The sequence below is a fragment of the Papaver somniferum genome, chromosome 7 (assembly GCF_003573695.1).
Source record: "Papaver somniferum cultivar HN1 chromosome 7, ASM357369v1, whole genome shotgun sequence".
Classification (NCBI taxonomy): domain Eukaryota; kingdom Viridiplantae; phylum Streptophyta; class Magnoliopsida; order Ranunculales; family Papaveraceae; genus Papaver; species Papaver somniferum.
Window position 1 is genome coordinate 235428770 of NC_039364.1, and position 144179 is coordinate 235572948.

Sequence of the window (144179 nt, forward strand, 5' to 3'; positions counted from 1 at the left end):
CATAAAACCTTCATCAGGATTCAACCAATAGCATTCTTTAATAACTGTGTATTTCGAAGTCCGGTCATGGTAAACGTTGGGACAATGCATATCACGAGTTATGTGTTCAACTTCAAGAGTCAGATCTTGTGATCTTCAGGCTGGATCATGTGCATACCGACATCCAAGAAACCTTGAATACCACTATCTTGCAAATGGAAGGTAGCTTTAGGTGAAGTGCGAAATACTATTGATTATGTTAACTTCTAGTTTTTGATGAAGTTATGTTTGGTTTTTGCAGAATCCGAAGAGCGCCATAAGAGCCAAGTCCTTCGCCTTTCCCATGAAAGAGATGAGTTTTGCACAGAGGTTTCTCGCCTCAAAAATGAGTTCAGTGATTTGAACGCTGATATGGACGAGATGATTGAAACTTCTGCGAAGGTAGCGAAATTAGCTCACAAGAACACTCAGAAACATCTGGTCTCTCTTTTCGGCATTTTCTGCGACGAGCATGGCCTTCCTCATCCTTCTTTTCCTCTGGAGGTGTTTTATGATGAAGAGCAACCAAAGGATGATAGGATCATCTCTGGTGAAGAAGATAAGTTCACTGAAGATGGCGAGGAGCGGAAGATCGATGAAGCGAAGGTCGAGGAGGAAGAGTCCAAGGGTGCCTCTGCTAGTACTGGTGCTGGTCTTGGTGGAGCGGGTGATGTTATCCCTGAGACAAGAGATACTGACGGCGTCCCTCTTCAACAACAGTCTTAGTTTTTTTTCTTTCATATTTTAGTTTTATGCTTAACTATTTTGGATGCTTAACTATTTTGGAAACAATTTATCTTTCTGGGCGCTCCCAAGCTTGGGGGCCGGGGCAAATGATAGACACATTTTTGTGTCTAATTTGATCTCAATACTATATATTGTTGGCACTCGATTTTGTACTAATTTTGTTATTTTATGTATTTGTAGGTATTTTTTTGGAAAATTTGGCTCGAAAAGTTGATTTTGTCACCCGGAGGACAAGTGTTATTCGGACTCTCGCTTTTGGATAAGGGGTAACATAATTACTAAGGGGCACCCCCCAGGTCACCCCCAAGGCAGCTGCTATTCACACCCCAGTTCTGGTTAGGGGAAGGACATCTTCTTCCCAAATTCAAAAACCAAAAATTGGCGGGAAAAAAAATATATCAACTGGCAGATGTTTGTTGGAATTTTTGAACGTGTTCTAGGGCGATTCAATGGCTGATTTTTGGTAGGAAGTTGTGTTATGTCCTATCAAACACGTTTAGGGCTTTTGGTTCGATCAAATTTGGCCATAATTAGCAGGACAATTCACGGAAGCAAAACAGGGAAACACGGGTTGGACACGGGATTGGAGAAGATTTGAGCGTGTTCTGATCATGCATGAGGGCTCTAGCAACATTGTGGGTCTTGTGTAAACACTTCTAGAGTGACCAGGATGGAAATCTATGCGTACCAGAGCAAGAATGGAAAGAAAATATTCCCAAGAATATTTTTCTTTACTGCCGAGTTAAAGAGAATTATATGGAGTGAATGAGCGAGATTCGATGGGTCTGTTGGCTATAAATATGTTTCTATGGTTGCCTAGAAGGGTTGTCGAGAGTTTGGGGGCTTGAGGAGAGCTTAGGAGCAAGAAATCAAGATGAACATCAAGCTTCCTGCTGCTGTTTGCTGCTGCTGATGAAGAACACCAAGAACACGAAGAACGGACTCGCAAGCGCAGTCGTTTATGAACAGTGTATAAGACGCACAGCCGTGGGTCGCAGTACAGTTTAAGAAGAAGCACTTGTCATTTATCGTTCATTCTGTGACGCATTTTGTGCGTCGCATATTACAGTTTACACCTTTTTCTCTTCTTCTCATCATTTGTAAACCATTTTTGAGCCATAATAAATTATTTTGAGATCATTTATACTATGATGAGCTAATTCCCTCGTAACCAAGGAAATGGAGGAAGCTATTCACGCAACATAAATGGGTAACTATTTCATTTAATTATATAATTCACCTAATCGCTGCTTTTGCAGAGTTTTAAATTGTTTGAATGACTGTCTTAATTGTTTGTTATTCAGTTTGATAGGTTATGCTTGGTTTAATCTCTTGATAATCTATGCTTAAGGTTTGCAAATAATGTTTGAGAATCTGTATGATTGATAGTGAATTAAAGATAAAAGAGGACTTAAGAATTGAATAGAGTTTTGAAATATTTATCATTCAATTTTGCATAATAGTGGAATCTAGTGTCTTGGTTACCTCTCGCCCAAACTGTTAATATTTTTGTATATATATTCTTAAATCTAAAAATCCATCACCCTCACAAGTTCGAGTTTGAACGATACCCCTTACCACTACAACTACAACCCCCATTAAATTATTAATCATTTTGGCGCCGCCGACGCGGATTTGTGCTTAGGTAGAATTTTTAGGTTTTTATTATTTTTTATTATTTTATTTGTTCCTTTTTACGTTTCTTTTTGTGTCTTTGATTTACAGGTTCGAAGTGGAATACTAAGGACTTGGGAACAAAAAGCTTAAAGCTAAAAGCTAAAAGCTAAGGGAGAAGGAAAAAAAAGACATAATTTTCTATTTTAGGATTTAATATTTATTATTATTATTTTTTTTTCTGTATATAGCTTTTATTTATTTTTTTAGAATTTGTAAATAGGCTTTTTTTTCATCATTTTTGTAATTTTTTTTGGACTTTTTATTCGGACTCTATTCTGGATTTTTGGACATTTTTTTAACCCTACGGAAGGGTCTTATTATTAATAAAAAATAAAATTATATATAAACTGTGTGCAGGGAAGGACGACGATTACTATATCGTCTCGTCCCCTCGGGTTCGTACATGACATAGGAGTCGTGGCCCGAGTCGACTTCAACGGTTCATCCCCCGTCTGGTACGGGAGGTAAGTCCATCGAAACACTCGTGAATCTCCTGTAAGCGAGTTACTGCATTCCTTAAGGTGATTCATTGATTGAGGACGAATTTGGACTGTTTTTAAATTCCTAGTAAAGGGCAAGGCCTGGCCAATACAAGATAAGGGTTCGGATTTCATCACCGCTCCCTTCTTGCCCGCCTTAGGAAAACGAAACCTAACGCGAACCCAAGCTTAAAATTTGGAATAGAACGAGACCGATAGGGTAACGAGCTTAATAGGAAACTCGTTCGAAAAGTATTGGTTGCTCTTTAAGCACACTCCAAAGTTCATGATGGTTTCTGTGAGTTGAATGCGTGACTGCGCCTCCTTGTGATAGCGGTGAGGCCTTGGGTATCAAAGCTCCACTGAGCTTCCCTCGCCTCAGTTCAACTTATTTTGACTCGGATTGATTCCAGAGGGGTTTGCTCAAATTGCAACGAATTCCCTTTCGAAAGATAGAAGCTGGTCTAGAAACAATCTAATTGGAGCCATCATGCTTTTTGTTTGCTAGAAATCTTTAGGTTTTCTTTGGTGGAGTCGAGTCGGCCTTGTTTGTGTTGTGTAGAATTCCCTTGCAATTAAGAATGTCGAACTGGTATGATAGAAGCCAATACAATGAGTATCGACCTGAATTTGAATATGGACATCATCCTTTTTATGACCATGTTGGGAATAGTGGTTGGGAACGCCATCCTTTGGAAGGATATGGGTCATACCATGGTGAGCCCAATTACTATCCACACATGCATAAGTCTTACGAGCAAGAAGATTATAGTACTAGTTTTTCGTCTCTAGAGGATACAATCAAACTATTGAAAACTAGTCCCTATTATGATCCTTCTGAACATGTTCTTCCTCTAGAAGAGTCTCTCAAACAATTAACTGAGAATACAAATAGGTTTGTGTTAGAAATGAATAAACAAAATGCACCCATGAGTGAACCTTCTATACACGATACCATAAGGAAGTCATGTGAGTCGATTCAAAATCTTTTATTCGAGGCCCAGAACAGAACTGCTCAAGATAGTCTTAATTTCCAATATAGTGTTTCCAATTCTACCCTTGATATCAATAGTGAATATTTGCCCAATCTAGAGGACGAGGTTAGAATAAAAGACACTACTTTAGATGAGGTTCATGATGATTATGATGAAGATAATATTGATGAAGAATCATACATTTGTAGGCATAGTGATCCGGAACTAGTTACTCCATTTGAGCTTCATAATGATAATATTATTTCTGGTTCAGATCCCAATAATTTTAATGATTATTCACCTATTCAAAAGGATGTGGATCTGACTAGAGATACCACCGTTTTAGACGATGTAGTTCATGATCCTTTAGCCTACAGAGTATTGGACAATCCATTATTTGATGAACTTATTAATGGATCGGAGGAAGTAACTTTGATTAACACCTTAGTTAATGAGCCTTTATATGAAACTTTCTCTGATAATCCTTTATATGATTGTGATGATGGTTTATAGGAAAGAGTTTACCCTGAGAATACTGTTTTAGAATCTAGCGATTTAGAAACACTAGTCTTAGAAGATAATAAACTCGTAGAAATGAGTGAGGATGAACCCAACTTAGAAGAATCTATTGACCATTTCCAGGAATCTGATGACCTAAAAATTAGGGAAATTGTGACTAGTCTTCCTAGAGACACAGAAAACTCTAAGTTTGGGGGTGATTATCATTCTCCGTGTGCTTTAACTCTTAGAAAGTACCCTCCTGTAGGACTTGACATTTGTGCCTCAACCATCTTACAAGATTATCTTCGTACACGTTTTCCCGAAGCTAATGATGTCAAGAAAGAAGCTCAGTTGTTAGAAACCCATCCTCTGGTTGATGTGGTTAACCCAGGCTATGATACCAAGATTGACTTTGTTTTCCCACCAAAAACTTTTCAACCAATTGTGGGAACTTTTGATTTTAAGATGTGTCGGTTATTAAGTTTTGAGACTAAACCTAATCACTTTAGGATATTAGGGTCGACACATTTTCTTAAGGAAGACCACCTCTTTCATTGTGGTCAGCTGTGTGAGTCAAATCTGATTGACTTAGAGGATCCCCAGTTATTCAGGTTGTTGTTATGTGCTTATAAGTTCTTAGTTGAGTTTTTCCAGACTCTAATACCTGAACCGGATCTTAGCTTTGAGGAAATCCAACCGATGAAAACCTGTTATCTAGACCCAGTTATAGAACCTGAACCTGAGCCACAACTAGATGTAGTTGTCTTAAACAAGGGTATGTTCGGCATCTTTTTGGTCCGTTGCAGTTTCCTATTCTTGTGGGTAATACTTTTTGATCCAGATGACCCACAGTTATTCCGACTACTTCTATATGATTCTATGAGGTGACTAATTCCTTCCGATGTCTGGCTGAAGACTTTAAACTTAGCACTTCTTGGGAGGTAACCCAATCTCATGCAACATGGTAATATCTTTCCTTAACTCTTTTTCTTCAAGTGGTAACAGTTTCTCCTTGTTCATGCTTTTAATTTTATCTTTAGAACATTGAGGACAATGTTAGATTTAAGTTTGGGGGTGGGGAAGAAACTTTTTGTTAGTTTTAAGTTGCAATAAATAAACTCCAGAGCCTAAAAATTTACGCCTAGGATAGCACTAACCAATCTAAGTGGATGGAAACATTTTTGTTTTAGGAGTTGAGGAACCAATCTGACTAGATGGAAACATCTATAGAGTCTATTCATAAAAGCACAGAGCTCAGGTGTTAGAATTAACCTGATAGTTTCGCCATATCTCGTCGAGTCCTTTTCACTTTCTATTTTTATTTTTCTTTTATTTCAAGTGATTTGGTGGGGCACACGATTCAAGTTGTTACCTTTGCTAGGGTGAAATGGATTGACTGAGTTACCTTTTCAAAAAAAAAAAAAAAGACCAGACCAGTAGACCAATCGGAATAAATACTAACACTTGGATAGCAATATGTGTGTGTTCTCCCTGTTTCCGTCGCCTAAGCAAGCATGGAATGCAGGACCCGTGGGAACTATCGTGTAATCTGCTGACAAGAAGCATGCGCTTGGATCAAAAAGATCTATTCATGCCGTTAAGTTAAAAAAAAAATGGTTATTGTTATGTGTAGTCAACTGCTGGTTCCCTTGTATTTGCCAGTTTGTTGATCTAGATTTAAGTTATTGACCACTGGTTCCCTTGTATATGCCAGTTGTGTTGATATTAGTCAGACCGATATCTCAGTCCATTAGGATAGGTTCATCTTGGCAGAGGCCTTCAGACAGATATGGGAAACACCGTTCACTTTTCAACCATCTACATTTTTCTTTTTCCATCTTCTTAATCTTTTCATGTGATTAGTCTGACTCCGAGTATGATGTCCATTGTGAAACTATCTTAGTAGAGCTCTGTCACTTATATGAATTTTAGTATGCTTGAGTGAAAACTCGTGTACATCAATTGGAATTTTGCATCAGGGTTCTTCCTCTTAGAGTCAATATTTGTATGCCAACCAAGGAGGTTCTTTAGTGCTTTCCAAGGTTCTGCGTAGATAGCTAGGGTCTGGAGTATTGGTTTTTGTGGGTACACCTCTGATAAACCCACCCGAGATTAACTCGGTCACTTTTCAAGAATAAATTTTGCTCGAGGACTAGCAAATAATAAGTTTGGGGGTATTTGATAGACACATTTTTGTGTCTAATTTGATCTCAATACTATATATTGTTGGCACTCGATTTTGTACTAATTTTGTTATTTTATGTATTTGTAGGTATTTTTTTGGAAATAAATATTTTTGGAAAATTCGGCTCGAAAAGTTGATTTTGTCACCCGGAGGACAAGTGTTATTCAGACTCTCGCTTTTGGATAAGGGGTAACCTAATTAATAAGGGGCACCCCCCAGGTCACCCCCAAGGCAGCTTCTATTCACACCCCAGTTCTGGTTAGGGGAAGGACATCTTCTTCCCAAATTCAAAAACCAAAAATTGGCGGGAAAAAAAATATATCAACTGGCAGATGTTTGTTGGAATTTTTGAACGTGTTCTAGGGCGATTCAATGACTGATTTTTGGTAGGAAGTTGTGTTATGTCCTCAAACACGTTTTGGGCTTTTGGTTCGATCAAATTTGGCCATAATTAGCTGGAAAATTCACGGAAGCAAAACAGGGAAACACGGGTTGGACACGGGATTGGAGAAGATTTGAGCGTGTTCTGAACATGCATGAGGGCTCTAGCAACGTTGTGGGTCGTGTGTAAACACTTTTAGAGTGACCAGGATGGAAATCTATGCATACCAGAGCAAGAATGGAAAGAAAATATTCCCAAGAATATTTTTCTTTACTGCCGAGTTAAACAGAATTATATGGAGTGAATGAGCGAGATTCGATGGGTCTGTTGGCTATAAATATGTTTCTATGGTTGCCTAGAAGGGTTGTCGAGAGTTTGGGGGCTTGAGGAGAGCTTAGGAGCAAGAAATCAAGATGAACAGCAAGCTTCCTGCTGTTGTTTGCTGCTGCTGATGAAGAACACCAAGAACACGAAGAACGGACTCGCAAGCGCAGTCGTTTATGAACAGTGTATAAGACGCAAGCCGTGGGTCGCAGTACAGTTTAAGCAGCAGCACTTGTCATTTATCGTTCATTCTGTGACGCATTTTGTGCGTCGCATATTACAGTTTACACCTTTTTCTCTTCTTCTCATCATTTGTAAACCATTTTTGAGCCATAATAAATTATTTTGAGATCATTTATACTATGATGAGCTAATTCCCTCGTAACCAAGGCAATGGAGGAAGCTATTCACGCAACATAAATGGGTAACTATTTCATTTAATTATATAATTCACCTAATCGCTGCTTTTGCAGAGTTTTAAATTGTTTGAATGATTGTCTTAATTGTTTGTTATTCAGTTTGATAGGTTATGCTTGGTTTAATCTCTTGATAATCTATGCTTAAGGTTTGCAAATAATGTTTGAGAATCTGTTTGATAGATAGTGAATTAAAGATAAAAGAGGACTTAAGAATTGAATAGAGTTTTGAAATATTTATCATTCAATTTTGCATAATAGTGGAATCTAGTGTCTTGGTTACCTCTCGCCCAAACTGTTAATATTTTTGTATATATATTCTTAAATCTAAAAATCCATCACCTTCACAAGTTCGAGTTTGAACGATACCCCTTACCACTACAACTACAACCCCCATTAAATTATTAATCAGCAAAACATCCATATTTCTTTGGGTAATAATTTGATTGAATTTTATGTCAACATTATAATTTTATTTTTTGTCAAGTATATACTTACCAAGGAAATACTCAAAATAATAATTAAATTTAAAGTACATACTTGCCTCTTATTCTTTTGTGTATTTCCGAGGTAGGGCGTAAAGTTGATCGATATCTCCCCAGCTGCGCCTCTATAAGCTTTGAACCTTGCTAGATCCTTTCTTCCCTTGGGGTTCACGAGGCATCTCGCCGCGTCTTATTTTGAATTTCGTCTGCGCTTCTCACGTTGTCTCCATCTTCTCACGTTTTCTTATTTCGCTTGCTCTTGCATTCGCCTTTCTCGACGGGGTGTTTTGGTGAAACGCTAAGTCTTGCGAGGATAATGCTAAAGAAGAACATGAAATGTAAAAGTATCTACTTGCCTCTTGTTCTTTTTGAGCATTAGCCGATCAAGACGAGGTCGTACAGGTCAAACTATCATTTTCCCTTGGTAGATTTGCCTTTATTATTTCATTGTGGCTTCAGAATATTTGAATCTCACTAGATCTTTTATTTTCCTTCTTTTCTTTTTGAAATCCATGAAGCGTCTCGCCGTATTTAGTTCTCATTCTCTTTCTGATTGTTATGTGTTACTTTATACAAGGTCTTAGTACGCCTCCTAATTAAGGTTTTATTGTGCCTCATCCTTTTTTAAGGATTTTAATTCGACGAAGTCTCAAGCGCTTATTAATCTTTCAAATAATAATCTATCTACCTCGTCTTAACATCTATTTTGTTTTATCTCGCGACAATGCGACAGGTCTAACCATTCCCATGAATGTTAGTCCCATGACATTACCGTCTTTTTTGGTCATACAGCTCCCTAATCTGGACGGCGCCATCCCTTTATATTCCCCCTGATTTCCCCTTCAAGGAGGTTAACCCTAACATGCATGTTGGTCTATTCCCATCCAGTTATTACGATATTCAGTTGTTTTCGTGACTTCTTATCACCTTCGCCGATATGGCTTGGGGTTAAGAAATCACACGCTAAGTGAGGTTTCTTTGGGATCGAGTGCATCGTAGCCAAGACTTGCCATACGGACATGACCGGTAACGCTCCAGACGTCCCAGGCACCCGCAGCTTAACCGAATACGTCGGCGCCTTGGTCATATTTCTGCACTCCTTACCGAAGGCCATCATAAAAAGGACCCTCGGCGGATATGTCTTATCATTTCCCCTAGCTTTCTCTCTGAGAGTTGTTCACGACATGTGTGTTGTAGTTTTAAAAGTGCGGTAAATAAGAATTCGTTGTTCGGACTTGTTAATATTTAAAAATAAAAATATATACACAATATTTGTCACAATGGGCGAGAGGTACTGGGACTAAAGATTCGGTCATTTTTCATTTTCAAGTGGTTCAGAATTTAATTCTAGGCGATTATAGTTCAAAACAAAACAAATATTAACTCTAGTTTATTTCCAAGATAGATTTTATAAAATATTACTTGTATTTCTTAATCATGGCATATCAAAAATCCCTAGGACTAAGCATACTCCATCAAATGAAATCACAAGTAATTAATTTAAAATCTTAATTCAATTAAAATTAGTGCAAAAAGTAAATAAAAGAATTAATGAAATTACCCCAAGTATGAAGTTTGGCCTCCTCCGTCGTCCCAGTGTTGGGTTTTAGCTCATCATAATAAAAATGCTCTCAAAATAATTATTTATTGCTCAAAAAGTGGTTTACAAATGATGAAAAGGTGTAAAACAATTGAACAGAAAAATCGCAACAGAAATAACTGTTGCAAAGGCGCTGTTCAGCTGTTACAAGAAGAACGATAAATGATAACTGCTGTTGTACGACTAACTACGACCCACGCGTGTGTGTCTTAGACACTGTTGATAAACGACTGCTGCTGCGAGTCCGTTCTTCGTGTTCTTCATCTTCATCAATGGCGGCAGCAGCAGCAGAGAGAAATCATGGTTCTCGATTCTGCAGCGTTCCTTCTCTCCTCCCAACTATCGACAGCCTCTTCCCAATGACCGATACTTGTATTTATAGTGTTTTGGAGCAAGAAATCCTAACATCAACGCGTATAATTTCCCATTAATCCTCTAATTGCTCGCTGCCCAGAAATAGAAATAATTACCAAATCGAGATTATCCACACGTTAAATCACTCCCTGTACGCTCCTAATCAGCTTCTCCACGCCTCAGAAGCTTTCCCGCGCCTCCACATCACTCCATGCATAGCAGAAACACGATTGAGCTCGTGTTCAGTTCACGTTGCTCTGTTTTGAGCTCGTGAATTAAAACGAGTTTTCCAGCCAATGTCGATCAAATTCGATGCCCAAAATGTCTTCCCTATGTCATATCACATCTTTATGCCAATTTTCAGCGATTGAATCGCATTCCAACTTCTTCATTTTTTCGATCAAACATCATGCAGAACTGTTCTTCGTTTCCCGCCAATTTTCAGTTTTCAAACGAAGAAGAAAGGGTGTCCCCCTATCCTGAACTGGGGTGCGAATAGCAACTGCCTTGGGGTGACCTGTGGGTACCCCTTAGTAATTAGGTTACCCCTTATCCAAAAGCGAGATTCCGAATAACACGTGTCCTCCGGGTGCCAAAATCAACTTTTCGAGCCGAATTTTCCAAAAATATTTATTTCCAAAAAATACCTACAAATACATAAAATAACAAAATTAGTACAAAATCGAGTGTCAACAATATATAGTATTGAGATCAAATTAGACACAAAAATGTGTCTATCAATGTGTTAGGTCTTTCCTCTTGCACTTTCATGCGAACTAGGGTGCATGCCGTGGATTCTCAGCCTTCCTAGGCGAAGGTTTTAAGTTTCCCTAGAAACTGCTTATTTCGTGAATCTTATTTGCCTCCTAATGCGAGGTCTTATCTTGCTTTGGTTGTCTTGTAAGTTGGAAAATTCATATTCAAAATATGATTCATCAAAATTTATCATAATTTCATTGTTATCCTTTTGAAAATTTGATACATTATCAATTGATGGATTAAAATAAGTACATTCATCTTGTTTCTGCGACCCTTCCTCGATTATCAGTTTCCTTCTTCCATGTCCATGTGCTCAGACTGATATCTTTTCAACTCCTTCATCTTTACTTCATTCCTAATCTTGAACAGCGTCGCGAATAATGGTTGCCTAGTTGACAGCGCATAGATGAACGAGCGCACATCTTCCTCTGAAATCCTTCCTTTTATTTCTCTAAAAATCGCATCCCATCTCGCCACTACACTTCGCAAACTATCATTTTCCCTTTGTTTTAACGAGAACAGTGCCGCTATTTCTGGCTTGCATGGTTCGTTTTTTGCGCATTTGTTCATCATTTCTGGCTGCAATCCGGTTGCCTTTTTTATCACTGGGATAATGTTCCTTTTCCCACCGGACATCATCGATTGTTGCATCAGATACTCTCTTTCTCTGAATTCCCTCCTGATATTCTCTATGGCTCTTTTTAGGTCTTCCCGTTCATTTTGTTCCCCTCGCCCCTTGATTTATATCCGGTATTCGCGACGTCCTTCAGCTGCTAATGCACCTTACGGAGCATATTTTCCTCTTTGTGCATTGCTCTCCGCTTGTTTTCTTTTTAGATGATTGTTCTTAATTACAAGCTTCTCATTTTGCCTTTCCAACCTTATGCGCTCCCTCACCAAGTCTTCATTCTTTCGTCTTTCTTGATAGAGTTCCTTATTCAATCGTTCCGTCTCTTCTTCTTCACAAGACTTTCCTCCCTTATCTAGAGAATCATGTAATTCAACGCTTCCCTTGGCCTCTTATATAGATAATTTTTTTGCGCTTAGAGGTGTTTGTCTTTGCTCCTCCTCGCGGGGTTCGTTTTTCCTTGATGGCAGGGGTTTCTTTCTCATTTCTTGTTACCTCACTTCCTTCAGCCGTTTTTCCCTTCTTCACCTTTCCGCTTTCCTTTATTTCATCTTGGCTTCCCTTTTCTGGAGTCATCTCGCGGTTCTTCTCACCATCCATCGTCATTTTTTCCGCCTCTTCTATGTCTTTATGTGTTGCAACTGGCTCTTTGCTTATCCCAATCGTGAATACCATCAGCTTCTCTCCTCTTCTTTCTTCGCACACCTTCTTTTTTTGTTTTATTTTCTTCCTTAATTTCTCCTCATAGTTATGGACATCCTTTTTAATACAATCTTGTGCGTCCTTGAAATCTCCCCTTATCTCGCCAATTGAACTTGGCATAGGAAACAGTATGCCTTGATGATATGTAGATGCAATCCCTTTTATCCCGTGTATCCATGGTCTTCCTATAAAAGCATTGTAAGGTGAGTCTATGTCAATCATGCAGACTGTGACTTTCTTTTCCAGCTCGCCAGCGAAAATCTTTACAACTAGTTCTCCCTTTGTCTTAGATGCAACCCCGTTAAACCCATATTTGTTGTACGTTGATGGCACGAGATACGAGTCCTTGTATCCCATGGTTATAAATGTATGATAAAAGAGTATGTCGACCGAGCTCCCCGTGTCCACCAGGATTCCGTCGATTGCCCAGATTTATCCTTTCTTGGCTTGATCTTCCTCCCACTTTGAATATTTCCCAAAATTCAGGGTTATAACCAAAGGGTTTGTATGCGAATTTCCTCCTTCGGGTGTATCCTTCGCTGAGAACGTTATTTCTCTTTTATGCCATTCCTCTAACGTTTCCTTCGTGTTGACACTGAATATTTCGTTTCCTTCAAAGTCCCTCTTATGTACTCTCTTGAGTATGTCTTCATGGAAATTTTGGATGCTCTTCGCTGCATGTATTATCGTATTACAATTGGGCCTTTGTGCTCCCAGATCTATTTCAATTCGGTATATCTGCTGATTGTCACGAGGTGGTGGTGGTGGAACATAACTTTCTAGGAAATGTGCGAGTTTTCCCTGCTCTATCAGACGAAGTATAATTCGTCGAATGTTCCGACAGTCATTTGTATGATTCCCATGAAAGCGATGATATCTGCAAAACTCGTGACTCCTAGTCCCCGGAGGTGGCTCTCTTCCCAAATTGGGTGGTGGTGGGATCTCCTCTATTAATACTATTGCCTCTCATACCTTTTCCACAGTTGTGTTAAGTCTAGGGAGTTTTATGTATTCAAAAGCTGGTGCATTTGGTCTCCGCTCTCCAAATATGGGCCCTTGAATGTTTCTTTGTTGATATCTCGTGTTGTAGCTTCGTGGCTCATAGTTCTTTCGTCTTGACTCTTCATATCTTCGTTGATCGATCCATTCTTGATCTCCACTTGATACAGCTACTAGTTTCGCTGGGACTGGAGTTGATGGCTCTCCTTTTTCATATTTCGGATCATTCTCCACGACATGCACTGCCCTTGGTAATAGCCTTGAATTCCCTTCTTTCGCTGAAATCGGTGCTACTTCGCTGACTTGCCACTGCTTTTCTTCCAACGCTATGTACTCCTCTTGGTACTCTCTTAATTCGTTCATCTTCAAAGAGTTTCGAATAATGAATATTTGAGTGTACAGCAGGTCAGTTGGGATTAACGCGTTCATGAAAGCTAAGATGAAATTTTTCTCGTCAACTCTCCCTCCAAGCTCGCTGAATACCGTCCTCCACCTCGTTACCACTCCTCGCAGGCTTTCCGTAGGTCTCCTTCTTAAATTGAATAGAGTCTCAATCCCAGGCATCAACATGTTGTTAGTTATATAAGTGGTCAGTAATATTCTCTGTAAGTCTTTGAACGACGAAATTGATCTTTCTGGTAGCCCGTCAAACCAAGTCAATGCTTCCTCGGCCAAGCTCGCGGGGAAATATCGAAAAAGTACCGCATCATTTCGTCCCCATTGCATCAACGAAAGAGTGTATTGTTTCAAATGCTGCACAACACTTTCGAATCCGCTGAATATGCTCGGGAGTATCGGCAGCACACATTTCTTTGGGATGTCCGCGTACATTATCTCATAGGTAAATGGAGATTTATCGGCATCTTCTATTTCCTCCGCCAGCTGCACTCCGCCGCCTCTTCGTGAATTTTTTATCAGCGCCCTCATATTTCGCAGCTCATCCAAGACTTCCTGGTTCAGGTTCCCTCCGTTTTCTTCCCGACGGCCACCTCTCATCACGTCGAGCCTTCTTTCACTATGTCTCCTTTCTTCCTCATTCCTACGGTTGAATTCGCGTTTTCTTTCATCTTCTTTCCTCCTCTCATTTTCCTCATGTCCCCGCTCTTCTTCATACCTTCGCCTTTGATCTTCCCAACTTGATATTTCTGATGCCCTTCTCAGTTCTCGTTCTTCACTGCTTTCTCTTCGACGCCTCCTTCTTCGTTCTCCTCCGTCGTCCTCGTGGGTGTATCTCCTTCGACGTAACTCTTCTTCTCCTGATGATATCATGTCCACCTCTGAATCTGTGGCGTCAGCTGCAACTTCCTCGTTCAGTTGACGATTTTGCAGCACCAACCTGGTGTTTTGCCTCGTCAATCGGGAATGCTGCTTCTCTAGATCCCTGTCTCGTTCCCTTTCAAGGAGGAGCGTTTCCCTCATCTGATCCAATGTCATGTCTTCTTCACCGATATTCTCCTCCATTTCCTCACGAGTCATCTCTTCTCCTGCGATGGTGTCCGTGTCGGAAGTGTGTACATAACCCTCTCTATCTTCGTTGGCCTCCTCAGTTCGCTGCTGGTTCACGCCTTGTCTTTTTCCTGCAGCCGATGTTCCTCCTCTTTCCATTCTTCCTCCTCTTTTGGCCTCCAATCGCTTGCTTCTCCTCGTCGCTATCATGTGTGCCGCTCAATCTGGTGTTCTAGTCATCAACTTATCCTAGTTTCAATATCGATTATCCTTTAAAACCTAATCTTAAAAGGGATGTCTCGCTAAGATCTCTCACTCCTACAACTTTAGATTCTCTCCACTCCTTAGATGAGGATGAATCCTCAATCTAAGTTCCCTGTTTCTGGACGCCAAAATATAACTACTGGAAATCCAGTAGTACACCCAAAAGGAAAGTAACCAAGATCTAGGACATGTTAAGTAATATAAACTCGAAAATATTTATTGATGAATTAACCAGAGAAACAAAATACAAGTTCTTGAATACTTGGAAACCCTAGTCTCACTCTCTAAGCTAAGCTCTCCCCTCTTTCCAAAATCCGATACTTCATGCCTTGCCCAAGGACCTCTATTTATAGGCCAATCAACCATAATGGTATACAGCTCATTTTACTTCGCCAGGTTCTCTCGGGAGCGCTTTATACTCCCCCAGGCCATTTTTCATAAAGTTTTTCCCCTTCTTTCGCTATCTTCACATGGGTTTGTCGGGACACCTGTCTCTTTTCTTTCTCCCCAATATATTTACTTCGCAATTTATCTTTTCAGCCAAGTTACTGTACTTCGCCCTTTCGGTTTCATCGTTGATATCTTGTTGGGCACTCTATCTCGGTCTTTCGTAACTTAGATTATTCGTGTAAGTATCCTCGCTTCTGTACTCATCCCCTTTGTACTTCGCGGGATCTTTAGGTGAGATTTTCTAGCCATACTCCTTCCCTTTATGTCCGACACGTGGCGAGCCTATTTCGTGTACCCACATAATGGTCTTTAAGTTTTAGCCCTAAAAAGACCATAAGTGTTCATAAATTGTGATCTTTAGTATGTGATCTATAAAAAAAATGTTGTATACTGCTCTTAGCTTTTATAGAACATAGAATGGAGAATTCGTAAAGACGAAAAACATATGAAAAACTATAATTACCTGCAAGCCATTAACAACACCATTTCTGCTATCCCCCATGAGCTGCAGTTGTCCTCAAACTATTCTCGTAACTATTGGTGGAACCCGACTTCAGCACCCTTTGTCGTTCAGCAGCACTCCTATACATGGATTTGTTTCTTCTAACATTTTGTCAAATTTTATTTTTTTGAATATGAAGTTATCTCAAAGAAACACATGTTGAGTCCCCCTGTATTCTATATAAGCTTACGATTTACCAAAATTTAATGGGATTTTATTGTTTTGAAGGAGCCATGATTGTTGTTGTATCTACCTTGTCCACCTTTCATTCCCACCACTTTCTAATTCGAGAAAATTGTGTGAACAAAGAATATGACAGAAAACTCCAAAATTTAACTTTGTAAGCTTGTGTAAGACATAGAAATTTGCTTACCACAAATTCCATACTTGTTTCCAGAAAATTACTATGTTGCCTACTACATTTCATAATTTTTAACCATTTTGAGACTTTTAGAGAGAAAAACTTAATGACATATTGACATCTAAAAAACAAAAATAAATATCAGTAATCAAAAATCATTCCAGGAGCTTAAAACCCCATAAAATTAAAAACCCTAATGAGTTGTAGCTGGTGCAGTAACATAATATATGAATCTCACATGCAAAATCAAAAGTAATGAAATAAAGAGAGAAAGGATTAGTAAATACCAATCCAAAACAGAACAAGTGATTCTCTCTGGCATATCTACAGATCCATGTACTACCACCTGCAATATCGGCAACAAACAGAGAAAGAAATCAATGACGGTCACAGCATAATCAATAGGAATCAGAATATCAAAATTAGGGTTTAACACTATTCAACAGTAATGGTGTAAAACCATACCTTGAATCAATTATTAAGATGGTGAACTTTGAGAGGAATCAAGATTTGATCTAGGATTTAGATTTAGAGAGATTCACCAAGAATAAGCTTAGGGTTTACCAAAATTTAATGGGATTTTACTATTTGACAAGAGGATATCAAATATTATCGTACAGTAGAAACTCTATAAATTAATGTTGTCGGGACCATCAAAACTTATTAATTAAACGAGATATTAATTAACCGATAAATTAATAAATTTTTAATTTATATATTAATTAATATTTTATTAACTTATAGATAAATTTCATATCACAAGTTTAGACAGAATTGATGCTTTCGTCATTGTAAACATCGATCAACAGATAACAAAAATTTAGACAATTTGGATCAACATACAGACAATGAAATCACTCAAGACTTGCAAAATTTGATCGAGAAATTGGCCTATCACAATTCAATGAATCTCGAAGATGTCCTAAATTATCCGAAAGAAAATGAAGTTACACAGTTGTTGACTGATGACGAAATAATCGAGAGCGTTATGGGAACTTATAAAGATGTGGAAGAAGATAATGAAAGTTCTATAATAGAACCCCCTTCACGAAATGAGGCTATTAAAGTGGCAATCACATTGAATAATTTGTTGTTCAGTTATGAGAACAACACCAAATTTTATTTACAATCATAAGAAAAATTAGAGATGAAATTCAATGCGATATTGATTTTAGCAAAAATAAGAAGATAATTAAATCATTTTTCAAAAAGTCTTCGTAAATCACTAATATATTGAATATGTATATGCATTATTAATTTATATTTCATACGGGGTTAACATAGGTAATCAAAAATGTATTATCTTATAATTTTAACGAATTATTAATTTGGCACGCTGTCCCCCCGACTCGGAACCATCCAAAAATATTATTTAAGAGAGTTTATTAAATAATGGAGTATTAAATAAAAGAGTTTCTACTGTATATAGTAAAATAGATTTGGTGGTGTTGTCGGACGAAATATTGGTGGTGTGAAACAACTAAAGATTCTTATTGGTCGAAATACTCTCTGGTGGGGCCAGAAGCTCTAGGAAAAGAGCTTTGTTCAGCTTTGAACCACAACAGAGAAAATTCACATGAAATCATACCATATTATTTAATTTAATTAGCTTGCTAGAATTACACATATCAGCCGGTTAATTAAGCTTCCATAGTTGGTTTATGTTATACTCTTCTGATTTTGGAAAAGAGGGAGTATGAAGTACGTAATTGTCTATGTTTATTACATAATCTTTTAAGATATCCTTTTTTTTCGGTAGATTATGATGTAGATTGAGTTTATAATTTTCTTATATCGGCTAGTTATCAAAAAGACAACGGAGTTTACTAATTAAATCACATTTAATTCATAAACTATTTTCTGACAACTGACTTGGTTTGGAGTTTCCTAAGATTGGAACCTTGTGGTTGTCTTTAGGACATTCTTGATATTATAGTGTTTAACAGCAAGATTCTCTGTTGTGATTCAATGGAGATTATAAAACGTAATAAAAAAAATCAAGAATGTCTTTCTCTTGAAAATGAGTTACTTTGGTTGGTATGTTCATCATTAACTGTATTGAAGTACGTAGTTATTGATGGCAGAGCATGATGGTAATAGAGAAGGATTACTGTGGAAGACTAAGTATTATGAGAACTGTCCAGGTTGCAGAATCGACACTCGTAAAGAAACAGATTTAGGAATACCTTACAAGGACTTGCTTTTTATTTGGATTGTGGCATTAACCACTTGTGAGTGATCATGTTGATGTCAAGTTTTCTCTCAAGATGTTTCATCCCTAACCAGGAAACATTTTCTAATACCTGAGTTCCTTTTGCAGTTCTTCCAATATCATCTCTGTTCCCCTACATATATTTCCTGGTATGCAATGGTAAGTCCATAGAATTTTCATCATCATGCATGTTAGTAAGTTTTATTCCAATTTTTTTGTGTAGATAAGAGATTTCAATATCGCAAAAAGGCAGGAAGATATTGGATACTACGCAGGATTTGTAGGTCGGTATGATCCATCTTTACAATTAGCCACTAAGAATTTAACTTGTTGTCTCGTTGAGTTTTTTATCTTTTTAAACCATTCCATTTTTTCCACACCTTACATTTTGTTTTTTCTTTTATTAGGATGTGTTTACTTGTTTGGAAGAGCTTTAACTTCAGTATTGTGGGGAATCTTAGCTGACAGATACGGTCGAAAACCTATCATAATCCTGTGCTCCACTTCCGTGTTAGTATTTCTTATAGTTATTCACTTACCAATTTCAACTTGAAATTTTCTAACACAGTTTTGTAACGGTTGGGACATATTCCCTAATAATACTGTTATGGGATAGATTTCCAATCACATTAGTGAAACTGGGACATATTTCCGGTTCTCCCTTATATATGATCTAAATCTAATCTAATCTGTCAATAAATAATTATCATATCAGGATTATATTCAACGCTCTATTCGGTCTCAGTACAAACTTTTTGATGGCAGTTTCTATGAGATTTCTTCTGGGGTGTTTCAGTGGTATATATGGACCAGTTCAAGTATGTAGTTTTTGTTTCTTGTTTTTGATGGCTGTTTCAGTGGTATATTCTATATATGGACCAGTTCAAGTGTTTTTGGTTTTTCTGCATTATACTTCTTTGAGTATGTCTGTTGAACATTTTTCAGGCTTATGCTGTCGAAGTTTGTCAAAAAGAATATCAAACTTTTGCACTTTCAGTTGTACGTTTTTTTTTAAACATTTTTCATGAGAACAAGATATTCAGTCTTATTTCATAGATAGTGATGGATACATTTTGTATGTTTTTCTCATACTAGTGTTGGGTGCAATAATCAAAAACAAAGAAAAATCAAATAAGCAAAAGTTATTGATACTTAGCTTCTTTATAATGGAAGTGATTGCTTTGACGAAACGAACAAGCTCCCCGTATCTCCGCAACAGCAACAAGGCAAAACTTTGGAAAATAGAGTGAGTCACGTGTTCAACACGCTGTCCTTAAGACATTAGCGCCCGGCTACACTCAAGAGTGATGCTATAGCCCTCACAGGACGGATATCTCCAGGATAAAACACCCTAATACACCTACTACTAGCATATGTAGTAGATGCTCAACTTGAGCTTGGCAACTCCGAAAAAACCATTAAGGAAAATCGCGAATGCTTAAAAATCGCTATAAAATATTTTCCTTTAGGGGTCCCTCTAAAATATAGAGCAACCCCTTTCCCATAGATTTTACAAAAGTAGTGAAATTCTTTATATAATTGACAAATACAACTTAAGAAGAAAAACTCCCCGATGTGGGACTAAAAGGTTTATATAGTTTCTTAAAACTACTAAAAATTGGAAACTCCACGATGTGTGACTAAAAAGTTTCATTCACAAAATAAAACAATAAATTATAATTTTTTATTAAAACTTTAAAAAATTATTTTTTTTATTAATCGTTTTCCAACAATCCCCCACATGAATGAAAACTCAATAAAACATGAAAACACAGATAGATCTTGGTAAATAAACATCCCAACCTCACGATCCAAACAGATTGATCGTGCAAGTGTTGAAATCATACTAGTCATTTCTACGTCCTCTCCCTCACACAAAAGTGTGTTGACCCCAGGGTCATACTATGGATTGCATAAATCATAATAGTATTGAGAGCTTTCATCTTTAGTTCTCACATGGTGAGACTATAGGTATCTTTCACCAAAGTGAAAAAGCATGAACTAGTGAACCGTTAGTGACCTTTAGGTCCTAAGTTCCAGTAATACCAAAACCATCAAAATGAAAATCACATAAAAAACGCAGGAAATACCATTTTAGGCAGAGGTGTCCATGAGGTCTTGAACCTTTGCTTAGTGAGATATTACCAGAATTACTTGCTAGAGACAGTGAACTATGTCTTGAACTGCTAGCATTTGATGTAATTCGTGATAACAACCACGGGTGATATCTCCAAGATTGCTGCCAAGCTCGTGCCGTTTTGTCCGTTTTGGCCCTGGACGTATCCTGTTTCTCAGAATGCTCTAGAGAATCAGCTCATATTCTCACAGGAAGCGACCCACTTCCTCATTCAGATAGGTGAGTTTCCATAAAGAGTGTTACTGCTACACCCCACTTCAATCTTAAATTGAAACTATAGAACTCATTAAGACTTATTAAAAAGTCATCCTCCACATGCAGTCACACTATCACGTCTACACCATAGGGAAGGGACAGAGAATGAAAATCTCTGATAGTGTTTACCTTTACCCACCACAAATTAGTTGTCTCATTCGAAACCTTGATCATGGGATCTCCAGTCAGCAAGGTTGAGTATCCTTCATGGCAAGTTTAATATATGAGCTTAAGCCCCAACCCCCTCGATGCATTTTTAACTATCTCTTTGTACAAACCTTTCGTCAAAGATTGCGCGATATTCTCCTTGGACTTTATCCAATCAATGGAAATAACGCCGATTGAGATTAGTTATTTCTTAGCTTTAACTATTATAGCTTGGCTAACACAATGTATAGATATAGCTGGCACAGGCCTATGCCAAAGAGGAATGTCTTCTAAAAATCATCTTAGGCACTCGGCCCCCTCTCATGCTTTATCTAACGCAATACTCTCAGATTCCATAATGAATTGAGCGATATGTTTGTTTGGAAATCTTCCAACAACAAACCCACATGTTAGAGTGAAACCATATCCACTCGTAGACTTAGACTCCTCTGAGTCAACTATCCAGTTTGCATCATAAAGTCCCAAGGACAACAAGATACCTTTCATAAATCAAAAGAGTATTTTAGGTACCATAATACTCTACTCAGTGCATCTGAATTCTCTTGCTCTGGACTACAATTATATCCACTTAACTTACTCACAATATAGGCAATGTCTGGACTCTTACAGTTCATTAAATTCATCAGACATCCTATAACTTTTGAGTATTCAAGTTAAGATACTCCACTACCCTTATTTTTCTTGAGACTACAAGAATAATCGTACGAAGTACAAGCAGGTTTACAATCAGACTGATTGTATCTCTTAAGCACAACTCAACATAATGAGAACGACTAAGACTTATAAATGTTTGATTATCTTCTAATCCTCATCCCTAAGATTACATCAAAAGGGCCCAAGTCTTTCAAGTCAATGTTCTCATTCAGTGCATGTTTTTAGTGGAATTGATCACATCTATGTTTGTATCAAGCATATCATCAACATACAAGCATACAATTACACAGACATCCTTAACAAGTTACTTGTAGACATACTTGTCAGATTCATTAATTTAAATCCACTATCCATTATCACATGATTAAATTTTCCATGTCACTGTTTACGTGCTTATTTGAAAACCATACAAAGATTTTTCAAATTACAAACTTTGTATTCACAACCTTTCACTACAAAGTCTTCAGGTTGATCTATGTAAATTTCTTTACCTAATTCACGGTTTTAGAAAAAGCTGTCTTAACATCCATCTGATGTATCTCTACGTTCTTTATGGCAGCAATAACAATTAGTATCTCAACGGAAGTAATTTCCGTCACAATTGAATTAGAATCAAGGAAATCTACACCTTCTTTTAGTTTATAGCCTTTAGCTACCAACTTAGCTTAATATTTTTCCACAGTTTCATCTACCTATCGTTTCCTCTTAAAGACTCATTTACATCCCATGGTCTTACAACCTGGAGGTAAACTAGCAAGCTCCCAAGTCTGGTTCCAACGGACTGAGTCCATTTCACTAAATGAAGCTTCTTACCAGAATGGGGTTTCAGTAGATATTAAGGCTTCTTTACAAGTCTGTGGCTCAGACTAAGCTAGGCATGTTATGAAGTCGGTTTCATAAGAAGTCTCAAGTCTAATTATTTTACTTCTCTTAGGCTCAACATCAACTTCATCTTCCTTTAAAATAAGTTCTGACTATTTGAAGATAAATCTAGGGGATCAACAACACATCTCTAATGAGGTACAGGTTTAGAATAAACATGTTCAAAGAACTCAGCATCCCTAGATTCCGTAATAATATTCACACCAATGTCAGAAAAAATCAGAACACACAACCAAAAATCTATTTGTAGAAGTATACTCAATATACCCTATACGAAAACACAATCAACATTTTTGGTTTCAATCTAGTTCTTTTAGGAAGAGGAATTACAATCTTAGTCAAACGCCCCCACACTTTGACACATTCATAAGAAGGTCATCTACCGTTCCATAAACCATATGGAGTTTCATCTGATTCTTAAAAGGGTACTTTATTCAGGATATACTAGTTAAGAGGACTGCCTCCCCCCACAAGGCCGCAGGTAATCCTGAACTAATCAACATGGAAATTATCATCTCCTTAAGGATACGGTTGTTATGTTCAAGGCTTCTAATTGGTTTCCAACTTCAAGTTTATACATCTTAAGGCTTCTAAGGCGTCATCCTTATCCTAAGCAAGTATACAAGATAGTACCTCGTACAATCATCTACGGAAGTTATAACCATCTTTTACCACAGTGGTTTTGGGTTGAACTCATGTCAACTAGGCCTAACTGAATTAATTCTAAAGGCTTAGAATTACTCTGAACATTTGTGCTAAAAGATTTTATAGCATATTTTGATTCTTCACAGATTTCACTTTTGTGTTCAAAATCCAAACTAAATTTGGGTACGAAGCCTATGCTAGCCAGTTAAGCATTGACTTATAAGTTTACGGTTCCAAGTCTACCACGTAAAACAATCAATCACACAAAGATATCACAAGAATCAACTACGTTCACATCATCAGTTTTTCCGTTAAGCTTATATAGACCCAAAGTCCTATAACTCTTGCTTAAAAAATCACTGCCTAGTTACAACAAGTTTTCCATATTCAATTAAGATCTTAAATATTTTTCCATCTACAACAGAACAAGATACAAGATTTTCGCATATGCTCGGAACATGAAAACTTCATTCAATGTGAGAATATTACAGATATGAGCTTCTGCTCGACCTTTTCCTTTTATGCAACCTCTATTGCATATGAGTTACTCAATAAGAGTTTCTCGACATCCCCTATCCTATGATAGGAGGTGAACAGGTCTCTGTTTCAACAAACATTCTTGGTGGCTCCAAAGTCCACCTACTGGTCTCTCACATTGGTTATTAAAATAACTTCCGACATCATGCCACCAAACTCGTTCTAGTTTGTTTCAACTAAATTAGCATTAACTTTCTACTTATTAAGGTTTTTATGTTGTCTACAATTTACTGCCGCGTGGCCAGGAATTTTACAAACATAACACTCACCCTTAACTAAAGTAATTCCGGATTCAGGTTTACGAAATATACCTTTATCATGAAGACCATGCTTAGAGTTGCGTTCGATGTTCTCACCTTTGCCATCTTTGGAAGATTTGTTTCCAACCACATGCGACTATTAGCCATGTCCCTCGGAGATGACACCTTTATTCACAAATCACAATTCCAAATCAGAAAGTAAAATATGAGTTTTGAAGATAACATCTATATATACAAACTTCGTTTGAATCAGCGTTTCAAAAAACTCATGGTTACCCCACAAAAATTAATTTAGTTAACAACAATTTTCTGCTCGTCAGAATTTTTCAGAAACGTTTTTCTGTTTTGTAAAATATCAAAAAAATACTTTTACAACCCGCAAAATTCTGAAATTTTGCGCGGGTAAGTATCAGGATGTCTAATACGTTGTGTCAAAAGGGTTAATAGAAATTCCTTCTAGATTAAAAGATAAAATTGAAACTCTACAGATGACCAGAAATTCGTTTTTGTTTTTTCACTCCACAATTAACATCCATGATTCACAAACCAATCAATCGTTTTCGATTATTACAAGCGCTAATGTCTTAAGATTGTTGGGTGCAATAATCAAAAACAAAGAAAAATCAAATAAGCAAAAGTTATTGATACTTAGCTTCTTTATAATGGAAGTGATTGCTTTGACGAAACGAACAAGCTCCCCGTATCTCCGCAACAGCAACAAGGCAAAACTTTGGAAAATAGAGTGAGTCACGTGTTCAACACGCTGTCCTTAAGACATTAGCGCCCGGCTACACTCAAGAGTGATGCTATAGCCCTCACAGGACGGATATCTCCAGGATAAAACACCCTAATACACCTACTACTAGCATATGTAGTAGATGCTCAACTTGAGCTTGGCAACTCCGAAAAAACCGTTAAGGAAAATCGCGAATGCTTAAAAATCGCTATAAAATATTTTCCTTTAGGGGTCCCTCTAAAATATAGAGCAACCCCTTTCCCATAGATTTTACAAAAGTAGTGAAATTCTTTATATAATTGACAAATACAACTTAAGAAGAAAAACTCCCCGATGTGGGACTAAAAGGTTTATATAGTTTCTTAAAACTACTAAAAATTGGAAACTCCACGATGTGTGACTAAAAAGTTTCATTCACAAAATAAAACAATAAATTATAATTTTTTATTAAAACTTTAAAAAATTATTTTTTTTATTAATCGTTTTCCAACAACTAGTTGAACATGGGCAATAGGGATGATAGTTGGGCCCGCTCTTGGAGGTTCCCTTGCACAGGTATAGAGTAGAAGAAATAGTTTATCGCATATGAATATTTGATACGAATTGATATTATTTGTTGGGGTAGATCTAAATATATCAATGCTGTTCTAGCCTGCAGAGAAATATCCATACATATTTACAAGGGATTCTCTTTTTGCGAGGTAAGAAATATTAATTACATGTATACGTTCCATTTTAGTTCCTTCGTGAATGAATTCAATAATTTATGTGACTTTTCAATATAATGCAGATTTCCCTACTTCCTACCTAGCCTTTGTATATCAGTATGTGCAATAGCTGCAACTATAGCTTGTTGTTGGCTTCCGGTACGTTTAATTTCTTCATCCAAATATAGTTCGTATTCATGTGTAGAGATGCGTATAAAGAAGTAGTTTTCTAATACCAACTGTAAAGATTACTGTTCTGTGAGTTCGGGAAAGGCAGAAAGGATTACATTATTTTTATGCACCTAGTGCTTGCTGAAGAAAAGTCCTTTGTGTCATTGTTTTCCTGAAGTTGAACTAGACACAGTAAATGGAGGATCTCCAAACATATTGATTTCTGATGTGTAATTTGATAATGTGATAGGAAACATTGCACAAACATATCGGGATAGCATCGTGTGAAACTGGTATGAATGGAAGGATACAAGAGAATAAGGAGATAGGACTGATAGATTCCAAGGAAAGCCTTCTTACAAATTGGCCGTTAATCTCAAGTATTGTCGTATTATGTGTTTTTTCACTTCAAAGTATGGCCTACACTGAGGTAATTGAACCATTAGCTGACTTTCATATGCTATTGCTTTTTAAGTTTTGAACTTATGCCTTCTCAACAATATGATTTTCGATCATTTTTGACAGATTTTCTCATTATGGGCTGTAAGTCCTAAAATATTTGGTGGATTGAGCTATACCACGAAGGATGTTGGCCAAATTCTTTCAATCTCAGGTATATTGATTTATCTATTCTATGGTCGTGTTTTTGTTTGAAGGCTTTATCTGTTGTGTTGCTGTCAAGTTACCCTCATATAGCTACACTATCTGGGATCAGCCTTTATTTGTTAGTAAATACCGCATCACTTTTGAAGAACATTTTCTCTGTAAGTTTTTTTTTTATCATTATTTTCTCTGTAAGTTGTACAAGCTAAAAAATGAAGGTTTTCTTTCCTCTTGTTTCAACAAATCGGTATATATCAACCTTTGACAATTTTATTACTCAACAGATGTCTATTTTTACTGGGTTTATCATCCTGCAAAACAACACAGTTGTAACTCTCTCTCTCTCTCTCTCTCTCTCTCTCTCTCATTTTTACTATTCTATAACGGCTTCGGAAGTTACATAATCCTAGTTTTATGACTTCGAGAATTAACGCAGTCCCAGCACCAAAGAGGGGCAGCAAACGGAATTTCATTAACCGCAATGTCTCTTTTTCAAGCATTTGGTCCAGCTGGTGGTGGTGTTCTGTAAGTATAAAACGTGTTTGCATTACGTTGTTATCTGTTAGTATTAGGAGAGTTATATATGGGCTGGAGACTGTTGGTTTGAGACCCAGGGACCCATCTTCACAGTCTACAGATTGAGACCCATCTTCACAGTCTACTGCCTAAACTGTTATGGACAGTCCAATGTCTAAACTGTTATGGACGGTCCATTGTAAGGTCGAACTCTAAACTAGGGTTGTATGTCTTGTATAAGAGGCAGGTTGAATGAATGAAATAGATACGAACTATTTTGATATATGTGTTTAGAAAATCAAACATGGCATCAAGAGCCAGAGTTGATTAACACGAATAAGAAAACCCTAGAACAGTAAACATGGCGGATGATACAGAATCATCTAAAAGAGGAAAAGAGGTAGAAAACAATATGCAAAAGAAGAAACCATAATATCATCTGGGATCAAGTGATGGACCAGGGATTGTCATCACACCGATTGTGTTAAAGGGAGCAAACTATGATGAATGGGCTAGAGCAGTGAGAAGATCATTGATAGCCAAAAGAAAATTTGGTTTTGTTGATGGAACCGCCAAAGAACCAAAAGAACCTGAGGAGTTAGAGGAGTGGATTGCAGTGCATTCAATGCTGGTTTCTTGGATCAGCAATACATTGGAGACAACTATTAGATCAACGTTGGGGGATTATGATGATGCGAGCATGTTATGGACGCACTTGAAGAGGAGATTTTGTGTTGTAAGTGGAACTCGGATATGCCAGTTGAAAGCTGCCTTAAGCGAACGCAAACAGAAGAAAACTGAGGAGGTTGCAGTGTACTATGGGAGATTGAAAAACATATGGGATGAGATGGTGACGTACATGAAGATACCGAAGTGTAGCTGTGGCCAGTGCACGTGTAACATTGCAACACAGGTTAGTACGTTGAGAGAAGAAGATTTCTTACACTATTTTTTAATTGGTTTGGATACCATGTATAGCTCCTTGCGTGAACAATTACTGGCAAGAGAACCACTGCCATTTATAGATGTGGCTTATCAAGCTGTGGTTAATTCGGAACGTCTAAAATTGGGGGACGGAGTTGTGGCATCTCAGACAAAGGACAATGTTATGGCGTTCAAGGTTCAGTCAGATCAGCGTCCATACAATAATATGTATGATCCTAACAAATTTTGCAAGCATTGTAGCCGAGAAGGGCACTCACAGGAAGGGTATTTTCAGCTGATTGGATACCCGGAATGGTGGGGTGACAGACAAAGAGGTGGAAGAGGATATGGTCGAGGAGGCCGAACTGGTGGTCGAGCTGGTGGTCGAGGACGTGCTGGTGCCGGGTTTGTGAACAACAGAGGAGGTAGAGGACAAGACAATATACGTGCGCATAATTTGAGCATCTCGGCAGCAACAACATCTCATCCTGTCACTGGGTCTTCAGGAGATGCATCAGGACTGACAGGCGTGACTACAAGTCAAGTTCAGCAGGTTCTTAAATATTTAAATTCAAGAAAAATCAGTTCTCAGCTCCAAGGTAAGACAAATCAAACATCCTGGATTATAGACACAGGAGCTACAAATCATGTCACGTGTAAAAGAGATGATATGATAAATGTGAAAGATATTAGAGCATGTTCGGTGGGACTGCCGGACGGAAAATATGCTCACTCTGAGAAAATAGGAACAGTTATTCTTCCTGGTGGTTTGAGATTGGAAAATGTGCTTTATATGCCACGGATAACTTGTAACTTGATTTCTATTACACAACTCATTGATGAGGTAGTATGTAATGTTCAATGTACTAAAAATTTATGTCTTATACAGGACCGGTTGACGAGGAAGGTGATTGGAGTGGGTGAGAGACGAGGTGGACTATATATGTTCTGTGGTGTGCCTCCAGTTAAAGTGCTTACGGTGAGTGAGGATACGTATGAGCTGTGGCATCAGCGATTGGGACATCCATCAGAGAAAGTGCTACAACGGTTACCGGGTCTGGGTAGATTATTGAAGAAAAATAATGATGCGTGTGATATTTGTCCACGTGCAAAACATCGTAGAAGTAGTTTTGCTAGTAGTTTGAGCAAATCCAGTTGTAGTTTTTATTTGGTTCATATAGATTTGTGGGGTCCTTATAAGACGTGCTCGTCTTCTGGAGCACAATATTTTCTGACAATAGTAGATGATTTTTCAAGAGGTGTGTGGATTTATCTAATTCAAAGCAAAACTGAGGTTGAACCGATATTTCTTAACTTTATTGCGCTTGTGAAACGTCAATTTGGTAAAGAAATCAAAATTGTTAGAAATGATAATGGAACTGAATTTAATGCATTACGTGGCTATTTTAAGACTAATGGAATAGTTTTTGAGACATCCTGTGTAGGAACACCTCAACAAAATGGAAGAGTTGAGAGAAAATATCAGCACATAATGAATGTGGCAAGAGCTTTGAGATTTCAAGCAAATTTACCGATCCGATTTTGGGGAGAATGTGCTTTGACAGCAGCGTATTTGATTAATCGTACGCCTACACCGGTTCTAAACAACAAAACTCCGTATGAAGTTCTATTTGGGAAACCGGCACCATATAGTCAGTTGAAAGTATTTGGTTGCTTGTGTTATGCACATGATCAAAGTAGTAAAGGGGATAAGTTTGCAAGTCGAGGAAGAAGGTGCGTCTTTCTGGGTTATCCTTTTGGGAAGAAGGCATGACAAGTATATGACTTAGACAAAAGACAATTTTTGGTTTCAAGGGATGTAGAGTTTCATGAACATCAGTTTGCTTACATATCTATGGTACCTGATAAGCCAACTGAGATAGTTCGGGCTAATAATGACGTGTGTTGGAGTGATGATGAAGAAATAGTGCAGCAAGAGAACCCAGAAGATATTACTGAGAACCCAAACTACATTACTGAGAACCCGGAAGACAGTACTGAGAACCCAGAATATATTACTGGGAACCAGGAAGGTATTACTGCGAACCCAGAAAACATTACTGAGAACCCGGAAGACATTACTGAGAACCCGGAAGATGATACTGAGAACCCAAAATATATTACTGAGAACCCTGTGGTCACGAAGGAAGAAGTGACGGAAGCTAGTATGGGTAAAGGAAGGAGACAGAAGATTCCGTCTAGTCGGCTCAAAGGTTTTGTAACGCACACTGTACGAGAAAATAGTCCATCTCATGCTCACTCTCCACAGTCATCATCCTCAGGTACGCCGTATCCTTTGACGTATTATGTTAGTTGTGATAAATTCTCTACAGTTCATAAAACGTTTCTTGCAGCAATTACTGCTGGGTCTGCGCCTAAAAATTTCAAAGAAGCCATGAAGCATCCAGGATGGCGTAAGGCAATGACAGAAGAAATACGAGCTTTGGAAGAACAAGGAACATGGGAATTAGAAGAATTACCGCCGGGAAAGAAATCTCTTGGGGGTAAATGGATTTACACAGAGAAGTATGATGAGAATGGACAGTTGGTGCGGCTCAAATCTAGAATGGTGATCTTTGGGAATCATCAAGTAGAAGGGTTGGATTACAATGAGACATTTGCACCAGTGGCGAAAATGACGACAGTGCGGACTTTCCTAGCTGTGGCAGCAATTAAGAATTGGGAAGTGCATCAGATGGATGTACATAATGCATTTCTTCATGGAGACTTGGAAGAAGAAGTGTATATGAAAATACTACCTGGATTTGCTCAAGGTAAGTCTAATATGGTGTGTAGGATGAAAAAATCTTTATATGGTTTAAAGCAGGCTCCTCGGTGTTGGTTTGCAAAATTGTCTGCAGCTTTGAAGAATTATGGGTTTCGGCAATCATATTCCGATTATTCTCTTTTTACCATGACTATGGGAAAAACCCAACTTAACGTTTTGGTCTATGTGGATGATTTGATAGTTGCGGGTAATGATTTAGTTGCGCTTGATCAATTCAAACTTTACTTGGGACAATGTTTCAAGATGAAAGATTTGGGAAAGTTGAAGTATTTTCTGGGTTTGGAGGTGGCACGGAGTGCACAAGGTTTTTATATGTGTCAACGCAAATATGCGTTGGATATCATCGTCTTTCTTTGGACAAAGGAGATTTGTTCACGGATGTGGAAAAATATCGAAGACTGATTGGGCGTTTAATCTATTTTTCCATGACTAGGCCAAACCTAGCATATTTTGTTCATATTTTGTCTCAATTCATGCAACTGCCGAGAATAGCACATTGGGAAGCGGCTCTTCGTGTGGTTCGATATTTGAAGAAGAATCCTGGGCAGGGAATTCTGTTGCGCTCTGATAGTGGTCTTAATTTGAAAGGATGGTGTGACTCAGATTGGGATGGTTGTCCCTTAACTAGACGCTCGTTGACAGGATGGTTTGTTCTTCTTGGGTAGTCTCCAATATCCTGGAAAACTAAGAAGCAACATACTGTTTCTCGTTCGTCAGCTGAAGCGGAATATAGATCTATGGCGGCGGCGACGTGTGAATTAAAATGGTTGAAAAAATTACTGGGTGATTTGGGAGTTCATCATCCACATGGAATGCGTCTTCTATGTGATTGTCAATCGGCTTTCTATATTGCTAAGAATCCAGTTTTTCATGAACGAACAAAGCATATTGAAGTTGATTGTCATCTGGTTAGAGATGCTATCATGCAGAAGCTTATTACGCCTTCTTACACTCCTACAACAGTGCAATTGGCGGATATTTTTACTAAATCTTTAGGGAAAGCTCAGTTTCAGTTTCTTATTTCCAAGATGGGCATGTGTGATCTCCATGCTCCGTCTTGAGGGAGGGTATTAGGAGAGTTATATATGGGCTCGAGACTGTTGGTTTGAGACCCAGGATTGAGACCCATCTTCACAGTATACAGATTGAGACCCATCTACACAGTCTACTGTCTAAACTGTTATGGACAGTCCAATGTCTAAACTGTTATGGACAGTCCATTGTAAGGTCGAACTCTAAACTAGGGTTGTATGTCTTGTATAAGAGGCAGGTTGAATGAATGAAATAGATACGAACTATTTTGATATATGTATTTACAAAATCAAACAGTTAGATTAAACACAAAATTGGTTAAAAAGATCAAAATCAATAATTCCTGGGTGAAAATGACATTTAGATTTTGATACTGTTTAAATGGACAAAAATTTAAAAATAGCTAGGATGTAAACAGTTTCATCCTACCCATTTTCAAATACTTTTTCTTATTTTTAATTTACATCAGGATGCATCCAGTTTCATCCTTGTTGTTTTTTAAGTTTAAGTCAGGATGAATCCAGTTTCACCTTTGCTATTTTTTTGGCGTCCATTTCACCCATACAAATTTTCACTCGTCCATTTGAACATGTTTTAAATATATTTGGACAAATGACCCATTTTCCGTAGATTATACAGGTACTAATTTTCCCATGTATGCCATTTTTTTATGTCCATTTTACTATGTGTAATTACAATGGCTTTTGTTCTTGCAGCTTTTCACTGGCACAGAAGCGTATAAATGCTTCCGTTCTACCTGGTTTGATGCTTTACCTTACAGAAAAACAAATTAGTCACTGGAATTCTTAATCAGATATTGAGGAATGCTGTTTTGCTTGTCGAGTGCAGGTAACCACTTGGTTTTCTTCGTCCTAAACTTAGTTTTGGTGATTGGATTAGTCTTAACTTTCAAACCATTCCTGGTACGCCCTAAACTACATGGATAAAAATATAGAGAAGCAAATTCAGCAAGATGGTAGGAAGAGGGATGTTATCAGCTGCAATTATAGTCAGCTCCGTAGATGAAGATAAGTTTTTGAAGAGTACTGACATCAGTTCGTCAATGGATGATTAGGCGCTTCTTCCGGTTGAAGGACTTGAAATTTCCTTTGCCTTTTTAACTTTTTTTATTTTAAGGACTCCAAGAGATTTATTTCTTTTTGGGTTCGAATATTTTCAATTGGAACTCTATTTTTGGGTCTACTCAAAGTTTTGGGTACATTTTTGGATTCTATAACCTAAGATGTGTAGTTAATATTTCATCAAATAATAACAAAACAAAATATTTAATTGAAAAAACAAAAGAGACTTGTGTAAACAAAATACTTGAACATATTTCTTCATATCTTTTTATCAATATCAACCGGCCTTTATATAGGCTTACAAGTGCAAACCCTAAGATAACTCCTAAACTAATTAAAACGTTAAAAGTAATAAATATTGCTAAACTCTAGGAATTATAAAAAACCGTGAATGGAGTCCTAAAGACTAGGATTACATTAGACTTTATTCAAAACAATTCAAAACCCAAATCCTAAAATTTCAAAAATCCTAATAAACCGATTGACCGGTTTGAATTAATTCCAACATCCTCCCATAATTCAAACATCTTCTTTGTAACCATCATCATTATCATCTTACATCATCATCATTAACATTATATAATCATCTTCATCAACATCATCATTAAGATAATTTCAACACTTCTTCATCATCAGATGCTCCTGCACAGAAATTTGCATGCTCCTCTTTTGGTTTTTCACGACATTATTTTTCAATATGCCCAAACTTTTTACAGTGGTAGAATTGCAGTGGCTTTTTGTCTTTGAAGTAACAAACATCAGTAGTGTGGTTTGTCCTTTTGCATATTGAACATGACTGAGAAGAAGAATTCTTACCCTTTTCTTTAGCCATAAGAGTTTTCTCTTCATATGATTCCATTTTCAGTAACCTGTTCAACCTTTCCTCATGTGCTTGAAGAGACCCAATTAGCTCATTTAAAGAATAATCAGATAAATCTTTGGATTCTTCAATAGCACCTACTACATGTTCAAATTTAGAAGGAAGGGAACGTAATACCTTTTCCACAAATTTTGATCAGAGAGTTCTTCACCATAGAACCTGATTGCATTCACGTTTTTCGTAACTTTGTCGAAAAATTTCTGCACAGGTTCACTGTTTCCCATAGAAAACTTTTGAAACTCACGACGAAGAGTTTGCAGTGGTGATTACCTTATTAGTACCTTCATACTTTCCTTGCAACACAGTCCATGCTTCTTTTGTTGTTCTGTAGTTAGAAATATTTGGAAAAATTGAATCATCCAAACCCTCTTGTATGAATGATAAAGCCTTTGCATCTTTCTTCACCTTTTCTCTCTACTCATTCCTTTTTGTTGCAGTGAGCTTTTCATCTAGATTCATTTCATCATAACCATTTTCTACTAATTCCCATAAATCATGAGAAATAAAAATTGTTCTCAACTTAATAGACCAGAATTTGAAATTATCACCTTTGAAAATAGGAATGTGTGGTTGCGGAAGCATACCATTTGTTGCCAGCTCCACAGAATCGTCTGGCTCTCGATGCCAATTGTAGAAAATATTTTATGAAATAACAAAACAAAATATTTAATTGAATAAACAAAAGAGACTTGTGTAAACAAAATACTTGAACATATTTCTTCATATCTTTTTATCAATATCAACCGGCCTTTATATAGGCTTACAAGTGCAAACCCTAAGATAAATCCTAAACTAATTAAAACGTTAAAAGCAATAAATATTCCTAAACTCTAGGAATTATAAAAAAACGTGAATGGATTCCTAAAGACTAGGATTACATTAGACTTTTTTCAAAACAATTCAAAACCCAAATCCTAAAATTTCAAAAATCCTAATAAACCGATTGACCGGTTTGAATTAATTCCAACATCCTCCCATAATTCAAACATCTTCTTTGTAACCATCATCATTATCATCGTACATCATCATCATTAACATTATATAATCATCTTCATCAACATCATCATTAAGATAATTTCAACACTTCTTCATCATCAGATGCTCCTGCACAGAAATTTACATGCTCCTCTTTTGGTTTTTCACGACGTTATTTTTCAATATGCCGAAACTTTTTACAGTGGTAGAATTGCAGTGGCTTTTTGTCTTTGAAATAACAAACATCAGTAGTGTGGTTTGTCCTTTTGCATATTGAACATGACTGAGAAGAAGAATTCTTACCCTTTTCTTTAGCCATAAGAGTTTTCTCTTCATATGATTCCATTTTCAGTAACCTGTTCAACCTTTCCTCATGTGCTTGAAGAGACCCAATTAGCTCATTTAAAGAATAATCAGATAAATCTTTGGATTCTTCAATAGCAGCTACTACATGTTCAAATTTAGAAGGAAGGGAACGTAATACCTTTTCCACAAATTTTGATCAGAGAGTTCTTCACCATAGAACCTGATTGCATTCACGTTTTTCGTAACTTTGTCGAAAAATTTCTGCACAGGTTCACTGTTTCCCATAGAAAACTTTTGAAACTCACGATGAAGAGTTTGCAGTGGTGATTACCTTATTAGTACCTTCATACTTTCCTTGCAACACAGTCCATGCTTCTTTTGCTGTTCTGTAGTTAGAAATATTTGGAAAATTGAATCATCCAAACCCTCTTGTATGAATGATAAAGCCTTTGCATCTTTCTTCACCTTTTCTCTCTACTCATTCCTTTTTGTTGCAGTGAGCCTTTCATCTAGATTCATTTCATCATAACCATTTTCTACTAATTCCCATAAATCATGTGAAATAAAAAAAATTCTCAACTTAATAGACCAGAATTTGAAATTATCACCTTTGAAAATAGGAATGTGTGGTTGCGGAAGCATACCATTTGTTACCAGCTCCACAGAATCGTCTGGCTCTCGATGCCAATTGTAGGAAATATTTTATGAAATAACAAAACAAAATATTTAATTGAATAAACAAAAGAGACTTGTGTAAACAAAATACTTGAACATATTTCTTCATATCTTTTTATCAATATCAACCGGCCTTTATATAGGCTTACAAGTGCAAACCCTAAGATAAATCCTAAACTAATTAAAACGTAAAAGTAATAAATATTCCTAAACTCTAGGAATTATAAAAACCGTGAATGGAGTCCTAAAGACTAGGATTAAATTAGACTTTATTCAAAACAATTCAAAACCCAAATCCTAAAATTTCAAAAATCCTAATAAACCGATTGACCGGTTTGAATTAATTCCAACATCCTCCCATAATTCAAACATCTTCTTTGTAACCATCATCATTATCATCTTACATCATCATCATTAACATTATATAATCATCTTCATCAACATCATCATTAAGATAATTTCAACACTTCTTCATCATCAGATGCTCCTGCACAGAAATTTGCATGCTCCTCTTTTGGTTTTTCACGACATTATTTTTCAATATGCCCAAACTTTTTACAGTGGTAGAATTGCAGTGGCTTTTTGTCTTTGAAGTAACAAACATCAGTAGTGTGGTTTGTCCTTTTGCATATTGAACATGACTGAGAAGAAGAATTCTTACCCTTTTCTTTAGCCATAAGAGTTTTCTCTTCATATGATTCCATTTTCAGTAACCTGTTCAACCTTTCCTCATGTGCTTGAAGAGACCCAATTAGCTCATTTAAAGAATAATCAGATAAATCTTTGGATTCTTCAATAGCAGCTACTACATGTTCAAATTTAGAAGGAAGGGAACGTAATACCTTTTCCACAAATTTTGATCAGAGAGTTCTTCACCATAGAACCTGATTGCATTCACGTTTTTCGTAACTTTGTCGAAAAATTTCTGCACAGGTTCACTGTTTCCCATAGAAAACTTTTGAAACTCACGACGAAGAGTTTGCAGTGGTGATTACCTTATTAGTACCTTCATACTTTCCTTGCAACACAGTCCATGCTTCTTTTGTTGTTCTGTAGTTAGAAATATTTGGAAAAATTGAATCATCCAAACCCTCTTGTATGAATGATAAAGCCTTTGCATCTTTCTTCACCTTTTCTCTCTACTCATTCCTTTTTGTTGCAGTGAGCTTTTCATCTAGATTCATTTCATCATAACCATTTTCTACTAATTCCCATAAATCATGAGAAATAAAAATTGTTCTCAACTTAATAGACCAGAATTTGAAATTATCACCTTTGAAAATAGGAATGTGTGGTTGCGGAAGCATACCATTTGTTGCCAGCTCCACAGAATCGTCTGGCTCTCGATGCCAATTGTAGGAAATATTTTATGAAATAACAAAACAAAATATTTAATTGAATAAACAAAAGAGACTTGTGTAAACAAAATACTTGAACATATTTCTTCATATCTTTTTATCAATATCAACCGGCCTTTATATAGGCTTACAAGTGCAAACCCTAAGATAAATCCTAAACTAATTAAAACGTTAAAAGCAATAAATATTCCTAAACTCTAGGAATTATAAAAAAACGTGAATGGATTCCTAAAGACTATGATTACATTAGACTTTTTTCAAAACAATTCAAAACCCAAATCCTAAAATTTCAAAAATCCTAATAAACCGATTGACCGGTTTGAATTAATTCCAACATCCTCCCATAATTCAAACATCTTCTTTGTAACCATCATCATTATCATCGTACATCATCATCATTAACATTATATAATCATCTTCATCAACATCATCATTAAGATAATTTCAACACTTCTTCATCATCAGATGCTCCTGCACAGAAATTTACATGCTCCTCTTTTGGTTTTTCACGACGTTATTTTTCAATATGCCGAAACTTTTTACACTGGTAGAATTGCAGTGGCTTTTTGTCTTTGAAATAACAAACATCAGTAGTGTGGTTTGTCCTTTTGCATATTGAACATGACTGAGAAGAAGAATTCTTACCCTTTTCTTTAGCCATAAGAGTTTTCTCTTCATATGATTCCATTTTCAGTAACCTGTTCAACCTTTCCTCATGTGCTTGAAGAGACCCAATTAGCTCATTTAAAGAATAATCAGATAAATCTTTGGATTCTTCAATAGCAGCTACTACATGTTCAAATTTAGAAGGAAGGGAACGTAATACCTTTTCCACAAATTTTGATCAGAGAGTTCTTCACCATAGAACCTGATTGCATTCACGTTTTTCGTAACTTTGTCGAAAAATTTCTGCACAGGTTCACTGTTTCCCATAGAAAACTTTTGAAACTCACGATGAAGAGTTTGCAGTGGTGATTACCTTATTAGTACCTTCATACTTTCCTTGCAACACAGTCCATGCTTCTTTTGCTGTTCTGTAGTTAGAAATATTTGGAAAATTGAATCATCCAAACCCTCTTGTATGAATGATAAAGCCTTTGCATCTTTCTTCACCTTTTCTCTCTACTCATTCCTTTTTGTTGCAGTGAGCCTTTCATCTAGATTCATTTCATCATAACCATTTTCTACTAATTCCCATAAATCATGTGAAATAAAAAAAATTCTCAACTTAATAGACCAGAATTTGAAATTATCACCTTTGAAAATAGGAATGTGTGGTTGCGGAAGCATACCATTTGTTACCAGCTCCACAGAATCGTCTGGCTCTCGATGCCAATTGTAGGAAATATTTTATGAAATAACAAAACAAAATATTTAATTGAATAAACAAAAGAGACTTGTGTAAACAAAATACTTGAACATATTTCTTCATATCTTTTTATCAATATCAACCGGCCTTTATATAGGCTTACAAGTGCAAACCCTAAGATAAATCCTAAACTAATTAAAACGTAAAAGTAATAAATATTCCTAAACTCTAGGAATTATAAAAACCGTGAATGGAGTCCTAAAGACTAGGATTAAATTAGACTTTATTCAAAACAATTCAAAACCCAAATCCTAAAATTTCAAAAATCCTAATAAACCGATTGACCGGTTTGAATTAATTCCAACATCCTCCCATAATTCAAACATCTTCTTTGTAACCATCATCATTATCATCGTACATCATCATCATTAATATAATCATCTTCATCAACATCATCATTAAGATAATTTCAACACTTCTTCATCATCAGATGCTCCTGCACAGAAATTTGCATGCTCCTCTTTTGGTTTTTCACGACATTATTTTTCAATATGCCCAAACTTTTTACAGTGGTAGAATTGCAGTGGCTTTTTGTCTTTGAAGTAACAAACATCAGTAGTGTGGTTTGTCCTTTTGCATATTGAACATGAGAGAAGAATTCTTACCCTTTTCTTTAGCCATAAGAGTTTTCTCTTCATATGATTCCATTTTCAGTAACCTGTTCAACCTTTCCTCATGTGCTTGAAGAGACCCAATTAGCTCATTTAAAGAATAATCAGATAAATCTTTGGATTCTTCAATAGCAGCTACTACATGTTCAAATTTAGAAGGAAGGGAACGTAATACCTTTTCCACAAATTTTGATCAGAGAGTTCTTCACCATAGAACCTGATTGCATTCACGTTTTTCGTAACTTTGTCGAAAAATTTCTGCACAGGTTCACTGTTTCCCATAGAAAACTTTTGAAACTCACGACGAAGAGTTTGCAGTGGTGATTACCTTATTAGTACCTTCATACTTTCCTTGCAACACAGTCCATGCTTCTTTTGTTGTTCTGTAGTTAGAATATTTGGAAAAATTGAATCATCCAAACCCTCTTGTATGAATGATAAAAAGCCTTTGATCTTTTGCAACTTTTCCTCTACTCATTCCTTTTGTTGCAGGAGCTTTTCATCTAGATTCATTTCATCATAACATTTTTACTAATTCCCATAAATCATGAGAATAAAATTGTTCTCAACTTAATAGACCAGAATTTGAAATTATCACCTTTGAAAATAGGAATGTGTGGTTGCGGAAGCATACCATTTGTTGCCAGCTCCACAGAATCGTCTGGCTCTCGATGCCAATTGTAGGAAATATTTTATGAAATAACAAAACAAAATATTTAATTGAATAAACAAAGAGACTTGTGTAAACAAAATACTTGAACATATTTCTTCATATCTTTTTATCAATATCAACCGGCCTTTATATAGGCTTACAAGTGCAAACCCTAAGATAAATCCTAAACTAATTAAAACGTTAAAAGCAATAAATATTCCTAAACTCTAGGAATTATAAAAAAACGTGAATGGATTCCTAAAGACTATGATTACATTAGACTTTTTCAAACAATTCAAAACCCAAATCCTAAAATTTCAAAAATCCTAATAAACCGATTGACCGGTTTGAATTAATTCCAACATCCTCCCATAATTCAAACATCTTCTTTGTAACCATCATCATTATCATCGTACATCATCATCATTAACATTATATAATCATCTTCATCAACATCATCATTAAGATAATTTCAACACTTCTTCATCATCAGATGCTCCTGCACAGAAATTTACATGCTCCTCTTTTGGTTTTTCACGACGTTATTTTTCAATATGCCGAAACTTTTACACTGGTAGAATTGCAGTGGCTTTTTGTCTTTGAAATAACAAACATCAGTAGTGTGGTTTGTCCTTTTGCATATTGAACATGACTGAGAAGAAGAATTCTTACCCTTTTCTTTAGCCATAAGAGTTTCTCTTCATATGATTCCATTTTCAGTAACCTGTTCAACCTTTCCTCATGTGCTTGAAGAGACCCAATTAGCTCATTTAAAGAATAATCAGATAAATCTTTGGATTCTTCAATAGCAGCTACTACATGTTCAAATTTAGAAGGAAGGGAACGTAATACCTTTTCCACAAATTTTGATCAGAGAGTTCTTCACCATAGAACCTGATTGCATTCACGTTTTTCGTAACTTTGTCGAAAAATTTCTGCACAGGTTCACTGTTTCCCATAGAAAACTTTTGAAACTCACGATGAAGAGTTTGCAGTGGTGATTACCTTATTAGTACCTTCATACTTTCCTTGCAACACAGTCCATGCTTCTTTTGCTGTTCTGTAGTTAGATATTTGGAAATTGAATCATCCAAACCCTCTTGTATGAATGATAAAGCCTTTGCATCTTCTTCACCTTTTCTCTCTACTCATTCTTTTTGTTGCAGTGAGCCTTTCATCGATCTTCATCATAACCATTTTCTACTAATCCCAAATCTGTGAAATAAAAAAATTCTCAACTTATAGACCAGAATTTGAAATTATCACCTTTGAAAATAGGTGTGGTTGCGGAAGCATACCATTTGTTACCAGCTCCACAGAATCGTCTGGCTCTCGATGCCAATTGTAGGAAATATTTATGAAATAACAAACAAATATTTATATTGAATAAACAAAGAGACTTGTGTAACAAATACTTGAAATATTTTCTATTTTTTATCAATATCAACCGGCCTTTATATAGGCTTACAAGTGCAAACCCTAAGATAAATCCTAAACTAATTAAAACGTAAAGTAATAAATATTCCTAAATCTAGGAATAAAAACCGTGAATGGAGTCCTAAAGACTAGGATTAAATTAGACTTTATTCAAACAATTCAAAACCCAATCCTAAAATTTCAAAATCCTAATAAAACCGATTGACCGGTTTGAATAATTCCAACTCTCCCATAATTAACATCTTCTTTGTAAACATCATCATTATCATCGTACATCATCATCAACATATAATCATCTTCATCAACATCATCATTAAGATAATTTCAACACTTCTTCATCATCAGATGCTCCTGCACAGAAATTTACATGCTCCTCTTTTGGTTTTTCACGACGTTATTTTTCAATATGCCCAAACTTTTTACAGTGGTAGAATTGCAGTGGCTTTTTGTCCTTGAAGTAACAAAAATCAGTAGTGTGGTTTGTCCTTTTGCATATTGAACATGACTGAGAAGAAGAATTCTTACCCTTTTCTTTAGCCATAAGAGTTTTCTCTTAATATGATTCCATTTTCAGTAACCTGTTCAACCTTTCCTCATGTGCTTGAAGAGACCCAATTAGCTCATTTAAAGAATAAACAGATTAATCTTTGGATTCTTCAATAGCAGCTACTACATGTTCAAATTTAGAAGGAAGGGAACGTAATACCTTTTCTACAAATTTTGATCAGAGAGTTCTTCACCATAGAACCTGATTGCATTCACGTTTTTCGTAACTTTGTCGAAAAATTTCTGCACAGGTTCACTGTTTCCCATAGAAAACTTTTGAAACTCACGACGAAGAGTTTGCAGTGGTGATTACCTTATTAGTACCTTCATACTTTCCTTGCAACACAGTCCATGCTTCTTTTGCTGTTCTGTAGTTAGAAATATTTGGAAATATTGAATCATCCAAACCCTCTTGTATGAATGATAAAGCCTTTGCATCTTTCTTCACCTTTTCTCTCTACTCATTCCTTTTTGTTGCAGTGAGCCTTTCATCTAGATTCACTTCATCATAACCATTTTCTACTAATTCCCATAAATCATGAGAAATAAAATTTGTTCTCAACTTAATAGACCAGAATTTGAAATTATCACCTTTGAAAATAGGAATGTGTGGTTGCGGAAGCGTACCATTTGTTGCCAGCTCCACAGAATCGTCTGGCTCTCGATGCCAATTGTAGGAAATATTTTATGAAATAACAAAACAAAATATTTAATTGAATAAACAAAAGAGACTTGTGTAAACAAAATAGTTGAACATATTTCTTCATATCTTTTTATCAATATCAACCGTCCTTTATATAGGCTTACAAGTGCAAACCCTAAGATAAATCCTAAACTAATTAAAACGTTAAAGTAACAAATATTCCTAAACTCTAGGAATTATAAAAAACCGTGAATGGAGTCCTAAAGACTAGGATTACATTAGACTTTATTCAAAAAAATTCAAAACCCAAACCCTAAAATTTCAAAAATGCTAATAAATTAATTGACCGGTTTGAATTAATTCCAACAAGATGCACCTAGGGAAATTTTTCCCTGATTTTGTGTGCGCTTACCCTCGATGATAATTGGCCGAATTTAGGAGGCCTTCTATAAGGTGACTAAATGGATTTTTTCCGTCACATTCTCATGGTCTTCTTTTTTTTATCAATATTTTTTTTTTGATTTTGTCAAAATTTGATCGTTTTTGAAGTTTTTTCCTTCAATTTTCAATCTAATCCGAACTTTACTGTTGTATTCGTTGTCAATTTCAGGTCAATGATCAAAAATGATGTATAACAACCTGGAATTAGATTGAATTAAAAAATCAGGAATGATGATGATTTTCAATTTTGAAATAAATCCATCAAATCTAGCTAATTACAATGAATTTGTATCAAATTGCTTAACAAAAACGAACTTAATTACAACCCAATTGACCAATTTCATAAATCATACTGTCTAATTACAAGTTATTTGATCTCTGTAAAAAAGAAACAGAGTTCTTTACCCAGAAATTTCGGGTTAAGAAGAAGGAGTTTGGGCCGGGTAAATCCGGATCTTTCCCATAATGAAAATACCACCAAATACTATTCTCACCCGTTTCTTCTCTTAATTTGAGGATTTTGTTACTTGAAATCAAGGATCGTTAATCACTTACCGGACCGTCAACTGGTGCTTCTGGAATGGATTTGTAATTCTTGCTGATGATATTGATAAATACACCGCAACAGTGCAACCTTCCAGTGCCGTCTCAAACATTTTAGAGGCTTGGGGCGAGCATTCATAAAAGGGCCTTCTTATATGTATAATATAGACAAAACATAATTGATACATATACCATCGGTTGATGCATGTACGTAATAAAAGTCTAATAAGGGGTCAAAAAATAACTAAAGTTCAATGGTAAAAGGTAGCTGTCTAAAAGATTAAAAACATCTTTGAAACACCACCAACATCGCGAAGGGAAGAGGAGCTAATCTATAAGGACTACTATCATCAAATGTTAGAGCATTGCTCGGTCGAACTCGCATGCGTTGCTATCTCAAGCATGTTTGTCAATGTTAGTGATCAAAACTATAAGTCTTGATTTTCTAGCATATATAGCTAAAGGTCTCGGACTACGATAGAAAGTGTAGTTGAGCTCAAGAATCCATGGCAATCATCATACAAGACGAAGGACTACTCAAGGAACTGGTGGATCTTCATCGACTAACAGGTATGTGGAGACTTGAACTTATCTGTCACTCAAAAGTTTATCTACTCTATCTCCTACACTTGAGACAAAAGTCTTTCATTATAAAAGTTTGCTATTTCGAGCCGAGTGTAACTCGCCTATATATTTCTTGAAATATTTGTTGGTAAGATTTCGCTTTTGCCAAATTCATCTTTACTTAGTGACGAATGTCATGTTATGTTTCAATCACTTTGGAAATTTCTTTGTCGAAAAGTTGTTTGTGAATAACGACTATATAACGTCCTCTGAGAATGTTTCAATGAATGAAATGAGAGTTTAGATTACATAACCATCGGTAGGATATAAGCATTGTTGTAGAAACACATATATGTATAAGTCCTTATTCCTTGAACCAAAGTTTGCGAACTTTGTTGATCAAGAGAAACGGAATGTGGCGTGGGCCATATCCGCGAACTAGCGGAAGTTCTCGACCCGAGAATTTCTGCTGGAATTTGTGAACTCCTTCCGTGAGCTTAAGTCCGCGAACCCAGTCCGCAAACTTGAGCAGGTTATATCTAAAATCGGTTGTTCTTGAACTCATGTTTGTATAAACTAAGGAATGCTTTTGCAAACCTTGGTTATAAAGTTCATGAACCGATTCGAGTGAATCAAACCGTTTTTGCTTCGTTTGTGTCATGTGTAGTTACATAAGATCTAAGCAATTGAACAACTCTCTAACTAGTTCATTTGAGTCATTTGAACTAGTTATGGTGAAGAAGAATATGTTGGATATGAAAGTAATCATATGGCTAACCATTTGGTTAAAAAGCTAATTTTTTGATCCAATGGTTGAGAAATATTAGCTTGAATTTAATCAGGTTTTCATCTAACGGTGAATATTGAATGCTTTGTACCAAGTTAACATTAATTGCAAACCCTGATTTGAAAGACTATATAAAGGAGAACTCTAGCAACTGGGAAACCTAATCCCCACACCTTACGTGTGATACTAGTTTCATAGATAGAGTCGATTCTCCTTTAACCTTTGGTTTCTTCTTCTAAAACCAGGTTAACGACTTAAAGACTTCATTGGGATTATGAAGCCAGACCGATACTACTTTTCTTGTAGTTGTGTGATCTGATCTTGCATCTTTTATCGTTACGAGTACAATTGTAATAATTGGTTCGAGATTTATATCTCTGATAGGCAAGATATAAAAGTAATCACAAACACTTCGTCTCATCGTTTGTGATTCCACAATATCTTTTTTCGCTGCGTCGATTAGGATTATTTTGAGGTGATTCATAATACTAGGTTGTTCTTCGGGAATATAAGTCTGGTTTATCAATTGGTTCATGTTAACCTTGATTTATCAAAAGACGGAAGAAAACTCATAGGTATATTCGTGGGAGACGGATTTATCTATTACCGTAGACTTTTCTGTGTGATACATATTTGTTTATTAAAGTCTTCGACTTTGGGTCGTAGAAACTCTTAGTTGTGGGTGCGATCAGCTAAGGGAATCAAGTACGTAGCATCCTGCTGGGATTAGAGACGTAGGAGCATAACTGTACCTTGGATCAGTGTGAGATTGATTGGGGTTCAACTACAGTCCAGACCGAAATTAGTTTGGAGTAGGCTAGTGTCTGTAGCGGCTTAATACAGTGTATGTTCAATCTGGACTAGGTCCCGGGATTTTTTGCATTTGCGGTTTCCTCGTTAACAAAATTTTGGTGTATGTGTTATTTCTTTTTCGCATTATATTTTGTTATATAATTGAAATATCACAGGTTGTGCGTTGTTCAATCAATTAGAATATCCAACCTTTTGGTTGTTGATTTAAATTGATTGACACTTGGATATTGGTCTTTGGTACCATCCAAGTTATCTCTCTAGTATTTGATAAAGACTCGCAGATTTCTATTTGCTTGAGTATATATCAAATCGAGAGATTGAGATATAAACTCTTTGATATACTTTTTATCTAGATTGAGTCTGACTGTCTAGTTGATTCTCTAGAAAGTATATTGGAGTTTGTCCATACATATTGCTAAGCGAAATCTTGGGTGTGGTTGTTGTACCCCCACTTTTTCAATTGGTATCAGAGCAGGCAAACACTCTAAACCTAATAAGTTTGTGTTTGTTCGTTCCTTAAAAACTGTCCCATGGGAAATTTCTTCGGAAGACTTGCTCTTGGCATTTGTAACGCACGCCAGAAGTCCTTAAAGATTGCTCAAGGATTATTATGGTTAAAACCTCCGAGTTCACATAACAATCTCACTTTATCTAAAAAGGAAATGTTAGATGATGAGAACCAATCTAAAAGAAAGAATAAAAAGTAGGAAAGATTGAGGAAATGTTTGTCACGCTCAAGGATATGAACCCTCACAAGATTAACTCTTGATCTCTTTGAGGAATACTATCGTAATGGATCAATTGATAAAGATCTATTTAGAGCATTCGAATGCGTTTTTAATCTCTTAGAAAAACTTAATTATGTTAAGTCTAAGAATCCTTCCGAAAAAGGTTTGTACATTTTAACCTTCGAATAATATTGTACAGCCTGGGATTCGGAAAAATATTCCTTCTAGCCAGATTAAACGAAGGATAGGAAGCTCTGACTGCCCTGATTATCATCATTACGTTGATTATATCACAAGGACTGTTCACACATATCAACCAGAAATGTTGCATGAGAATTCCTCTGCACATTATGCCTCTTGGTAACAAGCCTAGCACTACCCCATTTGTATATATCTTGAAATGGGGAAAGAAATGTTTGAGTTGTGTACAGTTTTGCTATTCTCTTTTAGAATACCAAATAAATATTTCGACTGCATCCATCGTCTCTCACAAAATTGTATTGTCATGCAATGCAGAGCCTTTGTTGTGCAACCGGCTAAGAAATTCCCACTTTCCTTGTGTGGGTCACGGTTCACAAACGGGTCCAAGCCCATTATTGGTCTTGTAAAGAAGAAGTTCGCGCACCCTCTTCTTCATCACTCGTCCGCGTACGTGAGCCTCTAGGGTTTTGTGTGTTTTTTCCTCCATTGAATCCTTCTTGGAGAAATTGAAAGAAAGGGTGTTCAAGTTTCACTCCAAGTAAGTAAATTCCTCTTGTCCTTTTCAATTTCTTAGATCTCATGATGAATTTTAAGGGCTCAAAAAGAAGCTTCAAAAACTCAAATATCTCTAGCATGAATGTTCCTTGTGACCAAAACTCACTTAGGATTAGGTTTGTGGATGATTCTTGTGCTAGTATTTTTGAAAAGATTTCATCTAAAGGTTTTATCCAAGAAAAGAAATTGGATCTCTCTAGTGGGCATGAAGAGGATTTAGCTTTTTTTAAAAAAATTCAAGCTTGGAAAGATCTTTGATGGTAATGGTCAAGGTTTTGATTCTCTCACAAGAATTTTCTATGTCAATATTCATGATGTTGATTTTAATAAGATGGAATTCAAATCCATGATAAATAGAGAAAGGTTTCTTGTTGATAGAGAATTAATTTCAAAGATTACCAACATTCCGTTGGGGAACGTGCGTATTCCTAGACCAAGTGATGAACGACCATCATGTGATGAAATCTCTCTTGGGATTTATGGCAAGAAGGTAGCTTGGAAATCATAAGAGGGTTGGTAAAGATATTCCATCAAACAAATTGGAACATGCTGGCAGGTGTGATTAAGGGGAAGCTACAAACCAGAAGATATCTGGATTTCAAGGAAGTTAATATTCTTACTGCATCTATTACTGTAAGGCCCCAAATATTTTCTCCGGTTTAATTCAACCCATTAGAGTTATAAATCACTTAAAATAACTCAAAAAACCTAAGTTAGAGTGTTTTTAACATTATGAGTCTTCCCAAGTTAAAATGTAGGGTTTTTATAGGGCGCCTGATAGCCTCAAGCATATGTAAGGGTGCCACAATAGATGTGCATGCATCCTTACACGTCATTATACACGTGTCGAATTATTGTGAAGTATCCAAGGGTACGTAAACTGGTCATTTGTCTAACCAAATGTTAGAAATACTATTTCTTCTTCATGTTTTTCTCTAGGGATTTATTCTTATTTTTTTCACTGGATACTTTGGCTTTGAGGACTTTTGGAAGGAAGAACTCAAGAAATTCGTTTGAAATATGGAGGAATCAATCTTGGATTTCAATGAAGATGATATCGCTTATAACCTCTAGAGTTTCATGGAAGGTAGGAGAATTAAATTCCCTCTCTTTAGTCTTACTCAATTTTTCCCTAATTATGGTTTGAGTTATTTGGATTTAACTGAGTTGTGATACTCGTGGTTTCCTTTGATTTTGGAATTATGGGTAGTAATTAAACAACAACGATTTCATGTTTTGATGCTTAATTTGGATTTAGAAATTAGGGTTCTTCATGAAAATTGGGGGTTTTACTCCAAATCATGTTTCTTTGCAAAAATATGAGTTGGGTATTCTGATATCTTTCTTAATTTTTGTTTAACAAACTTGGGAAATGAAATCTTGCATTACTTGATTGTATTCAACTTTATGAACCCTAGAATGTATGTTTCAGTTTAGATATCTTGAGATCCGGTGGTTTGATTTTGATGAAATTTGTATATGTAGTACTTTATTGTCCGATAGAAATATGGTAAAATTTTCTAGAAGATCAGATCATGTTTGCTACTGGAATCATTAGGTTAACTGAGACTGCAGTGTGCTGAATTCTAACTATGGACTGGCCACATGAATTATTTGAATTGACAACTGGCCATATGAATTATTTGAAATGGAAACTATCCATATGAATTTTAAAATGATAACTAGCCACATGATTATTTGAATTAGCAACTGGCCATATGAATTATTTGAATTTTTAACTGGCCATCCATGACTAGTATCCGACAGATACAATGTATCCTCACAAACGATGGAAATTTACTTGTTGGAAAACAATTTTCTGATTTGACGCCCTATGTAAAGTTGGAAACTCTAGTGGGATTTTCTGAGTATTATGGTATGGGACATATGCTCAGAGAATCCGAAAAATTTGAATGCCCTATTTCTCGAGTGGCGTATCGGGAAGTTAAAGATGCCAAGGGGGTCGTAACCCGACCCATATTGAGTTAAAATTTCTTGGTTTGTCACAATTACTCTAGAAGAGGAGGAGTTAAAAATACTATGGTCACCAATTATTTGGGTTCATAATGGTATCATAATCAAAATATAAAGATGTATTCACTAGTGGAAAATAGAAGTTTCGCGACAGCCAGGAAAAGTCATAGATACGAGTTGAATGACTTGTTTAAACGGTCGCGGAAGTGGTCGTTGTTTGAGCGTATTTTTAATCTATGACGTGGCTCTGCGTGTCGCGGAATAACCTATATCACCGACTGATTTTAACGGTGAAGGTGTTAATATTGACACTCATCAGTCATAGATATACATTTTAATGTAAAAAAAAAAGATTCGGATTGGCTGACTTGCCTGCACTAAATCTGTCTGAGATGAAACAAGTCTGACTGAGACCAAAATGAGATTCAAATTACAATGAAATGAAACCTGGATTCATAAATTCAAATGACAATTTATTTAAAAACCAGTATTCATTGTACAATTCATACAGGTTCAAATTATAAAATTTAAATGAAATGAAACCTGCACTTAGCTTCAAAACCAGAAAGAATTAATCCTGAATTTGCACCAATACAAGTATTAGTTGATAGGTTCACATGTTTTTATAGACAATTCTTAAAGACAAGTGCAAGTCAGAACACCCTAGTTTACAATAAGATGTTGAATCAACTTTCTTCGTTGGAGCCGCCTCAAAAATAGTAGAGAGACATGTTTGTTTCTTTGTTGTGAAACCGTCTCTGTCAAGTATAATATAGCCCTCAGCACGACGCAGGATTCCAACTGGACTTATCTGCAATATTTGAGATGAAACTAATTAATCGCAATGGTGAACTGAGGCAGATTTAACCTAAGGACAAATTGGAGATGTTAAGGAAATAGTATTACCTCTTTGTTTGTCGCGAAGGTAGTAATCTACTGCCATCATATACAAGACCTTTGAACCTAATTGAAAACTTGTGCTTCACAGAATTCTCCCTATCACCGACAAAAAAAAAACATAAACACAAGAAAGGAGATGTATTGATATCATCAATATCTACTTAAAGATAGTATTATAAAGATACCCTTATCAATAATATCCTGCAGAATTTGATATCACTCGGTTAAGAAAACTTCTATTAACCTAATGTGGTGTAGAGAAGAATCACAAAGTTTAAGGTTGTAACTGAAAGCAAAATTTCTTTGTTAAGACGTCAGATCAATAACTTACATATATCTTGAGCTTGTAATCATCCAAGAAAGGAAGGTTCTCAAACTTGTAAAGGACCTCAAATATCCTTTTTTGCAAGTCCAGAAATTTGTTGTTAGAGATTAGAAGGAAAAAATGACAAAGTCAAAACCAGCAAGCACTAAGTAAATGGACAGTTTATAGATCAGATGTAGGAATATTGACCTGGAATTCAGAGAGAATAACATCAGCATTGCCTGCAGCTGCTTCACCAGCATTCTGCTTTTCTTTCTCAACGTTGAATTTCAGCTTCCACGTTTTTTGTTTGTACTCTTCTGCACGGTCCATATCAAAATCCAAAGGCATTAACAGGCTCAAAATCAGGATTCATAAACTACCTTAAAAAGAAACAACAAAAACCCTTCAAGGCATTGAATCTAATTCCTACCAACACATACATCACATAAAATTATCAATATAGAACTACAATCACGAAAAACCTTAAACCCATAAAAAAAATTTAGACAACAAATAAAATAACAAATCAGTACCTTAAATTGAAAACCTAAATATCAATAGAGTCAGCATATTACAAAGGAAACTTACGTTGAAATTTTGTTGAATCCTATCAAATATCAAGGCTTAAAAACACTTGAAATAGATTGGTTTTGAAAAATCCCTAAGACTGATAATTGATATCCATACCAAAGGAATAACTTTTACAACAAACAAAAGTGGTGGAAAATTTATGCCTGAACATGTTTGAAAAATCAAGATGAGATTGGTAATTGGTCTTCTAATTAGTATGTGACGCCCCAACCTAATAACTTGCTTAGCTAATAAGATTATAAACTAATTGAATCATCAAAACTAGATTAAATATCTTAAGAATCTCAGTTACATAAACTAATCCCTAAAGAAAACCCATGTACTCTGATATTGTATAACTGAAAGTCTCTCGAGTGATATGAATATAATAATGTGTTGTTTTACAAAGAAAGAAAGAATACATACATAAAAGATAAAAAAAACATCTTCAGTTTGCTAAAAGCTTTAAACTACGAAAACAGATATCTTCACGTGCACCATTCCTTCGTGAAATTGAAAACTGAAGGGGTAACGAGTGAGAACATAATCTCAAAGGGGTGCCCAATAGAAACAAATAACTTTAAAGTAATCACTAGTTCACTTCATAATCTAAAGAAAAATAATTGAACAATCATCGTGCATAACGTGCATAAGAGTAATTCCCCATATACCTCGGTTATAGATATTTCCTCATCTGGGTCGTTTTAAGACATAAATTAGCATATAAAATAAAAATTAATATGGTTACATCATCTGCGCTATATATCTATGTTGCACTTCCCGTGCTACATAATATAACACTTCTCATGCTACTAGAACTTAGCAATGAGCTAGCTGTGGGGAGACCACAGACACTCCTCGAGGGGGAATCACGCAAGTACAAATTAAATTATTCACTCAACAATCAACAAAAATCACAATATAACATACATGAAAGAAAGGTTATTCTAATTCCACCTCCTCACATATTGCGTACCATAATAACAATATTCGTAAAAGACCATCACCGGATGATCTACAAAAGTGATGCTAGAACAAACAAAAAATATGTCATACTGACCTCGCCAAATAAATTTGAGAAGACGATAGTGGAATAACTCCAGATTCAAATAATAGCGCCATCCACGCAGAGAGCCCATACAAATTAACCATGATTCAGGAAACTACCATCATAAGTCCCGAAGGTTTTGCAATCAAGCATAATATGCAAACAAACGGATTCTCACAAGAAATTGTGTAAAAGTAATATTGAGAGCTGAAACCCCTATATAACGATATTGCCTCATCTGGGATAAAATAAACATAAAAAAAGATATAACATTTGGAGAATCCAAACAATGCATATTACACAACATACCCAATCAATTACACACAAATATGCTCATAAGAAATAAAGATACATCATGCTCGCATTTGAAATGAACTTAATGATTACAAGAAGGTTACAGAGTTCCCACCTGTTTTGATGACAAGCCATGCCTACCTTAAAATTCACAATCCACTAGTTCATACTTTGAATTGTTTGTTGTAAATTAAGACTAACAATTCTCCGTTTTTCCTGAACTAATCAGCTTCAATAACATCACCACCTCGCTCAGTTCATCAAGCTAACAAGGTTTTCATGAATCCATCACACAAAAGAACTCAATCCCTGAGATTGAAATCAACATGGAAGGAGCAGGGAAAAGCAGAAGAGGAGAAGAAAAAGAAGAAAGAGAAAGGAAATAAAAGATTGGTTTTTTCTTCGATCTGATAGAGGAGATAAGGTCAAATAAATTGATGAAGGAACCCATCACTTGGACATGGGCAGCCAGATCGGTCTAAAGCAAAAAGAGTAATTTGCCCTTCATACTAATGATATCTTCTTCGTCCGGTATTCGAATGACACGTTCGAGTAGCCCATTTCGCATAACTTTTCGAGATCTATCAAATGGTACTAGTTTCTTATCTAGATCGTTTTTAGATTAATTTATATTAATTAAATCGATATTAACTAATAGAGTCATTAGCGGTTAAATCGTCTCTTGACTGGTCAAATAGCGTTGACGAGATTGCAAATCCTTACATTCTACCAACCTTACAAGAATTTTCTCCCTCGAAAATTAAATCGATCTACCGCTCAATATAAGTACTTCTCATACTTACAGACGCACGAAATCTAACTCATTTCAAATGAGTTCGATCGAAGGAACATGAAATGAAACATAATTTACATGGATTTCCACAACTAAGATCTAAAGTTTGTAGCTTTAGGTTCAACTACGATAATATATATTCTAACAAATAATTATGTCTAAATTCTCCGAGGTAATATTTATTATTAATTTGATGTAGTTTCGTTTTTGTTATATATATTTATCCATATAACTAATCCAAATTTGATTTCACGTCAAACTAGATTATCTGATATTTATAACGCCTTTTCAATGCCATGCGCACCCTCTTCAAAGCCGTCATTACTCTGTTAAACCTTATTTCCAAAGCTTAAATCTAGTCGCTTAATTCATTAGTTTTGACTCCAATTAAGAGGTGTATTGTTAGGTCACCTTATACCGTTTGGTTTTATGCATTCATAGAAGGAACGACTATCAGATGAGTTATTTATAGCCATTCAGCTGCAGGTTAACTTGGCAGAACGTCTTGGACTAGCTTTTGTTGTTGTCTTCTTGTTAATTTTCTACTGAATCCATTAAAACACTTGCACAAGCACCAAAATATTTTAATGGATTCAGCAGCAAACAAGAAGAAAACAACAAACCAAGTCTAAGCATTAGTACTAGTGTTTGGGATTAAAGGGGTGAAAAAGTAGTAAAAGAGGAGGAAATGGAAAGATAGGTTTGGGGTAAAAGGGATGAATGAGTTGCAGAGCATGAGGAGGAAGAGGAAGAGGAAGAGGAAGAGTTTCTTTGTGATAGTAGTAAGCAGATGGAGACATGATGTGTATCATATGATATTGCTTTGCATTCATTCATAGATTGTAACTATCATTTGGTCCCTGTGAAGTAGCAGAAACAACTTAGTGTTTCAAAACACTAATCTTAAACAACTACAGATGGGAAGCTTGGTGGAGTGATTCGTCTTGTTACCTACCTCCTTCGTCGAGACCATGCGCTCGAATTTGGGCAGAAGATTTTTTTTTTATTTTTTGAAAGTCAGTTAATGACTGTTGGGCTGGAGAAGAAAAAAGCCCTCAATAGAGCTGGGCCTGTGCTGTCGTTACTATTAGAGCATTTCTCGGTCGAAATCGCATGTGTTGATATCTCAAGCATGTTTGTCAATGTTAGTGATCAAAACTATAAGTCTTGATTTCTAGTATACTATAGATAAGGTCTCGGACTAGGATAGAAAGTGTAGTTGAGCTTAAGAACTCCATGGAAATCATCATACAAGACGAAGGACTACTCAAGGAACCGGTTGATCTTCATCGACTAAAACGTATGTGGAGACTTGAACTTATCTATCACTCAAAAGTTTATATATCTCCTATCTTGAGACAAAAGTCATTTTTCTATATAGACTTAGATTATACACATTTGCTATTTCGAGCCGAGTTTATCTCGCCTATCTATTTCTCGAAATATGTGTTGGTAAGCTTTCTCTTTATCCAAGTTCATCTTTACCTAGTGACGAAAGTCATGACAAGTTTCAATCACTTTGAAAATTGCTTACTTTGACGAAAAATAGTTTGTGAATAACAACTATAGAATATCAACGTCCTCTAAAAATGTTTCAATGATTGGAATGAGAGTTTAGATAATATAACCATCGGAGGATATAAGCATTGTTGTGGAAACACATATATGTATAAATCCTTATTCCTTGAACCGAAGTTTGCGAACTTTGTTGATCAAGAGAACCGGAATAGTGGTGTGAGCTAAGTCCGCGAACTCAGTCCGCGAACTCAGTCCGCGAACCCAGTCCGCGAACTGGCGGCAGTTCTCGACCCGAGAAATTCTCCTGGAGTTTGTGAACTCCGTACGGGAACTTAATTCCGCGAACCCAGTCCGCGAACTTGAGTAGGTTATATCTAAAAACGATGTTTGTGAACTTATTCTTATATAAACTAAGGAATGCAAATTGCAAACCTGGCTATATAGTTCACGAATTGATTCGAGTTAATCAAATGGTTTTTGCTTCGATTGTGTCTTGTGTAGTTACATAAGATTACCTTGTAATTGAACAACTCTCTAACTAGTTCATTTGAGTCACTTGAATTAGTTATGGTGAAGAAGAATAAGGTTGATATGAAAGTGATCATATGGCTAACCATTTGGTTAACTATTGTTGAACCAACAAATGTACAAGTTTGGGTATGGTTACACAAGCCTAGAAACGTGCATTTTATTTGTGTGTAATAAGCTAGTTTTCGATCTAACGGTTGAAAGATATTAGCTTGAATCTAATCAGGTTTTCATCTAACGGTGAATAATGAATACTTTGTTACCAAGCTAAGATTGATTGCAAACCCTGATTTGAAAGACTATAAAAGGGAGAACTCTAGCAACTGGTAAACCTAATACCCACACCTTATGTGTGATACTAGTTGTGCTAAGATAGAGTCGATTCTCCTTTAACTGTTGGTTTCTTCTACTAAACCTGGTTAACGACTTAAAAACTTCATTGGGATTGTGAAGCCAGACCGATGTTATTTTATTGTAGTTGTGTGATCTGATCTTGTGGTTTCTATCGTACGAGTACAATTATAATAATTGGCTTGAGATTGATATCTTTGATAGGCAAGATATAAAAGTAATCGCAAACACTTCGTCTCATCGTTTATGATTCCGCAATATCTTTTTTCACTGCGTCGATTAATATTATTGTGAGGTGATTGATAATACTAGGCTGTTCTTCGGGAATATAACTCCGGGTTATCAATTGGTTCTTGTTAACCTTGATTTATCATAAGACGGAACAAAACCCGTAGGTATATTTGTGGGAGACGGATGTTTCTATTACCGTAGAGTTTTTTGTGTGATACAGATTTGTTTATTAAAGTCTTCGACTTTGGGTCGTAGCAACTCTTAGTTGTGGGTGAGATCAGCTAAGGGAATCAAGTACGTAGCATCCTGCAGGGATCAGAGACGTAGGAGCATAACTGTACCTTGGATCAGAGTGAAATTGATTAGGGTTCAACTACAATCCAGACTGAAGTTAATTTGGAGTAGGCTAGTGTCTGTAGCGTCTTAATACAGTGTGTGTTTAGTCTGGACTAGGTCCCGGGGTTTTTCTGCATTTGCGGTTTCTTCGTTAACAAAATTCTGGTGTCTGTGTTATTTCTTTTCCGCATTATATTTTGTTATATAATTGAAATATCACAGATTGTGCGTAGTTCAATCAATTAGAATATCCGATCTTTTGGTTGTTGATTTAAATTGATTGACACATGGATATTGGTCTTTGGTACCATCCAAGTTATCTCTTTAGTATTTGATAAAGACTCGCAGATTTCTATTTGCTTGAGTATATATCAAATCGAGAGATTGATATATAAACTCTTTGATATACTTTTTATCTAGATTGAGTCTCACTGTCTAGTTGATTATGTAGAAAGTATGTTGGAGTTTATCCATACAGATTGCTAATCGAAATACTGGGTGTGGTTGTTGTACCCCCACTTTTTCAATTGGTATCAGAGATGGCAAACACGTTTAAGACCTTACAAGTCTGTATTTGTAGCGATCTGACTCTATGGACGATAAAGTCTCTTGTAACGCTTCACCAGGTTGAAAAACCAATCGTAGAAAAAGTTCTGATAAACTGGTTATTCTCCAGAAAAGGTTGGATGAACAAATCCGGATCAATTATGATCTTGTTGCTGAAGTTGCGATACTTAAGGATTTGAAACCCATTATAAATCCTTTAATGGATTTGAGTAACTCCAGTTATTCCTCTCTGAAGAACATGTTGTAGATCAGATGATAAACAACGATTAGATGTTGTGAAAACTGATATGACACATAACTGCTCTGCCAAACTAAAAGGTGTTGGCCCATGTTTGTTTTGTGATTCCTCCAATCACTTTCAACATGATTGTGTGTCTTTTCAAAAGAGTCTAAAAGTTGCAAGTAATCTTCACAAGAGAACTAAACAACTTTTTGCTTCTCTAAAAGAACATACAAAACTATCAGAAAACCCTAAAAAGAATAGTACTGATAGTATGGGAGATTTTGCTTTAAAATCAACATCACCCTTTCAATGGTTTCTTGAAAGTGGATGTAGCAGACATATGACAGGTGATCTCACTTGGTTCATCTCCTTATACGACTATGAAGACAGGCCTGTAACATTTGGAGATGGGAGTTGTTGCTACATAAGCAAGAAGGGGACGATCAAATTATCCGGTGTACCTGAAATCCATGATGTAGTTTACGTAAAAGGTATGACTGCAAATCTTCTTTCTGTTAGTCAAATTTGTGACAAAGGCCATCGAGTTATCTTCAATGAAAATGGATGTGACATTGTAGATAAAACTGGGAAAGTAATTTTTCAAGGAACTCGTGGTAAAAACAACTGTTATCTTCTTGATACTCAGTTCAGCAACTGTTGCAATTAGACTAAGGTGGAATCTACACATCTTTGGCATGAGCGTTTTGGTCACATCAACTATAGTCTTCTAACTAAGATCATAAACAAAGAACTTGTTAGAGGCGTTCCCAAAATCAATGCAAAGATTGAAGGTATATGTGGTGCCTGTCAAAAGGGTAAACAAACAAAAGTTCACCATAAATCATCTCGATATATTCTCACTAAAGATCCACTTGATTTAATTCATATGGATCTCTTCGGACCAATTCAACAACCCACGGTTGCTGGTAAGAAGTATGCTTTAGTTATGGTAGATGACTACACCAGATTCACATGGGTTGTATTTCCGTCTCATAAGAATGAAACCCTTGATGAATTCAAGATTATTGTTAAAAGAATCCAGAACTATCAAGTTCGCAAACTAAAGAAAATTAGGAGCGACCCTGGAACTGAATTCAAGGAAACCAAAGTATTTGATTTCTGTGACGAACTGGGGATTATTCAATAATACTCACCACCCATTACTCCTCAAGCTAATGGATTTGCAGAAAGAAAAAATAGGAACATTCAGGAAATGGCCAGGATAATGCTCCATAACAAAAACTTACCATTAAGGTTTTGGGGAGAAGCTGTTTTTACAGCATGTTATTTGATCAACCGTGTTTACTTACGGTCTAAAACCCTAAACAATCCTTATGAGTCGTGGTATGGAAGAAAACCCAACGTACACTATCTCAGAGTGTTCGGAAGTAAGTGCTACATTCTAAAAGATCGAGAACAGAGAGGGAAATTCGATACCAAAAGTGATGAAGGTATCTTTCTTGACTATGCTTCTGATAGCCGTGGTTTTCGAGTATTTAATCTCAGAACCCAGGTCATGATGGAATCCGCTAATGTTATCATCGACGATATTAGTGATTTTCATCATGATAATCCTCCTGTTGAATTGCCTTCAACTGAGACAATTGAGAAAGTCAAAGAAATCCCAGATTCAGTTGAAGTCATCCCAACTGTCACTGATCCTGATATTTCTAGTGATGAGGAGAAGAGCACTGATCAAGCTACTCCTGACAAACAAGAACGTGTCCCTCTACGACACCTCTGGGTTCAAAGGAATTATGATCCCAACAATATTATTGGAGGAAGAGATTATACATCCAAGACAAGAGGAAAACTTCAAAATATTTGTAATTTTGGTTGTTATCTTTCACAAGTAGAACCAAGAAATATTGATGAAGCTCTGAGCGATCCCTTTTGGGTAAATGTGATGCATGAAGAGTTAAATCAATTTTAAAGACAATACGTATGGGAACTTGTACCTTGTCCTTCCAATATTAATATTTTTGCTACTAAATGGATATTCAAGAATAAGTCTGATGAATTCGGCATAATTCTCAGAAATAAAGCCAGACTTGTCGCTCAAAGATATTCACAGATTGAAGGTATTGACTTTGACGAAACCTTTGCTCCAGTGGCACGCCTTGAGTCCATCCGAATTTTATTAGCTCATGCTTGTTTTCTTAAGGTTAAGCTGTTTCAAATGGATATTAAATCTGCATTCTTAAACGGGATATTAAAGGAGGAAGTCTATGTCGCTCAACCTAATGGGTTTGAAAACCATGATTTCCTAGATGATGTTCTTAAACTCAATAAGGCATTATATGGGTTAAAACAAGCACCTAGAGCCTGGTTTGAAAAACTCACCCCTTCTCTTATTAGAAAAGGTTTTTCAAGAGGAGGAGCTGATAAAACTTTGTTTACCAAATGGAGTGGGAAAGATGTTGTCATTTCTCAAGTCTATGTAGATGATATCATCTATGGTTCAACTTCTGAGAGATTTTCAAAGGATTTCCAAGTCTCTCTATCTAAAGAATTTGAAATGAGCAATGTTGGTGAATTAAAATTCTTATTAGTATTACAAATTCAACAACATAAGGATGGAATTTATTTATCCCATGAAAAGTATGCAAGGGATCTTGTGTCATGATTCGGTCGGGATAAGTCATCTCCAAAACTGACCCCTATGCCCACTACTGGTAAACTGCACAGAGATGAGAAAGGAGTAAAAGTAGATCAAAAATTGTATCGATCTATTATTGGTAGACTTTTATATCTTATAACTACTAGACCTGATATTTCTTTTAGTGTTGGTTGTTGTGCTAGATTTCAGGCTAATACAAAGGAATCTCATGTTGCAGCTGCAAAAAGGATCATACGATATGTCAATCACACTGTCGGGTATGGTCTATCTTATACTTTTGATACTAACACTGACCTTTCTGCTTATTCAGATGCTGATTGGGCAGGATGTGTAGAAGACAGAAAAAGTACATCAGGGGGTTTCTACTACGTAGGACTAAATCTTGTGGCTTGGCATAACAAGAAGCAGAATTTATAATCCCTGTCTACGTGTGAAGCAGAATATATTGCTGCTGGCTCATGTTGCACTCAACTTCTATGGATGAAACAAATGCTAGCTGATTATGGATTTGATACTGGAATAATGAAGATATTTTGTGATAATTCTAGTGTGATTCGAATCACAGAGAATCCCGTTGAGCACTCAAGAACAAAGCACATTGATATAAGGTACCATTTTATTCGAGATCTTTATGAAAATGGTATCATAAGTATGGAATTTGTGCCTTCCGAGCAACAATTGGCTGATATTCTCACAAAATCATTAGACACTGCTACATTTCAACACTTATGGCAGTCTATTGGTGTTGTTTTGGTTCGTTAATTGTTTCTATGACTTTTACCCCTGTGCTTATCTCGATCTTTTGGGCAATTGAGTTTGAAACTCCAGCAGTGTTTACTTTACTTCTGTATTTGTTTCCGTAGGATTGGTTTTTCTGTCAGAATTCTTTGTGTGTTGTGTCAAAAGAAATCCTTCTTTTCTTTCGAAATTAAGGTCGCTCTTGTTTTTATTTCGGGAATGACATATTATGGGGAAGAGTTCTTAATTGAAATTTTGCTTAATTGCCAAATCTTTGTGGGGAGTGCGGTTGTGGAATATTATAGGGGTTATCTTGTATCTTTATAAACTCCTTGATGAATGCATTTAGCTTTGGCTTTATGATTGCATCTAAATAAGATGATATGTGTTTCTTTCTTTTGGTCATGAAATGTCTCTTTCGAAAATTGAATTAGGATCCCGTTCTTGTACCTGTGCCATTTTTATTGACAAAAAGGGGGAGAATTAATATGTAGTTCACACTACAAATACATATGGTTTTCGGATCATTATGTAAGGGGGAGTGGTTTCCATGTGAGATGGAGTATTAACTAAGGGGGAGTGATACATATCACCATACTATTGTTATTGAAGTTGTGATACAATTGAACTTTGACGTTGTGTAATGATACTATGACACTGTATAACAATGATTAAGAACTCTTGTTTTCTCGTTGTTATAGCTACAGATTTTCAACAATGATGATGCTGAACTTACAATCTTTGGGATCATTGGAGTAGTTGCAAGTGACGAATATTTTTAAGTAATGTTGAAGATTAGGCGTATGGAATAGGATCTACAAAAGTTAATTTATTTATTTTTTGTATTCCATATGTATTGATGGTTTTGTCACTAAAATTGACAAAGGGGGAGATTGTTAGAGCATTGCTCGGTCGAACTCGCATGCGTTTTTGTCTCAAGCATGTTTGTCAATATTAGTGATCAAAACTATAAGTCTTGATTTCTAGTCTACTATAGCTAAGGTCTCGGACTAGGATAGAAAGTGTAGATGAGCTCAAGAAATCCATGGCAATCATCATACAAGACGAAGGACTACTCAAGGAACCGGTGGATCTTCATCGACTAAAAGGTATGTGGAGACTTGAACTTATCTATCACTCAAAAGTCTATTTATCTCATATCTTGAGACAAAATTCGTTTTGCTATACAGATTTAGATTATACACATTTGCTATTTCGAGCTGAGTTTATCTCGCCTATCTATTTCTCGAAATATGTGTTGGGAAGCTTTCGCTTTAGCCAAGTTCATATTTACCTAGTGAAGAAAGTCATGACAAGTTTCAATCACTTTGAAAATTGCTTACTTTGATGAAAAATAGTTTGGGAATAACAACTATAGAATATCAACGTCCTCTAAGAATGTTTCAATGATTGAAATGAGAGTTTAGATAATATAACCATTGGAGGATATAAGCATTTTTGTGGAAACACATATATGTCCAAGTACTTATTCCTTGAACCAAAGTTTGCGAACTCAGTCCGCGATCCCAGTCCGTGAACTGGCGGAAGTTCTCGACCCGAGAAATTCTGCTGTAGTTTGTGAACTCCGTCCGGGAACTTAAGGAATATAAATTGCAAACCGTGGCTATATAGTACATGAACCGATTCGAGTGAATCAAATCATTTTTGCTTCGATTGTGTCTTGTGTAGTTACATAAGATTTCCTTGCAATTGAACAACTCTCTAACTAGTTCATTTGAGTCACTTGAACTAGTTATGGTGAAGAAGAATATGGTTGATATGAATGGTTAGCCATTGTTGAACCAACAAATATACAAGTTTGGGTACGGTTACACAAGCCTAGAAACGTGCATTTCATTTGTGTGTAACAAGCTAGTTTTCGATCTAACGGTTGAAAGATATTTGCTTGAATCTAATCAGGTTTTCATCTAACGGTGAAAATTGAATGCTTTGTTACCAAGATAACATTGATTGCAAACCCTGATTTGAAAGACTATATAAGGGAGAACTCTAGCAACTGGGGAACCTAATCCCCACACCTTCTGTGTGATACTAGCTATGCTAAGGTAGAGTGGATTCTCCTTTAACCGTTGGTTTCTTCTTCTAAACCATGTTAACGACTTAAAGACTTCATTGGGATTGTGAAGCCAGACCGATACTATTTTCTTGTAGTTGTGTGATATGATATTGTTGTTCCTATCATACGAGTACAATTGTATAATTGGCTTGAGATTGATATCTCTGATAGGCAAGATATAAAAGTAATCACAAACACTTCGTCTCATCGTTTGTGATTCCGCAGTATCTTTTTTCGCTGCGTCGATTAAGATTATTGTGAGTTGATTGATAATACTAGGCTGTTCTTCGGTAATATAAGTCCGGGTTATCAATTGGTTCCTGTTCACCTTGATTTATCAAAAGACAGAACAAAACTCGTAGTTATATTCATGGGAGACGGATTTATCTATTACCGTAGACTTTTCTGTATGATACATATTTGTTTATTAAAGTCTTCGACTTTGGGTCGTAGAAACTCTTAGTTGTGGGTGCGATCAGCTAAGGGAATCAAGTACGTAGCATCCTGCTGGGATTAGAGACATAGGAGCATAATTGTACCTTGGATCAGTGTGAGATTGATTGGAGTTCAACTACAGTCCAGACCGAAGTTAATTTAGAGTAGGCTAGTGTCTGTAGCGGCTTAATACAGTGTGTGTTCAATCTGGACTAGGTCTCGGGATTTTTCTGCATTTGAGGTTTCCTCGTTAACAAAATTTTGGTGTATGTGTTATTTCTTTTCCCCATTATATTTTTTTATATGATTGAAATATCACAGGTTGTCCGTATTTTAATCAATTAGAATATCAGACCTTTTGGTTGTTGATTTAAATTGATTGACACTTGGATATTGGTCTTTGGTACCATCCAAGTTATCTCTCTAGTATTTGATAAAGACTCGCAGATTTCTATTTGCTTGAGTATATATCAAATCGAGAGATTGAGATATAAACTCTTTGATATACTTTTTATCTAGATTGAGTCTGACTGTCTAGTTGATTCTCTAGAAAGTATATTGGAGTTTGTCCATACAGATTGCTAAGCGAAATATTGGGTGTGGTTGTTGTACCCCCACTTTTTCAGTTACATCCCATTTCATGTACCCAGTAATAACTAGAACTGGCGTGTCTATAAAACACCCACTATGGACACGCATACTAGCGTGTCTAATAAAACCAACTTTTTAACCACGCATATAAACCAGCGTGTCTATAAAACACACACTACGGACAAGCATACTAGCGTGTCAAAAAACAAACTTTTTAGCCACGCAATAAAACCAGCATGTCCATAAAACGCCCATTATGGACACACATACTAGCGTGTCTAATAAAACCAACTTTATAACCATGCATATTAACCAGCGTGTCTGCAAATCGTACACTATGGACACGCATACTAGCGTGTCAAATAAAATCAACTTTTTAACCAAGCCTCAAGTGGCATGACTATTTTTTTGGACATGCCACAACTGGTTAACGTGTCCATAGACTGGTCCATAAACACGCCCAATAAAAAATTCAAAGTTAACGTGACTAAACGGTGATATTTGGGCACGCTACTAGCCCTGGCGTGGCTGAAAGCACTTATATTAACACGCCCATAGAACATGGCGTGTCTGTAGGGTAGAAATCTACTCTATAGACATGCCAAAACCAAAAATCGTGGCATGGAAATTTATATCTAGCATGTCCAAAGGCCACTTTTATACTAGTGACATGAGACACCCAGGCGCGGAAGGACAAGGTAATACATAAGGGTTAAGAAGGTGCGGAATAAGAATATCATCCATGGGAGGAGCGCGCTGACTATCACGGAGACTTTGTATCTTCAATGCACATTTCAAATCAGGAGTATGTGTGATCTTCACAATCAAATATGCCTTGCCGTCTGCTGGAAGCGGTGATCTCTTCTAATTCGCACTCATCTCTTCCTAGGACTCCTCTTCCCCGGACTCCTCTTCCACGGACGATCTGCTACTGGTAGAACTACTTGATATGGCGCGTGTATGGTATGTTCTGAATGGGGAGGGAGAAAAAGAGAGGATAAAACGGAGGGAAAGGATGATCCAGTAGGCATATATATATAGGCGATCTCGAGATGAGAATGTGAAAGTTACAAAAAAAAACGGAATAAATAAACCGTAAAGGCCTGTGAACGCGTCACGGAAATTTTTCTGCCACTAAGGGACGTAGGGTTGATGGAGACCCCCCCACCCCCCCCCCCCACCCCACCCCCTCTTTACTTCTAGTAAGATACGCACGAGGGAACTGACTGACTATCGGGTCATTTGACAATTAACCCAATAGTCAGGGGACTAATGTTGATACATGAAAATAATTACCCCTAGCAGGGCTAAGGAGGACAAGCCCACTAAGAGGTATAATGGACTTGGGTGCTAAATCCCAAGTCCAATAAGACATGTCCATGGAGTGAAGAGGACAAGGAAGGGATTTATAAATAAGTTGGAGGTTATATTGGGAGGGATAACAATAGTTTTAAACGAGGAAGCTTCTATGACATGTGTCATGATTTCATGGAAGGTAGGGTTTTGGGAAAAACCTATATAAAGAAGGACATAGTACAATGGAAAACAGTTTCTCTCTCATTCTATTCCAGGAAAAGGTGTTATCATTTGTGTGACTAGTACGTGTAGGACCCAACTCGTATTTACCTCTCAACAACTACATTTTTGTGCAGTGCTTAGCTATAGACTTGGCATCCCATTGTTTGTTGTGAATAGTTCTTGTTTTTCCTGTAATAGAGATATGGATGCATATGGTGACCACGCACTTCATTGTGCCAGTGAGGTCAGTCATAAGTTTCGACATGATCTTTTCATAGGAATGTTTTTCGATGTCTGTATTCGAGCTGGTGTGCATCCAAGGTTGAAGCTTCCTTGGGGTTCATTAATTTCCCAAGATGGTGGTGATTCTAGGCCGACGCACATTTTGGTCTACAATTGGGAGGACGGCAGTTATACTTGCTTTGATGTGACTGGGATAATGTGCTTGCAAAACCAGGAGATTTGCAGAAATGGTTGCAACTATGGGTGCTCCTCATTTGTACGCTCAACCTATATGTGCCTAAGTTCCCCAGTGACTGAGAGATCTAGCACACGCAAAAAGTTGCATATTGTAGAAATTAACTAATCAATGAATGTCTGGAGAGAGCCAAATGGATGTGCATTCTTGGTCCAAAACTTATTGGATCTTTCAAAACAAACTACAACCACATGCAAACCATCCAAAAAGAAGAAAAAAGTTCAATGCTAATACCGCAGCTTGTAAGAAAAAAATTAGCTATGGACATTACACGACTGTAATTCGCATACTTTCTTCTGATGGCTTAGCACCTGCCACTCCTGAAACCTTACAAAACTTGATGCTTAAACACCCACCTACACCACGTCCTTCTATCCCTGCGCATGATACCTCTGTACCTGCATTATCTGTTGAGGCTGATGTTGTACTCTTTCTCATTAAGAGCTTTTCCAAAGGCATTTCTTGTGGGAGGGATGGCCTATGGGCACATCATCTTTTAGATGCATGTAGTGGTGCTGCTTCCGCTATTTCAGATGAGCTTCTACAATTAATAACTGGTGTAGTTAATTTTTGGTTAGGAGGTAACCGCCCTTCCTCTCTAGGTGAATTCATTGCGAGAACATCCTTAACACCATTACTCAAGACATGGGTGAGACCAATTGCAGTTGGCACCATTTGGAGGCGACTATGTTCCAAACTGGCTGCCACTTCAGCTTGTAAGAATTTGTCTTCATATTTAGGAAATTTCCAGTTTGGAGTGGGTACATCTTGTGGTGGCAAAGGTATTCTACATGTTTCCAATAGATTACTGGAATTTAAATATGACTGTGCAACTCAAACCATGACCCTGATTGATTTCAAAAATGCATTCAATCTTGTCGACATGTCAGCAATGCCCAAGGAGGTCAGTTTACACTATCCTAATATTTCCGAATGGGTTGAGTTTTGCTACTCTAACCCAGCTCGACTTTCCTACAATGATGTTCCAGTTTCTTCAACAAAGGGTGTCCATCAAGGAGACCCACTTGGTCCCCTTCTGTTTTCCCTGACTCTACATCCCCTAGATATCAAGATTGCAACTTGGTATACATTAGAGTTTCATGTCGGGTATCTCGATAATGGTACCATCGCAGGCGAGACATTGGAAGTACCTAGGGCCCTGAAGATTATTCAGTAAGACGGACATGCACGGGGTCTGTTTTTTAACGTTACTAAAACAGAGATCTTTTGGCCAACAACTGACCTTATAAGCCTTGAGGACGATGTCTTTCCTTCCAATATTGGCAGACCTGAGTTTGGTGTTACGTTGCTAGGGGGTCAGGTAAGTTTGAATCTGCAATTATGTAGCAATATGGTGGTGGTTAGAGTCGACAAGACTTTAAACTTAATGCCCAAGGTACAAAATTTCATGACACTCAATGTGAACTACTACTAATTCGTAACTGCATAGGTGTATCTAAGTTCTACTTCATATTGAGAACCACCAATCCTGAGACCATACAAGAGGAAACTCTCCTATATGACCAACACCTCCTTCAATATTTGAGGAAACTTGTTGTTGGTGATGGTAGTGGACTTGGACCGGTACAACAAAGTGTATCTACTTTTCCTATCAAATATGGGGGCTATGGTGTTTATACCATGGTTAATACTGGGAAATACTTCTATTTGGCTTCTTATGCACAAATTCAACACCTACATCAAGCTATTCTAAAGCTCACGTCTACCTCAGATTCGAGTCCTTGATTTGAGCATGCTCTGTAGATCTTTACACAAGCATGTGGCACTTCAACTTCCAACTACAATATCAATGATGATGCCCCCTATTTCATAAAAAACATGACAACAACTTAGTTTGATTTTGTGAAGGAAACTTTACCCTCGTGCTTTGTTCTAAGTGACAAAGAATATATTTTGTGGAAACATAACAGGGAGAAGCATGATATTGACTTCTTGAAGGCCATTCATATTGCTGGCTTAAACCAAGATGTTAGCTCGAGACAGTTTAACGTCGTGCTTCAATATCGATTAGGAATACCCTTTTTTGAAACCGAAAGTTCGTGCTTCATTTGCGCAAGGCCCATGGACATGTATGGTGATCACGTAATCCACGTAGGACTCAAATTTTTTCACGATATGGTTCGCGATGTCATAACTGATATGTGTTACAAGGTCAGAGTTGCGGCAAGGAAAGAAGTTTCATTGGGATTTCTCTCAAATTATGCAATCATTCTAAAGCCAGCAGATGTTATGGTTTACAATTGGGAGGATGGTAAGAATGTTTGCTTTGACGTCACATGGGTCTCCCCATTCACAACAGCTAGAACTCGTTCATACTCTCAAGGCCATGTTATCTCTGCAGCTATGACTCGAAAGATGCGCAAGTATCTTTACAAATGTACAACACATGGCCATGGTTTCCAAGTACTGGCCCTTCACTACCTTGGGTGAACTGAGCGAAGACACAATTTTATTTTTAAAGCAATTGAGAAATTTCCTTGTTAGATATGATGCCAATCATAAATTGGTAGTTCTCTTTTCCAGAGATTGGGTATTGTTATTCAAAAGGAGTTGGTGCCCAGCTTGTCGCTAGGTTAAAAACACGCTTGTAATTATTGACTTGCTTTTCTTTTATTAATTAAAAGCCCGTAACGGCAACTTTATATAAAAATAATAATAATAAAAAAAAGCCAAAAAGATATTAAAAATGAATGTTTGATAAAAAACAAATACTAAAAAAATATGGAAATTATAATAAAAGAGTAATAAAAGAAACCAAAAGATAAAGAGAAAAAACTAAACATTTATCAATATATAACGGTTAAAATTAAAAAAATATAAATTATTTGATTATGCAAAAAAAATATGTAATCAATATTGGTCAACGGTGTAGTAGAAAGGCGCAAAACAGGGCCGCATATGCATAGTTGCATACCTCAAGAGGTCAGTATTCAATGACGTAGCATATACAGCTGTATTCTACACCATTCAACTACACTATAGTGGATTAGAAGAAGAACACAGAGCTTTAATGAAGAATCTAAAGACTTAAAGGCCTAGACAAATAAAGCTTACACGTTGAACGGTGAAGAAACCCTCGCTTCCTATTGACCGAAATACGCCTTTTTTGAGTTTTGTGAAACAAGCGTTATGGTGAAGATACTTGGAAACGTATAATTGGTTTGAAAATTATAAACTCAAAAGGAAAACTTAATTTCACGTGTTTTGAATTTTATGGAATTTTTTTTTGGGTAATTTAATTTTCATTAATGGAAATCATGATTACATGGATCTTAAGTACATCAAATTCAAAAAGTAACAAAAAACAACACAGTTGTAGCGATACATGAAATTCCGATAAGGAAAAGAGAAGGAATTCCAAATACTGACCTAATACAAGAATGCAACAACTGATTGAATCGGAGAGAAGATAGTATTCATAATATTTATGGACCATTTGATAAATCGTCTTCCTGATAAAGTAATGCTCCAATGGTATAAGAGTAATCTGCAAATTTGTTGATCGGAGAATCTAGAGTAACCTGAATCTGGCGACGCACTTGAACAACATATAATCAAGATCAAGTAACCATTAAAATAAAAGAGAATCACCATGAAGGTGAAGACAATAATCACTATAAAGGTGAAGATAAAAATCACCATGAAGGTGAAGAAAGGAAGCCGTAGCCGGCAAACAAAGCAAAATTATAACCCTAATAGGAAAGAATCATGTTATTCTAAAACTAAAACACAAAAAAACTAAGACCCTTGCTCACATCTAGCCCCAAAATGGACTAGAACTGAGCAAGATAACGAAGTTGTTTAATTTTTTAATTTTCTTTTTTATGGAGAAGTGGAGAGAGAGGGGAGATGAAAGGGTTTCGAATTTTATGGAAGTCAAGTACCTATTAATACATGCATACATACATACATACGTACATAAAAAAACCACATATTTCACGCGAAAATAAAATGAAAAAAATATCCGCAAAAATAAAAGGAAATTTTAATAAAATCAACAAATAGTACATGTCTTTCTCCACCTATTTAATGTATTTTCCCCGCCACAACAAATAAAAAATACATCGCCATGGGACTGGGGCGAAGTCCCGCGCTCGCCAAAACGAAAATGCATCACCATGGGGCGGGGCGAAACCCCGCGCACACCAAGTTAAAAGAGAAAAATGTTCGGTGCATAACACGGGCACAAATCTAGTATAATCTAAAAGCCAAACCCTTTCGTTAAAATACGAAAAGAAAGTTTTAAGTTTTAGATAAGTTTTCTTAGAGTCAAAATATGGTGGGTTTGTTTGCAGAATTCACAATTTCCAAGAATTTATAACCCCACGTGATTACAAATTCTGGGATTCCTATAAATTCCTCGTATGTTTGGTAACTCATTTGAAATTCTTAGGGTTCATAAAAAAAATTGTATTAAAGTCCATGTATTGTTTGACATTGCCGTAATAATCTTAAAATTGTATATATATGGGATTTGGAGTAAAAAAAAGTGGGTCAATAAATCCCCTGATAAGTTTCCCAGCAAATCTTAGAGGGGAGGGGTCGGACTCCATATGGAGAATTTGCTGGAAAAATGAATCCCGTCGGAAACGTAATTCCAAGAATTTGGGAAACCAAACATATCTAGGGAAACGTAATTCCACCAAATCTCCTGAATCCCATCTTTAAAATTCTATATCCAAACCCACCATAAATGTATTTAGCAGATTTCGTGGGTATTTTTCGCATCCGAGAAATACCCTTCCAATGAAAAGTCATTGTTAGAGACCCTTGACAGAAAAGACACATGACAGGTCGCTCTTTGTCCTCATAACCTCATTTAAAATTATGCCCCATTAAAAATTTATCCTTTTGGGGATACAGCAGATTACATGTAATTATATGGATAGGACCCTTGACTACTACACTACACCCTCCAATTAAGATCCAGATCCTCTATCCCCATTATTTCCCTGTCCTCTGTCCCAACCTTTTAGATTCCGCCACGCGTCCTAAAATGTCACAACCATTTGGCTACATTTAACCCCGTTAAAATTATTCAATTGACTAAGGAAATCAGATAATTCTTCTTCTTTTCAGAGTGCAGTAGTCCTCGATCTCCAAATTGGTGAATCATTTGTGATCAATAGATCCTTATTTTTCATTTCCATCAAAAAGAAAAAAATAAAATAAATAAGAGATTAACTTAGAAGTTTAGAATAATTATAATTCATGTGACCCATATCAAATTTGTAGGAATTACTGTTTAATCCGGTTTTTCATGACCCAGTTAATGGCTAGTCCATCCGTGAGAACTTTGTTGTTTAGTCCAGTAAACCCGACATATTTAAAATCATTTGTGAAAAATATTTACTCCCTAGCTCGCTAGTCCAAAAACTTTGTGAAGATTATAAAGTGTGTTTTCTAAATGCCTAAAACACCCTTCCAGATCTAATTAGTATCAACACATATAAATGTTACTAGTAGTATCAATATGGTGATACTACATATTAATATGTACTATACTAGTAGTAACAAAAATATGTTACTAGTAAATTAGGTAACTATACTAGTAAAGTAAACTAGTATACTAATAGTAACTAGTAGTAATATGTAGTATCAATATGTAGTAACTAGTAGTAATATGTAGTAACTAGTATACTAGTATGTATACTACTAGTAGTAACTAGTAGTAATATGTAATAGTAATATGTAGTATCAATATGCAGTAACTAGTAGTAATATACTAATATGTAGTAACTAGTAGTAATATGTAATATGTAGTAACTAGTAGTAATATGTAGTATCAATATATAGTAACTAGTAGTAACTAATATACTACTAGTTACTAGTATACTAGTGGTAACATATGTAGTATAACATAACAATATTAATATGTAGTATCAATACATAACATAACAGTCACTACAAGATATTAAGGATTTAGTGACAATATTTTGGACGAAAATTTAAATTTGTCATCAAAAGTCATTGTTTGCGACAAAAAAAAAGTTCACCACTATAAAAATTTATTTGCGATGAACTTTTATAATTATCGCTAAGCTTGTCACCAAAAGCAAAATCTGGGACTAAATAATTCTTTCTCACGGATAATTTTTTTAGTGATTATTTATATTCGCCACAGAAAATCATAATTAGTGATGACCATGAATATTCGTCATACAATATTATTTTTATGAGAAACAAAATTGTTTGTCGTTAGATATTCTTTTAACGACATCACTTATTTCTCGCAAAATTAATTTTGAGTGATGAAGTCGACTTTTGCCGCTGGTTTTTTTTTTTTTTGCTACACAAAATAGGTCGTCACTCAAAATACATTCTGGGACTAAAACAGCTTCTATCACCAATAACGTGTTTCTGTGATGATTCGTGTTTACCACAAAAAAATACAGTTAGTGATGACAACAAATGTCCGTCATTGAAAATTGTTGTTGTGAGAAACCAAGTCATGTATCGCTGAATAGCTTTTTAATGACATCGCTTGTTTCTCACAAATTTAATTTTTGATGACGAAGTCAGTTTCGGTCGACGATTAAGAAATGTAACGTTTTGGTTGGACCGAAGCCAGAAGCTGCTGGGAGTAGCGTCAGCATCTGAGTTAGCCAGAAGCGGCGGTGTTCAATGTTTTTGTCTTATTTTCTTCTAAATTTAGATGTTAATTCAGTAAGCGGCATTTGGACAGCCTTTTCTATGTGTATATCGGTTAAGTCTTAGTATACTTTTCACTGCATTGCAGTGTCTTAGCAACAGGATAGTCTTGCAGGCTTCAATAGGTGGTTGTAGATAAAATCCTGGATTGCTATTCAGCCCATTCTCTTCTTTGCAGCAACTTGCAGTTGTTTGTTGTGTTCTGCTGTCTTTAAAATATGACCTGCAGTCTCTTTTGGATTTAGGAAAGTATGTGCAGACTTTTCAGTTGCGTCCCTATAAGGTTTATATGTACTACAGCTTATGTCACTCTCGCAAACCTATCATCGGTTTGGTTTTCTTTTTCTTTAAAACAACATTTTCGTTTATGTTTCAAGTTCCTTTTCTTTGATCACCCAAATCAGGAAGGACTAAAACATTATAAGTTTCTTATTTCTTTCTCTAGCGAGGTTCTGTAGAACAAAATAAACTTTGGTAAACATTTGTTAAGTGGAAGACAGGAAAAAAAATTTAGTTGCCCAACTGGTCATAATCCAAAGAAAACTTTATTAATTCCTTAATGCAAGTTTAATACAAGCTTAAAAGAACATCTCCTTTGATAATTTCATAAGCCTCCGTGAATTTGAATTCGTTCCCTACAGATGCAGCATATGCAAGAATTGCAGCTTCTTTATCTATATTCAAGCCCCTCAATATTTTTTGATACCGTGAACAACAAAGACGTATGTCCCCGAACCTTTCTGATAGACATTGTGTCGTTCTTCCTTGATCATTACCATTTGAGTTGACAAAATATTGAAGAACACGATCCCAGAATGCTGTTGCGCTCTCCTCCATTGTATTTTCTTCTAAGCCTGCAAGATAAGCCCTGCAAAGATCATTATCTTCTTCAGTTGTGAAATTCATTTCGCGCTGGTTAGTTAAGAAAATATTATGAGAAATAAGAAGATGTGTATAGAAACCATATATAAAAAGAACATATTTAAGTTTAATACTCCCTCCGTTTCAAAAAGACAGTCCGTTTTGACTTTGTCAAAATATTAAGAAGACCATAGTATATTACTTGACTACCCTTAATTACTTACCTAGTTTATTTTAACAAAAATGTTAGTAATAAAAACTATCTAAAATTGTTAGGAGGATTATAAATACGAAATATAAAAAGAAATCAAAAGATATTGAATTTATGATATATAAAGTTTATAAGGAATTTAGTTTTTGGATCTAAATATATATTCTCGTAAAAGGAATGAAATATATATTGGTTTCTTAATTATACAAATTTATTTAATGTTTTAGATCGGGTCCCGTTAAAAATAACTTTATTAATATAAGAAAATTAAGGGTATATTAGAGACACTACAAAACAAAAGGCTTCTTGGGACGGCTAAAAAGCGTCCCAAGAGGCCCAAATCCGTCCCAAGAAGATATTAGTGACGTTTTTCTGACCGTCCCCTGTTCCACCGTCATTAATACTATTTGGTCGTCATTTCTTTTAGGGACTGTCATATTATTGCCTTAATTTAAAAATTTGATCACTAATAGGGACGAGTACTCCATGAGCGTCCCAAATAACCCTCTTTAGGGACGGTTTTGAAAAAACAGCCTGTCCCTAGAATCTACTTATTTTGTAGTGAGAGTTCATTAGAAATATACGACTACAAATAGAAGTTGGACACAATTTTGAAACAGACGAAAATGAAATAGAGGACGGTCTTTTTGAAACAGAGGGAGTAGTAAACATCCTAGTTTTGGGATCAAAGAAGGCAAAAATGCTCTGATCTTAGGATCTATCCTACTCTGGGGGGATCTATGCTAGTTTGAAAATGAAGAATGTTTCTTACACTATCCTCTCGATCCAGTCCTGATTCAAATTGCGCATTATGTGCACCGAGTTGAATGGATAAGTTCTCTGTACAAAAAAAACACAATTATTAATTACAAACTTATTCGCGGAATATTAGAGGAATTATGCATATACATATAAAGAACCATAACTTTAGTTACTTACGGTTGACAATCTTTTGGAAAACAAATGTGAACGAGACTGAGCTTCCTTTTCACAAATGGATGATCTGAACCAAATGATTACATCATATTAACCCAAAGGGATATAACCAATATATCAAAGAGATTAACATCATATATACTTGGCATTTTGCCGCCATTCTTTCACTAGAATATCTGCAAAAATTCATAAACTTTACATTTCGTAGAAAAAAGACGTCGTGTTTTATTATCAACCAAGAAATCCGTTACATATTCACTCGTATGAAAATTAAATTTGATAAATACTAGCAAATTTTACCTTTGAAAGCAAATCAAATGATGCTAGAGATGAAGGGGCGTCAAAGCGATATAAATAATCATGACTTAGTTCGAACTATTTAGTTATTAACACCTGGTAGCTATTTAGATTAAATTAAATAAAGTGTGCATATAAAGTTCAGCTCACCTATATTATAAGAAGCAGACTAAAACTAGGATTTCTAAGTAATGGGCCAGGATCCGTTTATTATAGTATTAAGGGTTCACTCACCCACCGACTTGTATATCGGTGATGCAAAATCAGTTCACCGTTGGATTAAATGTATTAACAAAAAGGAAAAGATTTGCATTTGAGATTTGATAAGTACCGCGTACAATATCTAACACCTGGCTTCGCCTTGCTTTGTATTTAAGCCACCTGTACTTAGAATCAAAAACTTAGCTTATTAAAAGAATTCGTATAGTTTATCAAAATAAAAAAAAAAAGAATTCGTATTTGCGTTGAACTCGACTTCCGATTTACTTGTTATCCGAGGTGAAATAGGTATTCCAAAGTTGGTACTTTCCTATAAAATCACAGGTGTCATAAAGAAGGTTATTAGATGAGAATCATAGCACAGCATGTGGGAGATTAATTGATTCGTTTTCACACCGTGTGCGACACTTGATTTACTTTCAAGAGAAAATACAGGTTAGTCAAATTTTTGTTTACTCTTTATGAAGTTCATACGCTATAGATTTTCATGGTTTGTTTTGTTCATGTAAATTTCAATTTAATTAGAATAATTTTACTTTATGCAAAATATCTAGTTGTACTGCATATTGTTATCATGATTCTATGATTTCTATAAAAAGTTATAATTATCAAAAACATTATGTAATTGCTTTTTTCCCCTAATATCTTATATTTTTTGTCTTTGATGATTGTTGATTATTTTTTTGTTTCAATCAAGAGAAGATAAATACCCTTTGGCTAACGAATAAAATGCTATTCAAAATTCAGGTTTAATGGTTTGGTTTCCTGTTTATATGTGGTTTCTTCGCAGGTTGCAGTAAGACTAATGTGGTTAACTAACGAGAGGCCGGCTATTATTTGTTAAAATGAAGCATTTCACTATTCCAAATATCAAATCCGTTTAAGACAATTAGAAATCGAAGGAAGCATTCAACTCAAACTGTTATGAAACTTCCCTCCTGCAAGAGCTTAAATATGCACAACAGACCTGTCTTCCTTCGTGGCCAATGCATAGGTCTCTCTAACACCTGATAGCCCTATCCCCGTACTGAACTTAAACAAATCCTAGAAAAAAAACTAAAAAGAACGAGATGACGCAACACATACAAAAGACAACAAATAAAGAAACGCAAAACCACAGGTAAAGACAACACATAATTTTTTTGTAATATACTGTAAGTGTGAGAATCTGCAGTATCCCATTAATTGACATTTTATCAAGCACCATATATGCATTACCCAATTCGCCAGCCCATTGATCAGAGTGGTATGAATACTGAATTTGGAGAATGACCCTTAAGAAATATAAGAAAAGATTTGATTTTAGTAGGACAATACCTTGTAATCAGCTGTTTGCACTTTCACCTTTTGGTATATTAGTTTCAAGGAAATGAAAGGATTTTGCTTGATTAACATCAGATAAAGAAAACAACTTGCAGTTAGCTTCATGTAATCTCTTCAAAACTGCTGCAGTTTGGAACAAGGAAATAAAGGAGTGAAAATAAGGAGTGGTGTAGTGTTGATCGTGGGAAACCAAAATTGGCGGTAAATTTGAAATGAGTATATCATGAGCGCGGGTATTAAGCAGTTGCATCAAACACGATTTAATGTAAGTTGTGTGCAATAAAAAATCTCCGTGAGATCTCATCCATGAATAAAATCCTCGGCACGGCAGAATTAGCTGAATAACTTAGGTTTTGTTTCTGAATTCAAATTTAGCTAGTAACCTTATTTTTCCCCATAAATAAGATATTTCATCAAAATACTAAGACTCAAGAACAGTAGGTTTTACAAAAGAAGTAGACCCATCTAATGTGGGTCTAGATTTCCCAATATTAGATTTATCTACTTGAAATTGTTTAATACAACATACCGGAGGAAAGTTTCCCCATTTGATAGTCGAATTCAAAGGTCAAACAAACTTAGCTAGAATATCCGCAACTTGATTTCCTAGTCTAGGAATAAAGAAGAAACCCAAAAAGTTATTACAAAGACGAACTATTCTATTTTCTACAGTCATATAAGCTTTGGCTCGTCACGAAATGTCTATTGATGTTAAAGATTTGAGGTCTGCTGATATCCTTGTTCTCAACTGGGAGAATGGGAAAGACGTTTGCATGGATGTCACTGGTGTCTCCCCTTTCACTTGTGATGGTATTCGTTCCTTTGTCCCCAGAAAGGCTTTCTCCAACGCGGTTTCTAGAAAACGCACTAAATATTTGGACAAGTGTACTTCTTTGGGATTTGGTCTGGGCATCTTGGCGTTCACCACTCTGGGGAAGCTTGGCGAAAACACTTTGATTTTTTTCAAGCGTTGAAGAATTGCTTAATTAGTAACGATGCTAGCAGTGGTTTTGGTAGTTTTATTTTCCATAGATTAGGCGTTGCTATTCAAAGAGGAGTTGGAGCCCATCTTGTTGCTAGGCTTCCGACTAGGAGCTTTGTTTGATTTTTGTGAGAACTTTACCAAAAATAAATAAGTTAAAAAAGAAAAGAAAAAAAGAACAAAAAAGAAAACAACTTTGTTTGAGTTTTGCAAGGTTTTGTCGTATCTGTATATAATTTTGCTTCGTGTTTAATATAATGTTGTTTTATTAAAAAGGAAAAAAAAACAAGAAAATAGAATTCAATAAAAAACTTTTTTATCAAAAATAGGTTTATCTATAATTCATGCTTAAAAAATAAAAAAAATAAAATCCCTATAAATTAAACTTATATATCCTTGTAACACATAGGTAATGTCATGATTATCAAAATTAATTTTCTCTAAGGGATATTATAATACATCAAAATTAAGTTTTTCATTCAGATATCGTTGTAGTACAATGGTAAAGCTATTAGGTGATGTTATAAGTGACTTTTTAGAGATCGAAACTTGTGAGCACAAAATTCTATATAAATCAAAAATAAAAAATTTCTCAATTATAGCTACTTGAGCACAAACTCATCAGCAACAAATCCTATAACGATTGGGAAGGAACAAAGAAACGAAAAATTAACTTCTTTCTGAAGCACTCTGCTTTAGAGTATGGTATCCTACAGAAAAACATTTCAAAAACATATGGGTTTACTACCTATGAACAAATCACATTTCACAAATATGGACATGCCGATGTAGTTAACTTTGGATTCCGGTTCGTCTCAGCCAGGAACATTTTCCCACATCACCAATTTTTAAAATAGAAACAAGTATTCATTCAAAATAGTAAGAAACTCAATATCCATACAAATTTTAAAAATTACAACCAAGATTTCCTGCAAGTAACTGACATTCAATCAAGTTTTCAGGACGATTCCAGTTGATTCCGTCTAAATTCCGTCTCGGTGAAATTAAGCATCATGCTTCGTTGAGTGCCGAAACTGGAATTTCCAACGAGATATCGGCCGTCTCTCGCGGCCGAGATCGAATGCGTTTTCCCAAACTCAAAAGTCAGTACCACAAAGAAAATAGATAGTGTAAATCCAGCAATTTATCCTTAGTTGGTAAGCAGTTGTAATACATGCATTTCCGAAAGAGATGATAAAGGATATGATGAAGTTTCATGACCAAAAAAAATCCAACCGATAGTTATATTATATATAGAAATATTGTGAGCGAGGCTATTATTAGAACAACTCTATTTGGAATCCAGTTGTCCTTCCATGGAGATAGCGACTCCCAAACATAATGTTTTTTGATTATGCCAATCATATGAAATGTCCTTTTCCAGAAAGGATAGAGTTTGGTTTAAAATATCCTTTTTCTTAAGTAGAAATTGACGTTTAGTCCCATACTTGTTGGGATTTAGACAGTCTAGTCCTGTCTTCTCAAGCCTAGTACTAGGAGGTCCAGATTCACCAAATCCCGAACGAGTTGATCCTTTTATCAACGATTTAGTCCAAAACGCTTCTTTTGTATGACAATAACACCCATCATGCGAGATATGATTTTTTGTTCGTTCAATTTCCATTCTTCTTTTTAATTTCATCGAATCGGGGAGTGAAGAGAAAACCGAGAAATCTAATCTCGTCGTGTCAATGGAAGTTCAATCTCCAAACCTAAATATGGTAATCAAACATACACTCCGTTCATCTACAAAAATTGAAATCGTCATCATCAATTCATCTTCTTGAGGATTAACTCAAAATTGGGAGGAAAAAATGATGAGATTTAGTTTAAGGCGATTTAAAAGGTAAGTTGAATATGTTCTTATTATTTGATCTGATCGCCACTATTTGCTTTACCGATTTTGAAACCGATCTCAGAATTTTTTTTAACGGTTTGTATAACCTAATTACTTCAAGTTGGCACCATATCAATAATAAAATTTATGTATAGATCATATTTGAAGGAGGTGATATAGAACTTCTACAGGTGAGAACTAATTTTGATTTGATCTGTTTTTTTATTGATAGCAAAAGTTATGGAAATTCTTCTCATTCAATTGTAGTTGGTTGCATGTGATGATCCACGGAAAAATAATAATACATTTTTGTAAAATTTGTTTTCATATATAAGAATCCATTCAAGAAACTTCCCATAGATTTCTTAATTTTGGATTGATTTATCAATATCTCCTAACTGTGCAATTTTTGAATTGTACCTTGCAGAAACCTGAAGCGATTGTTATCAATGGGGATATGAGAGTTTCAGTTGTATAATAGCATGACAAGGAAAAAAGTAATCTTTATACATAAAGAAACAAGAAAAGTTGGGATGTTTGTGGGCAGTTTTTTGACTAGAAACCTCGTTCAGCTCATCTCCCTCGGTAATATGGTTTGTATAGACCATTTGATATAACCTTTGTCCTGTTTAGGTTATGTTAAATGTGATGTTTCCTTTGATTGATTTGATAGTGGAAACATAAGACTTAGGTACTCCTATTGTCATGTAGGTGAACATATTATCAAACAAGGGTTACTATGAAGGATTTTTCTTGTCGTTCTCCACATGTAAGAAATTTCATTTGTATTCTATTGTGAAATCTAATAACACATCTTCTTTATATTTAACTAAAGTTATTTATCATTAATAGACTGTGTACTTAGTTGACTGCTGGATTCGTCTTTGGAACAATTTAGGTTGTATAAAGCCATGTCTCGATGGTTAGACAAAAATGTACGTGAGGTCCTGGTCGATCTGCTTGAAAAACTTAGGCATAGTCTGCACACAGTTTCACTATGTCATTTTGATCCAACCAAATAGACCTTTGAAATTTATATTGGCTCAACATGTTTCGTGTCAGTGATTAGTCTTATTTTATTTGGACTCTTGGTTGAATAGGGGTTGACGAGTATTATTGGTAAGGAGGTGACTAACTGATTTATGTACTATAATAATGAATGATGTGAAAATGCCAATTTAGTCAGGCAATCGTGCTAAACTTTTAAAGTATGTGGGTGGGGTGACAAGTTGGTTAGTGAGAAGTTATTTTCTTCTTCAATGTTAGACTTATTATGTTTCTCCACCTTCAATGTTAAATAAAAAACTAAGATGATTATTTAAGTGAGTGAAATAAAAATCATCACCTGACAAGTTCTTTTTTTTTTTCTTTTGAAAATTTCCTTGTTTTCGAAAGTGTAAAGGAAAATTTATTCTTTCAAATTTGGGAGCCTTTTCTTTTCCCCGTATATGGTTATGTTAATGATCACTATCTTTAGTTAAGTCATTTGAGCTCCCTTTCAAGAGATTCTAATATGTCTCTTTTCCTGGAGTTACAATAGCTTCTAGTTGTTCTGCATCAGATAAGTTAGATAGATACTACCACTAGACATTAAACAAATTTAACTCGTTACTTATTGGAATGTAACATATTTTTCCCTAGATCCTTGTAATGCAGTACCAATAGTAGTATCATTTCACCAAATGAAGTGAACATATTAACATGTACATAGTTGTACACATGTTAATTTTTACCGTGTACAGAATTGTACACATGTTAATTGTTCATGTGTACAGAGTTGTACACATGTTGATTGCCAATGTATACATGGTTATTTGATCTCTCTTGCAATCTAGCAAGGTTAATTGAGTTCTATACTAGCGAGATCCCTGAAGCATCCCTATCAGGATCTAATATGAATCTTTGAAGGCTGACAGTTTGTGTTTCTCCAATTCACTAACTTCGTTAGTTGACGATTCTTGATATGCACCTGCATTCCAGGTAAGGAAGGTAATTTGCTGACACTAATTTTAGCATTGGTGGTGCATTTAGGACTGAAACCATACACTATAGCAGTCGAGGTTCTTTTTACCTTTTTTAAGAATTTGAATAGTTCTTGCATGATTTTTTTCTTCAAGTGTGATGTTGAAGATTTTAATCTGGGTGATAATTATTTCATCTAGGGATTGGTAAAGAAAAAGATGCATGCATTACTCAAGATGTGCAATGAGGGACATGGAAAATCATTGATTTAGGCGAGTTTATGTTCTTCATTTTTTTTATCGTAACTAGGGTATACGTAGTTGTGCATATGTGAGAAAATGACACATAGTTGGTTATAGAGATTCCTGTTAGTGTATTATTTTGATCTTAATGTGTACATAATTGTACACCTTTTGATCGTTAATGTGTACAAAATTGTACACCTATTGATTATGTAGGAAAGACATCTGATTCCATTTTTTTGAATTTTGGTGAAGGGATGTGCCAACAACCTCCTACCCAAGAATTCATTTTCTAAGAATTTACATGGAAATGAATAGAGGCTCCATGCATCTTTTGGAGGTAAACTCTGTTGTACTTGTTTGTATTACTAAATTTAGCTGAGTATGTAAATTAATTGATGCTTTACTTTATTTATTTATTTTATTTCCCAACAAAAGTGACTCTCTGCACAAATTGAACTCTTGAATTTCTATCATATGAACACCTGCCAATTCATTAGATTTATAATATGAAATTTCACATCTGTTAAATTATTCCTCATTTCACCTCATGAATAGTCAGTCGAGCACCTCCGTTGGAGAGGTTAAAAGTCTTGGAGCGCTTCTTAAGATGGACATAGTCAATCCTCATAGTGTTAAAAATATTTTTGGTGTTTGCAAGTTCTTTGTACAAGATCTTGGTTCAATTTACTTAAACGGCTTATCATTTGAAGATTTTAATCAGGGTGATGATTATTGCAACTAGGGATTGGTAAAGAGAAAGCTGCAGACATTATTCAAGATGTGCAACAAGCGACATAGAAAACATTGATCTAGGTGAGCTTATCTTCTTCTTTTTTTTAATTCGTAACTAGGGCGTACGAAGTTGTGCTCATGTGAGAAAATGAAACGTAGTTGGTTATGGAGATTCTTGATAGTGTTTTCGCTTATATTATTTGTGGATATTAAAATGGTTGTCGCCTTGTTGGTGAGAGTAACCTGGGTCACAGAGTTGAGTTATACACATGTTGATTCTTAATGTATATATACTTATACACATGTTAATTCTTAATGTGTACATAGTTGTACACCTGTTGATTATTAATGTGTACATAATTATACGATGTAGATTGTTGATGTGCACATAGTTGTACACGTGCTGATTATATCATACCCTGATGCACCTTTGGCATCAGCCCGCCAAGGGCAGAGAAAGAAGTGAAGGAAACTTGGAAGCTTCTGTAAATTCTAGAATTCCAGTGGATGCTCTTCCTAATAATGGCAAGGCCTTACATATACAGTATGATCGTTCTCGCCTCAACTTTTTCTCTCGATCCTACCCCACCTGGAGATTCATATCAAAGGTTTTTCTTCGTTTTATGCATTTAATTAGGGACTCACAAGCTCAAAATGGTAGAACGCCAAGCCTATCACAAGGTTTTTGGAGGTTGATGGTTCAAATCCATCTGAGTTTTCATATATTATGTTTATAAAATATGGGTAGTTGTGTACATGCTAGTGCGCCTGTGTAAATCCAATGAAATAGATTAGTTATAGGAGAATATGGTTGTTTGTTCCATGTTTTGTATGGGTGTACATATATGTGCACCAGTTTATTTTCCGTGAAATATAGGTCGACGTGTGGGTATGAATGGTCGATTTTATATATGAATGTTTTCTAGGGTGCATCTATGTAATTCCAATGAAAAAGTAAATTTTGTGTGTGGTTATGAATGATCAATCGTATGCATGTCTGGAAAGGAGTACAGATATGTATGCCCATGTTATTTCCATGAAAAAGAAGGTTAGGTGTGGTCATGAATGATCGTTTTTATGCATGTTCTGCAGGGGCGTAGACATTGATGCATAAGTGTATTTTCCCATGAAAAAGTAAATTTGTATATGGTTATGAATAAATCGTTTCATCCATGTTTTGCAGGGGTATACATATTGGTGCACAAGTACAATTTCCATTAAAAAGTAGGTTCGAGAATGGATATGAATGACCAATTTCATCCATGTTTTGTTGGTGTATACAAAGTGGTGCATATGTGAAAAACTGACTACATAAACTTTTAAAAGTTTTGTACAGGTGCACTTTTTTGTACACATCAAATAATAAAGTGAAAATTAAATTTTTTGAAAAGTGAAAATTATATAGTCATATGGATACTCTTTTTTTAGCTACCGAAAAGAGCTTTCTAAATATATAAAGTTTGTGAAATTTGGATGAGCGGTTCGAAAGATAAATCGTTCTAAAATTATTTTTATGTTAATTAAAATTACTGACATCGTCATAAGTCACTGTGGACTGAACGGAAAATATTTAGACTAAATTGTAAATGATAAGGGCTATTAGTGTACTTTCTCATATTTTGGACTAATTTGTACCCAGTTGACTCGGACTGGACTAAAACGTATTTTGGGACTGACTTTTGGACTAAACCGTATTTTTCCCTTTTCTTAATATTATGACCACCAAGAATCTTAATTTGTCAAAACAAGATGTCTTTCCAGCTCTTGGGATAAAACCTGATATCATTCTTTAATGTCCTTCATCCAAATTTTCTTTGTGCTGAATCCATTTTAACATTATTTGGCATAAGAAACATAAATAAGCGGTGATTTTTTTATACCTCCTAGTAGAGGTTTAAGTTGGGGTGTGCAAACGCTAAAAGTTGAGACCACCCCAAAATGTGACTTAGAATGGCATAAGTTGTAGTTTCGTGTTTTATGCTGGGACAGATTAATCGGCATAGTGGCACAACACAACCTGCAAAGAAAGAATGCCATAACATGCATAAAATACTACACAACACATTTTTGAAATTCTATCTTCGTTATTTTAGCTTATTTCTTTGACAATTAATACATATACATATAATATCCAAATGTCTGAAAAGCAATATTTTCTTTACATGAAATAAATATATCTGAACCAACACGGCATGACTCAACACTTTTATTTTTATCGCACAACACAACATAACACGTCGTCTAACAAGGTGCAGTATGACACGCCTTAATCTCTAGATAGAACAACACACAACACAACCAGCACACTAAGGATCGATGTAACTTCGTTTGCTGAGCCGACACATCTTACACCTCTACCTCCCAGCAGGCACCCACATAGTTAGCTAAGATCAGTCTTAGATGGTCGTTTAAGGAACACAGATCTCCAAACAGCTAATTTACCTCTAAAGTTGTAAAATAAAAACAAATATGTTCGTTTGAAGTAATAAGAAAATTCGTAAATATTTTTCATGCAAATATGTTCTTCAAATTGGAGAATATTAAAATATCATTCTTAACATTAATTATGTGATGTGACTAAATATATAGGCAGATTTGGCAAAGTGCACCAAGATGTCTAGCATCAGGGCTTCAATGGATGTCTGAGAACTCCGATATTATTCGAATCCGCATTCGAAATATCAAATATTATTCGAAAATAATTTTTGACTTCGGATATCCGGGTATGTTACCAATCAGATACGATTTCGGATACCAAGATATCCACTTCTCGAAATATCCACATATGGAATAATATACATAAATATATATTTTCTTATTTGTCTTTATTTTTATTAAAAAACACTTATAAATGTTTTAATTAATTTATATTACAAGATTCTATTCTTTTTACAAAAAATACAAATATTTTGTTGTTTTCTTGTGTTTATGGTTTTGGATCAGATAACTATCTGATTTATCCGAAGTAAAAAGACTTTTCGTTTAGATTTCGAATCGAATTCGGAAAGTTTGTATGATTTTCGGAATCGAATACAGATAGTTCTCTATTCGCATCCGTATAAACCTATTTACGCTCTTATGCTAGCATTTCTAACTTGTTTTGGTGAAAATAAAATAACCCCTATATATCAAGAAGTAACTGGGAAACAAAGTGGACTCTCTTAGCAACTTTAAGCCAGAGATTTTGTTTACCTAAACTTAGTCAACTGGCGGAGACGATTAACAATACATGTAAAGATTTTCCTTGGAGCACGGATAATATAATTCAGGAAACTTTCTCAATTATGGAAAATTTTCCACAGGTTCAGGTAGAGTATATAAACAGAAAATATATAACTATGCAGCGGACTACATCGCTAAAGAAGCTCGAATATAGCATCTTCAGCACATGTCATCCCATCTTCAACAAAGAGTTTTAAAATCTAGTGTTACAGTAAAACTTTTTTAAAATAATACTCGATAATATAATAGTCTTGTTAAATTAATAAAAATTTCTAGTCCCGACTCGGGCCCTTAGTGCTGAAATAATAAATTGGATAAAATTATAATATAACACATTTCAAAAGTTCCTTTTAAAAATTAATAGGTCCCAAATATTTTTCTCCTTTTTTTTAAGAAGAAAACTTCAGTAAAAAATAATTAGAAAATAAAAAATAATTTTCATACGCATTAAATTTTTTCAAAATATGATTCAATGTTAGTTTGTTTTTCTTCGTAGTTCAAATAACAATTTCTGTATAAAAATCTTTCCATCGAAATTAATAAGATTTATTACTTAAAAAAAATATATGTTGTTCTAAAAATATTTCCCTTAATGTTTTTGAAAAGACGAAGGTATCCAAAATATGCTCTAACATTTTTTTCCTTTTTTTTTAAAATTTTCCACCTTTAAAAATCTATTTCGGTATTTATTCTAAGATACTTTTTTTTTAATATGAAAATTTTCATTTTTTTGAATTTTTTTTTAAAATTAATATACTATTATTATATGTGCCGAAATAATAGATTAGGCATTGGTATTCAAAGGGGTGTTGGTGCCCAGCTTGTTGCTTTTTTTAGTTTTAGTTTTAGTTTTTTTGTTCATTTGTTGTTGTTGATGCGAATGAGATGTGTTTGGAGTACATTATACGTACAAAAGAATTATTTTAAGCAATATCTTTTTATAGTAATAAAATTTAGGTGATCACAAGCCTATTATTTTATAAATGTTTTACAGTATTTCCAATATTTTTGGAAAAATTAGCTTATAAATCTCTTGTACTATATTTATTTTATTAATACAAGTTGCCTTTCCATCTTAAAAAAGTCAACTGACCAGCCACGAGTCTTGCAAAATCTGCACCCTAAATCGTCGTTTAATGCTTTAACCAAGAAATCAAATTTTTAATGGCATCAAGTCCTACTTATTTGTGTTTAAGAATTTAGGTGAACAATAAATACTACATATTGGTATATCTTTGCATTAAGAATTATTTGGTGGATAATTAGTCAAATACTAAGCAGTTAAAAATTATTCCGGGGATAAATAAGGATAGCGAATAAGTAGTTCACTCTTATATGCACCGTCTTCAATTTCATATATATGAATATAAGGAAAGAAAAAAAAAATATTTTGTCTTTAATTCGATATATACTATAGGAATACATCTCTCAGAAAACGATATATATGAATATATGGAATTATATTCTTTAATAGCTGGCGAGATATTTCCTTTTGATTCTGTCTTCAATTTAATAGCTGGCGAGATATTCGTATACGAAATATTTTAAGTTTAGTAGGAGTATTTGGAAACTGCTAGTCTCTATCATAAAGTTTCAGATTTCAGAAAGAGTCATCTGCTTTGTAAGCAGGGACGGACCCAAAAAATGTCTTTAACTTATTTTGACCTGGGCTAAGGGTAGTAGCCTAGTTCAAAAATTTAAGATTTCAAAAAAATTCCACTGATGGACCATGGGGCTACCCGGGTTAAAGCCCAGTTCAGCCCTCTCTTGGGTCCGTCAGTGTTTGTAAGCCATCTTCCTTGATATTTTTTAGATTTCTCCATTAGTTCTTTTTCTTTTCATTTTTCACTGTTGTTTCTCCATCTCGCACAGATTATTTGCTTTGAATATTTTCTGATATTGTTTCTTATTTGAATTTCTGCTAGACTTGTTATGGCTTCTGGCATCGCTCGTCGTGTTGTTCCTGGACAGTCACTCTTGCTGGTTTGAATATGACAATCATTGTTTCTTTATCGTTTATTTTCTTTTAAATTGGAAAAGTTATGACACGTTTTCTCTTGTTATTGTATCATAGATTCATCAATGCAGAGAAGAAATGTACGTGGGTTAACCCGGGGGATTGAAGTATCAAGAACTATGGCTATGAATAACGGAACTGTGTTTTGGTGAATGACTTCCACACTTAGAACTGTGGAGTTGACTTGTTATTTATACGAGAGAGCACAATGGTTGTTACAACTGTTCAACCTATTCAAAAGCAACAGATGCTATTTTAATTCTAACTAAAGAACCGTAAGACTAATCTAAAAGCAGATGCAAAATACTCGGTCCTTCCTTCATACACGGTATGCTAGCTGTTTTGGTTGAGAGTCTTCAGCAGATGAGTCTCTATCCTTAACATCCCCCTCAAGTTGTACTCGAGTTTACGAATGTGCAACTTGCTATGTAAAAGCTGAAATCTTGGTGTTGGTAGACCCTTGGTAAAAATGTCAGCTATTTGATCCCGTGAACTGATGAACTGCACTTTCAAATGATTGCTAGCCACCCTTTCCCTCACAAAATGGTAATCTATCTCGATATGCTTTGTTCGAGCATGAAAAACTGGATTAGATGTAAGGTATGTTGCGTCCAAGTTATCACACCACAGCACTGGAGCAGAGATGGTAATTCCAAGTTCACGAAGCAATGACTCAATCCAAATATTCTCAGAGGTGGCAATGGAAATGCCCCGATATTCTGACTCAGTGCTAGATTTGCTGACTGTCTTCTGTTTTCTAGCATTCCACGATATCAGATTACCACCGAAGTAGATACCATAACCACTAGTGGACCTACAGTCATCTAGGAAACCATCCCAATCAGCATCTGAGTAACCATGCAAAGAAAAGTCTCGTGAAGGATGTATATGAAGGCCATAATCCACTGTGTTCTTTAGATATCGAAGAATACGTTTCACTTGTTCCCAATGTTCAACATAAGGATTGTGCATATACTGGCACACCTTATTAACAGCTACAGAAATGTCTGGCCTCGTGAGATGGAGGTATTGAAGAGCACCAACGATGCTGCGATATAAGGTACATTCAGCAAATCTTTCACTGCCTGTCTGCCTTAACTTCAAGCTGGAAGACATTGGACTCGACACTGGTTTTACACCATCTAGCCTAGTGCGTTTGAGAAGATCTGTTATATACTTGCGCTGAGTGAGAATTAGACCACCAGTTTGCCTTATAACTTCGATACCCAGAAAGAAATGAAGGTCCCCCATGTCTTTTATCGCAAACTATTTACCTAGTTCTTGAATGAGTTGAGCTACCTGTGAAGAGTCTGACCCTGTGACAATTATGTCATCCACATAAATCAACACATAAGTAACTGAATGTTTGGTTTTGTAGACAAACAAGGATGTGTCTGCAACCGAACCTTTGAAGCCAAGTGTGATTAGATAGTTACTGAGCCGTAAAAACCATGCACGCGGAGCCTGCTTTAACCCATATAATGACTTATGCAGTTTACACACATGAGTTGGATGATTAGCATCTACATACCCTTCTGGTTGCTTCATATAGACTTCCTCTTCCAGAGTTCCATGGAGGAAAACGTTTTCAATATCTAGTTGCTTCAATGGCCAGTTGTTCATGACAGCAATAGACAGAACCAGTCGTTTAGTACATGGTTTTATAACTGGACTAAAGGTCTCTCCATAATCAATCCCTTCCTGTTGATTAAAACCTTTCGTCACCAATCGAGCCTTACGTTTATCAATGGTGCCGTCAGAGTTTTGTTTTACTCGACAAACCCACTTGGAGCCAACAACATTCATGCCTGGATGAAAAGGAACTATCGAATATGTGCCATTTCTGATGAGGGCATTTATTTGATTATCCATAGCTGCACGCCATTCTGGAAGTTTGCATGCTTCTGAGTAACATGTTGGTTCCATGAAATCTGAATCATTGAGGGGATGTTTAGTTGCAGACAAACACATTTTTTGAACAGGATTGTTAATTCCAGATTTCGCCCTTGTTTGCATAGGATGAGTAGAGGATACTACATGAGAAGTATTTACTTCAGAGCTGTCTTGAAGTGGCATACTTGTGACGGAATCAGCAGCAGAGATATTTGAGTATTCAGTTGGGATGCGGATGCTGTAGGAGAGGCCTGAGAAGGTTCCAAACTTGCCATATCATTGCATATGCTCGGATGCTGGTCTGTAGATGGAGATACCACATTCTGTTGCGTAGGGAGATAATGTCTACGCCTAAAAGGAGGAGAATATAGAAATGAAGTATCTGAAGGCACATTACCTGGACTGTGCATTGGTACACACTGCTGCTTTGGACTGAATGGAAACGACTGTTCTTCAAACCTTACATGGCGTGTGATATAAATCCTACCAGTCTCTCTATGTAAGCAGATATAACCCTTATGAGAACTACTGTATCCTATAAAGACACATGGGAGTGATCTAGGTTCTAGCTTGTTTGAGTTTTAATATCTGAGGCAAGGATAAGCAAGACAACCAAAAACCTTTAAAAACTTGTAATCTGGTTCTTTATGAAAAAGGAGTTCTATAGGAGTTTTGACTTCACTGGATGATTTAGGCAGACGATTAATTAAGTAACAGGCAGTGACAAACGCATCAGCCCAAAATGATGAGGGCATATGTGCTTGAAATAAAAGTGCTAGGCCAGATTCAGTGACATGGCGAATACGTCTCTCTGCTATTCGATTTTGTGGTGATGTATGAGGACAAGAGAATCGTTGTTGAATAACAGATTCATTTAAATACTTTGTGAAATTCTTATACTCTAAGGCATTGTCAGACTGAAAAGTTTTTATCCTATGATCTGTAAGATTTTCAATTTGTTTTCGAAAATTTATAAAAATGGACAGAGCATCAGAACGTTGTACTAAAGGAAAGACCCAAGTGAAATTAGAATAAACATCCATTAGGAGCATGTAATATCGAAAACCAGACCTGGATAGTTTAGGGGAGACCCAGATATCAGAAACAACCAAAGACAGTGGTTTATCATAAGATGTAGTGCTGAGAGAAAAAGGAAGTTTTCTGCTCTTACTAACATGACAAGAGTTTCAGAAATTAAACATTTTATTCGAAACTTGAAGTGAAAACCTATTGCAAATGCTAGATACCGTACGTAGCACCGGATGACCCAGACGTTGATGCCATGTCGGCATTGAAGATACAACATTAGCTTGAGAAGACCCTTGTCTGCTGATTTGAGTAAGGCCTTCAAGAATGTACAGTCCATTCCTATTCAGTCCGCGCAGCAGCAGCTTTCCCGTTGTCTTGTCCTTTACAAAGAAATGAGATGTGTGAAACTCAAAGAAAACACCATTATCTTTGCAGAATTGAGAAACTGATAACAAGTTTGTATTTATATTGGGTACATGAAAAATGTTATTCAAACAGAATAATCATGAGTTATGTGTGAAAGATGCATTACCAGTATGTGTGATGTTTAGTGAATTACCATTACCCACATACACTTGTTCTGTGCCTGTATATTCATGAGGGATTGTTAAGTTGTTCATATCTGCTGTTAGATGATTGGTAGCACCAGAATCAGTTACCCATTCGTTGCCATATGATGCTTCAGGAAATGCAATATACGCAGCTTGTGGTTTTGGTTTATTGGTGCTTGGTTTGTAACGGAACCAGCATTTGTCACCAAGGTGACCTTTCTTCTTGCAGATTTGACACTTCTCAGCAGTGTTGTTGCTTTGCATAGGAGACTGGAAACGAGGTTGTGACTGATTTTGTTGATAATGAAAAGGTCGTTGATTTTGATTGTGGTTGTTGTTTTGGGGATTTTTTCGTCCTGATGTAGATGAAGCAGCAATATGTGCAATGGGTTGTTGTATTTCCTCAAGCTGATGTGTGATGCGCATATCAAAGTTGAGAAGATGGGAGTAAAACAGATCCATGCTCAGGTTCTCCATTGTGCTTAAGGTGGAGACAATCGAATCATATGCTTGGTTCAACCCATTGCTGATGGATTGTTTCTTTTCATCATCACTGATTGTATATCCGGATGCTGCAAGCTGTGCAAATAGTTCTTTAGCCTCATTTAAAAAGACTCTTTAATCTCTAATCCCTATTTTGTCCACAAACATTTCATTCAGAACCCTAGCTTTTCAATCCCAGGATTGTTCTGGAAACAAAAATGTTTCGATTGGAATAATCCTCCTGAATATGAATATATCAGCCTTGATGGAAATGTCAATAGTTATGTACCTTTGAAGACTATAAATTTCGCAAAAGAGGTATTTCCTGGAGGCATAGAGATTGTTCAATCTTGTAACGGACTTCTCCTTTGTCGGAATTTTGGATTCAACGAGTGGAATTTCACTTATTATGTTTTCAATCCATTCACAAAGCAACACAAAACTTTACCTCGATCTCAATTGAGAAAATGTGGGTTCCAGTACCTATTCAATTTCAGTTTAGCGTTTGATCCATCTAGATCTCCGTATTATAAAGTCATTGCTATATGGGGCGACAAACTATGGGCAGGTGATAAGTATCGAATTGAAGTCTACTCTTCGGAAACCACACTTTGGAGGCTATGTGAAGATGAATATACTCTAGATGCGTTCCCTATACCTTGTGTTTCTGCTACTTTCTGGAATGGTTCTTTAAACTGGAATGCTGATCATGGGTCTGTGATTTATTTTGTTATTGATCGAGAATTATTAGGTGTAGTTCCAAGGACTCCACAACAAAGATTACGAAGTTCCATAGACATCACGGATGTTACTGAGTATCAGGGTCGTTTCTACCTTATTGAGAGAGGATATGGTGGTCGATTTTTAAACATATTGGAAATGGATACTGCTTACACGGGGTGGAAAGTCAAATGCAGTGTTGCTTTAGAGCAATTGAAGTCGTTTCGGAAGTTTGAGGGGTCACATCCTTTTGATTATATTTTATTTATACGAAACGGAGAAGAAGACGAGTCGTCAAAGTTGGTGGTACTAACACAAGGGAATATGGTTCTCTCTTATGCTCTTAACGAAATGAGCTTCAAAAGAGTGTATAATATATCACCACAACGCTTACTTGGGAGAAACTGTAACTTTTATCAGTACATTGAATCGCTTGCTTGTGTTTAGTCATTTAACCAAGTATTTCTGTTTCCTTTTTTACCTATCTAGTAGTCGTTTAAGTCGAGTAATATGTACTTTTTGCATTTTAAACTTGCTTAAGTCTGGCCTTTGTACTTATTCACTCTCTCCCTATAATAATTTCTGCATTTTGTTTCCTGTCTTGTATTTGGGTGTTGTGAGTTCAAATTTTTCCTTGTTTTTCTTATGGTTGAAGTGGTCATTTGCTCCGTCTCTCTCACCATGTATACATATACTTTGATATTATTGTTTGCATTTCGAGTCGTTTGACTTTTCAGATATGGATGCAACTGTAAATATTTTAGGAGAATTCTGCATTAGAAGATCAGTATGAAAATAGATGTTGTTTCCTGCCTAGTAGTTGATTTGGTTAAGTCTTTGTATTTTTTGCATTTTGGTTCTTCCTTTGTACTTGCTTATGTTAGGCCTTCGTACTTTCTCTCCCTATATGTATTTCTGCATTTTGTTTCCTATCTTGTAATTGGGTGTTGCGAGTTCAAGTTTAAGTCTGATATTTACATGTTTACATATATCTTGATATTGTTATCTGCGTTCAGAGTTGTTTTGTAACTTCTTTTTTTTGGTGTGTGGTTTACATCTATCCACACATCTTTCATAAAATGTATGTATGAAACTTGGGGCTGAATAAGGAGAAATCTGCATTTGAAGATCAGTATGAGGAAAAACTTTGGAACAAAGTGACGTAGAACCCGTCGATACTCCCACATAATACGTGGATGATACCACTACCATAATCTGTTCTTGGATCATCTGCATTTGGATTTTCGTTGCCATCCCTTTTATGTTGTGAAGGATGACCGAATTTTCTTTTGGTTTAGCTAAGAAAATAGCTTTTACAGGTCTGGCGATAGTTATCATCTCTGGTAGATCTTTGGAATCTGGATAGTGGATAGCAGTTCTTTTGGTGGAGAAAGTGCAGAGGTATGTGTAAGTTACAGTTATATAAAATAGACATTTGGTATGCCCGTAAAAGTTTTTCGTTTTCTGTTTTGCTTTTGAACAATTAGATTTGGGTAAATGATCTAAGTGAAACTTGAAATTGAACTTAATTTTCATATGGAGAGCCAGCTCTGTAATTGATATGTACTGCTTAGTTTTGATGGAATATGATAACAACTTGCCAATCACTCTCAATGATGATATGAGATGCTTGTAAGCCTTGTATTACTTCGGCAACTCTCTTGATGGTCATAGTTTCAGGTACACAAGATCTAGTTAATAATCACAAGCTATGGTAGCATCAGCAGAACCCTCTTCAGGTCTCTGTGAGTTACTTTTATACGCAACAAAAACTCTGGAGATTGAAACATTGAATGAATTGAAATGACAAAAAGGTCACTGTAGCAAAAATGCAACGTTTGTTACAGCATCAGTCATTGCCATTAGCTTGCTATGGTTACATAGATCAGCTCGGCTGATTAAGGTTTCATTGCTGGTTTAGTTTTTAAAAAATTCGTATGTCTATATATAACGAAATGTTTTATGATTTCCTTTTATTGGCTTATGATGAAGAAAATTTCTTTTTATTGGCTGATGATGAAGAAGACGAAAGGAGTAACACATTAAATTGCATTTCTATTCATAATCTATTTTTCGACAACTGACTTAGTAGGTGAAAAGGAGAATTTGGAATTTTGTAAGATTGGAGTTTTGTGGTTGTCTATAGGACATTCTCGATTTTATAATGTTTAACAGCAAGATTCTCTGTGAAGATTGGAAAACGTAATAAAAAAATCAAGAATGTTTTTCTCTTTAAACTGAGTTAGTTTGGTTGGTATGGTCATTATCAACTGTATTGAAGTATTTACTAATGGCAGAGCTTGATAGTAATAGAGAAGGTTTATTGTGGAAGACTAAGTATTATGAGAATTGTCCAGGTTGCAGAATTGACATTCGTAAAGAAACAAATTTAGGAATACCTTACAAGGACTTATTTTTTGTATGGATTGTGGCATTCACCACTTGTGAGTGATCGTGTTGATGTTAATTTTTCTCTCTATCTGTTTTCTTCCATAGCCTAATGACATTTCTTAATACCTGGGCTTCTTTTGCAGTTCTTCCAGTATCATCTCTGTTCCCTTACCTATATTTTCTGGTTAGCAATGGTTAGTATTCATAGAATCTTAAAATTATGCAAGTTATATGTAAGATTTCTTTCAATTTTATTGTGTAGGTGCGGGACTTCAATATTGCAAAAAGGCAGGAAGATATTGGATACTATGCAGGATGTATAGGTTAGTATTGTGGATCTGTAATTAGTCATTAAGAATCTGACTTGTTGTCTTGTTCATCTTTCTAGATTAGGTTTATTTCTCTTCGCTTCTTACATTTTTTTTCTTCTTTTAATTAGGATGTGTGTACATGATTGGAAGAGCTTTAACATCTGTATTGTGGGGAATCTTAGCGGACCGATACGGCCGAAAACCTATTATAATCCTGTGCTCTACTTCTGTGTTAGTATTGCTGAAAGTTATTTACTTAAGAATTTCAACTTGAAATGTCCTTCTCATAATGATTATATGTGATCTAATATGTCATTAATTATCATGTCAGGATTATATTCAATGCTCTATTCGGTCTCAGTAGAAACTTTCTCATGGCAGTTTCTATGAGATTTCTTCTGGGATGTTTCAGTGGTATATTTGGACCAGTTCAGGTATGTGGTTTGTGTTTCTACTTCTTTTTTCTGCTTGATACACTTTTTTTGAATATAACTGTTGAACATTTTTTAGGCTTATGCTGTCGAAGTTTGCCGAGAAGAATATCGGACTTTGGCACTTTCAGTTGTACGATTTATTTCTTTATGTTTTTTTTTCTATTTTTCATGAAAAGAAAATATATCCATAGTTTTGCTTCATAGATAATGATGGCTACATTTTTTTATTTTTTAAGACGAGTTCGGCGTGGGCAATAGGTTTGATAGTTGGACTTGTTGTTGGAGGTTTCCTTGCAAAGGTATCTTAGAAAATAATAGTTTCCTTCATATAAATATATACGAATTGATATCACTTGTTGTCGTGGATGTGGGTCTAAGTATATCTATCAATAACCTTCTAGCCTGCAGAGAAATATCCAAACTTATTTATGAAGGATTCTGTTTTTGGAAGGTAAGAACTATACATGTACATTCCATTTAGTTCTTTATTTTGCGAATCTTCAATTGTCTCAGCATTTTCTGTGATTCTTCAATATGTTGCAGATTTCCATATTTCCTACCTAGCCTTTCTATATCAGTGTGTGCAACAGCGGCAGTTGGTATGGTGTTAGAATATGCAAGTAGCAGGTCGCGGGTTCAATTCTTGCCTCTCGCATCTATTTTTTCCTGAAGTGTTTAGGAATCATGGTGCAAACCCTAACGCTGCTATCCTACAGCGTTTAGGAAGGTGATGGGGACGGAGATTCATGGCGCGTCTAGGAAGGAAGATGGAAATCATAACTCGTTTAGGAAACCGGGTGATGATGGTGTTATGGAAGGATCCTATGCATCTATATTAAAGCGAAGAACCCATGTTTTATCAAAGATTGATGCCGAGACACTTTCTCACCCTCCAATTTTCTCTTCAACAAATAATGATGTTTTGATCAAGATCCCACGAGACACTCATACACGGATTAAGGCTGTGTGGAGATTCAGCTTGGTTGGTCGTTTGGTTTTTTTCAAAACCCTAAAATTTGATGATGTTAAAAGAGAATTATTGAATCAATGGAAGCTATCTGGTTCGGTTCAATTTATTCCATGGAAGAAGGGATATTTTGTTATTAAACTAGACAATGAAGATGATCGTAAACGTGTAAGCTATGATGGTCCATGGAAGATTCAATCTCCAAACGGAATTCAACAGCTTAAAATTCATCCATGGACACCTATGTTTGATCCTGGGAAAGATAAGATTACAAGAGCTGCAGTTTGGGTTCGTTTCACAGCTTTGCCAATGGAGTTTTGGGATGAAGAGACGATTTTTAGGCTGGCAAGAGGGCTTGGTAGGCCGGTTTCGGTTGATCCGCGTACTTTGCGCCATGAATATGGTTACTTTGCGGCAGCCCTGGTTGACATAGACTTCTCTCAACCTTTGAGACGAATTTTGATTGATGGTGAAGAGAATGATGAAATTTTTGTTCAGGAATATGAAATTCTAAACAGGCCCAGCTTTTGCGATTATTGTAAATCTATTGGCCATAAAAAATCTGATTGTAGAACAAAAAAGTTTGATGATTTGAAGGATAGGGCTGACGTTGAAATTGATCCTGAGATTAAAAAAGCAATTGAGGCTGATATGGATGATCTTAAGAATTTTTGGCAAAAGGAACGAATCCCTAAAGGTAAGAAGCATATGCCATCGGATGTTCCAATAGAAACTGAGAAATCTAAACATGGTGAGGAGGCCATAACGTTGAAGAAGAAGAAATCTGTCCTTGAGATAGCAGCTGGAACACGTACTATCTTTTCTGACCACAGTGAGAGTGCTGGTGCTACATTAGAAGATGATGATACTATATCGGATCACACTGAAGATGCTGCCTTGTCCGTGCCGCATATTGTTGCAACTCATGCTGAAGCTTACAGCGATATTCAGTCCGTGCAGCTCATGGAGGATGGTGGCTTATCTAAGCACCGAGGAGATGTTGCTAATATTGGTGATGAAGCATTTACTGGTAAAGCTCATGATGAAGCTTTACCTGGTTTGCGTAAAGATGATGAGGAATCTGTCCGCAATGATGATGCGGAGTTGGTTTTGCGAAGTGTTGGTGCAGCACTTGAGGAGCTGGTGCATGATAATTTATCTAAGGAAGATGATGTTGATTTGGAGATGCAAGAGATGGAAGCTTATAGAAATTACGAGGCTATGAAGGAGGCAACTAGGCAACGGGAGGCTGATGCTGAAGCTGCCAAAATTCAGCAAGATATTGCTAGAGCTAAGCTAGAGAACTTGAGGAAAAAGGTTTTGGACTTGCATCATTCTCCGGCTAATTTTCCAATTGTGGGTGCTAACGTTGAAGCTAGTTTTAGTGAGGCCACTAGAACTTCAAGAAGATCTTCACAAGCTAGATCTTTAGAAAACTTAACACTTTCTAATAGATTTGAAACTGGGACCGAGGAGATTGATAAGGTGATTGATGAAGCTGATGATGTGCTTGAAGATGTAGTTGCTACTAACACTTAAGGCATAGCTGACGAGGATGCAAGAAATTTGGAGATTCTTGCTAATAAAGAGTTAGCGGATCATGAGAAGAAGGAGTTGGTGGAAAGGAAGAAAAAATCTAAAGCTCCTAAGAAGAAGACAGCTGCTGTGGCTACGGTGAGTCAAGTTCAAACTTGAAGTGGAAAATCTTCTAGACAGGGTTCGGCAAGCCCTTCAAAGAGTAGAGTTAATTAATGCGTGTCTTCTATTGGAATGCTCAAGGCTTGGCCAAAGATGGTGCAAGGGTCAAGTTGAATGAGCTTTACTACTTGCACAAGCCTGATGTAATTTGTATTGCGGAGCCTCAGGTTCGTTGCACTACACGTTTTGTTAGGAAGCTTAATTTGCTTGATTTTTGTGAAGATGTTATTACTAATGAGGTGCATGGTCAGAAGGGAAATATTTGGATCTTTTGGAGGAATACTCTAGCAAGGCCGATTGTTTTATCTTCGTCTAAGCAGGCTATCACTTTGGATTTTTGTGGGAATTTTGTCACGGCTGTGCATGCTTCTTTTGATGCGGTTGAAAGGAGATCTCTTTGGCGGTAATTGGGTCTGGGATATATTTCCATTCCTTGGTTGGTGTTGGGGGATTTCAATTGTGTTTTGCGTCTTGATGAGAAGAAGGGTGGTAGGCCGCTCAAAGAAATTTATATAAATGAGTTTCGAAGTTGGATTTCTGATAATGGTTTGGTTGAGGCCGATGCTATTGGGAAGAAGTATACTTGGTCTAATTGTCGGAGTGGTATGCATAGAATTGTTTCTAAACACGATAGGGCTGTTATTAATGGTGCGTGGCATGATAAGTTTGCTAACTGGAGGTGCAAAGCTTTGCCGAGACTTTGCTCGGACCATTCTCCTCTTGTTGGTTTTGCTTTTGACAGTCCTAGGCCGAAGAGAGCTCCTTTTAGAATCCAGAAGATGTGGCTTTCTCATCCATCTTTTTTGGAATTCGTCAAAGACAATTGGAGTGTTAGGTTGGATGGTGCTCCTCCTTTTGTTTTTACATCAAAGTTGAAGCGGTTGAGGGAGGCTTTGAAGATTTGGAATAGATTGGTGTTTGGAGATGTTCAGTTTCGCTTAAAGCAAGCGGAATTGAATCTTGATAAGGAGAATGATATTTTGGACCAGAATGTTAGCTGTGAAGTCCAATTTTTGAAGGTGGCTGACGCTAGGAAGGCTGTTGATTGTGTGCGGTCTGACTTGGCCACTATGCTTAAGCAAAAATCGAGAACTAGCTGGTTGGAGGATGGTGATCAGAACACTCGTTTTTTTCACAACTCAATAAGAATGAGGAGGAGCCAAAACACAATTTCGACTGAAGATTTCTACTAACTCTACTTTGTTTTTGCAGGATGAAATAAAAGATTACATTGTTGATCATTATCGTGCAAAGTTCAACGGTGGAGCTGTTCATATTGATCCGAGACTATTTGATTATGAGCATGAAAGCATATCAGCTGCTGAGAGTGCTTGTATGGATGCTATTCCTACCTTGGATGAAGTTAAAGAGGCGTGTTTTTGATCTTGGAGCGGATTCTGCTCCTGGCCCTGATGGATTTACAGGTTCTTTCTTTCGATCTGTTGGAACATTATTTCTAGAGATCTTTTTAATGCTATTGCAAACTGTTGGGCGATGAGGAAGATTCCTAATGGCATTAACTCTAGTTTTATTGTGCTCATTCCAAAAGCTAATAAGTCTGATGCTATTAAAGACTATAGGCCAATTGGTTTAAGCAACTTCTTCTTCAAAATCATTACAAAATTATGGCGACCAGACTTGGCACGGTGTTGAACAAATTGATTTCTGAAGAGCAAGTGGCGTTTATGAAAGGAAGAAACATTCATGAGAATATAGCCTTGGCCTCGGAACTGATCAATGAGATTAGCGTTGAACGGAAGCATGGTAACGTTGGCCTTAAATTGGATATAGCCCAGCTTTTGACACGGTGAGTTGGGAGTTTTGTGGGAAGTTTTTCGTCAATATGGCTTTTCTGATGCATGGTGTTCGTGGTTGCTAGTATTCTTAACTCTGCCCGTATATCTATTATGATTAATGGTAGCCCTGAAGGTTTTTTCAGTATCACAAGAGGCCTTCGTCAAGGTGATCCTCTTTCACCTTTGATTTTTGTTCTTATTGAAGATGTTTTGAGCCGCAATCTCTCTAAGTTGTTTGCTGCTAGAAGTATGCATCACATGGTGAGTAAGAAAGGTGTGGCTCCAACCCATTTACTCTTTGCGGATGATATTCTTATTTTCTGTAAGGGTAATCTTCATAGCTTGCGGAACTTGAAGGAGATGCTTGGCATGTATCAACGTGCTTCCGGTCAGTATGTTAGTTACGCCAAAAGCAAATTTTATTATGGTGGAGATAGGCAATCTCGTGCTATTGCTATTGCAAACTTTATGGGCATGGAGAGGGCGCATTTCCCGGATAAATATTTGGGAATCCAATTGAAACCTGGCATTGTGCGTCATATTCATGTTCGTCAGGTAATGGAGAAGATTATGGACAAGCTGGCAGGTTGGAAGGGTAAGCTATTGTCTTTTCAGGCCAGGTTAGTTTTGATCAAATCAGTTATTTCTAGCTATTTGCTTCATTCAATGGCTGTTTACAAATGGCCATGCACGGCCATCAAATCGGTGGAGAGGGCCATTCGCAATTTTTTATGGTCTGGAGATGCTGAGAAGCCCAAACACTTCACGGTTCTTTATGATGTCTTATGCCGTTCTAGACGTGAAGGTGGGCTTGGCCTCAAGAAGTTAAATGATGTTAATAGGGCCATGCTTATGAAGTTGTGGATTTCGATTCGAGACTCTGATAAGACTTGGGCTAGATTTTTGAAGGCAAAATATTTCAAGGTTAATGGCAACCTGGTTGATTATAAGTTGGGTTCCTCGGTTTTTCCTGGCATTAGATTGGTGCATAACTTTGTTCAAAAGCACACGCGCTCAATTATAGGTAACGGTGCTAATACTTCCTTATTTTTTGATAATTGGTGTGCTGATTTTTCAATTGCTCAACGTCTTGGCATCACAACGAGAGGCCCTAATGATTTTAAGGCCAAGGTGAGTGATATTATTATTGATGGCTCTTGGGTTATTCCTCCAAAGACTAAAGAATTGATGTTACGATGCAATATTGATGTTGATAATTTGCCTCTTATTGGTGGTGGAGATGATTATAAGATTTGGAACTTGGACAGTAAGGGTGTTTTCACTGTCAAGTCGGCCAAGGCTGCTATTCGTGGGCCAGCTGAAATTTTGCCAGCTGCGGCACTTTTCTCTAGAAGTGTTATACATCCTACTTTGGGTGTGCAGTATTGGAAGCTATTTTATAAACAGTGTTGTGCTTCTGATGATAATGTTATGAAGAAGACTGGTAGAGAGATGCCTTCTATGTGTCGTTTATGTAGAGAAGACTGTGAAGATGTTAGCCATATTACTTGGCATTGCAAAATTGCCAAAAGAATTTGGAAGTGGGCAGCTGAAATTTTCAGATTGACGCCGAATGAGGACCTGGTGGCCTCCTACAAGGCTGCAAAGGGACGGAGTCGAATGATTAAGGATCTGTGGCTTGTTGCAAATCTTGCAATAGTAACGGAGCTGTGGAAGATGCGTAACAAAGCTTATTTTGAGAACAAACAGATTCCTTGGCTGGAGTTTAAAGGCAGAGTTCATCAGGTAATTCGTGATAACTCTATTAGATTGAAGGGCCATATGCATAATACTTTGGATGATTTGCGTATTGTTAATTTCTTTAGAGTGACGCATAGATCTTGCGATCACTCTGACCCAGTTGAAGTTACTTGGAGTCCGCCAAATCCTGGTGAGATTATGATCTGTTGTGATGGTGCATCTCTTGGTAATCCGGGGCAGGCTGGTTCTGGTGTTGTCTTCCGTGATTCTAGCTCGGTAGTCTTGGGAGTTCTGTGCGTTGGCCTGGGCTGGCAGACTAACTTCTATGCTGAAGTTTGTGCGGTGATCTATGGTGCTGTCGTTGCTCAAAGATGGAATGTGAAGAATTTATGTGTCAGATCTGATTCGATGAGTTGTTTATATGCTCTTCAAAATGGCGATTTTCCATGGCAGCTAATGCAGAGGTGGAGAATAGCGAAGAGTTTTTATAACAATATTAGCTATATTCATAGCTACAGAGAGGCTAATTTTTCAGCGGATGTCTCGGCCAAACAAGCATGTTTGTTGGCTGAGGAACATTATGAGTTTTACGAGGGTAGGCCAGGTTTTATTCATTCTGTTGAATGGCCTGGAGAGGTTTACTATCGTTTTTAGGCTTTTTAGTGTGTGGCCTTTTTGGCTAAGCACTAAATTAGCCTGATCCTTGTACATTTTCGCTTTTTTATTCTATTTTATTGGCCGAGTAAAAAAAAGTGTGCAACAGCGGCAACTGTAGCTTGTTGTTGGCTTCTGGTATGTTTCTTCATCCGTATGTAGTACGTACTTATGTATCAGAGATAAGTGAGACTTAAAAGTATTTTTGGAATACCATGAGTAAAGTAGTTCATCTATTTATTAGTGAAATTTGTACTTTTTGTTTTCACAAAGTTGAACTAGTATGAGTACTAACACTAAACTGATGGTCTCCAAACCTACGAGTACTAACACTAAACTGATGGTCTCGAAGCCTATAGATTTTTGATGTGTAATTTAATATTGTGACAGGAAACATTGAACAAACATAAAGGGATAGAATCGTGCGGGACTGGTATGAGTGAAAAAATACAGAAGAATCAGGAGACAGGATTGTCAAATTCTAAGGAAAACCTTTTTAGAAATTGGCCGTTAATCTCAAGTATTGTGGTCATGTGTGTTTTCTCACTTCACAATATGGCCTATGGTGAGGTAATTGATCCATGAGATGACTCATATGTTATTCCTTGTAAACTATGCTCTCTCAATTCGTAAATGATTATCGATCTTTTTTGACAGATTTTCTCATTATGGGCTGTAAGTCCTAGAAAATTTGGTGGATTGAGCTATACCACCAAGGATGTTGGCCAAATTCTTTCAGTCGCAGGTATGTAGACTTCATAATTCTCTTTCATTGGCCTTCAACTCCAATCATGTTAACAATGCTCCTCTATAGCTACCACTCATAAAAATGATAATACTTGTCTACTGATCAACCATGATAGGTATTGGTCTTTTTTCATTTCAACATGTACTTTATCCAAAGCTCGAGAGGATTCTTGGACCCCTCAAGTTAGCTCGCATTGCAGCGGTATGTATGTTTCTAACTACCAATTTTTATACAATAATTAAGGTTTACTCTATTACGGCAATTGGTTTATCTACTTAATTAATGATTGTCTTTTCGTTTGAAGGCTTCATCTATTGTGTTGCTGTCAAGTTACCCGTTCATAGCTAAACTATCTGGTATCAGCCTTTATCTGTTGATAAATACGGCTTCACTTTTGAAGAGTGTTTTTGCTGTAAGTAGTACAACAGTAAAAGCTCAAAGTTGCAGGATTTCTTTTTCTAGTTTCATTGGTCGTAATAAATTGGTGTTTACCTTTGATTGTTCTATTGATCAACAGATGACTACTTTCACTGGGTTTGTCATCCTACAGAACAATACAGTGGTAATGCTTCCTCTCTTCCACCTCTTTGATCTATAACGTCTTTTGAGGTTCACACTGTAATGGCTTCGATATTTATCAGTCCCAACAGCAAAGAGGAGCTGCAAATGGAATTACGTCGACTTTATCATCTGTTTTTCAAGCATTTGGTCCAGCTGGTGGTGGTGCTCTGCAAGTATAATAAATTTGTCTTTGTTGTCGAATTTGTATAAGGATAGCAAACAAGAACTAGTTTTAATATGTGACCCTTTTTGATGTCTGTATTTTAACGAACAAGAATAATGTCTTTCGTGTTTGCAGTTTTTCAATGGCGCAAAAGCGTATAAATGCTTACTTCCTGCCTGGTTTGATGCTCTACCTTAAAGAAAACAATATCTGGTTGCTCACTCTGCAGTCACCAAAGTTTCTTAATCAGATTTTGAGTAATGTTCTTTCTCTTGTCGAATGCAGGTACCGATTTGGTTTTCTTCGTCCTAAATCTAATCTTGGTGATTGGATTAGCCATGTCTTTCAAACCATTTCTTGCACTTCCTCAACAACGTGGATGAACATATCGATGAAGCAAATTCAGCCACATGTTAACAAAAGAGATGTTATCAGCTGCAGTAATAAAAAAACATCCTGGATGAAAAAGTGTACCGGAGTACTGTCATCAGTTTATTAGTGGATATTGATTAGCAGACTTGAGATTTCCTTTTGCATTTGTCCTTGGATTCCATGATCGTAAATCTGAAAGATCAAAATCTAACGGTCAATCGCAATACTGGCAATCCACGCATAACTTTTATTTGAAGATTTGGCTGCAAGTCATTCTGAGTTTTCTTTATTGCATTTGAAGATTTGGTTTGCAAGCACCTACAAATTTTGATCTGTTGCAACTGTGTTAAATTCTTGTCGACTTTGTTTTGTACCCTGTGATTCAGTTGGAATTCATTAAACATCACTAGTTCCAGCCTTTCCACAGAAAAAATATGATAAAGATGGAGGCGCAAATGTTTGGCAGTATTTTGATTTAGGATTCTATTGAATCATAAATCTTTAATGGAGTTTTTATATCAGCATAAACGGAAGAACAATCATACTCTATAGCTGATGACTGGCATTAGCCCAGCTGGCCAGTGGTTGGGCTCCCAACCTATAGGTTGGCGGGTTGAATTCCCGTTGCTGATCGATCAAAATAAAATAAAAATGGCGATGCTTCTAATCGTGTGAAGAAGATAGCACATAGCACCAGTCCGTAAACCAGTAGTGAGTGAAAGTGGCACCCACCGGCGGGGTGTCTCTATTTTGCACAGGTAATTGTGAAAATTGGAATTAGTGCACTGTGCAGGTTGAAATGCATAGACAATTTCGCACTTGTCTGCCAGTTGTTGGGCACCTCCTCTACACAGACTTCGTTATTCACCCCGTCCCCTATAAGGTCTACTTTCACACATCTTCTCCATGTAACTGATCTTTATGGATTTGAAGCTAACACTTTCATTAACAAGTGCAGATTTTTCATCTCATAAATAGGCTAGAATTTTCTCTGCGGATTTTAGTAAAAAGAGCAAAAGATTATTTTATTTTATTTTTGAGAAAAGATTAAGATTGATAACCATGCGCCAAGCAGGCACGAAGAGCAAACAAAACAACAAATACAAAAAAGAGAAAAAAATATTGATAACCATGTGCCAAGCTGGCACGAAGAGCAAACAAAACAACAAACACAAAAAAGAAAGAGTAAAAACTATAAAGGCAGGGTAATTATCCAGCTAAAGTAGTAGCTGCACAACTGCCCAAGGTACATGCAAGAACATCCATGTATTCCCTTGTGATTGTGAATGAATCATAAACATTTCCATCGCTGCTCTTCTTGTATTCAAAAAGGAGAGATGTGTGGTTGTATGCCGTCATTTTTACGAATCCGAAATCATAATCTTGGTATAAACTCCACTTTGTCTTTAGAGATGAGAATTTCGATAGATGACTTCCACCGCCTCCTACAACAACGTGAATCGTTCCATTCCACAGCCCTGAGAAGTGCGATGTTTCTGAGCTCACACAGATATTCTGCATGACATGACAACATAATGAACAACAAGCACAAATACATGTTAGATTTATTACTGGTTAATTAGTCAATAGTAACATACTGACACACTTGCTTTGATTACAAAATTATGCCCACCTCATAAATTAGGCATGTTCTCTCATAGCTGTGAACATGACCGTAGTAAGCAATATCAACTCTATATTTCTGCCACAGTTTCTGAAGACTACTTCTTCCCATGGGTTCTTCAAATGAACCTTGCTGAGCATACCAATCATTGGATGAATAGCCAAGAACACGATGAGTAGCAAAAATAAGCCATGGTTGTTTTTGCCTGTCTGTTGTTGCAAAACATTTCTCGATGAATTTGTACTGTTCGGTTCCCTCTCTCCAGTCATGTTCTGAGTCACCAATGCAAAATCGAAACATACCATAATCGACAGAATACCTATTAATCAAGAAAGACTGAAGACTTGAGAAATTGCAGGTTGCCAAAATAATCGATCAGATGATGGGTGATTTAGCTACTTAGTTAAATAAGTACCAAAATTTTCAAAGTTTTAAAATCATTAGTACCAGTAGTTTGCACGATTTTCCGCTGGTACGTAGAACATAGTTTCAGCAGGTACACCACATTCACCACCAGAGTCTCCTCTGTTATAAAAGGATCCTGAATTTGGCCAGTCTCGTTCGTGATTACCACTAAAATTCACATTTGCTAAACAGTTAGAGCGGATTACGCGCATTAATCATAAATGCTAGCCATATATGTTAGTTGGATGTAACTTTAACATACCTAGCAACCATGTAAGGTACAGCGGAGGCAATGGGTTCAATCATTTCTGTGAATTGATCCCATTGGGATAGAAAGCCGTTTGCGTAAGGCAAGTCACCAATGTGAAAGACTATATCATAGTTACCCAAATCCTAGGTAAGTGTATCAGTGGTATTAAGAGATCCTGGCTGGTAATTTTGATACTCATTTGATCCATCTCGTTCTGCCTTTCCAGTGTCTCCAAAGATGATAACGCGTTGCAACGAGTTCTGCCCAGGATATGGTGGTGCAGTGAATGAGTAGTTTTTACTCCAAACATATGTACCATCCATCAATCTATGACCCAACTTATACGTATATCTGTAAAATTTGCATCATGAATCTGAATATTATCGAACCCTTAACACAATAGATTATCTACTGGATTAATGAAAACCCAACTTACTTTAGATTTGGCCACAAGTTCTTCAAGAAACTCGTATGAAAGAAGCCTGGTTCTCTCCAACCAACTGTTCTTGCAGGTGGACCTGATCCAGAAACGATGTTGTTGTATTATACTCCCTCCGTTCTCTTTTAATAGGCCAGTTTCTATAAATAAAAATTTCAAAAAAATAAGCCAGTTTCCTAATTGGGAAAGTCAAATGTTATTTTAATTTTTGGGACCACTTTTCTCTTAACTTCTTTTGAAGACAAGTGTCATGTGGACCACTTCACTTTAATTCTTTTGCTAACAAGTGTCATGGGGACCATTTCATGTCACTTCTTTATTGACAAGTGTCATGAGGACCACTTTCAATGATTAATTCTCTTAATTTCCTTAAATTTCGCTAAAAACAAAACTGGCCTATTAAAAAAGAACGGAGGGAGTATATATGAAATTTATCTAGACTAGTGTATGCATAAGTATCTGTTTCAATGAGTCACTTGGGGAATATATCATACCACACATGCTGGTTTGAGTGAATGTTAAAGTTCCTGCTGGAGACCGAACTTGTTCTTCACCTTGGAGCCCCCACTGAACGAAAGGGACAGCCTCGTTTATGTCATAATCACTTGTCCAAGTTATGGTCATCTATATCGAACATTAGCAATATTAAATGATCTACAGAAATATGTTTCACATAAACAAAAACTGAAAATGAAATGAAATGTAAACTTAATTACTTCATCCCAAGACTTTCCAAGAGCAAGACGAGGATAAAGAGGTGCCTTTGGGTTTGCAAAAGAGATCTTGTTTGATGTAGCTATTAACTTTGGCTACAAAATAAATTCCAATACAATTAAGTAAAATGTGATACTAATTGAAACTCAGAAACAACTAATTATTATAACAATTACGTGAAGTCTTACCTTGGCAAGCCCACCAGAAAATAATCCAAATGCAAAGTCATCACTACAAAAAAGAAGGCTTCTAGGGACGGCCAGTTTTGAAAAAACCGTCCCTAAAGAAGGATATTTGGGACGGTGATGGCCTGTCCGTCCCTAATAGTCATAAAATATTTAAATCAAGGCTAAAATATGGCCGTCCCAAAAAGAAAACATGGTCAAATAGTATTAGTGACGGTGGAACAGGGAACGGTACATAAACGTCCCTAATACCTCTTGGGACGGTTTTTTGTCCTCTTGGGACGTTTTTTGGCCGTCCCAAGAGGCCTTCTGTTTTGTAGTGTATCTCTGATTGATCTGACGGAACTTCAAAGATCCACAACCCGTATCTACGTAGTCTGGGGTTGAATAATTTGCAAATTGGTACTGATAAACAAATCATTATATTCAAATACATTAGATCATCTAACATTTCACTCACAACAACTTCATATATAGGAGTATATATTTTGGACAAATTCTAGCAGACAACTCGGCAGCTCAGTTCAAGCCCAAAACTAGCTAACTAATGCTTAACCGAGTTGATCTGTAGCTAGTCCGGTCCTGGATCTTCACAGGTCATGGTTAATTTTCAGAACCTTTCAAGATTAAGACCATAATCTGAAATAGCTTTAGAGTTTAATTGAAAACCTTGATTGGGGCAGAAACCAACAAAGGACTTAGGCGAGGATTTCCCATGGTTGGCACATATGTTGAAGCACTGCACATATATATGTTTATAAATCAATCTAAATGGTTCACTTTGAAGAAAATATACACAACTAATGCTACACTGTAATAAGACTAATATATTACTTGAAAATCGCTGGAGAAAACACCGCGATCCAATCATCTGCCGTTGGATGGGGGTGTTTAAACTTTACATCTATCCATTGGCTACTCTCTCCCTGCATATTAGACACGTTATAGTCACGAAAAGGAATCTCAAATCCCGAACAGTTCTGTAACAGTGAAGTACACAGAACAACAAGTGCATTATTCATATTTCTCTCTAAAACAATATAACAAACAAACACCGTGCATCAAGTAGTAGAAGTAGACGTAAATCACAGTTATGGAGGACTGACTTTAGACATGGAAAGGGAAGATGGGCTTCATTCTCAAATACAGCTGTCTAGAGATATACATGGTTTTGAACTCAAGTTACGTACCTTTAATCCGAGAAGACAAGTAGTAGCTTTAATGGAAGCTTCTGCATGAATCCCAAGTTCGAGATCGAGCATAGAAATTTTAGACAAAGGTTGCACACCCATCATTTCTTGATGATCAGAATAGTAATCACCATTAAAATTATTGCTTTCAACAACATAATTACATAAAATACAACATACTAAAACAGAAACAATCACTATCTTAAAACTTATCTCCATGGATTGAATTTTGTTTACTTTCAAAGAACCTCAACAACAACAACAATGGTATGTATTATTTGATTACATCTACTACTGTTTGATTAGAATTTATAAGTAGTGCTTGAGATCCAAATTAACTGTTGGTAATAGCTTAGTTTAGTCTCATGTTAAAGCTTTAAATATTAATTAATACTGCACTGTGCACATATGTTCCACAAGGTCTTGGCGTTTTGTGAACTCGTACAAACATACTCTGGTTGGTATAGCCGTATAGAGTTTGCCAAACCCCAAGTCGATCAAAAGTTTTTTCTGTCTTAAAATCTTCCGTCTTAAATTAGGATCTCGTGTTTACCACCCTCGATCTGCCTATGTTAAATAAAGCCATGCTTATTTTTACCTACGGATTTACCGCCCCAAAAGGATATTTTGATACCAAATGTTCGGGATGTACATGGTTCGTTTCTGTTTGGTTCGGTTTTTTGCTCAAACCAAAACCGAAACCATAACTTCCGGTATTTTAGTTTGCAAACAGAAACCGTATCATTAACTGACATTTTTTATCTATAATATTATATTACCATCGGGTTACGGTTTTATAATTTGGCTTGGTTTTATCATTGTTTTGTCAATTTTATGTAAGTGATAATTAAGAAAAATGAATACACAGAAAAAAAAAAAAAAAAAAAAAAAAAGGGATAATTGGAGTTTGGTACTCAGATTTAGACCAAGACTAGGCTTAGGTCTAACATTTGTCCAACGGTAGGGTTTGGTACCTGGACTGCATGTTGACTACCATTGACCAAGTTAAGTGTTGAATTATGTTTTAAAATTATTAAATAAATAAAAAACAAAAATTATAATGAAATTAAAAGACCAATTTACACTTATAACCATCTGCCTAACATTTTTACTTTTCGTTTTTTTTTCCTTCTTCACATCACGACCACCACCACTATCACTTTCTCTGTCTCTTTTTCTTTCCGCACCATTTCAACCGCTGTAACACCACTCCACCGAAATCACCACCACTAGTTCGAACGCAACATTCAGTGAAATATGGGTTTCGATTTAACAGTATTGAGGTTTCAAATTATTCAATAAATTGGGGGTTTGATTTGATTCGAAAAAATGAGATTTTATTTGATACACAAATTGGGGGTCTGTTTGATTCAGAAATTTGGCTTCCATTTAGTAAAATTGGGTGTTTGATTTAATCGGTAAAATTAGGGTTTTGTTTGATTCAACGATCTGTTTTTTTTTAATTCAGAATATTAGGGTTTTTTGGTTGAGAATTCGGGTTTTGCAGGGAAGAGTGATGAGTTACACTAATTTGAGGGTTTGGATTCAAAGAATAACAGTAAAACGCCATGAGTTCTGGTGGTAGTTGATGCCGAAAAAGATGTTTGGAGAAAGAGACAATGCTGGGTTTTAAAGGAAAAGCAGATGTGAAAGAAACATGACCCCAATTCAGCTGAGTTTTGAAATTAAATGATTTTGTAAGAGTGGGTTTGAGTTGAATTTGGGACTTAATGAAGTTTTAGGGTTAGAAATTGATTTGGAGAATCTGTAAAGCAAAGCTACTGCTGTTGCTGATATCGAAATCAAGGAAAGGAGAGAAGAATCTTATGGTCGTTGTTGAAGTGGGTAGAAGGTGGTGTTTTAAAAACCTGAGAATCAAACACTGGACAAAGACATAAATTTCAGCGAGAAAAAAGAATTCTGGTCACTGTTAAAATTTAGAAGATGGGTTTGATTTCTTGGAAAGTTTGATTTGATTTTGTAGTTGAGAATATAAATCTTGAGTTGTTGCTACTGAGATAAGAGGAAGAAATAGGTGCAGTTTTAAAAGCATTAGGTATGGTTGTTGATTTGACTTAATGATGAAATTGTTGGTCCTGTTAGGGAAATCGAAGCTAAGAACGACACAGATTCTGAAATGATGTTGTTGTTGATTGCAGTGATGAACAAATAGAAGAAATAATTGAGTCTACATCCATATGTGGTGAATTGTTTAGAATTTCAAGCTGAAAGACTACAAGGGTTAGGATGCCTCAAATTGGTGAAGTTCTGAGACAACAAGAAGAGATGGTTGCCATGGATCTTCTGTATTGAGAAGCTAAGAACAAGTTTTGAGAAAATCTAAGAACAAGTTCGGAATTTTGTAAATATATTAATAAAATTGAAGGAGTATGATAGTAAAATCATAATAATTACATATTATACAATTTTGTTGTGTAATTAGTAAACAGAAGTTAAGACTTAACCTAGTCAACGTGGGTCAACGTCCAGTACAGGTACCAAGCCCTAACGTTGGACAAATGTTAGACCAAAACCTAATGTTGGTCTAAACCTGAGTACCAGACTCCAATTATCCCCAAAAAATGAAAGAATAAAAATATAGTTTCACATAAAATTACATATTAAAATTAAATATAGACTTTTATAGTTTAAATCTAGGATAAAATTAAATATAATTAATCCAAGTAGAGTTAATGGTTAATATTAATTACATCAAAACTAATTATCGGTTTTACCATTAGTATCCGGTTTGGCTTTCATATCAAATCAAAACTAAAACTATTACTCTCGATTTTTATTTATTTAAACCAAAACCCAACCATTAGCAAATGGCTCGGTTAGGTTTTCCCATAATCAGTGTGGTTTGGTTTGGTTTTAGCATATAATGAAGAAAAAAAAGGAAATCAACTAAATGTGCCTTAATAATACCTCATCAACCTCCCAGAAGCAAGCATATTGAGTACACCACGACCCCACGCGAAAAAATGTAGATGGCTAAGCGTGGTAAGGAAGGTTATTCACTTGTTGCACAATATTATACTTATGGCATCCGGTCACCTTCCATACGAGAATTACTCGTAAGGCCAACACCATATATCATCTTACAAATCTTTCATTCTTAACCTATTTGATGGATCTAATAATTCTATGGAACATCTTTGTAGGATCAGATTCTCAGCGAAATTATCAATGGAATTGCACAATAGCGTCGCAGAACAGTTTCAGAAAACAACGTCAACAAATATCATGGGAAAGATGTGATAGTGTTGCGAAAATTAGAGAGCTTGTGAAGTTAACATTTATAAGGTTGCGAGAATATCGCGAACCTAATCCGAAAATAAAGGACATATTAGCTGTCATCCACTATGTATTTCCTTATAAATAGTCATTCGAGTTGTAAAGGAGAGAGAGATCTTTTTTTGAATGAAGATAAGTAAATAAGAGAGAGAAAGTTGTGAGCAAAGATCATTCTTGATTTCTTTATTTTTCTTGTAAGAATATTCAGAAATTAATCAATAAAATTAAGAGTGTAAACCTAAAAATAGGCTGATCAATGATAAAATCATACGAGGGGTGTACTGTAGGATTTCCTACAACTACATAACGGCGCTAGAAACAGGGACGATTGAAGATTGAAGATTGAAGACTATTCTAGAAAAAATCGAAGATTAACATTGAGATTTGTGAAAATTTAAAGTAGTTGATTAAGAATTTTTCATAATTTCTTGAAACACTGTTAGCATTGAAGAAATGGCTAGAAGAAGAAATACATCCGAACAACCAACTACTATTAGAAGAAGCAAAAGAATTGCTGGAAGAAAAAGAAGTGAAATGAGAGAATCTACTAGAAGGAGAAATAATAGAGAAAATATAATTCAATCACCAATTCAACAAACACTAGTTCAAGAGAGGAATACAGATTATGACAGAGTGAGCGTATACACTTGGCGATCAAATTCAGCAGAAGAAATAGAAGAAGAACAACAAAATAGAAATTACAGACAGGAAGAGAGAAATCAAGAAGCAGATGAAGGAATAATTCATGGAGATGAAGAAATTGGAGCGTTAGAAACATGGAGACGAAGAATACATGAGGAAAGAAGAGCTGAGGCGGAAGAGCGTGCAAATTTAAAAAGACAAAATCACGAATTAAGGACGGAGAATATCATATTGCAGAATAGAAGATCGAGAAGTATTACAAAATCATATTCCAGATCAACTAGAAGAGAAATGAGGCAAAATTCACCTACAATCAATGTTGGAAACAATATTCAGGAAGAAATGTCAAATCCTAATGAAGAATATCGCGAAAATAGAGAAAGAATTGATGATCGTTACATTCCACAAAATGAAACTTTTGATGATAGGCAAATTAGAGGAAATCAAGAGAACGGGCAAATTCAAAGACAAAGTAACCAAGATGGCGAAGGAAATCAAGAGGAGGGAAGAAGAATTTTACATGTGAGAGAAAATCAAAGAAATCAACAGACAATTGAAGAAGAAATTGAAAGACATAATGCTGAACAAGCACGTTTAATCTGCGAACGTGAAAAGTTGAGAGCGGAAATGGAAGAGCAAGAGCTTCAGGAGACAATTCGCCAGAACAATCATGACAACCGAGAAAGAAGGCGTATACAAAACTGGAATAATGATAATCTCAATGAGGAGTATGATAGAGTGAAGAGAATGGCTGAAAGACAGCGAATTGAGTTGATAAGAAATGAACAAAATTATGGAGGGGAAAATGAACGACATCATCACTTGCGAATTCAAGATAGGGATGAGGAAGAGAATCGCAGAAGAAGACGAGATGAGGATAATGAAGAAGAGATACAAAATTTCGCAAGAGAAGATAAACGTGAACACGGAAGAAGAGAAGCAAAATTAAAGAGACCAATGGGTCAAGATTCAGGAGTAAATCAACAAATCTTGAAAGAATTAGAAGAAATGAGAGGAATGCTAAATAATATAGGAGAAGTAGGTAGAAGACAATTGGATGAAGCAATAGAAGAAGGTGCGAAAACTCCATTTATCAGAGAAGTACAATTAGGATGAATACTACCGAAATGCAATTTTCCCACATTAACTAACATTTTCGATGGAACAACTTGTGCAATTCAACACATTAAAGCTTATGTGAGGTGCATGTTACAATGGGAAAATCATGATGCGGTATTGTGCAAATATTTCGCATCCAGCTTAACAGGAGAGGCGTTAAAATGGTTTGAAGGTATACCAAAGAACACAATAACCTCCTTCAATCATTTGCATACCACATTCTTGGGAGCATATATAAGTAATAATTCCTCACGACCTGGTATAGAAGATGTGTTTGGATTAAAACAAAGGATTGGTGAAAGTTTGAAACACTTGACTAAAAGATGGAGAACCATGTGTAGCGAAATGGCTGGCCGTGTAGATGAGAGATCACTACGGGAAAAATCATCATTGACGACACAAGATAAGCGTTGTAGTACCCCTACGACAACTCCATTTCATGCATTGTGGAACGGGGGTATTGTAGAAAGTCCAAGTTTTTCTACAATGGTTGACAAGTGTTGTAAAGGGTGATGTGATTCATGGTTCGACTATAATTTCTCAATGTTGTGATTCTCTTTCGATTTTTTTTGATAACCTAACACAACTCTTGCTTGTATTGTAGAAAAATCGTGGACAACATGAGTAGCATATCGTAGAAATTTTTAACACAACACTTATTAGTATTGTGAATATTACAGTTAGTACACTTGTTAGCATTGTAGAAGTACCTTGATACAACTATACTATGTGTAGTAGGACTATCTTGGACAACATATAGTTATGATTGTAAATAAAATATTTTAAAATACTTGTGAATAAGATCAAACCCATATTTCAGAATATATATTTCACTTTTGTCACTACTATTTGTGAAATGTAAAGAAACAACTAGATTAAACTGAAATGTAAATAAACAATTGGATTAAACTGAAAGACTCATTCAAATTAAACCAAACCCAGAATTAAAGCATTCACATACCAATGTGATATACACAAAACATACAAAAAAGTGACAGTGATATGTTTGTTACCAAAAGTTAAGTCTCCAAAAAGATCACAAAAGATTAAGAAGTCTATTGGTAGATTATTCTATCTTTGGGCCATGTGATAAAATTTGAAATAACATCATGAACAGTTCTGACTTCTGAAGTAGCTTGGTAGACAAGAGCATCATCCACATAAGAAACCTTTACACATACAGTGTAGGCTCCAAGACCGATTGGTTTTCCATGTATCTGCTTACTTGGATCTGTTTCAGCAATTTCAGCCTCTGCAACCACCTCGTCCTCCTTGTACCAGCTTAACAACTTGCTGCCAAATAAATGCATCAATACATGAGTCATCAAGAATAGCATAACAACATGGTATTATCTCAGAATATTTCTAAGATAAAACTTTGTAGAGAAATTCAAACAATTATATTTTTAACGATGCAATAGCTTTCACATGGTGAATATCAAGACTGTAGAACATACCAATTTCACCTCCAATCGGGCGTAACCTTCTCGACTTATGGTATGTGGGGTGGTGTGTTTTGAACGATTTTCTTGCATTTTTATTCTTCTGACCTGAATAGAAAAGTAAAAAAAATCATTTGACATACTTTAAAGTTTTTAATACAAATATATAGGCATTCTATATAATAGAAATTACTTACTCTGAATTCAATAGAGTCTACATGTTTCACAAACTCTTCCCACTCCCTAACTGTCATGGTCCTGGGCATTAACTTCTCCAGCCGTTTCTTTTGTTCTTCCCCTTGTAGCCGATCCAAAGAGTCGAGTACCAAACCAGCTTTCCTTGACCTTGCTTCTCTAAGATAAGTTGCACAGATGGATCACCAATCGATTGTTCATTAGCGTTGAAGGAAATTGTTCTTTTCGGATCAGCAGAATCTAAGCCTGCAAAATCAGAAAGACTGATAAAGGTAATACTCACAATGTTGAAGTGCTTCAAGTAACGTCGCAATGAGTCAATCCTTAGTACTGGCAGGTTCACCTTCTGGTAATATAAGAACTATCAATATATTATTATCGTAAAGATCGATTTAGGTGCAAGAGAAGGAACTATCAGGTGTGCCGAATTCTTACTAGTTGAGGTTGATGTTTGTCAATATTGAATTGAGAGTGAGAGTTATCTCTGTAACTCATCTTGCAGGCAGGTCTTTGCGTGGAAAGCGACGGAGGCTTTGGCAGTCGAACTCTAGGTCCTCTTTGTTGTTTATGGAACATCATAGAACCAGCTGTATCAAAGATTGAACAAAGACTATCAAAACAGGTTCAACAACTTGTCAATGAAGAGCAATTGTCATACAACATATATGAGTAAGTAGTTAAGTTTGCGACGTACAAAATTCATCATCTCTAGTTCTCTGTGTCAGTGCTGCAACATGAGTTTTCAAACCCGTAAAACCTAACATTCATCTACCCATTTCAATGAACTTCAACAACAGCAACACAATTGATTCTCATCTGATTCTTCCTGATAGCATCACCAGTTACTCAACCTCAGACATCACCATCTAATGCAATTTCAACTTCAGCTACACCTCTGCAACCTCCACCTCAACTGCAACCCGACATTTCAATCTTAAACTTCCTGTGTAGCAATCAAAATCACCACTATCAAATTCATATAAAAACCCTGTGTATTCCTTCCACGACATCCTTCACAAAGATCTACAACATACAATTGAAATTCAAAAAAAAAATTATCAATTAACAACAATCGATCCAAACGCATAAACCATGTAAAATCCATGGTTTTTGTACAAGAAATCAACAGCGAAAAGGTGAAGTTACTGAAAATTACCCGATATTCAACATTTCTTCGGATTCAAACAAAATCCCAACATCAACCATTCCATCTAACCAGCAACACCAACTCAAAATCAGGTTCGAGATTCTGCCAAGCTTGAGCTTCAATTCCTCATCTGCAATTTGAATTTCACCAATATCCTAATTTTTTCATCATAATAACAACCACCATCATATCTTGATTTCTCATCAGTTCAATCTTCTCAAACCCATAAAATCTAGTGAACCCATCTCTGTAAGTTCAATCCCCACCTTCATTCTCCCACTTATCCATTAATTCAGCAACAAAAGCTTCATTTCTTCGACCTAGTCTTCTCGGCAAAGCAAACTTCATACATCTATTGTTTCTTTCTTGACTTGGCCTCAGAGGTCTCTCTAAACCGAACAAGCACATCCTAGATTTCATTTAAGTGAAGAAATCGAAGAAGAATGAGACGTTAATGACAGAGATTTAATATCTAGATTCACCGCACCACTAGGTTTTTCTTCATTTTTTCCGGCTAGAAGCTGTATTTTAAATCTTTAAATTGAGATTCAGGGTCGATTAGAGTTTCAGAAAACAGTTTTGGGGTTAAGAAATTTAGAATGAATTGAGTAAGAAACTGGAGATTTAGGGTTATGAAATTGGATTTTCTGAGAGTGATTTAGCCTTAGAAGATGAAAGTTTAAAGTGGGGAAAGAGGAGAAATTAGGGTTTGCAGAGAGAGACGCAGGTAAGAGGCGGAGAATGAGTAGAGATTTTCTCTCCCTTCTTTAGTTTAGATAACTCAAAAATACTCTGGACCGTAGATAAGGAGGTCATACGGATTGCATAAATTATGGGACGGTGTAGATTAATTTTAAGATGCTCATACGGATTGAGAAACTTGTGTGTTTCTCTTTGTGCTAGTTTAAACTCGTGTATTTGGTTTAATTATCAACTTTCTATATGCATAAAAATCGAAAAAAAATATTAATAAATTTAGGACATTGTTATCGACATTCTGATATAAAAAAATCCAAAAAATATATAAGAATGAAGCTGAAAAATAAGAAGTGAATTTGATAATTGGTGTGTTTCTTTGTGCTTTTGTGCTTTCTCTTTGTGCTTCCGGTTTGAATTTCGACTAGTTACATAGGTCATGAAGTAATTTCGACTAGTCATACAGGTCATGAAGTAGCTTTAATTCACATTAGCAGCATGATACATCATCGAAATTGATGAATATGAAGCTTAGTTTTGATTCGAACTTCAAATGTGGTATAACAACATACAAACTATGAACCAAGAAGCTCTGAGAGGGTTCTGACTTCAAACTTAGCATGATACCATCAAAATCGATAAGTATGAAGCTCAATGTCAATTCAAGCTTCAAACTTGGTATAATGGCATACAATCTATGAACCAATAAGCTTTGAGAGGGTTCTGACTTCAAACTTACCATGATACATCATCGAAATTTATGAATATGAAGCTTAGTGTCGATTCAAACTTCAAATGTGGTATAACAACATGCAAACTATGAACCAAGAAGCTCTGAGAGGGTTCTGACTTCAAACTTAGGATGATACATCATCAAAATCGATAAGTATGAAGCTCAATGTCGATTCAAGCTTTAAACTTGGTATAATGGCATACAATCTATGAACCAAGAAGCTTTGAGAGGGTTCTGACTTCAAACTTAGCATTGATACATCATCAAAATCGATAAGTATGAAGCTCAATGTCGATTCGAACTTCAAACTTGGTATAATGGCATACAATCTATGAACCAAGAAGCTCTGAGAGGGTTATGACTTCAAACTGAGAATGACACATCATCGAAATTGACTAATCTAAGTCAGAAACTTGGTAAGAACGAAGAAACCATCCATTTACAGGTAAGATTCCTTCGAAATATTCTACGAAACCTTGAACAAACCTTATTTCTGCATATTATATGCATACCAGGCTCCGAGATCCAAACCTGGCCGCGAGTTGACTACTCTAAGTCATAAACTTGGTAAGAACGAAGAAACCATCCATTTACAGGTAAGATTCCTTCGAAATATTCTATGAAACCTTAAACAAATCCTATTTCTGCATATTGTATGCATACCATGCTCCGAGACCGAAACCTGACCGCGAGTTGACTACTCTAAGTCAGAAACTTGGTAAGAACGACGAATCCATCCATTTATAGGTAAGAGTCCTTCGAGATATTCTACGAAACCTTAAACAAACCCTATTTCTGCATATTGTATGCATACCAGGTAAGATTTCTTTGGAATAATCTACGAAACCCGAGTTTCTCGTTCGGATGAACTGGATAAAAAATATATCAGAATTGAACATCCAAGGTTCGAAGATTACAAGAGTTAAAATGACCATATTACCCTTACTAGAAATAAAGGTAATAAATATTATGGAGATTGTGAAATTACTAAACTATCCTTATCTGAAATAAGTAAAGTAAATATTACAGATAGTGAAAATGATCATATTACGCTTCATGGAAATTTGTGCAATAAATATTATGGAGATTGTGAAATTACTAAACTATCCTTATCTGAAATAAGTAAAGTAAATATTACAGATAGTGAAAATGATCACATTACGCTTCATGGAAATTTGTGCAATAAATATTATGGAGATTGTGAAAATGACCTGACTACCCTTATCGAAAAAAAGTAAAGTAAATATTACTGCTTGTGAAAATGACCATATTACCCTTCTTGGAAATTAATGCAATAAATATTATGAAGACTATGAAAATGACCAGACCACCCTTATCGTAAAATAAGTAAGCTAAATATTATAAAATTTTAAAATCACCATATAACCCTTACTAGAAATAAAGGTAATAAATATTATGGAGACTGTGAAAATTACCAGACTATCCTTATCTGAAATGAGTAAATTAAATATTACAGATAGTGAAAAATGTACATCATCAAAATCGATAAGTATGAAGCTCAATGTCGATTCGAACTTCAAACTTGGTATAATAGCATACAATCTATGAAGCAAGAAGCTCTGAGAGGGTTCTGACTTCAAACATAGCATGATACATCATCGAAATTGACTACTATAAGTCAGAAACTTGGTAAGAACGAACAAACCATCCATTTACAGGTAAGATTCGTTCGAAATATTCTACGAAACCTTTAACAAACCTTATTTCTGCATATTGTATACATACCGGGCTCAGAGATCGAAACTGGGCCACGAGTTGACTACTCTAAGTAAAAAACTTGGTAAAAACGACGAATCCATCCATTTACAGGTAAGATTCCTTTGGTATATTCTACGAAACCTTAAGCAAACCTTATTTATGCATATTCTATGCATATCATGCTCCGAGATCGAAACCTGGCCGCGAGTTGACTGCTCTAAGTCAGAAACTTGGTAAGAACGACGAATCCATCTATTTATAGGTAAGATTTCTTCGACATATTCTACGAAACCTTAAAAAAAAACCTATTTCTGCATATTGTATGCGTACCAGGATCCGAGATCGAAACCTGGTTGTGAGTTGACTACTTTAAGTCAAAAACTTGGTAAGAACGATGAATTCATCCATTTACAGGTAAGATTCCTTCGAAATTTTTTACGAAACCTTTAAAAAAACCTATTTCTGCATATTGTATGCGTACCAGGCTCAAAGATCGAAACCTGGCCGCGAGTTGACTACTATAAGTCAGAAACTTGGTAAGAACGACGAATTCATCCATTTACAGGTAAGATTCCTTCGATATATTCTACGAAACATTAAAAAAATCCTATTTCTGCATATTGTATGCGTACCCGGATGCAAGATCGAAACCTGGCCGTCGAATCCCCCAAACCTCATTTTTTCCCACATTCTATATTTTAACTTCAACAACACTTATAAGTGTTGTTATACGTTTCTATTAAAAAAAAAAAAAACCTAAACTTGTGAACTGTAAGGATGGTTGATGATCTAGACATCCATGCATTAGGTTCATGTTCGAATCTCCCCTCTAACGTATTTTTCATTATCATATTTTTGTGTTCTTCAACAACACTTGTGAGAATTGTGATAGGCTAAGTCACTACACTTATGAAACAAAGTTGTTATACCTAAATGTCGTCACAACAGTTTTGCTAAAGGAGTTGTCGTTTGTTTTCTTAGCGCAACCCCTTGTTCCTAAGGGTTGGTAGTGATGATATACGATAAATTTTCCTTTGAAACCAGTTGTAAAACATAGGACTTTCTACGATGTATAGCGAAGTGTTGTAAATCTCCAGTTGTAGATTTATATTTTTCTCGTAGTGGATATCTCATATTATCATTTATCAATGCTATGTTTGCAACAAACCTGTTGTATGTCCAAATTTTCAGAGTCAAGAATACAATTACAATGACTGAATTGCGAGAACTGCAAGAAGAATACATTGCTTTGGAGGAAAGACAAAATGAAATGGAATCATATCCAGTTGCGAATACCAGCTCACAAGCAGCGAATGCAAACTTATTACCCAAGCTAATAAATACAGTGGCGAATACTTCGCAAGTACAACAAGAAAAGGTGACAGGTAACAATCAGCAGAAGTTGGTAGCTATGGGAAGTCGAGATCAAGAAGAGTATGAAAGAGAAATAAATTTATACAGTCGTGGAGGAAATAACAAGATTCAAAGACTCGATCAACCGCAAGAAATTTATGGAGGTCAAAGACCAAACTTTAATAGAGGACAAGGAGGTCATAAGGTAGTATGGGAAGAAATCAAGATGCCACCTATAAATGCAAGTGTGGAGAAGATATGGGAAGCTATAATCTTGATGGAAAATATACCAACACCGTGGAACATGGGAACGGAACCACCTCCAAATCACAGAAGTCATGAATTTTGTTCTTATCATCATTTTCATGGGAATACCACAAACGATTGCAGAAATATAAAGAGGATTATTTTGAGAATGATAGATCAAGGGAAATTAAACGACTTTCTGGTAGGGCACCCACAACCTCAACCATTACCACCACCACCAGAACATCACAAAGTGAATACAATGAAAAAGAAAGAAACATTCTTCATAGAAGTGGGTGCAAAATAAAAAAATCTATTATGTCACTCTATCGTACATTCATATAAGACAATTGAAGACTTTCATGATAATGTTTTAATTCGAGTGTTCGCAAGAGATAATAATGGAAAAGAAATTATGAATATTGCGGAAATTTCGCAACTAGAGGAATGGCAGAAACAAATAATTTCCTTTACCGCAGAAGAAGTTCCCGAAGGAGAAGAGATGCATGACAATCCATTGGTAATAAAATTAGAGATTAATCCAAAACCAAAAGAAGATGAGGATGATGAAGCTGAAGATTCATGGGCAATCAATAGAATCCTAGTCGATACTGGAAGCTCTGTGAACATCTTATTTTATCATACTTATAAAACCATGGGTGGAAGAGATGATGATCTTATACCATCAACATATAAGATATATGGTTTTAATGGTACTGCAAACAAGCCTAAAGGGGAGGTTACTATGCAAATTACATTGAAGGGAATATCTTCAGAAATCTCATTCTGTGTTGTTGATGTAGAATCACCCTACAATGCATTAATTGGTCAACCTTGGCTATATGGGATTCTGGGTGTAGCTTCAACTTTCCATCAATGCATCAAATTCCCTCACCCCAATAGTGTAGGAATCATAAAGGGAGATTGGGTTGAAGGAAAGAAATGTTACGAAACTGAGATATAATCTTGCGAAGGAAGAGCAAATAAGAAGGAAAACTGGCGACATAAAGTCAAGGATGTACAAAGAATTGAGAAGTTGATGGTGGATACAATCGAAAAGAAAGGAGAAGAGATGTTACAAAATCAATTCTAGCTCAGGGTAAAAAGGATGAACATACCATTACCAAGGAAGCAGTAGCAGAAAATCATAAAGAAGCAGAGGAGGGCAAAAGTAATAAAAACAAGAAATGTATGAATGATTAAGTTGTTGCGATAATCTCGCAATAAGTAAAATTCTCAAAAATACATTTGATTGAACAACAAAATTGAGATTGCGAAATTCAGATACAATATTATGAATTGCGAGACTCTCGCAGAGATAATGAATTTTACAGAAAATAATCAGAAAAGAATGACAAAGAGAAAGAGGCGAACCTTTATGGCATACACCCTAGTTCGCGAATAAAATTTCGCAAGAGGAAAATGTAAGACCTAAAGTACGTCATATTAGGGGGTACCTGTTACATGACTCAGGGAAAGGCTACACCTCCACCGGAACCTGAGTCATGGAGATTTGGGGTCAATAAAGCCCATCCGGGAGAGGCACTTTGGATTCTCAACTTAAGCATATGACTTAGGTTGGGAGACTAAGGTAATAAGAACTCTCCCAAAGAGTGCAGATCTAATCAAGGCGTCGAGGTACACGGTTGAGTCAAGAGTGCCGAGGGCGTTTGAAGCGTCCTTGACATTCTTGAAAAGTCTTGGATTATACTGCACTCGGCCCGAAGAAAACCCCACTTAGGGTGCAGTCTCGTAACCATAAGCCCTATAGCTAAAAGGGATAAGAGGCTGCGAAAACAACTGGTTGTTGTTAAGACTGGATGGGAGGAGCTAACCTTGTATGGTAGAAGTACGCCTCCTTGAAGGGGCAACCAGGGGGAAGATAAGGGCGACACCCTCCATTAGGGAGATGATAAGTGTCTAAAGACGCAAATGTCATGAGGCTTATTATTCGCAAGGATAATTAAGGCTTGTCATATTTGTGCAAAATTCCTGAAGAGGCAATAATACAAAAGAAAAAGATAAGATGAGATCAATGGGTTTTCGCATGAAAGTGCGAAGACGTCCTGCGATTTCATCGCACGACGGCAATGTCATGGGGCTTTATTTTCGCAAGAATATTTAGGCCTGTCATGTTGTCGAAATATTCCTGAAGAGGCCATAATACAAAAGAAAAAGTTAAGGCAAGATCAATGGGTTATTGCATGAAAGTGCAAGGACGTCCTGCGATTTTGTCGCAATGACAAGAGGTGGCATAATAAGACCTTTAATTAGGAAGGAAAAATAAGACCACACAGGAATGAGATTTTGAAAAGAAACAAAATTCACTTCGCAAGAGCTTGCGAAATTGTACAATAAGAAAAAGTTTATGAAATCTCTCATTTGGATTCAAATAACAGAGGCAAGTATGGGAATGTATGAAATTAGAAAATGCTATTTGTCTCCATAGGAGAGATTTACTCAAAAATTCAAGAATTAATGATTATATTGATTAATTGTATTGCAAAGAAGAATTGTTTTAATTTACGCATGCCAAAATGAAATAAACACAAATATACAGAAAGAATAAATAAATATACAAGTGCTACAAAGAATTAAAGAAGAAATAAAGACTATTTCTTGGTTAATCCTTCATTATCTTCATCAGACTTATTTCCTTCTTCATCTGCGTCAGAATCCTCATCACCATCAGAACTTCCATCACTATCAGATTCTTCATCGTCAGCTTCACTATCAGAGATAATCAAATTGGGAGTATTCTGTGGGATTTCCTCTAAAAGACAAGGGTAATCAGAATGTGGGATATTATGATCATCACAAACCATCTGGATGGTTTGATTGCGAAAATGCGTAGCATTATTCTTAAAATTTTCAATGGTGATTTTGATTTGATTCTTCAATCTAGAATACTTGTCGTTGCGAGAATAAAGATTCTTTGCGAGTTCCTCCTTTTCAGCTTCAAGTTCTTCAATATTTTCACGATATCTATTTTCAGAATTTGCGAAAAAAAGACAACCAATTATTAATTTTATGAAAATCTATAAGAAGCAAAAGATTAATAAAGAAGAGCAATTAGCAACCTTCTCTGTCAGAAACCATGTCTCTAATCAAGGCTGTATGTTCAACTTGGAGACTAACATTTACGCCTAAATATTTTATAGCATCATCTAAGATTTTCGCAGCCCAGAAAAATTCTTCCTCACTACTTATGAGAAGACGAGAACAAATTTGATTTTCCCTTTCGCAGAGTTCAATATTCTTGCGGTTAGCTTCATCTCGCTCAAGTTGAACTTCAAGGAGAGCCTCTTGGAATTTCTCCATAGCCTTGTCACCTTGACCAGAGATACGATCTTTATCATCTATGAGACCGCTAATCTTGGTTCTCAACTCATTGGTTTTCTCTTTGGAATCAATAAAGAGACGTTTAAATCTGTTAGCTAAGCCTAAACTGGATCTATGATCAATTTCTAGGAGGCGAAATTGTGATGTAAGTTCATTTAGAGAAAGAGATGAAATTATATCATTAGAAAACCTATTTAAGGAATTGTTAAGACGTTCAAGAAGGGTATCATTATCCAAGGCATTAGGAAATGAACGAAGAAGGGTAGCTTCATTAGAAAGACCATAAATGTCTGCAAAAAGGATCATTTAAATAAGATAAAACAACAAGGTGAATGAATAAAGATAAAAGAGAAAAGTAATATACCGTAAAGCTGATTATTAGCTTTTTAAGACTAGAAATTTTGTTCTTATAAAGAGGAAGAGGGAGACCTGCGAGAATTTGACCTAGATAAATTATGATTGATTGATCATCACAATTTTGATTGGAGAAAATCTTGACAGAAAGAATTGATTTGGCATTCACATCAGGAATAGGGGAGAGTGTAAGACCTTTATTAGCAAGATCTTTTTGGACATCTTGAAGATTCTTCTCATATCTATGACCACTTGGAGCCATGATTGAATAAAGGGTATGGGAATGTATGGAAAGTAAAAAGAAAAGTGGAAAGAGGGAGGGAGAAGAGTATATAAAGAAAATTTACTTCTCGAAGAAATAAACACCATTAAGACGAAGAGATGTGAGCGGTTGAAAAGTAGCGGTTACAGAAGACGTGTCAAGAAATAAGTGGAAGAGAGAGAGAGTACATGTGATAAATGTGGAATATGAAAAGATAAGCAGTTGCGACATTTCTCAAATCATTCTCTACTTTGCAGAGAAGATTTGAGAAGAGGCAAGATGTAGGATCAGATTCTTGCAATAATTGTGTCTCAGCGAAATTATCAATGGAATTGCACAATAGCATCGCAGAACAGTTTCAGAAAACAACGTCAGCAAATATCATGGGAAAGATGTGATTGTCTTGCGAAAATTAGAGAGATTGCGAAGTTAACATTTATAAGGTTGCGAGAATATCGCGAACCATATCCGAAAATAAAGGACATATTAGCTGTCATCCACTATGTATTTCCTTATAAATAGTCATTCGAGTTGTAAAGGAGAGAGAGATCATTTTTTGAATGAGAGATAAGTAAATAGGAGAGAGAAAGTTGAGAGAAGAGATCATTCTTGATTTCTTTATTTTCCTTGTAAGAATATTCAGAAATTAATCAATAAAATTAAGAGTGTAAACCTAAAAATAGGCTGATCAATGATAAAATCATACGAGGAGTGTATTGTAGGATTTCCTGCAACTACAATCTTTTTCATTTTACAACACTGTAACAAGAGCATGCGACACACGAGCATGTATGTTATAAGGAGTTCAAAAAGTCGTTAACTGGAGAGGCTCTCAAATGGTTCATCATGTCACCTAAAACTTACATCGAAACATGGGGGGCATGTAATATGCATTTTTACAAAGTTTCTAATCCAAACCAGTTGAGAGGTCAACACCTAATGTAGGCAGACTCAAGTGCAGAGTGGGGGAAAAATCCACTTATCCGTCAAACATTTTCAAACCGAATACTTGAAGTATAACATAAAGATCTTGGAAAAGGATATGCATCACAGTGTTACCCAAGAATATACGAATGGTGTTTGAGTATGTGGACATGGATAATATGGATGAGCTAGAGGCAGTTGGCTCACGAGTTGACGATATAGCATGAGAGTTTTCCATGGAGGTGAAAGGGCGGCCTCACAATGCCTCTCACGACAAGGATGGGTGGCATCAAAGGAGCTTTCCATTCAATGAGGATGATAATAGACAAGGAAAGCGTCAATCAAGCAGAACCAGAGCTGATACAAATAATCTCTGTGCCTTGGTGACTATTATTATAGAGGAGAAATTCATAATAATAATAGACGAAAACTAGAAACGGAATACACAAGAACGTAATTCGAATAAAATATATTCTCTAGATTATGAAAAGAAAACCATTACAATTCTCTCTTTGTTACGCTCATAATCTCTCTAGGTAAATAACCTTAAAATATTTCATCTAAGCCTGCTTTTACAATAATCAAGTAATTGTCTCACAAACTTCTCTCGAATGATATCATAAACTTTCCTCTAGGTGTGTTTACTCATGAGCTAAACGTCACTATTTATAGACCTAGTTTGGTTTCCTAAATCTCCTAGGAATCTCTTCCCTTTTATAGGAAATATTTGCTTACTTAAAAAGATTCCCATATTTTGGTTTGGTTTCCCAAACCTTTCGGGAATCCATTTCCATATTTAGGAATACCACCTAATCCGTTTCTGAAAGAGGAAACCTAGTAAGAACTTGAACTTCTGTGAAGATTAGAACTGAAGACCAGGGAACTTGAGAATTTATTTCTTCCGGTTGAACCATATCTCCTTGATTGGAACTTGACCTTGAGATCCATTTAGGAAATCTCATTCTCTCTTTGTCGTGCTTTGCTAATTTTCGCTCAATAATGCGACCATCTTTGATTAGTACTTCCCTATCAAACCGCAAGTCTTCCACATGTGTGAAGATCATCTAGTCATCTCCATCATCATCTAGTGATGGTGGTTCAAACATCTTCAACATTTCTAGGTCGTCTTCTTGTTGTTTGGTTTGGGTTTCAAAAAAAACTCTACTTGGTTTCTCTTCAAGATAATGGACCACAAGGAAAATGAACTTTGAACTAACATTCACCAACCGTTTAGCCCGAGTGGATGTAATTAAGTGTTGTGATTACACAACAGATCAACACACAGATGAGTGAAAATGGAGGATATTTGGTGTTAAACACCTCTTGAATCAGAGATCCAAGCCAGATTTCTGTGCTAAGAAGCGTAGCCAAAGGAATAATGATTTCATTAATTTTCAGATGGATTCCACAAATCCTTCTTACAACTTAAATGACCAATTATTGGGTCTTAACCTAATGAATGGATCACAAACACATGTCCATAATAAAAAGGCTAGTAAATACATAAGACCGAAATGTTAAGTACATCCAAGTTATTGTTGAGGGAAGACTAAAGTGGCAGCCCGTACTAGTCATACTGTGACATTACCTACCCCTGAAAAACATCCTTGTCCTCAAGGATGAACTTAGGATAGTGGGTGCAAATATTAGAGATGTTCTCCCAAGTTGCATACTCAGGAAAGGAGTTAGTCCATTGGATCAATACTTGTCTGACATGTTGCTTGGCCTGCAGAATTTGCCTTGTATCCAAAACCTTTTCAGGGAGCATAATCACCTGGCCTTCATGGTCCACTACTGGCAGAGAGGGAGAACAAGCGTGCTTCTGACCAATGTGTTTCTTGAGTTGAGAGACATGGAATACAGGATGAATGCGAGAGTGTGAAGGTAGATCCAACCTGTAAGCCACTGTGCCAATGTGCTGAGTAACTTAATAATGACTATAGAATTTGGAATAGAGCTTAAAATTTTTCCTCAAGGAAAGAGAGGACTTCCTGTAAGGTTGAAGTTTCAGGAAGACAAAGTCTCCAACTTCAAAGGTTCTATCTTGTATTGATCTGTCATCATATAGCTTCATTCTTTCTTGGGCTTTATGAAGGGACTCTTTGAATATATCAAGAAGAGAAGCTTCATCTCTCAAGTATGTCTCAACTGCAGCAACTGAATTGGTAGTAGCAGAAGGAAAAGCAAGATAAGGAGGAACATATCCATATAGTGCCTGAAAAGGAGAAGTCTTGAGTCATGTATGGTAGCTAGTATATATTATACCACCATTCTGCTAAGGCTAAGAAGTCAGTCCACTTCCCTGGTTTGTGGCCAATGATGCACCTCAAGTAATTCTCAACACAAGCATTGACTCTTTCAGTTTGGCCATCTGTTTGGGGATGATATGCTGTGCTGAGGTTGATGCTAGTACCCAAGGCTTTAAATAAATCCTGCCAGAAATTGCTGGTGAAGACTTTATCTTTGTCAGACACAATTGAAGAGGGTAATCCATGTAACTTAGCCACCTGATTCATAAGATAATTGATAGGGGGAAAGACACTTTTATTAGAGGGAGAGCTGAATTTGGGGTGAATTTAAAAAGTTCTACCATCGAATTTTTTACTTTGCCTTTTAATTCTAACTTTGCAGAATATAACTGTTGTTCTTTGTAAAATGGATTATCTGCATAATATATTAATTTTAGTCCTTGACAGGGAAAAAAACACACGATGGAACAGATGAAATTTATATAGATGAGACATGATTGTATCTACCAAATAAGCCCGCAATTCAGTAATGTACCTCTTGTCATCTGTCATTGCCGCTTATAATGGAAAACGAATATACGACCCTCCAAAATTGGTCATTCTAGATAAATGGCAATAGATGTTACGATATATCTAATTAAACACAAGGCACACACCTGTATTAGATCACTTGTTTGCTGATTAAATTCTAGCGATTCATGTAAAGTCTGGCCGACATATGTTGGCTTTCAAATCTAGATGTAATAAATTAGTGATTAGATTTTACCAAATAGGGAGACCAACAAATGATATTTTTTTTTTAAATCCACCCTAGATTCAGCTTTCCCCCTAGTAAAGGTGTCTTTCCCCCTAATTATCATTCAGAAATGCATGGGCTACAGATGCAGCAGTATAGGGATGTTGTAGAGCTAAGAAGTGAGAATATTTTGTCAGTCTGTCTACTACCACCAAGATGACAATTTTCTTGCTGCTTATAGGCAAGCCTTCTATAAAATCCATTGTAATATGTTGCCAAGCATGTTCAAGTGTAGGCAGAGGCTGTAGCAATCCAGCTGAGTTGGTGTTATCAGCTTTGTTTCTCTGAAAAATGTCACACTGGGATACAAGATAAATTAAATGTCTTTATGTATACCTGGCCAATGAAAATGACTTCTTGCTCTCAATGATGTAGCTTGAATGCCAGCATGTCCTCCAATGGAAGTACCAATGTAAAGCTTATTTTTATATCTCAGATCACCATCCATGAGTGAGTAATTAGGTAGAGAATCAGGACTGAGTATGAGTTGAGAAATGAGTTGATTGGTCTTGGCATCATCAACATAACTCTGTTGAACTTCTTGTACCCAAGTTGGTGTAGATATTGCCATGGAATGGCAAGTATCAGAATCTGAGGGTCTTCTAGAAAGTGCATCAGCAACCACATTGTCACAGCCTTTTTTGTACTGAATTTCATAATCAAAACCAAGCAATTTGATGATCCATTTTTGTTGGAAGGCAGTGGTAACCTTCTGTTCCAATAAGTACTTCATACTTTGATGGTTAGTTTTGATAATGAATTTAGTATCTTGGAGATAATGTTTCCACCTTTGAACTGCAGTAACAATAGCTAGAAATTCCTTCTCATAAGTAGAGAGTGCTGCAGCTCTAGGGCCTAGTGGCTTGCAGAAGTAAGCAATAGGTTTCTTCTCTTGTGCCACTACAAATGGCTTAGAAAAGTCAGGTAAAGCCAACACAGGTGTAATGCTCATTGCATTTTTGAGGGTCTCAAATACAGTTGTAGCAGCTGGACTCCATTGGAAAGAATTCTTCTTGAGAAGAGCAGTTATTGGCTTGCTTATAACACCACAATGTTGCACAAACTTTCTGTAATAACATGTGAGACCTAGAAAACTCCTCAGCTCCTTTATATTCTTTGGTAGTGGCCAAGATTGCATACATGCAGTTTTATTTGGATCAGTATAAACACCCTCTGCTGAGACTATGTGACCGAGATACTCCAAGGAAGGTTGTCCAAAGCAACATTTTGACATGTTTGCAAAGAGTTGATGCTATCTAAGCAGATTAAAAACCATTCTGAGGTGTTCCAAATAGTCACTCATGCTTTTGTTGTAGATAAGTATGTCATCAAAGAATACCAATATAAATTTTCTTAAGAATGGTTGAAAAATATCATTCAGGAGAGCCTGAAATGTGGCAGGAGCATTGGTGAGGCCAAATGGAATTACTTTAAACTCATAATGGCCTTGATGGGTTCTAAAAGCTGTTTTGTGGATGTCATGATCATGAACTATGATTTGATAATATCCAGTCCTCAGGTCAATCTTTGAAAAGATGATGGAACCATGTAGTTCATCTAGCAATTCATCCACAATAGGTATATGAAACTTATCTTTAATAGTGATGCTGTTGAGCTTCCTATAATCCACACAGAACCTCCAAGAATTATCTTTCTTTCTCACAAGAAGAATGGGAGAGGAAAATAGGTTGTGACTAGGCTGAATTATCCCATTTTGAAGCATTTCTTTAACCAATTGTTCAACAACTCCTTTCTGCACATAAGGGAACTTATAAGCTCTCTGGTTTATAGGTGGTGAGTTGGGTTGTAAGGGAATTGTATGGTCCAGACTTCTCTTAGGTGGAAGGTTCCTGAAATATATCATTGAATTCCAGCAAAACTGTAGTAAGGTGTCTGGAGTTGTAGGTGGCGGGGAGGTGGTATTGATGGAGAATAACTGAGCTACAATTCCATGTGAGTGTTTAAGAAAAAAAATTTTGACTGCCTCTCCACTCATCATCAGAAAGGAATGTTTTGGAGTAGTGCCCTGCAATGTAATATGTTTGTTTTTATATTGAAAGGAAATGCTATGTTTTGCAAAATTGAAGGTTACATCACCTAATTTCCTTAACCAATCTGCTCCAAGTACTATGTCACAACCCCAAGTGGTAGAACTCTCAAGTTGTCCATAAACTGGTGCCCTTGCATGCTCCAATGTAGCTTAGGACAGATGCCAGAACTTGTTGTTTTCTCTCCATTTGCAACAGTGACTAGCAGAGGAGAAGTTGGTGTGATGGAGAACTTTAGTAAAGAAACCAGATCACTGTCAATGAAGCTAGTGGTGCTTCCCGTGTCAATAAGTATAGAAACAATTTTCTTGTTGATGAGGCCAGGAATTCTGATGGTATCACCAGTGGCTGACCCAGTGAGAGCATGAAGAGATACTTCAACATCAGATTGAACTGGAGATTCAGGAGCCTCAACAAAAATTTCTTCCTTTTCCTCAATGTCTTGTGAGTCAATAGACTCCATGTGTAACATGTAAAGTTTTTGTTTACCCTTACGGAAATGTCCAGTTTTTTATACCACATCACAGTTATAACAGAGTCCTCGAGCTCTTCTCTTATCCATGTCCTCTTGAGATAGCCTTTTAATGATAGGGGGTGTTATGGCAGACTTTGGTGTAGGTGTGAAAAAGATTTTGGGGTGGAAGGACTGGATTTAAGGGAAGTTACAATCTGTTTAGGAGGTAAAAGACTTGGAGAGTAGGATCTGGGAGTTTTAGAGTATATACTAAATGATATGGGAAATGGTTTATGTGCTGCATTGGCTAACTGAGTTTTTTGTTCTTGTAATCTAGCCAATGAGAAAGCATCAACTTATGTTTGTGGATGAAACATGGACACAGATTTCCCAATATCATCCTTCAAGCCACTTAGAAAACTCATAATAAAATAGGACTCACTTAAGGAAGGATTCATACGCAGCATCAATGCTTTGAGGGACTCAAACTCTTCATAGTAATCATCCACAGATGAAGTTTGAACCAATTTATTGAAGCTACCAAAAAAATTCTCCACTACTGGATTTTCCACAGAGATGCAGAGATAAATCTTGCCATGTAATTCTATTGCGATTAACTTGAAAATTAAGAAACCATTTCTCAGCCTTACCTTCCAAATAGATGGCAGCTATGTCGACCTTCTTATGTTCCTCAATATCATTGAGTTTAAAATATCGCTCACTTTTCTGAATACAACCCTGTGGGTTATCTCCCTCAAATATTGTAAAGTCGAGCTTGGGAATTCGATGACGATGATTAGCAAAGTTAGAACGATGGTGAGAATAATTTGTGTAGTCGTCATCCTGCTGATTAGAACCACCTAGGTCTCCAGTTCGATTGTGATTTGCAGGTTTATTGAGCAACTGAATAAGATTGCGGTTATTCCCTTGTAAAGTTTCTCTGAAACTAGCTTTCACATTATCAATTTGTTGAGTAAGATCAGCGGAAAGGGTTTTGAAATCCGATTGAAGTTTATTGATAGCAGCTTCATTAGTCGTGGTTTTAGTTTCAAGCTCTTTGAGCATCATTGGAAAAAAAAATTTGGGTGGATGGAACGGCTCTGACGCCAATTGTTGTGATTACACAATAAATCAACACACAGATGAGTGAAATGGAGGATAGTTGGTGTTAAACACCTCTTGAATCAGAGATCCAAGCTATATTTCTGTGCTAAGAATGGATCACACACACGTGTCCATAATCAGACGGCTAGTAAATACCAAAGGAATAATGATTTCATTAATTTTCAGATGGATTCCACGAATCCTTCTTACAGCTTAAATGACCAATTATTGGGTCTTAACCTAATGAATGGATCACACACACGTGTCCATAATCAGACGGCTAGTAAATATCTAAGACAGAAATGTTAAGTACATCCAAGTTATTGCTGAGAGCAGACTAAAGTGGTAGCCCGTACTAGTCATATTGTGACATTAATCTCTCTTCCTCAAGAGGAGTGTCTATATAGCTCGTATTAAAAAGAGCTTCCCCATCTTTGATAAAGGTATACTTCTTCTACCTCCTATTTGAAATCGCATCTCAATCCCATAAGTAAAGACTACCAAGTACAACTTGACAAACATCCAATGGAACCACGTTATAAGTAACCTCGTCAATGTATGACTCATCAATAACAAATTTGAACGAGTAATTTTATGCAACCTGTAGCCAACCTTCCTTTTGAAGCCATCCTATAAGATAAAGTTTAATATGTTTAATAGTCTTCAAACCTAAATTTGTACCAAAAATTTAGAAAGTAAATTCTTCTGACTTCCCGGGTGGATGACGATATCTACTAATGGTGTATTAACCTTCATCTTAACTGTGAAGAGTCGTTCCCTAGGATCACCTCCTTCCATTAGAGTGACTTTTAACTAGTCTCAGTTAGTCCTTGGACTGCTTTTGGAGCTTGTTCCACTATTGTTTCCATTTTGGCTTCTTTCTTCTGGAACCCTTTTGGTTTTATATTAGGATTCTTCATCCAATAACACTTTTGGAAAACATGTCATGTTGTTTACAATGAATGAACACCAAATTTTCTTTATCGTTAGACCTCCCTTCCTCTTTGATCCTTTCGTATCCTTTAGCTACGAAACCTCCAGACTTTCCCTTAGTGTTTCCTTTACATCATATCTTAAGATTGCCTTCGCATCAACTTTTATACTTTCTTCGGCAATAGTATCAACAGAAAACATCTTCAACTCCTTTTGTACGTACTCATGAAGCCCATAAATATACTTCATGTAGATAGCATTATCTTCGAAGTCAAAATCCAAAGCCATAACTTAATTCTGAATTTGCGAGGTGTATTCTTGTATGGTTTGGGTGTAGGTTTTGTTTTAAGTTATACCAGTTGAATCATTTATCTTCAAGGTAGCCAACCGGATAAAAAAAAATTCCTCGGAACTTCCTTGAATCCCTTCCACGATTATACTCCCTTACTTAGGTGTTGTCTTTGAAAATCCTTCCACCATATATTAGATCATGCTTTGAAATCTTCAATCCCAAAAGATATCTTCTCCCTTGAGTCATATTCAAAGAAAGATAAATACGTCTCTAGATGCTCTGTCCAATCATCTAATAAAGTGGAATATCTACAAGAAATCAATTTTCAGATTCTAACCATGATTTATAAACTTACCACAAGATTTTGTTGTTATTGGGCTTTTGGGAAGCTCACCTTGTTTTCCATTTTCTTCATCTTCTTCTCTTCTTCTTCTTCTTCATCATCCTCTTCATCCGAACCCCAAGATGGATAGTTTGTATATTTCTTTGGTTTCGGATTCGGGGTACTGCAATGAATACAAGCAACCAAGTCGTCCAAGGTAGTTTGAATCGTATTCATATCTTTTTCTAGCATTACCACTTTCTCGTCAGTAGTGTTTGGTTCATACATCTTCGGATCCTCTCCTGACTTTGTCATCCTTGTTTTTCTTTTTCTTTTAGCGTAATTCTGCTTTTCGAGTAACTCACCAAGCTGTTTGTTGAGAGATATATTAAAGACCATAAACCAAAAGACTATTCGCAGAAAGAAACCAACCTCGCTATGACACCATCTTGATACGGATGATCTCTGTACCTCGGTGACTATTATTATAGAGGCGGATTTCAGAGTAATAATAAATGAAATCTAGAAATGGAACACATAAAGATTATTTCAAACAAAATATCTTCTCAAGAATATGAACAAAAAAACTGTCACAATTCTTCCTTTGTTACACTCACAACCTCTATAAGTAAATAACCTTAAATTATTTCGGCTAAGTTGCTTTCACAATAATATAGTAATTGTCTTATAAACTACTTACTGGGTGATTTGTCTCACAAACCTCCCTTCAGTGTGTTTATTAGTTATGAATTAAACACGCTTACTTATAAAATAAGTAAATTTGGTTCCTTAAACCTCCTAGAAATATATTTCCTTTTATAGCAAATATTTTCTTACTTAAAAATATTCGCTTATTTTGGTTTGGTTATTTCCCCTAAATTAGTTCTTTGGCTCCGGCAAATCCTTCCTAAAATTAATTTCTATCTTTAAGAATACTGCCTAAAATTAATATTCCTTCCTAAATTATAATTCTACCCTCAATATAACTTAGGATTACTAAGTTCCTAAAATAGGGACGATATATATCAGTTGGGAAGGACGGACCACCATGCAGGCTCTTCGAAGAAAACATTCGAAGAAATAAAGGAATGGATCCAAACCATTAATATCAAGTTAACATTATCTCCAAAGCACCCTAACAAGGAGCGTAGAACATTAAAGTGGTGTTTTTATCATCACATTAAGAAGAAAGAAATTGGCTTTCAAGGAAACCTACTTTTAACAACAACAAGTAATCATGCCTACCCACGACCACGTTGAAGTAAATGAAGTTCATGAGAGGTGTATCCCGAGTAAAGGATAAAGAGTGATACGAATGTTATCCTGTAAAAAAAATACCTAGCTGGCGCAAAAGAATCTTGTACTACTAATTGTGAAACAATAATAATTATTTTTTTAGAATTAAGAAAAGAGGAGAGTAATGGAAATGCTCTGCAGGTTGCCTACCTATGAGGGGAATGATCCTTCGAGCACACACCAAGACCAGGTGTTGCTTGCTTTCATAACGACAGGAAGCGCAAGCAATGAAAGTGCTCCGAAGGCCGCCTACCGTTAAGGGATATGGTCCTTAGGACACATACAAAGACTAGTGTTGCTTGCTTTCTGAAAGACAGAAAGCGCAAGCGATAAAAATACACCGATATTGGGTGTTGCTTGCTTTAGAATGACAGAAAGCAAAGGCGGTGAACATACACCTCGACAGGGTGCTGCTTGCTTTAAGAACCAAAGAAAGTGATAGACATGAGAATATACCAAGAGCGACCCTGACGAGGTAAAGATATAATATTTCAGAGTGAGGCCAATATACACTCGAATTTTTCAATGGTAGATCACGTTGTAGCAAGACTCCTAAAAAAAAATCTGCTCTACACCGAGTAGATACATCGAATAGATAAAGCAACTGCATAGCATGAGAAACACCCTAGAGTGGTCGGGGGGGAATATACTCCAAAATGGTTCAACAACACAGAATGTGTGGAATAATCATAACCCCATCTTGAGAAAGAACCCTAGCATGGATGGGGAGACTACACCTTCATAAAAATGTGTAAAGCTCGCATAATGAGTATAGTTACTACGCACTCTAACATAACACGGGTAGAGCGATCATACACAATCCCAGAACAGGGGGAGCAACTATATACTCAAGAATGAGTGATACCTTAAGGTTTCGGTAAAACCCTAGAACGGATGAAGAATTGAGTGAATTCACACTCTAACATGCCACTAAAATCTCAGTTTCTCCACAAAAAAAAGAGAGAGAGGAAATAATTCCTTTTATAAGTATAAAAGCGAGTTGGTATTGTTGTGAATTTAGAAAAGTGCTTTTATGTTGTGTTGTGCTGTGCGTTGGTATGTTGTGCTGTGCAAATAAAGCGGCATAAATGTTTGGTAAACTATAATTTAGAAAACGCTATGAAATTAACAACTATAAATTCTATTTGGTAAATTGGTATTTTACAAGTACTAGAGATGTAGTTAATGAGAAAATAAACATGTTTTAAATACATTGTAATTAAAATAAATTATTTTATAATTCTATTATATCTAATAAAATATAAGTAATGTTTATTTATATTACGAATGATAGACCTGGTATGACACAACTTCGGATTATCTCTTTACCTCTAGGCATGCCGGTATTGGATTATTCTTTGTGGCCGATGTGATCCACTATTCTTATTTGACTTCGATGATCCAGACACAGCTCTTTCAATCTGTTATTTTTCCCAACACTTCTCTACCGGGTCCTGATCTTGGTCTTCAATGGTCTATGGAATTATTTTCACGTGTATGTCCTGGTGTCGACGTCGATCTTACTTCCCCTCATCCCATAAAAATTTTGGCGGCTAAGAATTTTGAGGATGTCATGAAAGAGATGCCTGAGAAGTTCTCCATAACTTCTCGGGACTGTGCCCTCTAGAAATGTAACAAGTCCCATCGGGCTTCAGACTTTCTCAAAGCACTACCCATTGAGGGACTCAACTAGAGGCTTGAGGGGCGCCAATTTTGTGCAGTTCTTTGTTATCAATTGGGTATTCCCCTTTTCACTGTGGATAATCTTTGTACCTCTTGTGACCGGGATATGGATTGTTTTGGAAATCACGCTTTGGATTGTGCTCACGAGGTGGGGCTCAAATTTCGACATGACCTTTTCAGAGACACTATTGTTGATATGTATTATCGTGTTGGGGTGCCTTCTCTGAAGGAAGTCGCTTTGGGTTTCTTATATAATGATGGTGGGGCGCTGAGACCTGCGGATATTCTGGTTTGGAACTGGGATAGGGATCGTGACGTCTGTTTAGATGTGACTGGGATGTCGCCTTTTACTGGAGGAGAGTTTGTTATTTTCAGCCAGGTTTAGCCTTGAGGAATGCCATCTCGCATAAACATAAAACAAACTTTGATAAATGCTTGACTCAAGGTTTTGGCTTTGGCACTTTAGCTTTCACGACATTTGGGGAACTTGGTGAGGACTTTGTGGATCTTTTGAAGAAGCTACATAATCACTTGTCTCAAAGAAATGAAATTATTTTTTCATAGATTATGTATTGTCATATAGAAGGGTGTTGGTGCCCAACTGGTGACAAGGATCCCTACCAGTTATTAGTAATCTTTTTATTTTTAATAATATTATTATATATTAATTTAAAAATAAAATAAAAATAGAGGAAAAAATAGAGAGTAGAAATACAATGGTAATTGTACAATATTCTAGGTAAAAAATTGTCTTTATAATAAAATAAAAAGGTTAAATTTAAGAACCAATTAAATCAATTATGTGGGCCCACAACTTCTGCTTTTTCGATATATAAAAGCTAGTGTTGCACAACTTTTAAAAACATATGTAAAATAGAAGTGTTTCTCTTCAAAAGTATTTTGTAGCAAATTTTTACCAAACATAATTTTTGGTAAAAATTTGCTACAAAATGCTTTCAATAGGCAAAAAACAATCCCAAATGGGACTTTAAGTCCTTGACAAAAACGATACTAATAGCAACCGTTCTTGCGAAGCTAAAAAAAATAAGAAGACCAAACCCGGGAACAACATACAACCTCACTTATGGAGTGTTGAATACCATGCACACTAAAAGATGATTTCATATATAAATGACTTAAAACTTAGCTAAACACTCTTACATTACATACTGTAGTAACACGATAAATAGGTCACGCAGTCCCAAGTGTAACAAGCTCAACACGACGAGCAACAATCCCGTTCCTTGATATATTTTTTTTTAATGCAAAACCAATTTCTATTACTTAACTTGCAATACTACATAACTTAGATTGACAGGCTTGCTTATCTTCCCATATAGCAAGATTAATATTTTCAGGGAAGTTAACAAAGTAGTCTAAACATAACCTGTTTGATCTAGCTGTTTTGACAATAACATGGGCATCATTGTTAGCTGTCCTATTAACATAGTTTAGTTTAAAACAAGGAAAGGAGATAAGCAAATGCCTTATTTCATCTCCATGAACTTGGTTCCTCCAGTGAACCGATCTATTGGCATTTTTGACTGCATTAACTACATTAAGATTATCTGATTCCAGCACCACATTCCTCAAGTTGCGTTGTCTAGCAAATAGTATGTCTTCTTTCAGGGCTATACATTCCGCCTGTTCAGAGTCTACTCTTCCATTGATGAACTTGCACCTGATTCTTTGACAGGAACCTGTATAATCACGAATTAGTAAACCAAGCCCAATTGTTTTGGTATTGTAATCAAAGGAAGCATCCATATTTATTTTAACTTCATTTTGTAGCGGTAGTTGCCAAACTTGCTTATTATTTCGTCTTTGAGGAGTTGTAATCTGACATTGCTTGAGCATGAAATTTATTGAGTGAGATGTGCTAAGGATGTTTTGGTCTCTGTTTTGAAAGACCTTAGAGCACCTATTCTTCCATATAAATCAAGCAGTTAGCATGCATTTTAAGACAACTTGTTTATCTGACTTGGAGCTAGAATCAATTGTTGACTGAAACCAAGTTGATATCTAGTCATCCACCTTAATCCTTTGTTGTTGAAGGACAAAAACATTTCTATTCATAGATAACCAGATTCTTCTAGACCAATGACAGTCAATTAAGAGATGTTGTAAGGTTTCCTCTGCTTGAGAGCATCTCGGACAAAACTTATTTATTGATGGTTTGTACCTACTGAGGATCTCCTTAGTTGGAAGTATTCCTTTTAGACACTTCCAGATAAATAATTTCACTTTGTGAGGTGCTGCAGATTTCCAAACTTCATTCCACTTAAAAGTAACTGTGTGGTTTCCTGGTTGGTATGAATTTGATAAAGCTCTGTATGTAGATTTTACCGAAAATTGTCCATTCCTACTCGGTTCCCAGATGAGACTATCATTCCCTTGTTGATACACATGCATTTCCAAAATTAATCTTGTAGTATCATCCTCGAACAAGTTTTTTATTAGTTGTTCATTCCATCTTCTAGGGTTGTCTAGGAACAAGTCAGTTACATAAACTATTCTTGCTGGTTTTCTGAAAGTATCCTTTAGAGTGGGTGATGAATCAAGGCGTAATACCCATTTATCATACCAAACTAATATTTTATCTCCTCTACGGACATCCCAACGGTGAAATTTTTTGACATACTGAAGTCCTTCTTGTATACCTTTCCAAATCCATGAGGTGTTGGATGGATTATCTTGCAGATGAAGGAAATTTCCATATGGGGAGTATTTTTCCTTCATGAGTTTTACCCACTGTTCTCCTTCCTCTGTACATAATCTCCAAGCTACTTTGATGAGAAGAGCCAGGTTAAATTGCTCAAGATTCCTAAATGCGAGACCTCCTTCCTTTTTGTCAATGCATAAAGACTTCCAAGCAATAAGGTTTAAACCTCTGTTAGTTTTATGCCCCCACCAAAACACTCTTTGAGTCATATCCATTTTTTTCATCATGTTTTTGGGAATTCTGAAATGGCTCATATAGTGTGTTGGTAGAGAGTTTAACACTGACTTAACTAGAGTGGACCGAGCTGCTTGAATAAGAGTTCTCGAGAACCGTCCTTGAAGTCTGTTCTCATAAGAACTTTTAATTGCACTGAAAGATTGGTTCTTTGATTTTCCCAAAAGAATTGGTAAACCAAGGTATTTATCTGAAGTGCAAAGTTGCTTGACTCCTAGATCATGAGTGAGTTTCAACTTATCTTCATGAGAAAGATTACCCGTGACGTAAGCAGCTGATTTTGAAAAATTAATCAGTTGACCTGAGATCTTACTGAAATTTTCCAAGCATAACTTAACATTTTCAATACTACGTTTGTCTCCCTGGAAGAAAAGAATGCAGTCATCTGCAAATAAAAGATGATTAATTGAAAGCGAATTTTTTGCTACCTGAATCCCTGATAGCAAATTCCTGCTTTCTGCTAAAGCTAGGGATCTCGAAAGATACTCCATTGTGATAATGAAGAGATACGGGGATAGCGGACCCCTTTCCTCAATCCACGAGAAGGATAATATAGACTGGAGATATTGCCATTTAAACGTATTGAAATAGATGTAGTTGAGATGCACTGATATATGATGCTGCACCAATCCTCAGAGAAACCCAGTGACAACATCATTTTTATTAAAAACTCCCACTCCACCCTATCAAACGCTTTTGAAATATCTAGCTTAAGTGCCACTAATCCCTGCTTTCTTTTCGATTTTTTCATTGTATGAATCAACTCATGTGCCATAACAATATTGTCATTTATGTATCTTTTTGGAACGAAATCTTCCTGAGTAGGAGAAAATAGTTTTTCCATTAATGGCTTCATCCTAGTGACTATTAGCTTTGATATAATTTTGTAAGTGATTTTACAGAGACCAATTGGTTTGTAATCATTCGGTGTAGAGGGGTTTTTTGTTTTTAGGATGAGGCAGGTAACTGTACTATTTATAGAGGAGGGCATTTCCTTGGTTAGGAAGAAATTTTGTATGATATGCAATACGTCATTACGAACAATATACCAATGGGTTAAATAAAACCCTGCTTGGAAGCCGTCTGAACCGGGTGCATTCCAAGGTGGCATACTACGTAAAACACTAATGATCTCCTCTTTTGACGGAAAAACAGTTAAAGCATTGTTTTCTTGTTGGGTAATGATCGGCTTAATGATGTCAAAAGTGTTTTCTGAAAATTTTGGCCTAGTGGTTTTTGCTATAGTAGAGAAATGATTGGTAAGGAGGTTTTGGAGATCCGTGTGTGAGTCAAACCAATTTCCATTTTAATCCCTAAGAGATGTAATACGGATTATATATTTCCTTCTATTGGATAATGTATGAAAATAGGTTGTATTGTTATCCGCATCCTTGAACCACTTATCTCCCGATTTTTGATGCCAGAAATCTGCTTCAACCTTTTTCTAATGATTTAACCGTAAGATAGTATGATGTATCTTCATAGATATATCATCACTATATGGCTGTGATTGGAGTGTAGCAAGTTGATCCTTCAAATGTCTGACATGAAAATCAATCCTACCAAAAGATTCTCTATTCCATTTAGACAGCTATGTTCTAGTTTTATTGAGCTTTTGATCAAGGTTTAGATCAGTAGATTGGTTCCACGTACTAGCAACAACACCCATAACTTTTTGATCCATAAGCCAGCATCTCTAAAATTTCCAAACATTCCTATGTTTTACCGACTTTGACTCTGTAAGTAATAGCAATGGACAGTGATCTGATCTTAGAAAGGGAAGATAAAGCAACCTAGAATCTGGATAATCTCTTATCCAATTTGAATTGTGCAAATCCAAATCAATTCTAGCTCTCTTATGTCCCTTCCCATTAGTTTTATTTGTCCATGTATGTTTGGAACCAATGAAACCCAAATCCATAAGCCCTGCATTGTTAATAATTTGACAGATCCAATTGTCTAAACTAGCGAGGCTAGTAGAGGCATCCTCTTTTGAGATATGCACATTAAGATCCCCTAGAACTATCCAGGATTGAAAAACATTTTCACTGAGATCTTCCAAGAATTCCCATTGTTGTTTTTTCAACTCCCACTGGGTAGAACCATAAACACAAGAAAGAAGGCATTCTTGTTTGGAAGCATCTGTTGTTAGAATAATATGTACCATATTATCCTTACTACAAATGATATCACATGGGAAACCATCTTTCCATAGAACTTCTAGACCCCCTGACATTCCAATTGAGCTAACAAAATGAGAATTTGGGTATTGAAGAAATTGAGTTAGAACTTTTGCCTTTGATTCAGCACAATTAGTTTCCATGAGAAAAATGATATCTGGATCATGCAATCTTACAATGTATTTCAAGTGATCTCTAGTTTCTTTCCCTCCTAACCCTTGGACATTCCATGACACTATTTTCATTTTGTGAACTTGAAAACTGACTTGAAAATTAGACGATGAATAGAAATTATATTGAAACCAATTAGAGTGAGTAAATGAAAAGAAGTTACTAATTGAGATATGTACCTGGTCATCGGTGCTTGTAGAAGTTGCCTTGAGTCTTTTTGAGTGGTTTTGCTCTGAAACAGTTCCACCGAAAGAAGGATATGAATCAGGTGATGAAGACAATATATCTAGACTAACACATTCATTTCCTGGTCCCTCCATAATATGGCTAGTTGAGTGACTAGCATGCAGATTTCCTTCAAAGTGCTTGATCAACTGTTGCAAAGGTTCCTTTAAAAACTTCTCATGTAAACAAGCATCTGGGTCTAGATTTCTAGAATTGTAATCATCCAAGGAGACGTCTAGTTCACCCATATATAGATATGCTTTTAAGAGCTCCAAATTTGACCCGTATCCATCCATCTTACCCATAAGTGTAATAAATGCAGTCATATTCAATTCAATTTCAGTTTCAGACAGACCTCCTAATAAGTTACGGTTCCCAATATTGTGATCCGTATGTTGAAAATCATTTTTAGAATTACTTGGACCACCTTCCTCAAGTCTGATTCTCTTGCCCTGTCTACATCCTAAACGGTTTGTCTGTTTGGCAGTATTAGTAAAAACCTCTAACATACCTTGAGAGTTGCAGCCAACCACCGTTACTAAAGGAGAAAAAGACAAAGGAATATTTCTGAGGTTGTTGTCTTCATCCTGTTCCTGTAGAATAACCGCATCCTTTGACAAATCCACATTAAATTGCACCGCCGGAATGTTTGTTGGATCTGCATGCATGCTTGAGGAGGTAATCATCATAGTCTGATCTCCACTCAAACCTTGATTTTTCACTAATTGAGGCAGATCTGTCTTATCAGTAGAAGCAGAAGAGGTACCATGCGGATCCACATTTTCATGTCTTTTTGATATGTTATCCGGGTTTTTCCAAGAATGGGGATCAAGTATTGAAACTGATTATAGATGTCCTCGTTGCTGCTGAAGCAAATAGGATGCAATGATCTCACATTTCGTCTCCTTATGATCAATGGTGTAGCAGAAACCACACAGATTAAAAGGTTGTTTTTCATAGAACAATCTTAGCCATACATCCTCATCCACAACATTCTTAACCCAAAAGCCCCTTCTAAGAGGATCTCTAACATCCAACAACACCAGAGCTTTTTGAACTTTACCTTTTGCAACAATAATGTCTGGTGGATCAAGTTCTTTCACATCACCCTTTGGAGAAACAATGCTTCTGACTATGTTTGGGTAAGCAAATCCAGGTTGCATGTTGTATAAATGAATCCACAACAGAACTTTAGTTAAATCCACTAGACTTTTTGGAATCTTTGGGTTCCAAGGCTCAAGTGCAAACAAGTCACCTTCTAGAAACCAGGGTTTGAACTTAATAACAATATCATACTCCTCAGCTGTGTGAAACTTTACAAGGAAGCAGTCATTTTATTCTCTTTTGATAAAGATGTCTTTGCTTTTCGGCCAGAGTTTTTTTAACTCTTTATCTAGTTCACTAACAAAATATGACTTTGAGATGTAAAGCTTTCTTAAAAAACTATACTTAAAATTCTCAGCTCCCTGTAAAAGATCCTCTGTTGATATCTGTGGTTCCCCTTAAATCTCTCAATCTTTCAGTTATCGAAGTACCTTCCATTTTCTTTTCGACTAGAGTAAGCTCGTTGTCCATGAAGAAAAAGCAGAGGGAATAAGATACTAAAAGGGAGGAAAGAACGAGGTGAAAAACCAACATTAATAAGTTTTTCCTCTTGTTTGGGGTGTGAATGTTCTACACCTGTAAGTAGAGTTCTTACCTGACCATAAAATAATGTTTTGATTAATTAAAACACTGCTGGTTTGCATCGAAATCCTAAAGCAATACCACGGGTAGATGATACCAAAGATGATTAATATAATCTGCATGTATTTAAACCAAAAGGGTGATAAAGAAAAACACGCGTGCCATGTTGTAATCGAGGGGAGAGCCATAGGAGCCATTTCGAAGAGATAGCAAGAAAATTAGGCAAAACCACTCCAATCCTCCGGCAATTATTCCGCACCAAGACCAGTACCTAGTTGAAAAGAAAGAAAAGGTTCATTAGATTAACCATTAAAAAAACCGGGTAGTTAAAGAGGTTGTAATTAGAACATGCAGAGGGAGAAAAACAAGATCAGATGGGAAAAATTCGAAAAAAGAGATGGTGAGTCAATTCGATTTAGTGACTGGATAGTCGCCCGATTTAAACGCCCGGCACTCTAGATCTCACTAGTCGGGTCTTTGTAAAAATGAGGATGAATGGAGCAAAAATAGGATGGAATTTCAGTGGATATGAATGCATGAATGGAAATGGGTTGTTTTCTTGTGTGTTGTGGGAAGGTTTGGGACTTTGGAGTTTCTATCTAGTTGTTATCCTTGCTCTTGTTTGAAGCCATAAAACTTCCCGTTCCTTGATATAAAATCAATAGTCTCCAATGGACCAACCACACTCCTTCGCTGGAGGGAGTGTTTGCAAGTAGTTTCGAGCATACAGGTGGGCTGGCCCAGCTTCCCGGGAAGTGGTGCCCAAATTCCACTG

General features: G+C 36.1%; 3 protein-coding genes, 3 long non-coding RNA genes and 2 pseudogenes across 6 annotated transcripts; 5 read left to right on the forward strand and 3 right to left on the reverse strand.

The window, feature by feature from the left end:
- Positions 1-18330: 18330 nt before the first annotated feature.
- On the forward strand, positions 18331-32427 carry LOC113296151 (annotated as a pseudogene).
- An 820-nt stretch (positions 32428-33247) lies between these two features.
- On the reverse strand, positions 33248-50175 carry LOC113296152. The gene is made up of 9 exons (XM_026544485.1): positions 50035-50175; positions 48993-49067; positions 40061-40240; positions 38784-38911; positions 37736-37790; positions 37402-37582; positions 36060-36203; positions 34721-34864; positions 33248-33519 (listed from the first exon to the last, which is right to left on the reverse strand). Exons 1-9 carry the CDS (start codon positions 50173-50175, stop codon positions 33248-33250), a joined length of 1320 nt encoding a protein of 439 aa, XP_026400270.1.
- A 27535-nt stretch (positions 50176-77710) lies between these two features.
- Positions 77711-78887, forward strand: LOC113293866. Its single transcript, XR_003332627.1, has 2 exons — positions 77711-78090; positions 78509-78887. It is a non-coding gene; the product is annotated as an uncharacterized LOC113293866 (long non-coding RNA).
- An 11374-nt stretch (positions 78888-90261) lies between these two features.
- LOC113296153 (F-box protein At5g07610-like) lies at positions 90262-91382 on the forward strand. Its single transcript, XM_026544486.1, has 2 exons — positions 90262-90291; positions 90393-91382. The coding sequence occupies exons 1-2, from the start codon at positions 90262-90264 to the stop codon at positions 91380-91382; spliced, it is 1020 nt and encodes a 339-aa protein (XP_026400271.1).
- A 2643-nt stretch (positions 91383-94025) lies between these two features.
- Positions 94026-94370, forward strand: LOC113293522. The gene is made up of 3 exons (XR_003332347.1): positions 94026-94071; positions 94148-94201; positions 94308-94370. It is a non-coding gene; the product is annotated as an uncharacterized LOC113293522 (long non-coding RNA).
- A 2268-nt stretch (positions 94371-96638) lies between these two features.
- On the forward strand, positions 96639-97929 carry LOC113296154. The gene is made up of 4 exons (XM_026544488.1): positions 96639-96651; positions 96818-96903; positions 97219-97650; positions 97756-97929. Exons 1-4 carry the CDS (start codon positions 96639-96641, stop codon positions 97927-97929), a joined length of 705 nt encoding a protein of 234 aa, XP_026400273.1.
- A 5923-nt stretch (positions 97930-103852) lies between these two features.
- Positions 103853-107947, reverse strand: LOC113293523 (annotated as a pseudogene).
- A 5824-nt stretch (positions 107948-113771) lies between these two features.
- LOC113297091 lies at positions 113772-114354 on the reverse strand. Its single transcript, XR_003333272.1, has 3 exons — positions 114236-114354; positions 114054-114146; positions 113772-113889 (listed from the first exon to the last, which is right to left on the reverse strand). It is a non-coding gene; the product is annotated as an uncharacterized LOC113297091 (long non-coding RNA).
- Positions 114355-144179: the final 29825 nt, after the last annotated feature.

Excerpts from the sequence above, each read along its gene's own strand:
- LOC113296152 (XM_026544485.1), bottom strand. The coding sequence starts at position 50,175 with ATGCCTTTGGATTTTGATATGGACCGTGCAGAAGAGTACAAACAAAAA. Across the intron at positions 37,583-37,735 it reads AGTATGAAGGTACTAATAAG|GTATTACGTTCCCTTCCTTC; the intron begins GTAATCACCACT and ends TTTGTGGAAAAG. Across the intron at positions 34,865-36,059 it reads TCTTATGGCTAAAGAAAAGG|TAGCTGCTATTGAAGAATCC; the intron begins GTAAGAATTCTT and ends TTGAACATGTAG.
- LOC113296154 (XM_026544488.1), top strand. Across the intron at positions 96,904-97,218 it reads TTTGTATTGCGGAGCCTCAG|AAGGGTGGTAGGCCGCTCAA; the intron begins GTTCGTTGCACT and ends CTTGATGAGAAG. Across the intron at positions 97,651-97,755 it reads TGAAGATTTGGAATAGATTG|GTGGCTGACGCTAGGAAGGC; the intron begins GTGTTTGGAGAT and ends CAATTTTTGAAG.
- LOC113296153 (XM_026544486.1), top strand. The coding sequence starts at position 90,262 with ATGGATTGTTTCTTTTCATCATCACTGATT. Across the intron at positions 90,292-90,392 it reads TCTTTTCATCATCACTGATT|AACCCTAGCTTTTCAATCCC; the intron begins GTATATCCGGAT and ends CATTTCATTCAG.